At 28.1% G+C, this 105299-nt stretch overlaps 14 protein-coding genes across 23 annotated transcripts; 7 read left to right on the top strand and 7 right to left on the bottom strand.

Annotated features, from left to right (window-relative positions):
- Nucleotides 1–3552: 3552 nt before the first annotated feature.
- On the bottom strand, nucleotides 3553–9133 carry LOC126835296 (polyadenylate-binding protein 2). Its single transcript, XM_050567788.1, has 7 exons — nucleotides 8976–9133; nucleotides 8012–8175; nucleotides 7810–7942; nucleotides 6298–6365; nucleotides 6032–6226; nucleotides 5815–5966; nucleotides 3553–3733 (listed from the first exon to the last, which is right to left on the bottom strand). The coding sequence occupies exons 2-7, from the start codon at nucleotides 8162–8164 to the stop codon at nucleotides 3694–3696; spliced, it is 741 nt and encodes a 246-aa protein (XP_050423745.1). The 5' UTR covers nucleotides 8165–8175; nucleotides 8976–9133; the 3' UTR covers nucleotides 3553–3693.
- Nucleotides 9134–10086: 953 nt separating this feature from the next.
- LOC126836227 (E3 ubiquitin-protein ligase TRAIP-like) lies at nucleotides 10087–15895 on the top strand. 2 transcript variants are annotated; one of them, XM_050569451.1, is made up of 9 exons: nucleotides 10087–10189; nucleotides 11507–11631; nucleotides 11757–11972; nucleotides 12040–12198; nucleotides 13066–13176; nucleotides 13951–14085; nucleotides 14967–15156; nucleotides 15228–15338; nucleotides 15406–15895. In XM_050569451.1, the coding sequence occupies exons 2-9, from the start codon at nucleotides 11513–11515 to the stop codon at nucleotides 15694–15696; spliced, it is 1332 nt and encodes a 443-aa protein (XP_050425408.1). In that variant the 5' UTR covers nucleotides 10087–10189; nucleotides 11507–11512; the 3' UTR covers nucleotides 15697–15895. The 2 variants fall into 2 exon arrangements, with proteins under 2 accessions (XP_050425408.1, XP_050425407.1); XM_050569450.1 differs by having other exon boundaries at nucleotides 10119–10334; nucleotides 15406–15894.
- Nucleotides 15776–25905, bottom strand: LOC126836226 (voltage-dependent calcium channel subunit alpha-2/delta-3). 4 transcript variants are annotated; one of them, XM_050569446.1, is made up of 28 exons: nucleotides 25698–25905; nucleotides 25528–25609; nucleotides 25331–25444; nucleotides 24988–25264; nucleotides 24775–24906; nucleotides 24458–24714; nucleotides 24266–24385; nucleotides 23971–24205; nucleotides 23750–23886; nucleotides 23515–23655; nucleotides 23172–23264; nucleotides 22777–22860; nucleotides 22631–22705; nucleotides 22448–22555; nucleotides 22299–22373; nucleotides 22059–22209; nucleotides 21640–21691; nucleotides 20078–20238; nucleotides 19972–20013; nucleotides 19792–19882; nucleotides 19188–19289; nucleotides 19012–19124; nucleotides 18798–18949; nucleotides 18481–18732; nucleotides 18167–18266; nucleotides 17961–18105; nucleotides 17318–17522; nucleotides 15777–15953 (listed from the first exon to the last, which is right to left on the bottom strand). In XM_050569446.1, the coding sequence occupies exons 1-28, from the start codon at nucleotides 25787–25789 to the stop codon at nucleotides 15858–15860; spliced, it is 3684 nt and encodes a 1227-aa protein (XP_050425403.1). In that variant the 5' UTR covers nucleotides 25790–25905; the 3' UTR covers nucleotides 15777–15857. The 4 variants fall into 4 exon arrangements, with proteins under 4 accessions (XP_050425404.1, XP_050425403.1, XP_050425406.1 ...); XM_050569447.1 differs by lacking the exon at nucleotides 23515–23655 and having other exon boundaries at nucleotides 15776–15953; XM_050569449.1 differs by lacking the exon at nucleotides 25698–25905 and having other exon boundaries at nucleotides 15778–15953; nucleotides 25331–25409; nucleotides 25528–25601.
- Nucleotides 25906–26731: 826 nt separating this feature from the next.
- LOC126836229 (ATP-dependent Clp protease proteolytic subunit) lies at nucleotides 26732–31689 on the bottom strand. The gene is made up of 6 exons (XM_050569452.1): nucleotides 31023–31689; nucleotides 29184–29342; nucleotides 28336–28427; nucleotides 28086–28278; nucleotides 27759–27864; nucleotides 26732–26972 (listed from the first exon to the last, which is right to left on the bottom strand). Exons 1-6 carry the CDS (start codon nucleotides 31050–31052, stop codon nucleotides 26878–26880), a joined length of 675 nt encoding a protein of 224 aa, XP_050425409.1. The 5' UTR covers nucleotides 31053–31689; the 3' UTR covers nucleotides 26732–26877.
- Nucleotides 31690–33193: 1504 nt separating this feature from the next.
- LOC126836007 (arfaptin-2) lies at nucleotides 33194–38183 on the bottom strand. 3 transcript variants are annotated; one of them, XM_050568947.1, is made up of 8 exons: nucleotides 37559–38183; nucleotides 37321–37436; nucleotides 37040–37235; nucleotides 35839–36003; nucleotides 35658–35767; nucleotides 35377–35588; nucleotides 34258–34432; nucleotides 33194–33790 (listed from the first exon to the last, which is right to left on the bottom strand). In XM_050568947.1, the coding sequence occupies exons 3-8, from the start codon at nucleotides 37203–37205 to the stop codon at nucleotides 33632–33634; spliced, it is 987 nt and encodes a 328-aa protein (XP_050424904.1). In that variant the 5' UTR covers nucleotides 37206–37235; nucleotides 37321–37436; nucleotides 37559–38183; the 3' UTR covers nucleotides 33194–33631. The 3 variants fall into 3 exon arrangements, with proteins under 3 accessions (XP_050424904.1, XP_050424903.1, XP_050424902.1); XM_050568946.1 differs by lacking the exon at nucleotides 37321–37436; XM_050568945.1 differs by lacking the exon at nucleotides 37559–38183 and having other exon boundaries at nucleotides 37321–37526.
- Nucleotides 38069–39841, top strand: LOC126836008 (mitochondrial import inner membrane translocase subunit Tim9-like). The gene is made up of 3 exons (XM_050568949.1): nucleotides 38069–38587; nucleotides 38649–38744; nucleotides 39364–39841. Exons 1-3 carry the CDS (start codon nucleotides 38561–38563, stop codon nucleotides 39541–39543), a joined length of 303 nt encoding a protein of 100 aa, XP_050424906.1. The 5' UTR covers nucleotides 38069–38560; the 3' UTR covers nucleotides 39544–39841.
- An 11-nt stretch (nucleotides 39842–39852) lies between these two features.
- Nucleotides 39853–46896, bottom strand: LOC126836006 (transcription initiation factor TFIID subunit 7). Of its 2 annotated transcripts, XM_050568943.1 has the most exons (10): nucleotides 46778–46881; nucleotides 46498–46679; nucleotides 45512–45634; nucleotides 45283–45363; nucleotides 43858–44064; nucleotides 42518–42662; nucleotides 41525–41661; nucleotides 41202–41463; nucleotides 40924–41093; nucleotides 39853–39982 (listed from the first exon to the last, which is right to left on the bottom strand). In XM_050568943.1, the coding sequence occupies exons 2-10, from the start codon at nucleotides 46558–46560 to the stop codon at nucleotides 39953–39955; spliced, it is 1218 nt and encodes a 405-aa protein (XP_050424900.1). In that variant the 5' UTR covers nucleotides 46561–46679; nucleotides 46778–46881; the 3' UTR covers nucleotides 39853–39952. The 2 variants fall into 2 exon arrangements, with proteins under 2 accessions (XP_050424900.1, XP_050424901.1); XM_050568944.1 differs by lacking the exons at nucleotides 45283–45363; nucleotides 45512–45634 and having other exon boundaries at nucleotides 46498–46896.
- Nucleotides 46897–46947: 51 nt separating this feature from the next.
- Nucleotides 46948–49340, top strand: LOC126836005 (UDP-N-acetylhexosamine pyrophosphorylase). The gene has a single exon (XM_050568942.1). It carries the CDS (start codon nucleotides 47688–47690, stop codon nucleotides 49155–49157), a length of 1470 nt encoding a protein of 489 aa, XP_050424899.1. The 5' UTR covers nucleotides 46948–47687; the 3' UTR covers nucleotides 49158–49340.
- A 118-nt stretch (nucleotides 49341–49458) lies between these two features.
- LOC126836004 (endoribonuclease Dcr-1) lies at nucleotides 49459–60028 on the bottom strand. 2 transcript variants are annotated; one of them, XM_050568941.1, is made up of 21 exons: nucleotides 59817–60028; nucleotides 59251–59471; nucleotides 59020–59161; nucleotides 58832–58960; nucleotides 57879–58757; nucleotides 57253–57386; nucleotides 56323–56554; nucleotides 56102–56253; nucleotides 55605–55746; nucleotides 55305–55541; nucleotides 54522–54701; nucleotides 54238–54451; nucleotides 53866–54038; nucleotides 53624–53808; nucleotides 53307–53560; nucleotides 51907–53250; nucleotides 51504–51821; nucleotides 51187–51407; nucleotides 50955–51120; nucleotides 50497–50572; nucleotides 49459–50417 (listed from the first exon to the last, which is right to left on the bottom strand). In XM_050568941.1, the coding sequence occupies exons 2-21, from the start codon at nucleotides 59424–59426 to the stop codon at nucleotides 50267–50269; spliced, it is 5505 nt and encodes a 1834-aa protein (XP_050424898.1). In that variant the 5' UTR covers nucleotides 59427–59471; nucleotides 59817–60028; the 3' UTR covers nucleotides 49459–50266. The 2 variants fall into 2 exon arrangements, with proteins under 2 accessions (XP_050424898.1, XP_050424897.1); XM_050568940.1 differs by having other exon boundaries at nucleotides 49460–50417; nucleotides 59558–60028.
- A 937-nt stretch (nucleotides 60029–60965) lies between these two features.
- Nucleotides 60966–64495, top strand: LOC126835648 (CWF19-like protein 1). The gene is made up of 12 exons (XM_050568377.1): nucleotides 60966–61178; nucleotides 61312–61484; nucleotides 61550–61651; nucleotides 61778–61992; nucleotides 62056–62186; nucleotides 62255–62544; nucleotides 62606–62691; nucleotides 62754–62869; nucleotides 62964–63108; nucleotides 63177–63352; nucleotides 64078–64233; nucleotides 64303–64495. Exons 1-11 carry the CDS (start codon nucleotides 61156–61158, stop codon nucleotides 64217–64219), a joined length of 1599 nt encoding a protein of 532 aa, XP_050424334.1. The 5' UTR covers nucleotides 60966–61155; the 3' UTR covers nucleotides 64220–64233; nucleotides 64303–64495.
- Nucleotides 64496–66206: 1711 nt separating this feature from the next.
- On the top strand, nucleotides 66207–70505 carry LOC126835649 (gametocyte-specific factor 1-like). Of its 2 annotated transcripts, XM_050568378.1 has the most exons (6): nucleotides 66219–66418; nucleotides 67543–67708; nucleotides 67779–67907; nucleotides 68481–68627; nucleotides 69564–69644; nucleotides 69797–70505. In XM_050568378.1, the coding sequence occupies exons 1-6, from the start codon at nucleotides 66408–66410 to the stop codon at nucleotides 69899–69901; spliced, it is 639 nt and encodes a 212-aa protein (XP_050424335.1). In that variant the 5' UTR covers nucleotides 66219–66407; the 3' UTR covers nucleotides 69902–70505. The 2 variants fall into 2 exon arrangements, with proteins under 2 accessions (XP_050424336.1, XP_050424335.1); XM_050568379.1 differs by lacking the exon at nucleotides 69564–69644 and having other exon boundaries at nucleotides 66207–66418.
- Nucleotides 70506–72349: 1844 nt separating this feature from the next.
- Nucleotides 72350–76059, top strand: LOC126835297 (uncharacterized). The gene has a single exon (XM_050567789.1). The coding sequence runs from the start codon at nucleotides 72763–72765 to the stop codon at nucleotides 75658–75660; it is 2898 nt and encodes a 965-aa protein (XP_050423746.1). The 5' UTR covers nucleotides 72350–72762; the 3' UTR covers nucleotides 75661–76059.
- A 1068-nt stretch (nucleotides 76060–77127) lies between these two features.
- LOC126835141 (protein fem-1 homolog A) lies at nucleotides 77128–95555 on the bottom strand. Its single transcript, XM_050567436.1, has 7 exons — nucleotides 94849–95555; nucleotides 83441–83600; nucleotides 80466–80666; nucleotides 78759–78977; nucleotides 78364–78692; nucleotides 77889–78295; nucleotides 77128–77825 (listed from the first exon to the last, which is right to left on the bottom strand). The coding sequence occupies exons 1-7, from the start codon at nucleotides 94918–94920 to the stop codon at nucleotides 77345–77347; spliced, it is 1869 nt and encodes a 622-aa protein (XP_050423393.1). The 5' UTR covers nucleotides 94921–95555; the 3' UTR covers nucleotides 77128–77344.
- A 178-nt stretch (nucleotides 95556–95733) lies between these two features.
- LOC126835140 (DDB1- and CUL4-associated factor 6-like) lies at nucleotides 95734–104114 on the top strand. Its single transcript, XM_050567435.1, has 11 exons — nucleotides 95734–96182; nucleotides 98605–98874; nucleotides 98948–99126; nucleotides 99199–99328; nucleotides 99660–99941; nucleotides 100005–100112; nucleotides 100191–100362; nucleotides 100489–100653; nucleotides 100726–100978; nucleotides 101823–101943; nucleotides 103256–104114. The coding sequence occupies exons 1-11, from the start codon at nucleotides 96095–96097 to the stop codon at nucleotides 103387–103389; spliced, it is 1902 nt and encodes a 633-aa protein (XP_050423392.1). The 5' UTR covers nucleotides 95734–96094; the 3' UTR covers nucleotides 103390–104114.
- The last annotated feature ends 1185 nt before the right edge of the window (nucleotides 104115–105299 follow it).

Genomic DNA, 105299 nt, shown 5'->3' with positions numbered 1-105299 from the left:
TTTATATTGCTATTTGTTTACTTCCTTATTAGACATTCGCCAAAATAGTTTATGTATTAGTTCAAGCAAATGTTTGACTTATTTACCTTTAAAATATATAATACACGAGTGATCATAGGTCAGATGATGTTATTTTATTAACCGTAACACAAAGGATAATTTACAACAAATAATAATATTAAAATACAATTTATCGACTGTATTTACTCCAATCTTAATTGTTTAATGGTCTGTTACATCGTTATCTTTACGCCTATAGTAATAATTTATTTATAGTTTTTTACAGGGTAATGATTTTACATGGAAGAGTCAGAAGTAAAAAATATAATGTGTTTTCATGTAAATGGAAATAGATACAATATAATTTAAATTTGAACAATAACTACAGGTCTTCAATTGAGTTAATGATGCGATTTTAACTACCTAAATTAAAAATGTATATGCATAACATAGATTTAGTTAGTTGGTCGGTTCTAAGCTAAAATAATTCCGAACTGATGAATTAGCGGACAAGTTTAAGTTTGGTGTCAAATGTTAATAAAGAAATAAAAAAACACTACCATGCTTTGGAATCGTTATACAGAATCAATAGCGTAGGCGTCTACCACTTGTGAATGTTGGCAGTGACCTTAATTGGTATTGTATACTGTGTAGATGGATTCTTTAAACGCCTCTTTAAAATCGGCGAGGAAGCAAAATCTTCAAACAATTGACTGCACAAACTGATTGCACTGGCAATGATTATTAATAACTATTTAGGTTTTATCATATTATAACCTAATAAAACTTTTATGTTATATAGCTATTGAGCTTTTAGGGATGAAATTTAAACGGAATTAACGATACGTGTTCAAATATTAATAAAATTAAAAGCTAAAAGACTGAATATTATTGTTATTTTAGTTGAAAATGACCAATAACTACTGAACTGACTATAAGAAAATTATTCAAACCTAACTTGCTATACTATCCACATTCGTATAATTTTAACCGCAATTTTTGGCCCCCTAATAAAAAATCCTGTCAAATTTTTGGAATTTAAATAACAGAAATATTTGTAAAATAATTAAAAAAAAAAACATCAAAATATTCCGTTTGTAAGACCTAACACTTACCTGATCTAAAGTAAAAAATTACTCCACAGTAATATATTTTATGTTATTGTAGGTAAAATTTACAATTTTGTTGAAAATATTATCATTGTAATTAATTAGCCTATACTTAGGTTTTGTGTTTGTGTGGGGAAAAAAAGTTTCCTCAAATATAGCCTATTATAAATCTACACACTTGCCAATAAGCAGCATAATAAAATTAATTATGTGTACATATTATCTTGATGTTTTACCCAAATGGTGAGTTGAACAATAAATTGTGATCGTTATAATGTTCACGATCCAGGGTACAAAATAGTTATTGAACTTTTTCAAACAGTTCCAGTTTAACTGTTTCACAAAAACTTTTATCAAAATAACTTTTCAAAAAAAAAGTTCCATAAGAACCCATATCAAAAGAACTTTTTGATAAAAGTTCTCGCCAAAACTGTTATATACAAGTTCTGTTAATAAAAGAACCTTCTAGAACATTTCAAATATAAGTTGGTATTCACATATGCAAATATATCAAGAACCACTGAACTTTTCAATCCAGCATCTGCATCTACGAGTTAAAAAATATAAGCGTATCTTTTGGAAATAGGTTGAATAAATGCATACATACATTTAAATGGGAACATCTTATAGCGAAAAACTTCTACATAAAAGTCCTGGCCAAAAAGTTCTTGGAAGAACTTTTATTTTAAATGTTCTTACGATAAAGTTCTCGAAAGAAATTTTACTATAAAAGTTCTGACGTAAATGTTCTTTAAATAACTAAATAATAAAAAGTCTAACAAAAAAGTTCTTGCATAAACTGTTCCAAAAAAAAGTAAAAGTTAGAACAAGAACTTTTTAAAATAAAAGTGCATAGTTATTTCAGAATCCTGCCAAACACAATATCTTATTTAACTTATTAAAATTGAATTTTTTAAATCATCATTAGATTACTTTAAGACAATAGCATAACATAATCACAAAACACCGTTGGAAATTCTTTGTAAAATTAATGAAATGCGAGCAATATTCAATTTAAGAATAAAAATAATTGTTAGTACAAACGTACTACAATTATTTTATTTTATAATTGATAGAAAAATAATTAAAATAACGAAGTACACCTATCAATTTTTATAAAGTTTGAAAATTAAGATAAATTAAACATCATAAGAATTCTGATATTTTAATCATAACTATAATTTAATTAACCAATAGAAAATTAAGAACATGTGCTAATCACTATTAGATACTATGACTAAAATTTTTTTAACATTGTTAAATTACATATTTTAAATTGTACTCGCATTTATTGGTAAATACAATAACCAAGTTAGAGTATTTAATAAGAGAATTTTCACTTAGATCATTATTTTAATAATTATTTTTGAGAAAAAAATGATTTTAAATTAATTTTTTTGATTATAAAGTTTAGACAGACGCTTTTAAAAAGTAAGAGTGAATTATTGCACTAATATGTCACTAATAAGTACCATTATAGAACACAAAGCAAATTAATCATAAAATTAGCGAAACTGTCATCATTTATAAAATTCATCTTTTCGGATATTGTATGAAAAATCTTTTATACAATGTATAGAAATTGGGTATTATTGATTAAGGTATTACTTTTTTTATTAATTTAGCCACTTAAAAAATTATATTTGTTCTGCAAGTCCAAATTCCAAAACATCAATGATCATTATTACTCTGGACTATACTTTTGAGTTTTGATACTTCTATACAGTAATAAACTATTTTAAAATAATTTTATAACTATAGGAATTAAAGAGGAGTTGTAAAAAAAACACAGTTTTAGTTTTAAGTATGTGTTTTATTGAGTAATTTTGTTTTCTTTTCATCACTGGCATTTGGTATATACTTTTCTGTTTTTGTATTTTATTTTGTTATATTATTTTTCATTTTTTACTCATTTTTTTAAATTAAATAATTAATTCTAATAATACACTAACCAATTCATATATTAATTATATAATAAATTGTAAGCATTATATAAATATATACTCTTCATACACGTACATTTTAATTTTTTTTTAAACACATTCAACCATTATAAATTTAGAAAAAAGTGCTAAATAAAATAATTAAAAAAATAGTTAGGTATAATAAAACTTATACCAAAAAATGTGTTTTTCTTAATTATAAATTCTTATGAAATATATTATTTAAAATTGTACAATGAAATAATATCTGTTAGAAAATGCAAAATGTACCAATACATAAATTTGCAATTAGCATCGCAAAGGTGATGTATACAATATTTTATTCAAATTAGTTATTACAGGCTATTAATATATTTGAATAACACCCACGCATATATATATATATATTTATATATACACACACATGTATATTATAACATCATTATGTCCAATTTTTAGTAATAAAAAATAATTAATAATTAAATAAATGTAAGCTAATACATTCCCAATAGTCTGTTAGACTATGTAATAATTTGTCATATATGTTTATGTACAAAGGTCAAACACTTATTTTACTAAAGCTAAGTCTTCCTTGTTTTTAACTTGTTAAATTTATTTTGACTTATTTATCAAAAAATGTACTGATGGCTTTATTATGAACGTCAGTATGGATAATACATTGCTCGCCTGGAGTAACCTCCTCTGAAAAATTAATGTAAACGTATTTATTGATAGTTTTCAATTTTATTGGAGATCCAACAATATTATAAGCATTATATTTCGTTATTAGCATCACTAAAATTTACTATATAGATTTAGGATTTTACTATTAATAGGCAATTGGGTTTGCAAAGCTTAAACAAAGAAATTTTGAGATTTGTTTTTTTAATTTAAGCATTATTTTAAAGAATGCATACAGGTTGTAGACATAGGACTATATGTAGGTGATTTTTTTTTACATATTTTTAAGTCGATCCAATTACATACAAAATACAATTAGTTCCAATATGTATAAAAATAAAGTATACAACATTTCATTTTGATTGGCTGAGTTTAACACATGCCCATAGCACTTGTTTGAAATCGTGTTTTTCTTCAAATGATCATATTATATTTAGTTACTATGAAGTATAAGTTTATCGAATGAATTAATTTATCATTTGAATTTATTATTAATGATTAAAATGTAGTGCTTGTTAAATAATATAAGTACATCAATTGTGATTGGTTGGTTCGATCAAAATCTAAATGTTAGGTTATTTTCACGCCTAGAATCTGTTACTTTTCTCTTTTATTACTTAAATTAATTACCTTTGATAGCAGATAGACCTATTTTACCTTTTATTACACCTTGGTAAATGATGAGTTTAGTTATTCAGTCGTTGATTTTTTGTTGCCACAGAATACACGTAAACTGTCAACTTATGAATTTCGGGATCAAATGAAAATATTTTTAATTAGCAATGATTTAAATATAAATATTAGAAGTAAGTTACTTTCAAATATATGTGTTAAAACTGTTATTCTATAATCTTAGATAAGTGAAACACTAAATTTAAGGCAAAGTGCTTCTTTAGTAATAAATGAAATGATAATATTTTGGGGAAAAGCCCATGCACCAAACAGAAATAATCTTCATTGCATTGCCATATTAAAATGGTTGTTGAATAAAATTCACTGTAGAGAAGATTACTTGTACTCAATGAATTTTTTTTAAATGTAACTCCACCTAGACGATTATCATTTTAAACACCAGAGCCAATTCATCATGCCAGTTGGATATCAAAGCCCTTTATTCTTTAAAAATACATATTTTTCGTCAAGAGTTTAAGCTAAACAAAAGAGAATACCAGTCAATAATTGATATGTTTTTATTCTTCGCCTTTATGTTAAAGTTTAATGCTCCAAAAGCTCATTTTTTTCCCTGTGAGGATTTTTACGCGATCTTTATGAATATGGAAAAATCAACAAAAAGTTTTTTGACAACAGTATATCTAATTACACAAAATCTAAAATAACACAAGCATTAAGAAATATTGAAGATGCAAATATAAACGAAGATGTAGATTATGACAATAAGAAAAAGAGATTGAACTTAAAAGTCGATGAAGTACCAAATATTTTAGGTAAAAAATATAGAAGAATTTATTTCGCGTAAAACACAAAATTGTTTTAACAATTAAATATAAATTTTAGTTTTATTGAGTTACCACCTTTTTTCTGAGAAAATAATAGAGAATATAAACAAGGACTTAAAATAGTTCGCATTTCAAAAGTTGTAAATGATACTGGGAAGATTTTAACTGTATAGACTTAAAAAATGAAGAATAAAAACCGTTTACACTTCAAGTTGTGACACACAGTACCGAAAACGATTTTCAAATAGTAATAAAATCCCTATAATGGAATAAATATATATTTTTTTATGTGTAATACATATTAAACAATAACAATAGTAATATACAATTGTTAAAAAACTTTTTTTTAAATAAAAAAAAAAGATTATTTTAAACTTTGAGGACACAGGTCAAACTCAACCAATCCACATGAAATTTTATATACTTTATTTTTATACATAACTAATACCGAAAGTTTTCAACATTGAAAAATAAGGACCACCCTAATGCCCATAATACATTTTCAGCTACAAGCATCAAATTATAAACGTTAATAGTTATTTTATTACTTAGGCATTTTATATTAATTGATTGGTATTTATACTTGACCAATGAGTATAATTAAAATATTATTAAGAAATAATGCCATTATTTAGGATTACATACCTTGGCCTACGTATTGGCCGATAGCCACCATAGAATCCAGTTGGTGCGCTACCACGTGACATTGGTCGTCCTCGGTACATACCTCTACCTCTGGATGCTATGGGACGATTAGTTGTACTAATACCAGGTTTGTTAGTTCTCTTTGGATTCACCTTAGTAAATTTGTCAAAATAAATAATAGATTGATATTATGTAATATAAAATATTTTAGCTTTACTTTAATTTGACGCCCCCTAAAAAGAGAGTCGTCCATTGCCATAGCAGTGTTAACAGAATCCATATCAGCGAATTCTATGTATGCGAATCCTTTCGGATGACCATCAAATTTGTTACATAATATTGTAACTCGGTTAATAGATCCACAGCCGTGGAAATGTGCTTCCAATTCTTCTGCTGTAGCTGCATAATCTACCTAAAGTTCCAATAATAAACAAATATTGCAGTTCAATATTAAAATTATAAAATATAATAATATATGCATACGTTTCCAACATAAACAGATCTAGCATCAGCTTCAGCTTTTTCTTGTTCTGATAAATTGTAGGTAGCACCTAAATATAACAACTTAAATATTAGCCTCTTATAAAAAAATTAATTACATCATCAACATATTTTTAATGAATTATCTAAGAGCTATAAATGTATACATCTGTAGTTGAGACCAAAAGCTGATAACATGTAAAACCTCAAAATAGCATTTATTGCTCATATCAGCTTGTGGCTCTCAACTACCGATATAACAGCTTGTAAAAAAAAATATTTGTACTTAGTAACACTAAAAAGCAAGTAGAGAATGAAGTAGTTTTTACGTCTAAAAATGTTCAATTATTATGTTCTATTGATATACAACAGATTTAGTAAGTATCAGCATAGGTTTATATTTAGCTACACATGTGGATATCTGTTAAAGATATTATACCTCAAACATGAAAAGCAAAATAACTATAAAGTGAATTGCAGAGCTTTTGAGGATATAGTAATTGTAAATGTAATTTAATACAAAATATATAAATACTTATTTAGTAAAAATTAAGTGATTTTCCATTATGTTTATGTTTTATAATTAAACTGTTAAACAGATTTAGTAAGTGTCAGCATAGGTTTGTTTTTAGCTACACATGTGGATATCTGTTTAAGATATTATACCTCAAACGTGAAAAGCAAAATAACTATAAAGTGAATTGCAGAGCTTTTGAGGATATAGTAATTGTAAATGTAATTTAATACAAAATATATAAATACTTATTTAGTAAAAATTAAGTGCTTTTCCATTATGTTTATGTTTTATAATTAAACTGTTAAACAGATTTAGTAAGTGTCAGCATAGGTTTGTTTTTAGCTACACATGTGGATATCTGTTTAAGATATTATACCTCAAACGTGAAAAGCAAAATAACTATAAAGTGAATTGCAGAGCTTTGGAGGATATAGTAATTGTAAATGTAATTTAATACAAAATATATTAATACTTATTTAGTAAGAATTAAGTGCTTTTCCATTATGTTTATGTTTTATAATTAAACTGTTAAACAGATTTAGTAAGTGTCAGCATATGTTTGTTTTTAGCTACACATGTGGATATCTGTTTAAGATATTATACCTCAAACATGAAAAGCAAAATAACTATAAAGTGAATTGCAGAGCTTTTGAGGATCTTGGAAAATAACATTTATTTGTAGAGTACTTTATTACCTCAATTCTAAATATATTTATTTAAAGGCTGATATATTTATCAAAGAATAGATTAAATATAATATAGAGATATATAAGAATTTCATACACCTTTTTCTATCTTAATTAATAGGTTTAGGGAAGTGAAATCCAGATATGGATTTGTAATAGTGTCACCAGTTGTCACATTGGCATTGTCTAGCTATAGTATATTTAATCTATGATTACATTATAAGGATTATAATTATTTTAAAACTATGAAACAGCTAATTCACGATAAACAATAAAATATCACTTTATTTTTCATATAGCAGTGTTATTTACTTGTTTTTGTAGAATTAGTAGCGGAAAGAACTGGTGTATTTGACATTTCCTGATCAACTTGCGACTGCAGCTTTTTTAATTTCTCTGCTTCTTCTTCCATCTCACGTACACGTGCTCTAATAACTTCCAAGTCCTTATTAAGAAAATATATAAATTTTACTATTAAAATAGAATTTAAATACATAAGTGTATATATACATACAGAATCAGCAGACGTTTGAGAATCTGCATTGTTTGACTGACCATTTTCAATCAAATCAAATGTTATATTGTTTTCGCTATTAATTTGAGCATTTTGTTCTTCTGATGATAAATCAATGCCAGTTTCCAATAACTGATCATCTAAATCTGCCATTTTGCTGAAATCTAAAAGACATGATTATAAATCATATATATTATGATAATTAAATAAAGATTTAAAAAATGGTAAAGGATAGATTGAATCTTAAAATACCTTATCTTAAGGTATTTATAACTAAATATTAAATAAATAAGTCAGTTTTTTAATTCTATTGAAAAAAAAGCAGTTAAATGGTAAAATACTGCCTAAGAATTTATATAAATTTTACAACTATACACTCATGTAACCTATACTGTCTCTCAGTCATATTTATATTTCTTAAAAATATATTAACATTTTAATTTTCACAAACAACTTAATTTATCAAATTTTTGTATAAAAATATAATACTAAATAACAATAAATAAAATTACACCCTAAATGACTACATATCAAAAAAAGTACTTATTCTTCTAGGAAAAATATCAAATATAATTGACTCAAAAAACTAGTCCTAAAAAATAATATTTAAGATATCTAATTAAACATGCAATTAATACATTTTAAAATTAAATTATGTTATGAGTTAGTGGTTAATTAAAAATATTCTTAATGCTTCAACATAATTTAATGATTGAATGGCTGAAGTTTTTAATACAATTTAAAAAATAATAATATAATAAATACAACTTTTGAAAGTCAATATAAGAATTATAGACAATTTCCTAACAAAAACGTTTAAAATTACTAAATGAAAGATGTTCATAGTCTGAAATTTAAAACGGTCGTTTTCTCATCCATACGAAATTATAAGCCAATAACTAAGAGTAAAACAAAACCCGTTTTTTTTTTTTAATTTAAAATTATTATATATTCAAGAACTTACTTAACGTTCGGTCCGATGGAAACGGATAAAAATTAGCAATTCGACGTTCGCGTATAACAAACAACTATATTAGTATGAGGTATGAAAGGCGACGGCTCACGGCGTAAACAAATATCAATTATCAACCGAAAAAGTGGACGGCTAAATTGTACTCTGTACATTTTTATCAACAAACAACACCGACAAATCCCCTATCACAGTTCGACGTACAGTTTGTCAAACGTGACGAAAATAATGGAAAACAAAACAATAATAAAAACTAATATTATTTAATTTGTTAATGTTTTACCTACTTAAAATTGTGTTCATTATAATGCGTCACATAACATATATATATATATATATATGAAATTAAAAGTATAAAAACATTAACTTAAAAATAAATATCGTTAAGATTTAAAATTTTAATGTATCAAGTGCGTACTATAATGATGAATACTTGTAAGTTGTATGTCAAGGAATACTGTCATACTATAGAAGGTAAAATTTAGCACAAAAAGAACATCCTTGGAAATAAATTCGCAGGAGAATAATTTTCCCGGGAAAAAAAATATTACCTAATGTATGTAATATTGTTAAGTATAATTGACTGTACTTATTGGTAAATCATAGATTAAATATACTTGTATTATATTTCATCTATAGTAATATTTATTAGAGTTAAAGAATTTAATTTTATAAACTTAGATTTATTTTTTTTGTGTAACTTTTTAATATTACCTCCTTAGATTTATAATTTACATTCTTACGAACTTTTTATCTGGGGATTTTTTCCTATAACCGCAATGTAGCTTACCAATAACAGTGATCAATACAGGTATCCGAAGTCGTCAATAAATTCTACACAGGAAATACAGAATTTGTCCTCATTCCTCACATTATTAGGTACTACATAAAAACCTTATAGATAACATGTTCAGTTATAATTTATAAAACATAATAATATAATAAATATATATATAAAATATATCCATCTATTTATATTAATATATTAATGTCCTAGAGTTATGACCGGGTCATTTTTACCTATGTAATGATAAAAAAAAATGTATTCTACAAATTTATATGCAGCAACACTGCAAGGGTATGTGATTACTGATTAACGTTGACTGTTGTTATGTGAAATGTGATATGAATTATGATACATCATACAATAAGTATTCGTAAATCATAATAATAATAATTTATAAATTCCGAAGTTCTTTATTTAATAGGTGCATATATTATTTTGTAAACATAGTAAAAAGTGACTATAATAAAAAACTGCACTTATTTTTATTACAAAATATTTAACATTTATTTATGGCATCACATTATTAGTGCGTATAGTTGTGGTCTGCCCATCAATTTCATTCCCGAGTATGCCATATACCTATTGCATTTAATACATACATTTAACTTCATACGATATTAATTATTTTGCTATGTTTAACTATATATTTTATAGATACTATAATTTATCAAAAGTTTAATAACTATAATTTCATTTAGTTTAAGACTTATAAAAACAAAAACCTTTCATTAATAAAGTTAGAGCAATTTATAAATATATACATCAGAAAAAATATAATATTAAATCATGCATTACTTGTTTCATTATTATGTCTTAAAATGTATCTTACTGGACACCTGTTCAAATTTTATAGCTAACTGATTTATGGTATTGAATATTATTTTGATTATAAATACAAACAAATAACAACATAATTTATTTATAATAAAGAAAATGCTTATGAATTATTTCCAAAATAATTTATAAATTTAAGACCAAGTGCATTTTTATAAAGAAATGTCTACGGAGTTTGAAAAACTGCTAAGTTTATGGTTTTCTAATTGCAGCTTGGATAGTCCCATGTTTAAGATTAAAACTGCTCTTATTTAAACAATATTAAACCAATTAAAAAAAATTATGATGTACATGATCCAAATAATGCCTTTTAAAAGGCTATTTCACTATTTAAACAATTTTAAAAGTTATCAACACATGATGTCATTGATTACACGGCTTGAGTAAATTTAAATTCCATACATTTTCTAAAGATTTTTAAAATTGTTTAATATTTTATGAATAACATTTAATCTGGAACTATTTTGACAGTGTAGAGTGCTTTATTTTAAAGTAGAAAAATAAGTATATTTTTAAGGCGTTTTTTCAATTTTAAGGAGAGGCGGTATGTTTTTAAATGTTTGCCGATATAAAATACCTTAGGTCTATAAATTCTGATCCATAGACTTTTATTCCATGATATTCCAGTGGTTATTTAGTTATCGCGGACTACACAACAATTTAATTTAAATTAAAAAAATTAAATGCATCATTGTAAGGCTAATATCATTACACAGTTGAGCATTAAAACTAAAAATAAATTTGGTTTTTATGACCATTTGTTATCTATTTTTCTCCAAACATATTTTTGTATTATTTTAAAATCATGGTAACAAGTTATAAATAAGATTAACATAAAACCGAAAGTACTTGCACAATATACAGTATGTACGCCTGTAATAATAATACAGATTTTTTTACATAGGTCATTATGTTAGCTTCATGTTCTATATGTGGTGATGTTTTCACTGGGATTCATCCAGAAACTGTTCATTCCACTCCTTGTGGTCACATTTTTCATCATCAATGTCTCATGCAATGGCTTCAAAGGTACTATGATATTATTTGTTTCAGTTTGATATTTTTAAAATTAGTTTATACATTAATTATTGTATTTTCAATATTCTAAAAACTAAATTCAAATTATTCAAAAACTAATATTCTTTTTATTTAAGAGCACAAACATGTCCACATTGTCGCTCTAGAGTTTCAGAAAAGCAAGTGATAAAACTATACTTCCACAATAACTCGAATCTAAGTATTAAAGAAGATGTATCTACATTGACACATCAAGTGCAATCACTCTCTTTTACATTAACTGTAAAGGAACAAGAACTAAAAAATTTAAGACAAGATAGCAAGAAAGAAAAAGAACAGTTGGCAACGTTAAAGTAATATTACATTTTTTTTATTTTTATTTGTAATGTTTGTAAATTTGTAGTATATTTTTACACATAGAAAACATATAAAAGATGTTGAAGACAAAGTGAGAAGTCACCAAACAGTAGTTTCCAGTCTACAAGAAAACATTCGGTTTTTAAAAGCAGAATGTAAAAAATCTACATGCTATAAATTGGAAGCTGATGATTTAAGGAAGGAATTGGAAAAATTTGAATCGTATGTTTAATATTAATAACATTACAGTATTTATTTATTATTCAATGGTATAGGTTAGAAAATAATAAGCTACTTACATTCATTTTTACAATATACAGTTGTAATAAATATCTTAAAAATTTAACTATAAGTTCTGAACAAAAACGTTTGATTTCGGTGAAATCGGGTAGTGTGACTATATTTAAGCTGTCACATCTTGGAAAAAACTAGTTTTATCATTGTATTATTATGAATGTAAACACTCAGTTAATACCTTTTAAAAAAAACAAACCATAAATTAATTACCCTCCCATTCCTATCGTCTCTCACTCAATTCTTCCCCTCTTTATCCTTTGCACCTATCTGAGATGAATTGTGAAATTTCAAATATCCTTTTTAACTGTCCCTCTCTCCTCTCCAGTCGTAATTTACTTTTTTATCTTCTGTCCTCCATGGGTTATATTTCTAATCCGGATATCCAACTTCTTATTTCTCACTCTCCTATCATTATTTTTTCCATTATTTCATTTATTTTAAGTGCTGGATTCCTTATTTAAATATATGTAAATGTTAAATGTATTTTTTTATTTTTTGTATCATATAGTGTGTAATTACAAAAGCAATTAATAAAAAATAAAATAAATAAATTATTATAGAATTTATATTTCAATCAAATTAATCGAGTCTGCATATTTTTTTCTAATTTGGTAGATAGGTGGTGTGGTTAAAGAACAGTTAAACGATACAAATTAAATTGTTTTCCTTTTGACTTGTATGACTATTTAAATTTAAATTATAACAAAATTAAGATAAAAATAGTTTATCTGATGCAGTATATATATTTGTTTATTGATTATAATTATAATTAATATGTTAACATTTTTTTAGCATTAACAGTGTTTTGTATGGAACGCCTGCAGATTCTCAGGAAGCAGTATGTTTATTGAAGCAAAAAACTGATATTCAAACATTATGCTTACTTATAACCACATTTAAAAGGTAAAATAAATTTATATTTTTTCAACCTTTATTATATAAATTACAACTCTTATAAGACAAAATGGAATTTGCTATTAATTTAAACTACTTTAAATAGTTTATTTAAAGTGGTTTGTAATGCTTTAACAGAAAATACTTCAAACGTGAAAAATCGATTATGAATTTTAGACATTAAATGATATGTGATGTTAATGTTCAATTTGATTGAGCTACTTTTGTAAATTTAAATAGGATATGTAACAGACTGTCTTAATTAATTCTATTAAATTTAGTACTAGAAAATGTGGTAAGGGAGATGGGTATTGGTAAGCAGAAAAAAGGTATAAAACTAATCAAAATGCTACAAGAGTGTTATCGTATGCAGGCAATATTTTCTTGATGGAAAAGTCGCAGAATAAATATAATACATCTGATAATACTTTATGGAGCTGAGACCCAGCCGATAAGAAAATTAGATGAGAAGAAATTATTAATTTTGAAAGGAAAATATTTGAAACAATCCAAGATGAAACTAGTGGTGAATGGGGAAGAAAAACTTATAGAAACTAATCATTCAAGAAACATGTAAATAAAAGAAAGATTAACATTATTATGTTTACAATTAGAAAAAAAAACGTCAAATTGTAAATAACTGTTGTAGTCTGGAATGTTGCATCATTTGGTGTCAATAAAATTGTTTTAACTATCTTTAACTCAATATCAAAAGACCATTTTCTTCAAAATATGTATTGTATAAACTATGATTAAAGTTCATTGGTTTTGTTTATTTTTTAGAGAAATTCTAACATTAAAAGAAAGTAATAGAGACTTAGAAAATAAGTTACTACAAAGGCAAACTAAGTATATGACTCTAAAAAAACAATTCTATGAAATCAACTCTAAGGAGTCAATGAATGAAAGAGTAATGGAGTATGTATACTAATGTTAAATTTTAATAAATATTTAAGTTACTTAAAATTAGTTAATGATTATTGATATAATTTCAACATATAATTATAATACAAAAGTGTTGAAATTAAATGAGAGGCTAATGGTTATTAAAAATTTATTTTACCTAACTGGATTTTAATTAATACTTTTTGAGTTATTAGCATTCAAAAGTAGGATAAGATGAGCTTGAATGTTATTTATATCACTATTACACTACTCAACCATATTTCGTTCCTCACCTAAACTTTAAATGCTAATACTTCAAAAAATTAATCAAAAATGTATTTACGCACTTATTAGAAAGTCATGTATGTCAAATGTTAAGTTTTAGCGCAAGATTTTAAAGTTCCATCTAATATCGTAAAATCCAATATTGTATATTCTTTAAATAATTATAGTTTTTAATTGGTGTAAAAACCATGACTGTCATCATTTCGGTTAACAGTTTTAACTAAAAATTAGTTTCCATTCAACCTAGTAACTGAAAAATCATTAAGATCTTTCTAATTGACATATCCAAAAATATGAAACTTAATTTAATATAATACAATTGTATTGTACACTAAATACGTACATATAACATACGTTTTTCTATTATTATTCTCTAAACCATGACTTTTTTAAAAGTCAGTTTCCTTAAAATCGAAAATTCTAAACCATGCACTTTCAGCGCTTTCAGTGCTATTTACTTTTTAACAATTACTCTTTAATACAATTTTTTATCCTTAAATAAAAAAATAATGATTTAATGAGTAACTTTTTTTGCTCATATAATTGTTTCATTGAAAAACATCATGAAAATATAATTACAAAATTCAAGCTTTCTAACTTCTCTAACTTTCTAACTTTGTTGATTTTAGCAAATTAAAATCGGAAGTTACTGATCTCGAAGCTGAAATAACTAGGCTTCAAAAAAAATGTGGACATTTAGAATCTATGATACATAATGGAGAAACTCCTAGAAGAACAGAATTACGAAGACGGTTTATCCATGAAAGTCCAGCACCCGAAATTACAATTACACCTGTCGCTGATAAACTACAAAATGAGGTTTAATTTTATACATTACTCTTTTTTTTTTTTTTTTTTTGAAAAGTATTATATTTTAATTTTACTTTTAGGATGTAAATTCTTTACATTCTCCACAAAATTCTACCTCTTGCTCAATACAGCCAAAAGGACAACTAAAACCTCAAAATTTATATAATCAGTCTGATGACTTACCACAAAATGTAAGTACTGTGTTTTAATTTATTAAACATTCAACAATTTTTATTTGGTAATTATATTGTTTTTTAGGTAAATACATTTATGCCTAAAAGTCCTCGTCGACCAAGTGGGTTTATGAGGCCTCCTCTTACAACAAAATCTGTAGTTGCAAATTATGTTTCTAAGACTATAGCACCTTCAAGTAGTTCTGATGAGGAAATATACGATGGTCTAGGGGGTCGGTCAAAACCAGATATATTTCCTAACCGTCAGAAACCTTTATTAAAAAAAAGAAAATTAGTATCCAATTTTAAAAAAAAACTGCAACCATCAAGTGGAAATACTACTTTAGATAGCTTTTTGTCCAGTGAAATTCCTTGAAAATTGTAAGTTTTACTTATGTTATAACTGAATAGTACTATATTAGACAACATTATGTAACAAAATGTAAAAATAATAATATATCATAGATTCTCACTTTAATAAATACAATTTCATTACATGTATACTATGTTAAAATGTTTTATAAAAATGTATTTCTATTAAAAATGTATTATAAAAAAAAACCTTAAGCATAATAAAGTCCATATGGTTGGTTTTGCTATATAACACCCTGAACAATACTTAATATTGGGTTCCTGAAAATAAATGCATATGATATAAAATCTATATAAGTTTTTTTTTTTTAAATTGTATTTTGTTTTTTTTTTATGTAATACTCTTAAAAAATAGTAGCATATTACAATAGAAAATCCCAAAACATTCAGATCTCTTGCTTGACTCTAAGTACTTCATTATGTTTTTTTTTGCATTTGACTAAAATGGGAAAATTTGGTTTTTCCTTAAATTAAGTGTAACCTGAAAACTTACCAACATTTTTCAATTTTAAAAAAGATACATAAAGCTATAATATGACATTTGAAAATCCTTCTTTTGATACATTGTGATAACATTTTTTTTAGCAAGTTATCAGTTTTACCAAATTGAATAGGTAGTAACTTAATAAAAACAATTTTTAAGGTAAGTATCAAGAGTAATTGTGAAGTTTTATATTTCAACTTTTAGAATATATTTAAAATTTTAAACATATTGAATATTTTAAAGTGAAAAATTAAAATTTTACATTTAAATCAAATACATAAAAAAAAAAAAAAAAAAGAGGACGTAATTAGTTAAATCTAACTGAATCCTAAATTTAGCTTAAAAGCTAGGATCTGATATTTTAGGAATTTCTCATAATATGAATACGCTACTATCAACTGTGGGGGTAAAACAACTTTTTTTTTAGACACGGTATAATATATATTTATATATTAGGGTAGTTCTTATTTTTTTTTTTATTCAACATCCCTAAAAATGCTTTGAATAGTGATAACATGTTTCTGTCAATTTTTTTTGGATTTTTATATTCGCCAATGCCGGCATAAAATACCTTTCGAGTGGATTGACAGCCGAATCTCAATACACATATAGCAGCTATGTGTATTTAGGACAACTTTTTAATTTATTCTATAATCTAAAATTCATTAACATTTGGACGTACATTTTTAAATGAGGAATATTTTGATATATTGTTGAGATTTGGTTGTCAATCTGCTTGAAAAGTAATTTAGGTCGGCGGTTGCTATGTCTTATGTAAAAGTTCTTGTTAAAATAAACGAAGGGATAGATAAAAATCAAAAAAATTATTTATATATATATTTTTTTTAAAATTTGTAGCCTTTTTGGAAGGCGTTAATTTTCTAAAAAAATAAGAACCACCATGTTATTAGTAATTGTTAGTTATATCATTTAACTAACAATTTTAAGGCTCTTTTATAGTCATATTATATAATATATGTATATGATATGACTATTCAAAAACGAAGAGAAATTAAAATACTATAATCCAACTACAAAAAAAGTTGCAACTTTGTTATGATAAATTATTCAAATTAAAAAAAATTAAATTTTTTATAATCACACATTCCACGTATATTAATGGTGTGTTAATTTAACATACCTCAGGATGACTATTATAGCAGCCCCCTAATTTTCGCCTGCAAAAATTATTTATATTTAGTTTATTACAGCTGTGATCAGTAGCACTCGTTATATTGTAATCAACTTTGTTTGGGGTAACACTCAAGTGGCTCTGACTACTTTCTGCGTTCTCTACTACAACAAGGAGCAAGTTTGAATGTGCTATTCTTTTCACAAAAAAAGGGCTGAAAAAATAATAAAATAACATTTGTATTAATTTGAAACATTTTTATTTTAATTTATTATATGTTTGTTTGGGAGGATGGGCAACTGTTTGGAGAGAAAAATGGCCACCCGACTGGTGCAGAAAGCAATGGGAAACCACCACACCGTATCCACTTCCCCAGGATGGCAATTCTTGTCTTTTGTAGATCAAGAGTATTCAAACCAAACTAAGGTCATAAAAAAACAAAATTATGCTTTTTAGGATATATCAAATTCCGACGAGTCAAAGCGATTAGATGATGTAATGGACCGGAATGGATGGAGAAATTTCGTAGAAGTGTGCAAAAGGCCATAATGGCGGCCTGTGTAGCACTATAAAAAAAAAAATTTATTTGAATTTAATAGCTTTTAAAAACCGTTCTGTTATTTGATATATAGTATAAAAACAGAAAACAAACCTTATAGTAGAACCAGCAGGTGGTGGTGCATCAAACCCTTCAGCACTTAAATGTTCATGTTGTAACATAAATAAGTCAGCTTTTTTATCGCAAGCACTGTTCTTATATTTTTCTGTTATAACTCTTATAGATTCATCTATGTTGGCTGAAAAGATATAAATTATTTTTAATAATTAAAAAAGGTTTAAATTAGTTTTGACAGTTACCTTCATTCAGTGACCATACATGCACAAAATTGCCTTCTATCAATAGCCACATAATATTCAATAAAATCCATTTGATACTTGCCAACATGAAATAAAATGGCTGTATAAAAAATAAAGAAAATAATTACCAATGTTGTAAGCTCAAAATAGTAATAATTAAAAAGATTTGACTTTATTAGTTTATAAACATATAATTAACTTTAAAATTTTTAAAAAAACTGGTAAAACAGAAAGAGAAAAACGTGGAGATGGCTATTAAGAAAATACAAAATTCTAAAGCTTTAACTAAAAGATAATTATTAAAAAAAACTTACTGATAATAAAATAGCTGACGCATTATTGCTTTGTTCCTTTTCTCTACATAATCCTTGATAATCAAACATAGGGATACGTCTAAAAATTTTTTTTGTTATCATCGTCTCCATTATAACACCAGTACTTTTTAATTCTGTCTGTGCAAAAAATTTCCCCGTATCTGATGGAATTTCTGACAGAACAACATATCCATTTTCATCAATAATATAGCAATCTAGGTGCTCAGATGTGCAAGGTAAACAGGACGTACACTAGACATATAAAGCCAAGTTCAAATTTCATTATAACTTTTTAATATATAATCATTTATAGTTACATTTTTCGGAGTAGTATTTGTTATACCAATAAATCTATCATAAAATGCCTTATGTAACATTTCATAACCAACTACTGAACCCGGTGCTTCATTATTTTCGTCTTCAACAAATATAGCATGGCTAGCTGTAATTTTTAATTTTTCATTATTACCTAGAATAAATTTATACAAATTAAAATACATAAGTCTTCATGAATATTATATAAATAGATACCAGAATCAAAAGGCACAGAAAAAACAAATGCTTGCGGATTTAAATTACGGTACAGAACTGGACGTTTGTACCAAACTTCTTCAACTGATCGGTTATGTATATCACCAAATTCTCTGATATTAAGAAAGTCACAAATTTATTATATAAAATATTAAATTATGACAAAGTATACATACAATTCACTTTCCTCTAAGTCAGTTATATGTTGCCATCTACTTAAACCCCCTTGGGTTGCTAAAAATCTTACACTAACTTTATATTGCAAAGCATAATCTTTTCTGGAAACCATGAAATAACAAAACATTTTATAAATTGGTTTATAATAGAATCGTATATATTAATATTATAAATATGTCAGTTATGTTTTCATAATAGTTATTAACTCATTGTAAAGGGTCATCAACATTAGTATTTCTCAAATTTAAACCAAATGTTAACTAATATAAGAAGAATACACTTGATTTATAAATTTGTTATATGATTAAATCAAACATCTAAAGTATAGTTTTACATTTTGAATACAAAACTAATTTTTATTAAAACTCAATATGTTTATGATTAAATTCTTAGATGAATAATGAGGAGGAGTGGCTGAGTGGGTAAGGCGACAGTGTGTTTGCACTCACTGTCACTGATATTTTTGGGCTTCTTAAGATGTTGCTAACTGCCAAGTGCTAACAATTGGGTCATCAAGTTACAGGCCATGTATATCAGTAAATTATATTTTAAATTCTTACCTCAATATTAAAATTGCTAGTATATCTTGATTAATTTACTTACTCATATGTTGATGTAGGCACCCATGTAGAGTTGTACAATGCATGTGTAATTTTTGCATCAAAAAATAGTAATTGCATTAATTCTTTATCACCTAGAATTATAATTTTTTTTTAAAAACCATAAACAACCAACTATTTAAAAAAATATCTCTAACAATACTATAGTAAAAATTATAATTACAGTATGACTCATTAATATTTATAGCTTTCCGGTCACATTCACCTAAACATTAAGTAAAAAAGAAATTATTTATTTATTCAATAATTATATTTTTATATATGCTTACTTCTGTCAAATATATCCATTGAGATGTTTTCAAAATCAGAAGCTGGGTACTGTTCTCTCCATTCCCAATCAGGTGAAAATATTTTTTCCATGAAATGTAATAGTTTTTCTTCTGGATTTTTAAAATTCCATTTATGGGAGTGAAAGTAATCACAATATACCCTTTTTAAAATAAATCAAAAACAATTTTTTTTTTAATTTAAAAAATTATAAAATGCCTAATGTATTATAACAGAGTAATGACTGGAACTGAGGACTTATTATGAACATCATACTGAATGATTATATATATAGATATATATATACAGGGCACATAGGCGGAACTACGGGTTGTGCCGGGTGTGCCAAGGCACACTTAAAATATCAAAAAAAAAAAAAATTCTATATAATATAATTTTAAATATTTAATTATTATTCCTGAAACCCAGATATTAAATAACTGTACTTAAAATATTTGTAAATCATATCACTTCTAAGGGTCCTTTGGTTGAGATTACAAAAATAAACCTTTATTGTTCTAATAAACGATCAATGACGTTTCATGTGTATAATATGAACACCTACATAGGTATACAATTATTTCTATTCTCGTCGGTCGTTACCAAGCAGTGGGCAGAAAGATAAATGTTTCCTAAGAAAATTATTATTATGACGTTGTCACCAAATGGAGCCTTACTTTTGACATTTTCATGTCTTAGCTCTGGCACATAATCGAAAAAAGCGTTACCAAAAGAGCGTAGGTAACGAAAAAAGCGTTACCAAAAAAGAAATGGGGTTGAAGATGAGGTGGGTATGGGAAAGGGGTGGAATTAGCTATAGCAAATAACCGAAAAAAAGCGTTACCTAAAGAGCGTTACCACTCGGAGATGGGTTGGAGGTGGAAATAGGGGTAGGAAATAAGGGGTGGGGGTGGGATAGGGTTGGGGTTGGGGACAGGAGATAGGGGTGAGTGATAGGGACGGGAGATAGTGGGTAGGGGATAGGGGTAAGATATAGAAAAGAGATATGTTGTACGTTCAACGTTCAAATTAGAACTAAATAAAAGTATTGAAAACTTTTATTTGACTTATTATCAAAACTTTTATTTTATATAGAGACTATTTTTCCAAAAAAAGCCTCAATTAAAATATATTATTTTCGCAGGAAAATTTTTTTGAAAACATTTGTATAAGGAATATTTAATTTTTCGCTAAAATAGGATTTAAAAGTATTTTATAATATTAATTCATCATAAGTTTATATAATTTAAAATATATTTTTCGTATGTAGGTCGTAGGAATGAATATTTTATTACACACAAAAATTGATAACTTTATTCTTTTTACACCGAAAAGGTGTCCACGGATTGTTTCTGTATAATAATGTACCAATTCCTGTACACATACAGAAAACTAGGGTACAAATAAATTCTAGACATACATAGTACGGCGTTCATAATAGCACTGAGACTAATATAGCATTGATCTATTTTAAATAAAATTAATTATTATCAGTTTATCATAAATTTTATACTACTTGCAAAATAATAAAAACGTGTAAATAAATACTTTTAAAACTATTTACCAACTTGGATGAATTTTCCACTTTTCTTGGAAATACTTGTCAAATAATTCATCTGAAAAAAAAAATGTTCTATAAGAAATAATATTTTTTTTGTGAATAACTTATTTTACAATTAAAGATAGCATAATATTATTTTATTAAAAACCCTACATTTTTCTGCACAAATTATTTAATTTATTTTTAGTTATATTACATTTAAGTCATAGTATTTTATTTTTGCTTAAAACTTGACTTGCATCATAATTTTAATTTGAACTTTCTCTTGAGAATTTACATTATTTTATGTGCTTAAGTAATTATTATTGTTTAATCAATTATAAAATTTACTACGTACAGTTATTACTTAACTTAGTAACAAATAACAATAATGTAATCAAATTATTATCCTACATAGGTATACAAAAATATTTCATATTTACCACTTTCTATGGACTTATTTATTTCATCGCCTGCTTTAATCCAGTTGTTTCCATAAGAAGCTGGTAGCACCAATCCAAGTGTAAATGGTCCCTCAATTTTTGGATCCAAAGCTGTGTAATGGTAATTACGAACTTCAGAACCAACTCTTCTCTAATCGCAGCAATAATATCAATAAATATTATTAAATTATTAATTAGTAGGTACTCGTAAATAATAAGAATATAATAAATATAAAATACCATGTTATCGTAATGAAATTTTATGCTTAAGTTTTCCATTGAACCGTGTTTGTGATTAACAATTTCTGTTCTGAGCTACTTTAAGTACAATGTTTATAGTTAAACTATATCGACATCCTCATAAATATTATACTCTTGTTCATTATTACCAAAACTATGTCACTGTGTGGCTGTCTTGGTTCCTCTTTATTATCATCCAACAATTCTAGTTCAGTAAGGTCTACACTGTTGTAATTTTCTTTAAGAATACCTTCTTCCTAAGTATACATATAATAGTTTTTTACTAAATTAAAAATATTTATTTATATACAAAAATATAAGTTATAACTTACAACGGGTCTTAACTTTGGATGAAAAAGAACATAACCATTATTTGTGACAACAAATGCATAACCGTTAACACCAATCTAAAAAAAAAAAAAAAAAGATAATTATTAATAATGATAGTTAAATAGAGTATTTAGAAAAATATACTAACTTTATAAGGAAGCGCCAGTTTTTCAAATTCAGCAATTGGTACATCAGTTCCAGCAACACCAAGTAAATCACCTTTAAATCTTGTCTAAAAATAAGGTTTAGCAACACATAAACTATTATTATTTTTCAATTTAATTTAAAAAACTCGAAATGCTGTAAATATGTTTAGTATATTAAGTACCTATCATTATAAGTTATAAAGATATAACAACATTTTTTTTGTCATATTGACTTAAGCCTTATAATATGCCATTAATGCCCTTGATGAGTACATTGCATATGCTAATTTCTAGGTGTATTGTCAGTCATGTGCATGACAGGGTCGTGTTAATAGACAAAGACTGATATTACTCATTTATAAATACTAATAAAATTAAAAAAAAATTATAACTTCACCTTGTTAAATTCATCTCTTTTTTTGTTAAAAATAGGTATAGAAATTGCAGTCATTGGCCTGTATTCTTGATACACTCCTTCTTCATTGATAGCCTAAACAATTAATATCTGTTTTGTACTAAATATAATAATATTAATCGAAGTCAAATATTATTTTAATAAAAATATGGGCAAAGTAAAAATATACAGGTTATATATAATTAACAATAAGGTTATTCTACAATCTACAGTATTTTATTTAAATAAACTAAAGGAATAAATAAACGGGATATTCATTCTAGCAATTCAAACTCATCAACTTTAAAGGTAGACTTTTGGTTCAGGTCAAAACACAAAGAAATACCTCGGGATTCAATATAATGTATTTTGAATCCATTTTATGTTGATTAGGGAGTTGTTTTTGTTCATTCAAGTGAGCGGCTAAATCATTTTTCTGTTTATTAAATTCCATTGTTTTTTGCAAAGCGGTTGTTACATATGGATCCTGACAAAATTCTTTCCCGTTAACTTAAATAGTTTTATTCAATACGAATCTGCACCATTTTTTTTTTTTTTTAAACTATACACTGAACACTTACAGATATATCCATAAATGTATGGGACCAAGTAACTGGATGTTTTTCTGCTTGAAGTACTAAAGGTCTTGCTAGTACAGCTATATATTTTAATACACTTTCAAGCACTTCATCCTTTGAATGTACATGTGCAAAACTACCTAGACAAGAATAAGGCTGATATTAGTGTCTAATACATACCTATCTCTACTTTAACTAATTCATAAATAGTAACCAATGTCAACCTCTATTTTCACAAGCTAATCGTCTCAGTTCAGGAGTATTAGTCATATCACGACCCATCATATATGTAAATACTCGAACTGGTATATTAGTACTATTGTCAGTTACGATACGATTATGTTTCTGAATAACTTCGAATAAGACATTGTCAGGATCATCATCTGTGATCAACATTATCATTTGATTACATGTTTCATTAAAAGCTGTGTCACACGAGTTGCACTTATTAGCCCTGTTCTTAATTTCAAAATATGTTAATTATAAAATACAAATTAGAATTAATCTAAAAATACTTACTCGAGACAATAATTCAAAAGCTTCAGTAAATGCCTTACTATAATTTGCTGTAAGAGTTGGTGACAGTCTCGAATCCATATTTACAGCATTGTGAAATGTTTTGATATTTTCAGGAGTAGCCTTAAAATGTATTCAAAATTAGTCATTAACGTACATCAAATATTAGGTAAATAATACTACAGGTATTTATACCTGTACTAAAATATTTTCAAAACAAGGCACCAAGTAAGTGAAAACTGTGTTGAAGAAAATTATATTAATAGAATCATCATTATTGAATGTCCTCAGAAGAGTTTTGATTACTAGTTGAGCTATAGTTTGATGCATTCCAGACATTGAACCTGAAATATCTAAGAGGATTACAGCATCTTTAGAACATGTTGCTGCTTGAATGTACCAAGGCCGAAGACGAGTATCGAATACACTTGGTTTAGATGACCACCTTATAGCTAAAAATCAAAAAGAATATATTTCAACACCAATAGTCACAAAAGGTAGGTACGCATTACCTGGATAATGACGCATAAATCCAGCCGTGCTGCCAAAATATTGCCACGAAAGTGATGGATCACTACGATAATTTTTTTCAAAAACTTCATCTAATTTTTCTGACCATTGCAATGGTGCTTGCACATGAAGTACTTAAAAAACAAAGTATAAAAAATGCAAAGCTTTATCTTATTACAATGATTACTCATAATCATAATACAAACAATTCTTACATCGTTCAAATAATATTGTGGGCAAATATACTGTACTGTAGCTTGTATTTACATTCAAACCATAGAAATGACCATTTTTCGATAATTTCATAGTTTTATAAACTAAATTGTAAGAATTTTTTCCTAATGTGACAGTCGGTGGAGTTCGTGCAGTATCATTTTCATCATTAATGCCTTCAACTGGCGAATACTTTGCATTATAATACGTATAGTTTTCAACTCCCGATGATTTCCATTCAAATTCTTCAGACAAACGCTCTGCAGCATCCATTAGGCACTATAAAGTTGTTTAATATTTGTGTTAATAAGTTGCAATTGTATTAATATTTAATGTTTAGTTTACCGATACAGCAGTCATTTTTAATCTTATCATACGATTCATTGCTGTCGATATATTATTTAAAAGCTGCGTGGCATTTGTTCTGAATACATGTGTTTCATTTAATTTTTTATAACGCTTAACCAAATAAAAAGATTTACAAGTAACAATAATTTTATGCAATAACAAAATATAATTTTGTACAAAGTTATTAAACATACCAATTTTATTTCATTTGCTTTGGTTATGTTTTGACCCAAATACCATAGCTCTTTTCCAAACTGTTCAGCCCAATTTTCGACCCTATATTAAATTCAATATTGATGATAAATTAAGTTTTCTTTATGTTGATGCAAAATTGCATAAATTTACAAATTAAACAATTACTTACATAAGTTCTTGGGAATTACTTTCATTGTCCACAGCACATATTACATATACAACAGCAGCAAATAATGTGCATAAATTAAAAGTAATATTCATTTTTGTAAATAAATTTTCAGATTGAACTATTTTAAATTATGGGCAAGTTAGAATACAGATACTTTAATGACCTTTTCACATTCATGATACACTTAAATATCAGATTTCTAAATATAGACAATATATAAACTCATTTTTGGCAAAAAGCCAATTTTATACTGTACTTATCAATATCCATGTTTAAATCCCATTTTAGCGCAGAACTATATAAGATAGTGTACTCAAACCATTGGGATTACTTTTTACAGGGCATTGATCCTTATTTATTTTAATTTTGTTAACTAATAGCTATAATAACAATAGCTTTACTTAATAACTTAGGTTATGATATTTTATAATTTAAGATTAATGATTATAAACATTATTGACCAAAAATGTGGCTACCGGGTCTGGCAAAGAAACATGGTGTTTTTCATAAATCAATAAACAACTCAATTTTAATTTTTTCCAAAGATTATTTACAAAATACTATTTTATCTACACATATAAAAATGAATGTCTGTTTGTCTGTCCTTTATGCATTAGTATGCCATTCATTATATAAAAAACAATAAGAATTTGACTAAATAGGCAAAAATAGTGTCACCTAAGTAGTGACCCTCCTTTAGCAAGCACTCTCATTTTCCTAGGTGTGTGGATATTAAATGATCAAAGATTGCCCTGTGATTACTTCTTATGCGAGTACCTCAAAGGAAAAGGTTTTATTTTTAGCTTTTAAGTCAAATTTAACAAAATGGTGTTATGTAATTGATCTATAGAAAAATTAAAATTAAATTTTCTTTGTAATCGAGTAATTTACATTTATTTTTGGAAAATGTCATAGCTCTCTGCTGAACCCTGTATTATATATTTAAATCAAGTCAACAAGCCTACCAAGCTAACCTGTTATTTGATACTTGATACGACCCTGACAATTGATAGAACAAAAAATACTGTGAAATATGTCATCATGTTTTATATTATAAACATTTTTATAAAACAAAAACTTTTTTCATATGATCCTCAGTACTGAGATATGAATTCAACTATGATCACACATAAAATATGTACATTTATCTATATAAAGGTATGAACTTAAATTAGGAGCATTAATTTGTAGCCAATTGTTGATCTATTATATCTATCAAGCCAAAAGTTACAGCTTCTTCTGCACTCATGTAATTATCAGACTCCATACTAGCATCTAGAAAAAAAAAAATTATAAAATGAAATTATAATACTATCAATAAAACTTAAGAAAATCAATAATGCATGATAAAATATTATAATTTAAAGATGGTAAACAAATATTGTCGTGGCCGAGAGGGTTACTGCGACAGTGCTTCTACGCACTAAACTATGGTTCAGTCGATGGCCGTTTCTCTAGCTGGACGAGCAACCGTCTGGAGAGAGAAATGGCCAACCGACTGGTGCGAATGACAACGGGAAACCACCACACCATACCCACTTCCCCAAGATGGCAACTCTCATGCAACGACAAGGCAAGGCCTTTAGTAAAAGAAGAAGGAGAAGAAACAAATACAAACATTAACATTATGAAGTAATTAAACTTTATAATTTTAATAGAAACCGTCAACTATCTAAGAGAAGAGATTAGATTTGTTTTTTTATATTCCACCCACATGCAATATAAATGACAAACATCCTTTTCTTTATTTTTGACTGCAGAATGGTAGGGCTAAATTAAAAAAAATTATCTTAATATACTAATACTCATGAGCCACGGTATAGACTGTATCATTAAAATCTGACAGATTTTGTTATATTGTATAAAAACTATTTTTTTAAGGTTATTCTAAAGAAATATAAACACATATAAAGAAATGGGTCAAACTGATCAAGTTATCTAGAGGATATACCTATAAAAATTAAAAAAATAAATCATTATCTGCACAAAGCTAAAATATAGTGTATCTTTTCAATTGTTGAAAAATTAAATCAACCACGATAAATAATTTATTATAATTACCTATTTTTTCAGAAGACATTCCTGTATGCTTGACATAAATGTTAGTTAATGAAGTCTTAAGTCTTAAAATTTCATCAGTAATAATTTTCATATCGGATGCTTTACCCTAAATAAAAATACCTTATTAATTTAATAAGCAACATTTTTTTAGTTAACTAAAATTGTCTAAAAGCTCATAAGAAACGTAAGTAATAATTTATATTTGTATAAACTGATATGCTCAACAAAAAAAATTATAAAATTAAAACATAAAATACTTCAAAAATTTGAATTTATTATTTCTTGTACGTACAACATTATAACAATGAATAATAAATTTATATTTACCTGCATGCCCCCAGATGGTTGGTGTATCATAATTCTTGAATTTGGCAAAGAATGACGTTTACCTTTTTGGCCAGCTGCTAACAAAACACTTCCCATACTACATGCTTGTCCAATACACCATGTCGATATTTCTGGTTTTATGTACATCATAGTATCATAAATACCAAGACCTGCAGTTACACTTCCTCCAGGACTATATGTGTTTAAAAATATTAGTAATATATAATTAAAAAAATAAACAATTCATTACCTATTAATGTACATGTTAATTGGTGCTTTTTGATTTTCAAATTGCAAAAACAACAATTGCGCAATTACGAGTGAAGCGACATGGTCATTAATCTAGTAAACATATAAATTTAAATAATTGCAATTTTCTATAGGTAATGTATATTCAAAAAACCACAGGAACACTTGTGGTTAAACATAAATAATATATAACAACATAATAAAATATTTACAAACCTCTTCACCAAAAAAAATAATACACTTTAGCATATACAAATATTTTTGTATCAATGCTATCATCATCTTGAAAAGATCAAGCTATCAGGCTGTTCATAATGAAAATAGCATTGCTACTGAAATACACGTACGGGCTTAAGTGTATTATTTTTTAAGGTAGTTTTTTTTTTAAAATATTTTATTATTTTACAACTTATTGGTAACGTATATATAAAAAAAAAAAATGTTTAATTAAAATAATTTTCTGAAAACTATGATTAATCGATAACTGAATTCTACTTATCCTCCCGTACAAAATTTCAAATTTTTAAAACCTCAAATATAATATTCAAAACTGGTTATTGACCAGCCAAAATGTTATGTAAATTATCCTTGATTTTAAAGGTTTAAAATATATATATATATATTACCATTAAGTTTTAAAATTTGATAGAGCACTGGAATTTACCAAAAAATAAAACAATTTGAATATTGGCTAATACTGTAGAATAACATAGATAAAATGTCTCCCAAAAAGAAAAACTACAAAATTGTATTTATGTTTAGAGAACATGAGCATTTATAGTTAAATTGATATCAGCCTGTATAAAGGTAGTATGCTCTTTAACAAAATAAAAAAAAATTGGATTTTACCTCTCCGTTAACACATATAATTCGTTCTTTTAATAGTCTAGAAAAAATATCATAAGATCGTTCTCCACGGCCTGTCTGTTCTACAACTATTGGAATTGTTAGATTACGAATACTGTTTTGTAATAATCCATTGCCAAATCTCATTAATTTGTATGTTTCCTAAAATCACAATAATTGTACATAAATTAATAAATAGTAAATATGTGTGGTTAGTGGGTTTGAATCTCGCACACAGCAAATTAGACCGTAACCACTCTATACTTGAGGGAGGGGGCTTTTTTGGAATTACCTTAAAAAAGTAAATAGTTTTAAAAAAAGTATAACAGTTCATCCCATACAGTCATCAGAAAATTATAGTATTTTTTAGTTTTAGGATGGTTTTTTTTAAAACATTTAATGTATCATTCATTAAAATAATATGATTCTAATATATTTCAAATATTTTGGATATTACATAGTTAAACAATATTTAACAACCCTTGGTCAACATTCAATTTTTTATTTTTTTATTATTTAAATCATTTATTTATGAGCTATTAAAAATTTATTTTTAAGCAACAGTTTTTGTATTTTACAATAAAATTAAATAATAAGAGTTCACATTGTTTAAAGATATAATAACAAATAAATATTTATAAATAATAATAGGTTATGTTTAAGTAATGCTTTTTTACCCTTAAATTATATAAATTGAAAAATGATATCTTATAACATGAAAATTAGTATTAGGCTCGATTTTACCAACAAATTTAATCGGGGTAAGCTGTTAACCACCCAAAATTGGCTGGTTAAACAGGCGGCTAATGGCTAACCGCAATTAAAATTACAAATGAATGGAACAGAAATAAAAAGAAATACATATATTTTTAGCAAATTGAGTTAGACTACTAATAACTTAACTAAAAAGCCACCTTATATTTGGTATTTCCATTACAAAAACTAAAATAGTTACTAAGATTTGTGTAAAAAATGTAATATAGTCTTATGGAAATTAAAATCATAAAATAGAGATGCTCTTGATTACGAAAAACACAAGTAGACAATAAACTTAATTTCATAAGCTAAACAAATGTATAAATTAAAGTACGACTGTATTTAGTAAAATTGTAATAATAAAAAGTTCAATTATCAATGGTTAATGCTGCCGCAGCTTAAGACCATAATACAAATTTTTAAGCTAATTTTCCAATGAAGTACCTTTTGACTTACTCGTTTTTACTCACACATACAATTAAATTATTGTGTTCCAAACTACAGCAAAAAGAAGAGAAACCCACTAGAATTTCCCCCATTTTAATACAAAATGTTCAATGTTAGAGTTTCACAGTAGTATAATAGTAAACATTTTTTAAAGTTGTATGATTAATTCAACATATAACAAATAGCCAAGCAGAAATTTAAGATCCTGGTGCTAACTATTAATTAAAGAACAAAATTGAGTAACATTCAACAAAAACATATTTTAATCAATTTTGTTTAGGTTGACTAATTTTTAGATTTATTAGCATTAGTGTGAGGGTTTAATTTAGCATATAACGTTTTATTGTATGAGTTATAGTGAATAAATTATTTTGAAAGAAATAGAAATAGTGCTTAACTGAACAAGGAATTTTTTTTTTTTTTGTTTGTTTGAAAGACAAAGATTTTTTTAGTACCAACAAATTGAACTTTTGATTTTAAAAATAAAATTTGTAAGTCAAAAGTGTTAATTCTACTAGTTTTTTAACCAAATGTCTTTATTGTTGGTAGTGATATAATCAAAAACTTAAGTCCAATGCGTATTACAGTCATAATTATTCAAAACTTATAACTATAAATAAATAATATTGGATTACTCACTTGTAAATTGCGGCATTGTGAAAGGCTCATAGTTAATTATTAAAATTAAAATATAAATATTAAAACTATAATTATAATCTGGTAATGTGGGTTAAATAACTTATTATGTAAAGAACAAATCACTTCTAACAAAAAAGTTTACACAGATTTGAATTTTTAGACTATACCTACCTAAAAAATAATACCTAATACTTATCGTCTTATCACTCAATGGTATTCTGACCATAGATATATACTCATACTAGATAGCCGTCTTCGAATTATCAGTGAAGCTGACGCCATATGCAATTTAGGCACAATCGGTAAACAAACGTTATTAATATTAGGCTTTATCATATTGTATAAATTACCCATTGACCTTTTACTAGGTCTATGAAAGTACCTTAGCCTTTAGAATTTTTAATTTTACCCGTCGTTTGTTATATCATTGATAACGTTTGTTTACCGATCGTGCCTTCATTGCATATGGCGGTGGCTTCAACTCATTTCAGGGTGATTATGACAAAGACGGCCTCTAGTATTAGTATATATCATAGACATATAAAGAATATTTATAGGTCTATGGTATATATCCATGATCCTGACAGAACCACAGACATAGATAATAAATATAGGTATTATCTATATTTGTGGGCAGAACCACAGTAGTAGATAGACGGATTGCGTTTGTATATCGAGCTATAAAAAAGCGGCTACAAGTTCTTTCTAAAAAGTCAGTGACTGTTAGCGCTCCTTGTGGAAAAATTGTGGAACTTATTATTTTTCACTGAGGATCTGTTATATTCAGCCGTGTATATTAAAACCATAGACCTATAAAGAAATCTTTATAGGTCTATGCTATAGGTCTATGATTAAAACAACCAGGTTATCAGTGCTGATATATATATTGATATATCAGCAATATATTATATTGAGTTCAGTGAGTATACTGTATAGTAACTGACCAGAATAATAAATTGTAGTTACTACTTTGTACTCTTGTCTATGCGCACCACAGAAAAACAGCGGAATATTTTTGACATTTTCATGTCTTATCTCTGGCACATAGTCGAAAAAAATGTTACCAAAAATTAGTAACGAAAAAAGCGTTTACACGGAGATGGTGTTGGGGGTGGGGTAGGAGATAGGGAGGGGATAGGGGTAAGATATAAGAGAAGAGATATGTTGTACGTTCAACGTTCAAATTTGAACAAAAATATAAATTCAAAATAGTTAAAGGGCCCAAATTTTCTATGAATTGTTTTAAACCAGATATTAAACACTACAATATTAGCTAAAAACTTGATGTTTTAATATACTATATGCTTGTTACTGCTTCTTAATATACTATATCATTATCTATAATTCCACCACTACTCTAAATTTATTCGGTACTTCAACGAAACATGGAAATGCTCTTTCGTGGTTGCAGACTCGGCTGAAAAACTTTTTGTACTGCGGTCTGCGACTGAAATTTAGATGCTAAAGTAGGAACGATAATAATACAATTATATGAACATTTTCACATGTCCTGTCTAACCATTGTTGCATTAAATAGCTGCTAGAAGAAAATTTAAAATATATTGTAGTACAAGTTGAGCACGAGTTTAAAATTAGAAAAATAAGATAAAAATATATTCCACATCAATTTGAACAGAAACTAAAAAGAAAAAAATTTAAATAATGTTATTTATTCTAAATAGTAAAACGTTAATCAATTAAAAACATCAGATGGAATTAAAGCTGTGTAAATATAACTTAATTTTCTCTTTAAATAAGAGCAAAAAATTATTAAAGCCAATTTAATTAAATGCTATATTTACAGTTGCAAGAAAAACTGATTATTAGTACATGTTATTTAACAAAAGTTGGTATTAAATAGTAAGTTAAAATTAAAAAAAAAAAAAAATATATATATATATATATATATATATATAACCTTATGTTAAAAGTTATTATAACAGACTCGGTACTGAAAAGTGTATACTTGTTTGTGGTGAAGGGTATTTTTCAATATTTTATTATAATGAAAATGAATCATTCTATACATTTTAACAATTTATTTAATTATTTCTAATTATATAATAACATTAAAATATTAAAAGAACCATATATTTTTTAACTTAATGTTCATAAAATAACACACATATTACATAATATTATTGTGTTTAAATTAAACATATATTATAGTGACTAGACAATGGTATACAAAACAATTATATTATAATTTATTATTATTATTATCATATAAGTAATAATAATAGTTGTCCACGCGTCTATGTTAATTATCTATTTAGTATTTCATTAGTCATTTAATCAAGTCTCAGTTTCAATTCAAAGATAAAACCACATACTGAATAAATAATGGTATGTAATCAAACTACAGATTTGTATTGACTGTTTTAATATTATATGATACTTCAAAAAATTGTTTTATACAAAACGGTGAACAAAAATTTAAAACGAAAAATATAAAGAGAGAAATTTACATACACAGCAAATATGTATAACATTTCTTTAATATTATTAAATAGGTACTAGGATAAGACAAGCATTATCAATAGGAAAAATGTATAGTCTATAGAGGTAAATAAGATTTATAAATAATAATTGAATAATTTACAGGTAAATTATTTTTCTAACCATGATGCAGCCAGAGAAGGAGTAGTCGGTGATTTGGGTTTAATATTAAACTGTTTTAAAGAAGATTCCAAAGCTTGATGATTATTTGAAAAATATGCTATAGTCGCATTATGAAACATTAATAGTTGTTTGTGCATAACTTTTACCTAAAAAAAAATGGTAAAACATAAATTAGTAGTTAGAATGTAGTCTTTGTATTATGTAAACATTATGTTTAGCCGCCCTATACATGTATGACATGGAAATAAATGTGTGGACATTAGGGTGGTCCTTAAATTTGACATAGCGTTTGATGGCTGTCATTCGATTAGAGAAATATTTTTTCAGTATTTGGTGCCGAATGACGGTCATCCAACGCCATGCCAAATTTAAGGACCACCCAAGTGGACACATATTTTGATACACGACAATTTTAAATTTTGAATCTGATTATTCTATGGAGTATAATCACTTTTCTCATAACATAATTTTTCATTACCAAAATAGCTAAATCTCATGTACAAAAAATAAACCTTATAAGTAAATTATACCTTTAAGATAATGAAAATAAGTTAACATCATCAAAATTAAAAAATTGGCCATATTTTGGGAACCTTAAGTAAAAAAATCTTACCCTATTTTCATCTAAAAATTTCAACTTCACAATAACATCTGAGCGCAACTTTTCAAATTCTTCCTTGTGATGTTGATAATTTTGTTGGGCATCATCAACACGATCTATGTTTGATTCATTTCTAGGCATCTGTGCTAACATCTCAAGGTCTGAACGATAGGCATCATATTCAATTCTAAAAATTGTTATTCACATAATTATCATAGAACTATTAATACAATTTTTGTACTATTAAAAAGTTTTGAGCATAAGGTTTTAAATCTACGCTCATGACATGGGTATACCATGGATTTTACTAACGAGTTTTATTATAAAATTAATTTTTATGTTATACAAGTGTGTTATGTTTGTATAAATAATAAAAGATCATAAGGGATAAGTCTCAAGTTATTTTAAGAAAATATATTTTGGGATTTAAGACATTAAAAAAAAACATTGTTGACTCGTTACATACAATTGTTTTAATCACAATCCCTAACCTAACCGAACTAAGGCAAATCCAATCTTGTAAAATATACAAATATTCCTTTTTTGAGTAAAAATTAGAATTTTATGTGATAAGTGATTTGTACAAAATGTCAACATGTCTGCAGAATTATTAGACATCAATAATAGACATGTTTAATTACTACATACTCTAAAACAGACCAAATATTTCAACCTAGGAACTCCCTCCAATTATGGCTTTTTTGAAATATTAATTTATAACAATTTTAAATTTGTAAAAAGATTATCGCCTTAGTAAAATGCCGCCCTAGGCAATATACCTGTTGCCTATGCCTTGCACCGGCCCTGCATTCACCAATGCAATCTCTAAGATCCGGGGGATAGAGCATAAATGTATTTTTGTAGTGTATCTGATATAATTTTAAAAAATATTTTTAATTATACATTCAATTGTTTGAGAAATCTTGACCTTAAACAAAAACTCTTTAAATACAGTCCTTTTAACATTTTATTAAGAAATTTGGTTTCCTACAGTAATTCGTTTTTTCTTAGTTAAAAAGAAATCAGTGATACATGAAATAAATATGAAAATTTACTTTGGAATAAAAAATATGTATTATTTTATGCCATTTAATATTTATAGCAAACATTTTTTGATATATTATATAGTACCTTGAACATTCATACTGCTTTATAGTAATTAATGTATCTTCAATAGTTTTATTACAAAGAGTGTTAACTGATGACACAAAAAAATTAAGTGAATTTAACAGGCTTTCACCATTTTTTGACAAGGATTTCTGTGTTTCCGAATTTTGTATAAACTCTTGTTGTAGTTCTGGCGATTTCTGGCTCAATTCAGCAAATGCTTCTCCGAGTGATTGCTTAAAATCACAATAGAAAAAAACATACAAAATCCAATACTTATAACACAAACTTTATAATATAATTACTTGAGTTTGAATAAAACATTGAAACTGAGCTGCCATATTTTTTGCTAATTTTAAAATATTTCCATACTTCTTTTGGGTTTCTCTTAATTGCTCAATTTCAGTCTCCAATTCTAGGAGAACACAATATTATTTAAGGACAAGGGTAACTTAAGTAGTTCATATTTAAATATATATGTTTTACCTATATCAACAGTTTTAGATGACTTTCCCAATTTCTCATTTATGAGCTGTTTTGTACACTTATAAGTTGATACACTCCAATTTTTAATCACTTCAATTTTAGATGCAGGGTATTTTGAGTTGGATATTTCACCATTTATCGGACTAGGAGTGTATCCTCTTGGGGCTAAAAAATGTAAATATAAAAGCTCAAATTTTAATACACATGCAAATCTAAAAATTAAGAGATGGGTTTGGCGGTGAATGATAAATTATTTAAAAAAATATGTTTCTAAAACAGTGTATAGATTCCCACAATTAATAACAAACCCTCACATTGCGAAAATATTCTTTATTATCTCGCGCATGTGTGGTACAGTAATTTTGATGATTAAGTATCTCTAAGATACCTCTCTGATAGGGTCTAAACGTTCATAAAAATTGTTTTACTAATGGAAAAAAATGAATATAGAACAAGAGGTATTCAAACTATAATTTGTGGCTCCCGGGGACGTCATATGAGTTGGTCAAGCAAGCTGTAGAGGTTATGGATTTACGTATACCGAAGTGGGAAATTAATAAATTGGGATTTATCAAAATATTGTAAAGACACATAGGCGCCGTGGGTTGCAAAAGTTTGAAAACCACTGATATAGAATATTTTTTTAAGGGGAACGAAAAGTGTCAAATGTTATACAAATAAAGAATAAAACGCAGTGTCACTTTCTAAAGAAAGATTTCAAATTTTTTTTTTTGTTATAATATATAACATCTTCTCTATGGGGGCTAAAATACTGATTTTTTTATTTCAGTTTTCAACATTTTATTATAAGCATTTATATTTTTACTTTTTATGGTATTTTCTAATAAATTTAACTAATTTTCTGATAGCTTAATCAAAAATCGGCCATTTAGCTTCCATAAAGAAAATAGTAAGCTTCACATAAAAAATATTAAAATTGAATTCTCTCCAATAGACATGGCAGAAATTGACTTTTACAAAAGTCATTTTTTATCAAAATTTCGCCATAACTTTAAGAAAAATAACTAAAAGTTTTATTACTAGAAAAACTTAATATTTTTACATAACCGCTTTCTATTACCCTTAAAGTTTTATTTTAGATAACCCAATATAAAAAAATAATAAGCTAAAGAAAGTGCCTAAATCTGTTTACCTCTCTGAAATGGTGCCTTAACATGAATAGGTAAACAAAATTACTTACTTGCAGTATTCTTTAAAGGTAGAGAATTAGGAACAAATGACCTTGGTCTCATAGGTCTTGCTTCTATTTCAGATCTTAGTATTGCTGGGTGCATATTATCAGTTTCAACATTTCTGTTTATATACTCATGTACAGTATGATCACCAGAACTGCTGATTCGTGACATTTTAACACTTCTTAAATAACAATTTTTAACCTGAGAAAAAAATGTTTAGTTATGAGTAATTAAACTAATAATTAGGTATTACGCCATTAAATCAATTAAGATGTATGTTATGTACTTGGTAGAGTTATGTTTAATACTAATAATTGTAGTTTTTCATAGGTGAAGCTTTTGTATTGAGTTTTTGTGCATTTATATAATGTATAGATGAGTAAAAATGATTTGTCCAATGACCTGTTCATAATTGCTTATAGTATTTTCACAAGTCATTAAATTAGACAGTTGTAATAACATCAATAATTATTTAAATACGCTGAAACGATATAAATTAGTGGCACAATGTTAAATCGCCTTACCTAAAATATAAATTTCTTATATCACAAATTCGTGCGATAAAAATTGAATTGCCATGAAATTATTAAAGTATAATATTTATCATCATAGATCTAAAACAATTTGGGAAATTAATCTAAATTGCCATACGTTATATGAAGTATAAGTATAATAATATAGTCATTAATTATTAGTTATAGAAATTAGAAAATCAATTCAACTGTTAACATATTTTGTTTCAGCTTGTATGAACACGTCTATAGATAAATGGTTGCACCAGGCCCCGGACACTGATAAAAATTAACACGGAGAAGATACTTATCAGTCAAAATCGAAGCGGCCATGTTCCAAACCTGCTATAACCTAGTTGTTATCATATTATACGCGGCTGAATATAACATAGATCCTTGGTGAAAAATAATAAGTTCCACGATTTTTTTACAAGGAGCGCTAACAGTCACTGACTTTTTAGAAAGATCTCTTGTAGCCGCTTTTTCATAGCTCGATAGTCGATACTCGATAGTATCGAGTCGATACGCAACCAGTCTACAACCGTGATTTACGTTATCTTCTGCACTTTAGGTCTATGGAAAAAAGGTAGTGATCATGGTTGAAATATACAGATCACATCGTCTCGAATTGTTATTTTTAGAAATAAAATGACAGCATAACAGGTTATCAATTTTACTATAGACTTAACTATTACTGTATATTTTACCGTGACTTATTTGATTTTTTCATTGAAAATTTGATGAAGGGGTATATATGCGATAACGTTGTTTAATTTAATCATGGTAGTGTTCGAATATTCTGTGATTTTGACGGCTTTCGGTCGTAGGTTCTAAAGTTACCACTTACCTATATGGTACCTATGACCGCTTACCGGTTTTCACATTTGTCTTATCATATCATCTTGAACTACGGAGACCGGGATATGAAAAACCTGCAGTCTGCACTTTTCCTATTGTTTTAAATTATGTTATATGTCTTATTTCAAACTAAATTTGATATAACTGTTATGCAATATGGACGATGAAGTCTACATTAAAAATGTAAGAAGAATAATGATAAATAATTTTATTTTATCTATTTATGTTTTTTTTTTAATTTCAGATTAAAGAGTTTTTACAAAATTATAATAAAATTACTGATGAATGTTTCACTCAGTGTGTTTATACTCTAGCTCAAAGCAAATTGACAGATGATGAGGTATTTAACTAAATCTGGGGGGAAGGGCAAGTCTCCTAAAAATAAAGCCTCTACAAAGGAAAAAAAATTTTAGTTTTTAAAATTTACCAAAACCTACTTTTATACTATAGTTAATTTATTATTTTATATTATAACTATAATTAATAACCAATAATAACATAAAGATAAAAATAATCGTAAGCATCATGCATATGATTATTTTTATTAAATAGCATTGTTCTTATTAAATAGCATTGTTCTTAGTCAATATAAGCACTACCACAAATACTAATCTTAAAATATTGATCAATTCAAAGGGTGTACGTAATATGTAGAATGTTGACTCTTTTTATTTTATAAATATAATGCTTTTTAACTTTAAATTAGATGTTTTTTTACACTTCTGCTTTAATTATTACTTAAAGTTTAAATATTAGTAAAACATACATGGTTTGTAATCAGCCTTAGTGTATATAAATATTTATACATTAAAATATTACACTTGTAACTGGGTAGTGTGTATGAATTTCATGTTATGAAATTATCACTCCTATTAACAAGTTTTAAAATATTTGAGTAATTTTTCCTAAAAAGCTTTTAAGTTGTGAATATTTGAAAATATCAAAACTTTTTTAAACAGGTGTCATGTGCAAATAATTGTGTACAGAAAGCTACTGCTGTAGATAAAAAGTGTATGCAAGCATTTATTGAACATCAGCAACAGTCGGTGCAAAGATATGTAGAGGAAGCCAATCAAAAGAGTTTAGTTGAGCAAGAAAACACTAATATTTTAAATGAAACAGAATCCAAAAATGACTAAACCTAATTGTCAACAGCTAAAAAGACTCAAATTGATAGAAGAACAGTTATTTTTTCAAGTTTTCTATGTTGTTTTTAATTTGTGTTTCATAATAAAGTAGTATGTATTAATTACATGAGGTATGAAATTTCTAGTAATTTTAATTTGTAACGAGAGAAAAATACTTACTTGCTGTTAATTATATATTGTAGTTTGAAATTATGAGTAATTAATGAAGATACACAGTTAAGAAAATAATCATTTAAATACATTTTAATAATAATTATTATACATGAATAACAAACTTGAAAGATTTTCAAATTTGAATAATTATTTATTATTTAATATGAAGTAATAGACAAAAAACAATTGTATTTTAGTTAATAAATACTTATTTACAAAAATGTTTATTCTATTTGATCCAATACTTTTATAGTAGATATGATTGAAGTTCTTGAATCTAAAATCATAAAATCGTTGAAATTAATAATATATAATATAATGAAATACAAAGTATTACAATTACGAAAGATGTACACGGGGAGGTGCCATGGTGTATGATGTAGTGTTAGTGAGGGAAAGTCTCAAAGAATTGGGTGGGAGACTTGAAGGGAGAAGGCTGAGGATTTGTAGGAGGAAAATGAAGGTAATCATGTTCGATTTTTGGCGAAATTTATAGGGCAAGACAGGTAATGTGAATGGGTGATGAAGTGTGTTAAATTGATCTTACAACTATGAGGTTTAAGTACTTAGGATCGGTAGTACAAAAAAATGGTGGCTATGAGGATGTGAAAAAAAGGATAAATTGTGAAGGAGAGCACCAGGTGTTTTGTGTGACAGGAGGATGCCTATACGAATGAAAAGTAAATTTTATAAGATGGTAGTGTGGCCAGAAATGTCATATGAGTTGAAATAATGAGCAGTAGACAAGAAAGCTGAACACAGAATTAGTGTAGCGGAAATGAGAATGCCAAGATGGATGAGTAGAGTGAGTAGGGAGGATAGAATAAGAAATTAATACATAAGGGGTAAGTCTAGGAGTTGCATAAATTGTTGGGAAAATGAGAGAGAAAAGGTTGAGATGCTCCAGTAATATTATGAGGAGAGATAAGGCAGAGGTGTGAGAGTTGTTATGAAAATGAATGTAGAGCAAAACAGAAGGAAAAATGGATAGACGAAATAGAAAATGATATGAGGATAGAAGATTGAGCTCTATGGAAGTGTAGGACTAGAATGGCCGATCCCATGTAGTTGGGAGTGTAAGGCAAAAATAAAGAAGAAGAAAGAAGTAGAAATTCTCTGTTAGATCTGTCAAAGGAATGTTTTCAATTTTTGATTGTACATGTTTCATAATCAAATTTTAATTTTAGTAGTCTATTTTATCAAGTAGACTATCAATACCTGCTGTTCTTTATCCAGTTGTTCAGCAAAAAGATTATTAGAAATACTTATAAATCTTTCTCTTAAATTTATGTTTTCTATATTTGAAATTTCTAGATCTTGTTGTTTTTTACGCTCTTTTAGGTCTTCTATTTCTTGTTGTAATTGCTCAATTTTATGCTTAATATCATCTATTCAAAAATATTACGATATTTTTAAAGAAATTATAATATAATCAATATTAAATATCTGAATCAATAAAAATATTTTAATAAAAACAATATAATAATTTAGTTTACCAGAAGACACATTTCCAGCTTCTAACGGAACTAATGTAGATAACACTGGTGTATCACCTAATTTGCTGTCATCGCTTAGTTCCAATTCAGATTTAAGATCTTCACCAATTTCATCTCTACTATAACCCAAACTTTCATCTAGTGTTGATTCCATGCAATGTTCTTTTTTTATTTCATTTTGTGAGCTATCATTAGATATAAACATTTCTTTGGTGAATTCTGTGACGAGTTTGTGGTTACCAGATATAGAAGGTTTCTCTTCCTAAATTAAAAATTAAAAATCCATTACATACTATTCAATGTATTTAAATTAAATTTCAAACCATTAATGAGTTAGTGTCAGATAGGCGGCTATCATCAGCACTTAATCGGCTCATATCTTCATCTAAGTCCATAATATTTATGTTACCAGCTTCTTCTTCAGAATCACTGAGGGCTTCTCCAAAGATATCTCTTTCAGCTAATTATAAACAATTAATTTTTTTTCTTACTTCAATTTTTTATAACCATTAAATTTGTATAATAAAACCATAATTTTAGAATGTTAAAAAAAAAAAATTTTTTTTTTAACTAAAAAATTCAACTAAAAAAAAACGTTATTATAAATTTGGTTTTAATTTTGCTTCTAAAATAAATAAAAAAGAGTTATATACAAATGTAACAGCAAGTAATTAATGAGAAATACAATATCTTGTAAAAGTGATTTGTTGTAATTTTTATACTATTGTAATATTTATTACAGAGAAAAATATCCCATTACATATTATCAATTTTGAATATACAATATTAACATATTACAGATTTGTAACAAAATGTTTTCTTGAATGTGAATTCATACATTTTCGGGGTCGCTGATTCCAAACTTAGCATCAATTTTCTATTATACCCCTTGAGGGGGAATTTCCATTTTTTTTTTTTAAATCTTAAAATGTTTAATAACATGTCATATACTAAACTTAAGATTTTAAACCCATAATAGTCTTCAAATCTACATTTATAGTCTTATTAGTTTCTTTTAACTTAAGACCCACCAAAGTATCACCTGCATACAATTTCGGATCTATAGAAATGCTAAACAAGAAAATTGATCAACAGGAAAAAATGTTATTGTATCTACAGACAAAAAAATACATTATTATAAAACCAATAACTTCTCAGCTATTGCATTGAAGCTATAAAAAACCTACATTGGGACCCTCAAAAAAAAAAAAAAAAATATATATATATATATATTCTTACTTAAACTTTGAGCAATTTACTAAATTTATATATATATTTAAACATATATATATATATATATATAGTATACATATTACCAATATCTTGTTTGATATCATTACGCATTTCTCCATGCATAAATGGTTCTTCTTTTACTTTTCTGTTACTTTGTATTTCTGTTTCATTTACAACTTCCCATTTGACACTGAGAGCTTCACTGTCACTTTTTAAAAGATATTTAACCTGTAAATAAAAACAAATGTATTAATATGTGAATGTGAACGTGTGTGGCACAGTTTAACTTGATACTAGAACACTACCGTTTACACTAGCATTGTTTACTAAAAGTGGTGTTAGGAGTAGAAATCCATAAAAAACTTAATTTTCTGAATGACTTATCTTGTTTTTGGTTTAATATATTAACCTTGTGTAAGTATCATGTTACCAATAGCGCCATACTAACATAGTTGTTCATTTGTTCCTGTGAATTATTTTCTGAACTTAGAGTAGTACAACAAAGGTAAAAAGTGTTTGTCTAGTTATATCCTACAGAAGTCAGATTACTCTTAATCTATTTCATTAAAATTTTCTATTTAAAATACATATTTGACAATAAAATAAATGTGGTTTGATGTGCTCGTACCGTGGTTTCCTAAAGAAGATGGAATGTGCAAGTATTCGGAAACGTTGGCAGACCAGTCAAACTACTCAAGAAAGAATATTTGCATGTTCTGTAAATACAATACCCTACTCAAGTTATAAAACTTTTTTTAAAATAAATTTATTTTATATTTTTTAAACAAACTTCAGTACTTGCTAAATTATATTTTTTATAATTGTTCAAATACAGTTTTTATAATTTAAATGAAACGTGTATGCGTTATTTGTTCATTTTATAAAAGAATGAAACAAAATTGTGAATGTTTTATATTATATAGAACAAGGTTAGCCTCGTATGAGCGTGAAGCTAAGCTAATATAATGTGGTACTGCAGACTTTGACAGGTCATCATACCCAAAAATAGATGTTTACATATTTTTTTGTTACTTTAGTAAATATTATACTTGTGAAAGGTACATGTAGTTTCTAGTATAAGATTATTGTTAGCAAAATGCTAACATTGATACCAACAACGGGTTAATAGGAAAAAAAAAAAATGTTTTTTATGATTTCTAAAAATAAAATCAATTCAAGGAAATTTAAAAAACAAAATTGAAATGGTAAATATTTTGTTGTTATCATTTTAACCATATTAACTAGTGAACTAGTAAAATTAATAAATACCTATTTTCTATTTTACAGGAATCTCAAAAAAATATTAACAAAACCAAATATGTTTTGTTACTTTTAACGCTATTTTATTCTATTAATAGTTCTCCTTATTATAAAATATTTTGTTATTTTTGATAAAACATGATAATACAATTTTTTTAATTACCTCTTTTTCAATTTCTGGAGCTTCAACATATTTTTTTCTTAGTGTTTTACGGTATCTTCGTTTTCTCACATTTTTTAGCGGAGGTGTGACACCATGTGGCCATAAATATTTTTTTTCTACTTTGTTAGGTTCTTTTTTTTTTAATACTTTTGATTTATCCTCTTCGTCAGATAACAAGAAGTCTTCATTTTCTTTACACAGAATCAGCTGAAAAAGTATTAAGTAACAAATTGAATAAATAAGAAATGAAAAAAAAAAATAGATTTAGCTGAAATTATAATAATAATAATGGGTATGGGTATGTGGTAGTAAAACTTAAAAATAGAAGTAGATTGAAGTTAAATTAAATGAATGTTATGAATAAATAATGAAGATAAATAGTTTAAGTTTTATGTTAAATGGGTGATACTAATGTGCTGCCTAATTGTACAAACAGTGAAAGACCGCGGCCAAACCAACCAGGTGTCTAAACAGAATCACTTGTAGTCCAGACAATCGGTGAAAACAGCCATGAAAGAAAAATAAGTTAAAAAGAGACGCAGATAAATAAGACAAAATAATCTAATAATTATAATGTTTACATATTTGTTCTTTTCTTTACAACACATTTATTTATTTTAAAACTAGCAGAATACTCATAGCTAAAAAAGTTTTAAATTGTATTAACATAGATTAAATATTTATACTTAATCTGTGGTATTAAGTTTTAAATTCTTTATTATTACTTATCACTGGAACACATAAGTGAACCATAAAATTGTTTTTGGGACACCAGTACACCGAGTCAAACACCTGCAACAGTCCTGGTGTTCCACGAAATATTATGGCAACCCTAAAGATAGTTACTATACATATTATGTAACAACTTTCATGATAAAAAAATATGATATTCTTCTTCTTCACTGGCATTTACAACTCTATTAGAGTTTTTGCCGCCATCACTACATCCCTCGATCTTGCACAATTTCCTTCCATTCTTGCACTCCGAGGGCTTAAGATCCTCTTTTACTACGTCTAGCCACCTCTTCCTCGGTCTGCCTCGAGGCCTTTTCCCTTCCGGTTTTCATTCCATAAATATGATATACCCATTTCGTTTACAAAATACACCTCATGCTATCAGAATATCAAAAATAAAGAAAAATAAATTAATTTGTAAAATATCTTTAATTAGAAGCAAATACTATAATAATTAGTGATACATCTGATACTTATATAATTTAATGATTACTTTTTTGACTAAAAATATTATGACTGATAGGTTATAAATATTTTATATATTTATTTTCTTATAGCTTTTTTTACCTACCATGACTGTTTTTCCTAGATTCTAGAGCTTAAACGATTCTAGTCTGCTGTTTGGCCACATTTATTTAATCGTACTGTACAAGCAACGCACCTAAGGCGAAGAAGATGATAACTACATACCTGACATATATCTGCAGTTTTGTAAACAGTTTTGTTATCAATAGTTTTTTGCCCTTCAATAATAGTTGGCAAATCTACAACCTAGAATTAATTTTTAATTAGCAGAACTTCTTTTTGTTAATTTTAATTTGTGCACAATAACTTAACTACTACACTTCATTTGATAATAAAATATTAATAATTTCACTCCCATAATAACATTTTTTTCAAGTAATCATTAAAAACTAACCTTTGCAAATAAATGATGATTACCAATAATAACTTCACCTCTACGTACATCATTTTCTAATTTTATACTTAATTGCTCTTTTGCGTCTTTTTTAATTAACTCTCTCAAAGTATTTGCGGCATCCTAAAAATAATGTGAAAAATAATGTTGTAATGTTGTACAATGTAATCAAACAAGTAAACTCTTTTTAACATAATTTTAATGTTAACATTAACAGTAAAATTTGATTATTTTTTATATATTTTTGTAAAATTTGGTCCAGGAATTTATTCTGCTTATCATTTGTTTTTAAAATCGCCACCTATGTATTAAATAATTAACAATAATAAAACGAAAATCAGGATTTTCTTTTATATTTGAAAAACAAACACAATGAATTCTATTATTTCTGTATTAATAGACTCATTCTAAATTCAGCAAAGAAAATACTGTATAAATTTACTTTAACAGACACCCTTTTCCCCTCGTTTTATAGAATTTTATACACTAATTACGATTTAGAAGTCAGAACTAAACGGACTCCTCTGGTTCAAAAGTTATAGCTACATACAATTTGCATATTTCCATGTACATAATAATAGGCGGCGGTCACAACACACCTTTGTCGGCAATAGGAGTATCGGAGTATAGGTTAGGTTAAGTTAGGTTAGTTTAGTCCTTTAGGCAAGATATATTTTCCTCAGGGGTTTGGGAGCTCGAGTTGGCTCCTAAAGCCCGTAGGCATAAGTTAATGATTAATAGTTATGATATATAGTTAATGATTTACTAACTTAAAGTTTTTAATACTTAAAAAAGTTATATTGTTGTTCAATACAATATTGATAATATTATAATAATAATAAAATAAACAATAATAAATCCAGATTAAGATTTAACAAAAAAAAAAAAAGTTGAATCTTATTCTTGTTTCTGAAAAATGTCAAATATGATTGAACAGTTAATAAGTATTTACAGTTAATTGATTAACTATTCAGAATAGAACTTACCAATGGAACTCTCAAAATAACTTCGCTTTCTAACTCAACGGCTTGCTCAGATTTCATTTCCATCTTAATATTTTTAAGTTGATCTAATTATTATGCTTAAACTTTATTTGGGTAGGCGATATTAATGACTTTTTACTACTAATTACAATCGTTATGAAAAATAACGTGTGTATAACCTAAATCTAGAACAAAATAAAAACTTGACCAGTAAAAAATTATTAATATTAATTCATAATAATTAATAAAATAAAATTAATAAAAGCTATGAACGGATCAGCACTTAGCAGTATTTTGATAACAGAATGTGTCATGGTGTTGGTGTATGTTGTGTTGCCAATATCATATTATTCTAAGGGGCAGCATATATACACCGACTTGTACATTTCATTGCACTGAACTGAATACAGTATTTCATTCAGTGTTTCATTGTCTAGTAGTATAAGGTATGATAAAGATAAGGTCGTTGCCTATCTTTGCCTCTATTACTTTTATTGATACCTATACCTGATACTAGTCAAGGTGGATTGATGTCAATCCACCTTGGTCTATACCACAGATTAGATAAAATTTAACAACAGTATGCAGTATTGCCTACAGTATGCAGGTATACTGATTATTCTTCAATAATTTTTATTGCGATTTCAGATTTGTGATTTACGTGTGCAACACAGTACACACAACAATGCCATCAGCCATGAATATATTGATAAAAAAATTCATAAATCATAATATATAAAAATACACAGTATTCATTATTATTATAGAATAAAATATCATGGATTATGAAACGTTAAAATTTGCGTAATAATTTATTTTCTATGTTAATGACCATCTAATAGATCAATTAGTTCAGTTATAGCCGGAACTCGAAGGCTCTGACGTGTACACTAGATACTTGACTAAATTACTTAGAAATCGGGCAGTTTTTTTAAAGACAAAACATTTTTTACAATTTACACTACAGTACAGCCCACAATGTATGTAGGTAGTGGTGGTTGGTGAAGTATGTATTTTGTTTGGCGTTAGCCATTGCCCATCAGGTATTAGATAACTGTTTTTTAGTCCTCCAACACTCTCACGCTTAAGAGGTTCTCCTATGTTAAGGCGTGCAAGTGAAAGTGTTTTCATTTATGTTAAATAGACTTATGTGTATATAATTTTTTTCAATATATTACGTTAATTTACTCATAATGAGTAATTTCGAATCTGTATCTACAGTTTTAAAAACATATGATCAACAGCATATCATTCAATTTTGGGATAAACTTGATGACAATGAAAGAGAACAATTATTGGAAGATATTCAGAACGTCAATATTCCAGAAGTTGTTGATATGTTTAAAAAAACTATTAAGGACATAAATGCTGACAAACAAAAATTGGATGATAAAATGAAGTCCATACCTTCTGAGCTTTATGGTTCGGTAAGTCGTAGTCCTACAGAACTATTAAATAGTTACAAAGAAATAGGACTTCAGAATATATCAAAGGGTAAAGTAGGAGTTTTATTAATGGCTGGAGGACAAGGAACACGACTTGGAGTAAGCTATCCAAAAGGTATGTATGACATTGGTTTACCATCTCATAAATCACTATATCGTATACAAGGAGAACGTATTCGTCGTCTGATCAATCTGGCACAACAAAAGTATGGCAGTTGTAAAGGATTGCCTTGGTTTATAATGACCAGTGAACACACCATGGAACCAACTCGTGAGTACTTCGCAAAATATAATCATTTTGGTTTAAATGAAAAAGATATAATATTCTTTGAACAGTATATGCTACCTGCTTTCACGTTTGATGGGAAAATTATAATGGAAAGTACACACAAAATATCTAAGTCTCCAGATGGCAATGGTGGTATCTATAAAGCATTACGTGATCGTAATATATTAAATGAGATTAAGAAACGAGATGTTATGTATCTACATGCTCATAGTGTAGACAATATACTTGTTAAAGTAGCTGATCCAACTTTTATTGGCTATTGTATATCAAAAAGTGCTGATTGTGGAGCTAAAGTTGTAAAAAAAGCATATCCCTCCGAGCCATTAGGTGTTATTTGTGAAGTAGATGGAAAATTTCAAGTTGTAGAATACAGTGAAATTACTGAAAGCACTTCTGAAAAACAAAATTCAGATGGAAGTCTAACTTATAGTGCTGGTAATATTTGTAATCACTTTTTCACTACTAACTTTTTAAATGATGTAATCAACAAATATAGTAACAAATTAAAATTACACGTAGCAAAAAAAAAAATATTATGTGTAGATTCAGAAGGCAATGACTGTAAACCAGAAAAACCTAATGGCATTAAAATAGAAAAGTTCATTTTTGATGTGTTTGAATTTAGTAATCGGTTAGCTGTTTGGGAAGTAAATAGAGATGAAGAATTCAGTGCTTTGAAAAATGGAGACACACCTGGCGGTAAAGATAACCCTTCAACTTCTAGATTGGATGTTTTCAAGCTCCATAGAAAATTTATCGAAAAAGCAGGAGGAAAATTTATAAGAGATAATATAGAATGTGAAATTTCTCCATTGTTATCCTATGAAGGAGAAGATTTGGAACGTTTTGTTAAAGGGAAAATGTATGACACTGTACTAGAATTAAAATCTGATGAGGAAATCAGTCTTAACAATTGTAATAAAAATTAGATGTTTGTGGCGTCAAAGTTTAATTGAAAAATTTGTAATTATAAAATGATACAATTTTTATAGATAATTCTCAAGAGTATCAACTATGAATGAACTATGAACTATAGTTTTCAAATTTGACATTATTGCACTCAGTGTAATGTACTATTTATAATAAAACAAAGTTTAAATGTATAACACATTTTATTATACATAGCATTAACTAGTACAGTATTATAATGGTTTATCCAATAAGCTAAATTGTTAAATTACTATTATAACTTTTATAATAATATATATTTTTTTAATATAATGTGTATTTATACAAGTGTATGATGAGTTCACTATACAATAAAAATTAGGAAACTTTAAGTATCTGTGGTTTGCTATAAAACTACTATTACTACAATTAAAGCATTGAATACTTGCTACTAGATGATTACTGATATTGTTTTTATAATTAAAGTTTTAGGAAAATGTTAAATAATATCATTAAGGTAACTGAGATTTAAGTTCTCATAAAAATAAACCTGTGAAATACTGTACTTGGCAAAGAGTTCTCAAATCAACTAAATATGAAAAAATTAAGTGTTTAAAAAATTGCTTGCTGGTTTGTAAAATATAATCAAATAGTTATTGTTATATTGGGAACAGTAATGTAAGAAGTAGTTTCCATATTTCCTTGTCAATAAAAATAGGTATTGTTATATTACGTTTAGTAGCCTCAAGGACTTCATACATTAGTTTATAATTAGTCTGGTTTACCATACATATTAGGAATTCTTGAATATCTTTTAAAATGTATATTTTAAAGTTCAAAATTATTGCATAATCAACGCATTACCACACATGAATGCCTTCTGAAAAAAACTGTACCATTCCCTTCATAAATTCTTTATTTTAACACACTTTCTCTTTTATACATTCCAAATACAGTATTAAGTGATTAACAGTAGTGGCATACAATTATTTTTAGATACTATTTATAATGAAAAATAAATTTGTAAAAACTAATATTGTTTTAATCTTTAAGTGATATAAGTCTATACTTTTTGTTTACTTACATACTCAACATAATACTTAGGTAATTAAACAAAACAAATTAGGTAATTTTGTAGTACTTGTAAAGATTATTTCTTTTTCTTGAGATGTTTTAAAGCACATTTAGCAGCTGTGCATTTTGCAATCCTGTAATTTCGGCCTATACCTTTAAACTCGCCTTTTCCAAAAATTTCTACAATAACACGTACACGACGACCATCTGCTAACTTTTCAGGTTTGCTAAACAAAGTTGAGTTATGGCATAAACTTAAAATAATTTATATGTATTATGTAATCATTTTATTTTAAATTATATTACCTAAATTTTGCTGTTTCTGGTTCTAGTTCTAAAAGTTCTCGAATAGGTGATTTTGGCACATTAGTGCTAAATTGCTCTGCAAAGTAAATGACATTATTTTCACATTTTAAATTTGCATTTCAAATATAGTAGCCTTCGGAAAGCCCCAACAAAATCAATCAAAATATTAGGTTAAACAGCCCAACTTGCTTCTCTCGAAGTCCAAAGATAGTATTAGCTAACTGTTATAATTATACTGGGGCAACCAGTCATCTCTTCGCAGCTATATTTCTCTCAGTCTCTTTCCCCCCTTAACATTAAATAATAACATTTTTTTATTTCTACATTTTGATAAGCAAATTATAACAAACTTAATTTTTAAAATATAAAAATTTCAAAATTGTTCTCTTTAAAATAATTAGTATTTTTATGTGATTAAAAGCTGATAAATGGCTTATAAGTGTCTTTTTATTACTTACCCATTTCATTTTCCATAATTTTATGATACACATTCCAAACAGTATCTAAAGACATATCACTATCTAAATAAATAGCCCCAGCAACAGATTCAAAAACATCCCCTAAGGCTTTTGGAACTTCCACATCTTCAGCATCTTCACATTCATCTTCTCCCATGAAATAAAACTAAATCAAATATAGAATAACTTTTTTTTTAACAATTGAAATTTTTAAAAGTTTAAATATCTGTACTTCTTCATCAATTTTGTGCTCGTTTTCTTCTTGTATTGTAACAAATCTACAAACAACTTCAGACAATCCAGGTGATAAATGTTTGAAATATTTATGAAAACCATTACGAACAGCTAATGAAGCAAATATTGTATTATTTACTAATGCTGAACGAAGATCTGTCAAAGCACCAGGTGAATGCTGTCTTTTATCTTCATATAGATGTCTGGTTATTAAATAATCTAAAATATATTATGCATAATTATCTAATTTAATCATAGACTGTTGATTTTTTTAGAAAAATAATTAAGTTTAATATTATGTTAAATTTAATTTACCTAAAACTGCATCACCCAAAAATTCTAGGCGCTGATAACAATCAGTTAGACGATTAGGATAGTAAGAGGCATGAGTCATGGCTTGTAATAAATAGCTTCTATCTCGGAATCGGTATCTTAAGTGTTGTTCAAACAACTCAAAACCATCCATTAGTTTTTTTAACTCTCCTTCAGGATCCGAAACATTACGTAGTAAAGGTGAAGATGGACATTTAAGATAACCTAATGTCGAATCATTTTGAGTAGGTAAAACTTTAATGCCCAACCATGACATGAATAGTAGTGCTCCACGAGAACCACAAGATATCAAATAAGCACCTAAAATAATATATTATTTATTCTAAATATCTACTGTCAATACAACAGTTTAACATTTTAACTATTAACTATAATTACTGTTTACCAATTAAAGCTTCAACACAATCGGCAACACTTTTGTCTGGGATACTATGTTGAGTAACGAGGTTGTAAGGAACAAATATAGGAGTATTTGCTGGATTATCATTTGTGATTCCATCTTTAAACTGCCTGATGGCCTCGTCTATTTCCATATCTGTTGGATCTTTATAAGTAGGAAGGCTAATCATATTCCATAGGGAAGTGGGTACTCCAGCATCAATAAGAGCTTTCTCCAATTTATGTGGAACAAAATAACAAGGTGGTAACCAATTATCATGCGGTTCAAACTTAGTAGATATCATACGTTCTCCAAACATTTTCAATTTTCCCAAACGGTATAAATTTAAATTGCTAACTTGCTTTGATCTAAGATGACTTAACTTGCCTTCGTGAACATTATCATGTGTGCAATACAAGTAAGCAGTAATGGCATATTTTAAAAATGAATCTCCTATTGTTTCTAGACGTTCCAAATTAATACCGTCATTAGCATTTGACATAGTAAGTGCTTGAAGTAGAACACTAGGACTTGGTCCACAATGATTAAGTAAATCTGGCTGATAATCAAAACTAAACTTTTCTGTACTTGGTTTGTTTTCTAAAACAAAATTGTAATCGCTCATAATAAGTACCTTATCGTCAGTTTTTTCTTTTGCCTCTATGGTATTTGATAAAACATTTTTATCTGGAAGTCCATATCCAGTATCTGCATCCAATAACCATGGCAACTCTAAAAAAGGTGTCTTTTCTTGTGGTTTAATGTCTTTTAACTCACACTTAATAAGAATTTCTTCTTCTTTGTTAAAGAAAATAATTTCATCAATTTGATTATCATCTTGAGAAAAAATTTCATTTTTTTCAATAAGAACATCACTACTATCATTCCAAGACCATGTATGAGTTTCACCATTTTTAAATAAAGACAGTTTATTTGGTTTACATTCGTTTTCATCTACAGCTTCAGCTAAAAATGTATTTCTAAATTCTATGCGCAAACCACTTGAACGTACACCAGTTTCTTGAGCTCCATCATCTGAGTCAACATCGCTAAATATGCTTGAATCATTATCACTTTGCACCATCCAACTAGTTGGTGATGAATATCTTATTTCATTGGGATCATTTTCTATATCTTTCATTGCAAAACTAGCCATATCATTAGACCATGTACCAATATCCATCCAATTAGGATCGTCTGTCTTTGTTATTTTTTCTACTTCATCATTGATTTCAACTTCTTCGATATGTTTAACTATTTTTTTAATTCCACTACTTTCCTTTTGTTCTTTTCTTTTTTTTAATACTTCTTTCATTGTCCATCCAAAATCTAAAGGTTCCCATTGATGATCTATAAAAATTAAAATGTAAAAAATTATAATTATGTTAATAAAAAAATAGCCTTACCATATGATAGATGTAGGGATCCTAAAGATATATCTTTAGCCACAATGGTTCTAATTTCATCAGCTAATAATAGAGCATTTATGCGATACAATATGCATGGCAAAGAGACAGCTTTACGCCACATTGATGCTGGAAATAAATGAATTTTACAAAGTTCTGGGACTAGAATTTGTTTTTGACTCAAATTATCTCTCTTCGCTTTTTTAGTTGCTTCACTACTAGTAGGTAAAATTACACCTTTGCGATTCATATACCTAAATAAAATAGTTAAAGGTAATCAATGCAATTATATTTTTTAAATATGATAAACAGCAAACCTCGGTGTGAGAAAATTTAGTCTGGCTGAAGTATGATCCACATCCAAAAGAGGTTGATCAAGATTTTGTATTTTTAAATTATATTTGAGGTAATAATAATCCATAAATGTTTTATAGTTTTCTACTGAACCAGGAAAAGGGGATTTTGGTGTGAGATTAGTACATATTTCCGCTACATAAAAATACTAAAACAATTGTATATATTAACAATATGAAAGAAACATACACTTTAAAGATAATACCTGAGGTTGTTCTTGATTTCTATACCAAGGTGTAACAACTGCATCTTTTAAAACATCAAAGTCTGGTTGGAAATTTATTCGGTCTGTATCCGGTATAATTTCTAGTCTTTCATCTTTCCTTCTGTGCATTGAATCCAAAAATGTCCAATCAATATCTACATCGTCTTTTGCATCTAAAATTAAATATATTTAATATGATATAAGTATCAATGTATTATTTATATGTTGTAGATTATCCTATTAATATTATCATAGAATAGTTCAATTCTGAATTATATGCTTGTCATTTTATTATGTTCAAAAATTCAACTGATTTTTGTTAAATATTCTATTGTTTGATAGATAACTAATAATAAATACAAATTTATATACCTCTTATGGTAGGTACAATGTAATAACAATTGTGAGTAGTAGTTGGATCAAATGCAACATGACATTTTTGTAAGCGTAATACATTAGTAAAAGTATAATTTAAAAATGATGCTACATCATCCAGTTGTTGTTGTGTTAAATATAAATTTGTTTTGACCAACTTCAAACTTACATAGACTTCCCCACATCGAGTATAAATAGGAAATGATGGAATCTGTAAAAATATATTATTATCATGATTTTCCAATAAGAAACCAATGTTTAATGATGTCATTAAATCATACACTTGGAATATGCTTCAATGTAAGTATACCAAAACCATGAATGGATTCTTCAGGAGGATGAATTTTGCGACCCCTTGTATTTTGTTCTTCTGGCACAGGACAATTCATTTTTAATAAAATGGCATAAAAATAACAAGGTTTACCTTCAACCGGTCTACAATCATTTAATGCTTGAGCTATCTAAAAAACATTAAATTTTAATTCGAATGTAAAATAGCTAGTTAAGATGACGTTATACCCCCTATTTATTAAGGAGTTAGGTATAGGCAATTTTTTGTAAAATCTTAATTTAAAGGCTAAACTGTGATGTTTAATTATTAATTAAGTAATTTTGACTTTTTTTTGTTAGTTTATTTATTTTTCAAAATATCACAGCATCCTTGACAGCGATTTAAAAAAAAAATTTCATCTAAACTGGCTACGCATATTCTCTCTTATCAACTAAATAACAATCGTAGACAATTTTTTTTCTTACATATTTAAAATAATAAAAACTTTATCTAGGTTCTCTCGTTGGCTTTTTTTGATATTATTAACCCAACATTCATCATTTATATTTTAATTCTGATATTTTTTAAACTTTATTAATTGCTTGTATTTAAGGTAAAATTAAAGTTTTCCATAAAAACCGACGAGAGAACCTAATTAAAGTTTTCCTATTTTTAACGGTACCAACATTTTTATTGTACAACCAATTCGCTTTGACATTAAACGCTTTACCGTAAACCCCTTTTTTACGATTTTTTTTAAAGGGTATAACGTCCTCTTCAATGGTATACTTACTCTTTTATAGTAATATTGACGACGCTTGTTAGTTCCCGGTCGAGGCTCTTCAGTATCCCATGGTATCAAAGAATCTTCAGCATCTGGAGGTACTTCATCAGCATTGAAAAGAGCATGAAATGATTCTTTTGTTATAGGCTGAAGGGAGTCATCTAATTCACCTTTAACATGTAATAATCGGCAAACTTCTAATGCGGCTACTCTTTTAGCTAATGTTTCACTAGGCATTGGATGACCCTTTAAACATTAAATACCAGTTAAACAGTTATAGACTAGTATAACAATTTAACTATTACTTACATATATATCATGTTTAATAGGAGAGTTTATTGGAAGTTGAATAACACAAACATACATTGGTTGATTATCATAAATTGTACTGACAATATTCCAAACTGGAGATAATTTAGTAAATGTATCACTAGGTAATTTAGCACAGTATCTATAAAATTATAATTTTTTTAGTAACACATTTTCTAGAATTAATTTTTAATTTAACAAGGTCACATTGTGGAAGCCAGATCGAACAAAGGAGCCATGGGATGAAAAAGTTTGAATACCACTGATTTATGGAATTTCACATTATTTTTAAACTACGTGGACAGAATTTTGTTCAGTATATCAGCTAATTGGAACCTTACTGATTTAATTTAAATTGTAGTATAAAATAACACAATTTTAAATATATTATAAGTATAATACACAAATATGTATTTTATGTAGAATGTTCAATAAGGTGTTATTATACTAATGAATCCTTATAATAGTTGTTTAACAAATTTAAGATGTATTATTACCTGTTCACCAAACCTATTGCTGTGCCCATATCCACATAAGGTCCATCTTCAGTTTTACTTGGTTTAAAGGGTGCAACGCACCAGTTGAATTTATCAGCACAGCTTTCATTTTTAATATCGATGTCTTTTAGATTGCAATGACTCAATAACATCTTAAATGTATAATTATTATTAGTATTGTTATTATTCTACAGGCAAAATATATAAAACCTATTACTTACTTTATTTATGTTTTTGTATAATTTTAAACGAGCTAAAATATCAAATGTACTTTCCTCATTAAACAATAAAACATAATAAGCATCCATAGTTTTTGCTCTGCTTTTAGATTTTAAATATGATTTGTATGATTTAGGTGTATTATAGCTAATTACTAAATTGCATCTAGGTAAATCGATTCCTTCTTCTAGTATTTTAGTTCCAATTAGTACATTGCATTCTCTTTGACGAAATCTTTAATAAGAAAAAATGAATATAGATTTACATGATGATGCTATTAAACAAACATAAGATAGTAAATGAATCAATATTTTAAACCTTCCTAAACTATAAAAATAATTTAATTAAAATATTTTTGAAATATTAAGTCTTAAATATGGACTGAACTCTATGATACTACTCATGTATAAATACTATTAGTCAAGCTATTGTTAGACGGGGAGAATGTCATGAGTTCAAGTCCCAACCGGGTCGAAAACTTTTTCTGTGATCTTCTAATATTTACAATTATTATTGATAAAGGCATGTTGGTAAACAACAAGGTGTGTGACCAGAGGAAGATTTATGGTGCGGCAGTTTGTCATTACCTTCTGCACTGGGGGATGGTCATTTTTTACAAGCGTTTCGGGTTTTGAACTGCAGATAGTAAATAGGAGCACTGCTGCGTTAATTCTTTTGGCCACATTATAAAATTATACTATTATACAAAATATACATCACACAAATCAAATTAATTAAATTTTTCTTTGGATCTTATAGTAATATGAATATTAATTAACAAAATAAAAATATAGGCAAGGGATGAACATAGCTTTCAAATTAACTTGATGTCTCATTTGAACATCCAAAAAGAATGTTAAATTAGGGGTTTGGAACAAATACAAACCCTTTTCATTGTAATAAGAACTTGTGTTTACTAATTTTTGTATTACCTTCTGAGTGTTTCTTCTTGTTTTCTATGCTCAATTTCGAATTCCTTTGGCTCGGATATAGGATCTGCTTCTTTGTCTACGGTATATTGAGGCTGAAGCCAGCTGAATTCATCTTTATCGCTATTTTTTAGGTCCTTAAAGTAATAAAGAAAACTAAAGAAATGTACAATAATATTATAAATTTAAAACAGTACCTAAGATCAAATGTTAATAAACAATAATATTTTTAACAGTAACTTTCCAAATTATATGCAATAAATGCTTACTTTTAATTTATGAATTAAAATTATGAGTTTTTTTCAGAAACAATTTTTAAAATTATGCTACTATAAGGCAATGCTTCAAGGAGAAATTCATGTCCAAATTAATATGTACGAAAACTGGACATTGTACTACAAAATTTTAAAACAAAATATAAGAACCTGTCTTATTTGTTATAAAAAAGAATATGTTTTTAATATTTGGATAAAAAGTATAATGTATTACTATGTATTATACTGTTTTACATGAAGATAATATATATATATATATATTAAGTGTTTTAAAAAGTTCTGTAGGGAGGGGGGGGGGGGTGCTCCTAACGTTTGTATTTGATATTTCGACCCATAAATATATATTATACTTACAAGTAACAAATAATATATAATAGATGCTGTTATTTTGTCTTTTACAAGTATTAATGCACAAATTGTCTCTTCGCTAGAAACTCGTGGTCGTCCTTGCTTTTTATGAGTACCATATCGTCTTGCTAGTTTCCAGTTACGCCTAGTGGTTTTTACTTTATTGTCATTAGTATGATTAATTTGATTCTCCTTTTGTTCATTTGACCTTTTTGAGTTGTCTGTTTTATTATTCATTTTAGGTTTAAACTGTTTAAGAATACTAATCAAACGTAATACATGCGGGGAACTAAATTTTAATACTTTCTCTTTATTGCTGTAACCATGAAAAATGTCATCAAATGTTGATCTCACTTGAATTAACATAGTGGAAACAATACAAAGTAATATATAATGTCGTTCGTATGGCGTTTTAACTTTTAACTTTTCCACCTTATATAAAAGTGTTAAAGCTGCTTTATCTGCACAATAAGGCCCCATTGTTCTTAATACCTCTAGAAAATCTGCAATTACTTGTAAGGGTTCATTTTTAGGATCAGGAATTTGTTTTAATTCTTCATCAAACTCTTCATCGTCCCCATATATTGAAGCGGGTTCATACTTGTGGTAATTTAAAAAATCTGTTAAACTTTGTAAAATATCTGTTATTTGCTTATTAATTTCATCTTCGACTCTTAAAGCACATTCTACAAGAATTTCTATTGGTTTACAACATCGACGTAATATGGAAACAATGTCATTAGTAGTTTCTATGGACGAAAATAATTTATTTGACATATATGATAATTGACATTTTATATAAGCTGGATTGGCGTCAATTTCAAATAACGGATGAACAATTCCTAAAATTCGACAGTCTGTGTCTTGCTTTATAAAACTGCAAATCTAATTAAAAAGAAATTAAATGCATACAATTATTTTATCAAAAGTTAAATTGTTGAATTAAATAATATATTAACCTTAAAATAGGAACTGTTTTTATTGAGAATTCTATGACAGTTGTCAAATATGACTAAATTAAGACTTTCAAAATTTAAAATGTGGTCACAAAACAATTTTAGACAATTAGCCTCTGTTGTAATAATAACCTAAAAAAAAAATTGTTATTAATGAAGTTATCTAAAGTTAAAATATTGATAGTCCACACTTCATAGGCATCTAAATCCAAATATTGTAATGAACTTATTACTACAGGCTTTAAATCTGTTAAATTTTGAATACAGAACATATATCTTTCTATTTCTTCTTCATCTACAACTAGAAGAGTCCATTTTCTTTTTTCTGTCAGTCTAAAATAATTCAAAATGAATATTTATAGTGATCACATAATGTTAACTATGTAAAATTTATATATTAAAAATAAAATAATAATAAGTACCTATAAATTGTATATCTAAGTTCTTGAACAAGTTTCAATATCAAAAAAGCTTTATTAGTTACACCTCCAAATGATACAATTACATTTTTTTTCTTAGCTGAACTAAGAAGTTCAACAAGGTATTCTTGAGGAGTAAATGTTTTAGTATGAATGTTGTCACCAAATATCAACGCCATTGAAACTTACCATCAATATAATATCCTAGTGATGAATAAAAAAATCTGTTGGAAACAAATAAAAATAGATTACAATATAGAAGCACTGTTAGAATGTAAATACTATAATAGAAATTAGCTAGCTTGCTAACCAGCTAAATTGGATAAGCAGGGGCCGACATAGTCTAATCAAACATTTTGTTAAAGCCTCTAATAATTGTAGATTTTAGTTGTTAAATTAATTTTTTAAACTAGCATAAATAAATAAATTTAATAAATTGTCTTAATTAATAATATGTTGAATATTCGATATAATATGTAATGATGGGCAAAACTCAAAGTACACTAATAATAAAAATTCTATTCAAGTCCATTTAAAAAGTTGGATCTTTTAAAAAAGGTTCTTTTTACTTCAAAATAAAATTTAAAATCTGACAGACGACAGTTAATGTAAGTGTAAACCCAAAACTAAAACACGGCACAACAAAGTACTCAATAGAGAAACTAGACTGTACACTGTACAGTGTACTCAGTTCTGTAAACAGGGTACAGAATACAGATAACAATTAAAAGTTGAGAGCAGGGTGAGAGAGCACAGAAAAGTGTGTAAGTGGTGAGATACCGAGATTATTTTATAATGTTGATAACACGCCGCATTACCAGGGTTTGCCGCTTATCTCTTAGATGTATCACTTGGCCCTTGGGTGATCGACGAGTATGAAGTTAGCCACAAAGGAGCCAGCAATATTTGATAACAGAAAGTGTCATGGCGTTGGTGTATGTTGTGTTGCCAATACACTAAATATTCTAAGGGGCAGTCCATATATCCACGTACACCGACGATTATTATTATACGATATCGACCTAATTAATTAAAATATATTCTAATTATCGACAAAACAGTAAGAGTATATTATTTAACTTAAAAAAATGGCACTTTGGATTTTGCGGCCGCCGAACCCAACCCAGCAATAAAAAAGCGGCCGAACGCCGACCGAAACCGGCGGCAGTTATGTCAATTTTTGACAATGTTCCGGAAGAGGTCCCCTCAATTTGATTATTAAAATCGAAAGCTTACTAAAATGTCTAAAAATTCGTCTCTATGAAAAAAGTTGGCACCGGGGGTCTTGCGGCCACCAGAAGCCGCTGAACCCAACCCAGCAATAAAAAAACCGGCGGCAGTTATGTCTACTGGTTTTTTTAAACATACACCAACGCCATGACACTTTCTGTTATAAAATATTGCTGGCTCGTTTATGGCTAACTTCATACTCGATAATTAACACTATAATGTGATAAAGAGTGTAATCCGTTATCATTTATCTATATTTTACTACTATCATCATATTACCACAGAATACAAAAGTCAATTCTGTGATATTATCAATAACAACATTTAAAAACTAACTGTACTAACAATTAACTATATTATACTAGGACTCTTAACTTGTAATTTGTATCGATAGCTATAAAAAAAGTTAGTTTTTAATATCCGATCTTAGCCCGTTAACTTAACATTAACGTTTTTATTTAATTAAATTTAGTTAAAATTTATAATAATTTTACATCCATCAACTTTGAGTATATTTTATTAATAGTGTTCGACTAATGTGTAATCAGACTTAAAAAAAATTATAAAAATAAACATTTTAATCACTATTATAGATATATAGTATTTGTGTCTTAATTAATACAGCCATATTTTAGTTATTATTTTTAGAATAGGTAGTTAAGAGAAGTAAATCATATTATGGAAGACAAAAAATTAAAAATGTGAGTGTTAATAAAACAACATAAAATAATTTATAAGTTGAGGAATTTTGTATTGATTTTAACAATTGAAAATTAGTGTATTTGAAAAGAAGAAAATGTTTTTCTTATGTTTAAAAAAAGTAATTAATTACAGATTAGTTTGCTGTGGCGTAAAAGGACAATTTAGAGCATTTATTAATCATATTGAAGGACTATTTTCTAAAAAAGGATCATTTGATTACGTGTTTTGTATTGGAGATTTTTTTGGGGACGATGATTCAGACTCTAATAAAGAATGGGAACAATTTATAAACACAAACAAAATTGGTAATGACAAAATAATTGAATATCAGTTGTAATCTGAAAAATTATATTTACCACTCTATTTTTAGTTTCAGTTCCTGTGTATATATTAGGACCAAATAAGAAACAACATGAAAAGTATTATCACAATTTAAAAAATCAACAATTGGCTCCAAATATATATTACTTAGGTAGTATATAAATTATAATTATTAATTATTAAAATATATTGATATAAAATAATATGTTTTTAGGGTAGATTCTTAGTAAAATGTACAGTAAATTATTTTGCTACTATTTGCTTTTGCATTTTCCAGGTAAACATGGAGTTTTCACTACAACTGATGGATTAAAAATTGGTTATGTCAGTGGTATCCAAAGCAGTAGTAAATCAAATAATGAAGAATTCATGTTCAATTATGATTCTCTAGTACAATTTAAAGATTCATGTCATAGATCTGGTCATGTTCCTTTGGATATTTTGTTGACATCGCCTTGGCCAACTGATATTTGTAATAAAGAACGTGTAGAAGTTGGTTCAAGAATAATTTGTATTTATTGTATAATTTATAATATATATATTTATACTTATCAGGGGAGTATAAAGGACAATTTATTAGATAAGAATCTAGAAGCGCCATTGTTGTCATGGATTGCAGATAATTTAACTCCGCGCTATCATTTTGCAGGAATGCAAGGATTTTTTTATCAACGTAGTCCATACAAGTTAGTTTTACTTTTTTACTATGATTTTAAAAAACTTTTAATGTTAATTTATAATTTATTTATTGTAGAAATCATAATAGTAATGTCATAACACGGTTTGTTGGCATTGGTGATTATTATAAAAATAAGCACAGTAAGCAAAAATGGTTGTATGGTTTTGTCATATCACCTGGAAGTATACAACACAAAATGGATTATACTGTAACTGATTCTCCATACATAACTGATACATCCCAATATACCATTGGTTCTGCACCTAATATAAAGCAATACTTTTATAATACCGAATTAAACAAAAATTCTAATAACTTTGTACCTCACAAAAAAAGAAAATATGATGGACCTACATCACATAAAGGTTTATTTAGTTTATTTTTCAATTAAAACCAATTTATGAAAATAATATTATTGTTTTACAGCACTAGATATTGATGCACAATCGTGTTGGTTTTGTTTATCAAGTAAAAATGTTAGTAAACATATGATCATTTCTATCGGAAATTCGGTATGGTAAAAAATTTTCTTTTAATATAATTATTTATCTCTATAATTTGTGCTATAATTTAGGTATATATAGCTGCAGCTAAAGGTCCTTTAGTCGAGAACCATATATTATTGATACCTATTGAACATATTAAATCACTTGCAAATGTACCATCTGCTACAGAAACCGAGATTAATTTGTAATTCTCTACTGGCAAAAATTTAATTTATAACTATAATTGTTAATATTGATAGAAATATTATGTTATAATTTGTGTGTATGTGTGTGTGTAGGTTAAAAAGTTCGATAAATCAATATTTTGAAAGTATAAATCAAGCTGTAGTTTATTTTGAACGTAGTATTATGTCAGCTCATTTTCAGTTACAAGTAGTACCTGTTTCTATTGGAGTTGTTGATCGTCTAGAAAGTGCATTTAAAGTAATATTTTTGCATTTTTTATATTTGTATTTTAAAAAATTAATTATGTATTACATCAAATTCGGTAGAACAAATTTGAAGACCATAACTTGAATTTGGTGGAATTACCTCCAGCAGCTTCATTACAACAAATTGCTAAAAAAAGTAACGGGCAATACTTCTATTTGGAACTGCCAAATGGAAAACGTTTTTATCATTGTGCGGCCAAAAAAACGGATCAACGATTTCCTATACAAATTGCTAGGTAATCATTTTATTTTGTTTGCTATAGCATCATGTATGCTGTATTCTTATCATTTTTAATAATATAAATATTTACATTCGCTATTATATATGTTAGTTATTTTTGTGCATGTGCATTGTTATTTTTTTTTTTTTTTAATGGAAACCTCTATTATGTTATAGGTTTATGTGCTATGCTAACTGTAATTATTTAATATTAGCATTTATTTAGTAATTAGAGTACCTAGTGTTAATTGATTAGTTAGTTTTAATTGATGATAAAATTTAGTAGCTTAACTACAATCAAAAGGTTTCTATTAAAAAATATTGCAGTTAATGTTTTGTGTTTAAAAATAATTAGCTTAACAAATACGAGATTACTCATTAGTTAGAATGAGGACTGAGGAGGGCAAATGGCTGAATGGGTAAGGTAGCAGTTTGTTAGGTTTCATTGTCACTGGTTCAAGACTACGTTAAGCGATTTTGTTTGGTGGGTGGGAAACCTTCTAGTGAAAAGGAGCCACCATTTTTCCACTACAACAACCCGTCTCGAAAGCGTGTTAGTCAAGATACCATCTCATAATGGCAGCATTGGGCTTTCATAGCATGTTTCTTAGGCTGCTTAATGATGTTGTTTTGATACTAACAAAAGAGAAAGCTGCTTTATATATAAAATGATTGTGTTTAAATTTACAATAAATACATTTTTTTTAAGTCGCATCACTATAGTATTGTACTATATTTTAGAGAAGTATTGGCATCTTCAAAAATATTGAATGTTAAAGATCGTATCGATTGGAAAAAGTGCGAACAAACTGAAAACGAAGAGGCAAATGGAGTGATAAAATTTCGTAATTCATTTGCACAGTTTAATCCAATTAAAGATTAATGATTAGAAAATCTGTATGATGGCAATTTTTTTATTTTACACCTTATTTTAAATATAATTTACATATTTTTTTCACATTGTAGGACGAGTGGCTGAAATAAATAGTTCCAAAAGTTTTATTCAAATCAGCTTCTGATAAACAAACATTAAACAAGCAAGGAAGCACACACTTTTTGGTTGATTTTGATTTCCAGATTTGACTACAATAATTTAAGATCGATATTGTATAAAAAAAAATCACAATAAATATAATATGCAAATTTGTGATACTATATTAAAAATATATTTTTATTAATAAGTTAATAATTATTAAAACAACTAACATTTGGTAAATTATTAACAATTATAGTAATTCAATTATTAACTATTGAAATTTGTATGCCTATCAGTGTCTGAGGAACACTGTCATTTGCTAACCTAACTGCATTTGTTTAATTTTATCTCGCATATAATTTAACATTTTTTATAGAGCTACAGAAGTAATCTTTTTTAAGCGCAAATCCAAAATAGTGGTTTTTTTTAAGTGGTCAACACTTTCAACAGCTTGAATACGCTTATCACATTGTACTAATATCAAAGTTTTCAACTTGGTACTTAATAATTCAGTTAGTTTGAATTCAGCTATGACTTTTTTAAGCTTTTGAATCATGGGAATCACCATACTACTTGTTGTTCTTTTCATTATGTTAGCTTAAGTTTATTTCTTTTGCGGATAGCATTGGAGGAGCAGATGAATGCCAATGAACTATGTCATTTATAGTTCAACATAAAATAACAAAACTCATTAACATAATATAAAATGTAATAATACTTTTAACTGTTGTTATTAAAATGTTTAGCTTAGGAAGACTTAAAATCTAATTTTGAGTGACAAGGTTAGTTATATGAGTGAAATGTAAGAGAATGTTTCTTTCCAAACACTACTTCAATCGCTATTGACATAATATTGTTAGCTACCACAGCAACCACACTCTGTTTAGGTATACTCCAATCGGCACAAATTTCTATTCATTTGTTGAAAATATATTCCCCAGTGTACTTTTTAACCAAATTCGCAAATTCCTAATATTCTAGACCATATTGTATTGTTTTTAGTACCAATATAGCTTCTAGTCTGTATGTCCATAAGTCGGTTGTTAGGCGAAACAGTTTTCATTACATTTTTAAATCCTTTATCCTCTACAATACTTAATAGCTCCATGTCCTTACAAATTATGTATTTAATTTCATGAGTAATTTTTTTCAGATTTTCAACCACCATAGATGTAAGATATCATAAATTCAAACGACTAACTTATTGTTTTCTGGCACCGTTTTATTAAACGTCGCATTACTATAATTATCAAGTTTAGTATTTTCACTTTGGGAACACATTGTAGATGTGGATGCCACTGGATCATCTATAGTTAAGTTCTTCAACCAAAGTTCTAAAATGGGCAAAGTTTTAGTAAATAGTATCTAAGACATTTTGTGCTGGCTTTTTAAGTGACCACTAAGATGTGTAGTGTTGCCTAATAAAACATATTGCACAAATGCGCCTAATTGTGTAACAACTAATATAAAAAGTTTTTCAGCCGAGTCTGCAACCACGAAAGAGTATTTTCATGTCTCGTTGAAGTACCGAATAAATTTAGAGTAGTGGTGGAATTATAGACAATGATATAGTAACAAGCTAATATATTAAAACATCAAGTTTCTGGCTAATATTGTAGTGTTTAATATCTGGCTTAAAACAATTCATAGAGAATTTGGGCCCTTAAAATATTTTGAATTAATCATATAATTCTAATTTGAACGTTGAACGTACATTTTAATATGTATCATGGAGAAGTGACGTAGTATTTTTACTTTCTATGAAATTAGTACACAAAATGGCTGCTGCCCAGGTGACAACACTTTTCAAATTAAATACACGTTCCATATTATATTGAGTTCAGTGAACATGTTACAAGCAAATAATGCACGCTATCTATGAACAAAAAATATTGGGTTGTCGTGTTTAAAATGGTCAGGGACTATCTATGTATATACTATCTATGCTAGTGACTAGACAGATAACCCAAATTGTGCAAATTTATCTTTGACTTTAAAATTTACACTCTAAAGCCGTTAATCGTGATCATTTCCCTCTGGTCACTGTAAATAATTGTACAATTTTAGTTCTTTCTAAGATTATTTGAGTTTTACAATGGAGTCTATGTAAGTACCTACTTACTTAATAGAGTTTTATTGTAAAATATATTAGTGACTTTATTGTATGCATCTATGCCCTGCTCTGTAGTTGGCATTGGAATTCTTACGTGAACGTTTCCCGATTTTAGTTATGTTTAATATTTATGTAACAATAATCGGTGGTATTTCCCAGGCAAACCAAAATTAATAGTAAAATTTGACATAAATTTTATGAAGTTCTGATAATATTCTTAATGGTTAAAACCTAATACCTATAGAGTTTTATGAATTGTTTACATGCGTTATTTGAGTGTAGGTGGAAAGTTAGGTTACAAGGTTACAAGATATTAAACAAATTTTCTTTAAGGAGGGGAGGTTGGTTGAATTTTGAAAATAAGACTCCTTCATTTAAATTTATGAGAAGAATGTACACGGTTTGTTTCAATCATTGTTAGCCCTGTAATTTTTCTACAGTGGTATAGCAGATCAGATTAAAAACCCTTGGGCCCTTTTAATTAAACGGTTTAGCAGCAATACATGAAATTTTCTTTCAATATAATCCACTAGTTATATATGATTGAACTACAAGTTTAAAGTATTGACTCTTTCAGGTGCAGTAATATCATTTCAAAACAACCATTTTAAATTGGTGTTATCATTTCGTCCAGGGTTTTAATTAAAATAAAACCATTATAAACAAACATTCTAAAAAAAAAAAAATGTTTTAATATCAATTAGAAATAATCACTTTAATTTAATTAAATTTAAATCACTTTTTGTAGAAAACATCCATAAAATTAGAACATCAATAAAGTCATCTTTCATAAAAAATGTAGACAAATCGAAAATATTATATAATGTAAATAAGCATTAACCATTTGTATTAAGTATAAGACCTTAAACAAATGTAAGTTAGTTCCTTGATTTCTATTTATAATAATAATCTTTTATTATTTATGCTGTAACTTAAATAAGTGAAGCTAACAAAAACTTAAAAATAAATTATTGCCCTAGGTATAATTTATTAAAATGTTGCTTTATTAGTACATTTCTAATAATAGTAGATAATAAATTACTTCCAAATTAACTGTTGGTTTTGAAACAATAACTGTTACTATTTTGTGAAAACAAGTTATTCTTTTTTGCGCAAGGCTTATTTCGACGGAATCAATGATATACCATTGTCCATTTAACCCAGCTCATTGTATGCCGAAAAAGACAGTTCAAAAACACGTTGTAAGATGTCCAGATAGACCACTTAATTATGTGAATTGTATGTACAATATATTGCATGTTATGCATAAAGCTGAACAAGAAGTAATATTAAACACTTGATTATTAAAAACATATTAAAGAAAACACAATTATTATTGTTTTTACATTTTAGAAGCATGAAAGCGAGTGTCCAGATAGAACAATGATTGATCCATTTATTTTTCAATCGGCAGATATTCAGAGGCCAGTTCCGGTTTTAACTAACGTACCTGTATTGGAATATGAAGAAAGTTGGGAAAATGTAACTGAATGTCTAAATTTAATTTTAAATATCATTGTTTAACTGTTGTTATGTTAAAAAAAGGGTCTGGCAAAAACCTCCTGTATTTAGAGATGGCGCTGTGTGAGTTGTGGTGGTGGGATGTGGAGGGGGTATCGATTGATAGAAGAGCTATGGACAATTTTCAGGAAAGGCCATAGCTCTTTAGGTCATTTCCAGTGCAATGGCAGCCACTACCTGGGTGATTGCCACCTTAAGTTCCAAAGAAAAAAATCATAAGGTGATAAATCGGGTGACCTCCAGGCCAGGTGATGTCTCCTCGCAAAGAGAAGACGTTGAGCAAACAACTCTCAAAATTGCTAGTGAACGCTGCGAAGTGTGATCTGTGGCTCCGTCTTGTTGGAACCAGACTTCTTCCTCTTTATTGTTCTTAGCAAACAGGTTTAGGTAAAGTAAAAAAAATGGCATGCATACCACTATCAAACGATACTCCCTCCACCATTGTACTAGCTCCACAACAGTTGCACAGCGCCATCTCTAAATACGGGAGGTTTTTTTTGCCGGACATTAAAAAATAAATAACAATATTTTCAGCTGGAAGAATCCAATGTTTTAAAAACAATAAATTCAACTACAACTTCAATGAAAGCAATCCATGGGTTAACTAAATCTGAAAGAAAACAACATCGTGCACATTTGCATCAACATGAACAATTGAATAATAAATCTGTTCAACCAGATGTAAGTAAAATTATACAATTAATTATTTTTCATAACAACACAAAAGTTCGGAAAAGGTATACTATGAAGTAGTGAGAATAAAAGAGTAAATATGAGTGAAATTCTTTCAAAATTAATTTTTCCTTAAATTCTACAATAACAGTTATTTATAGTACAACTATAGATTGATATAACTTCATTTGCCCTCAGAAATGAATTGTATGATAAGTGTCTAAATCATGTAATAGTAAATCAATAAGGTATACAAGTGCACTTCTATCCATTTGCTACTAATTTTTTTTTAAGATTTTATTTCATTCCTTGGTCTCCCTGTTTGCATATGAAATGTATACTGTCACTTGGTCCAGCCCGTTGGCGACGCATTCCGGCTTCTGATAGCCCTAGCAGAGTGTATGAAAAGTTTTAACAATGTTATAGCGTTTATTTACGAAAATATTTTTTTATATATAATTGTACAATATTATAAAATTACCAAATATTTAGCTTTATTAGTATTTTCCAGATTATTCATTAGAGTATAAAGTTTAGGACGGCAGGAATGGTGAATTTTAATTTTTTTATCTATGCACATTACTCAATCGGTTTTCATTTCCTGTCCTAAATTTTAAACTTTAATAACATTAAAAGAAATGATCCAAAACTAGTAATTGACCAGTCAACATTTTCAGTAAATTATTCTTAATTTAAAAAGTTAGTTGAATAATATATGTTATCTTTAAAGTTTCAAAAGTTTAATATAGCTCTGGAAAATACTAAAAGATACTTAGTAATTTTATAACGTTGTAAAATAACAAAAAGAAAAATGTTTCAAAAAGAAATACTATAAAATTGTTATTACTTTCTGAAAAAAGAGTCTTACCTATTATATGTTATATGCTATAAATATTTTATAAATATTATACATTTTTTAATTTATAATATTTATAATTAATTTAGACAAATATTAAAGAAGGATCTTCTACAGTTAAACCAGGTACATCTGGCCAAAACCAACAAAAATACAATCAAAAACTAAATGTATGTTACAATTATATTTAATTTATAATTTATCTTAAATGTACAATTATTGTCTTTACTTATGTTTACAAAATATGTGATACAATATTTTTTTTTACATAAATATTAATATTTTATTATTTATTTATCACCTTGAATTTTAATTGTTATAGTCTATGACTTCTTCAATGAATATGATGAAAGTGGAGCCAATAAATCAGAAAAAACCAAATGAAAACAAAAAAATGTTCATCGGCCAAGTACCAGATTATAAATGAAAATGGTTTTCCTTCATCAATTATATGCTTCATGTTACATACAAAATAAGGAATTATAATGTTACTAAAATAGTTAAGGCACCATTTTTGAAAAAAATTTTTCTATTTATATTTCTACTTAAGCTATCAATAAGCTAAAATGTGAGCATATTAATTAAACAAGCAAGGTAGATGTAAATAATATTATTTAATTGAAAACAATTGTTTTTCAATTTATGATTGTAATAAAATATGTTAAACTTTATAATTAGCCAATATGGAAAACAAGTACTATTTAAACAGTACATTTTGTTAATTTTTATTACCTATTAACTAACCTTTTTTTTTAATAAAAGGAATATAAATATAACGTATTCATTTTAAAATAATAATGTGTAATGATAAACAGTAAGTGGCTTACCTAATATATATGACCAATTGTTTTAATGATAGGGGAGGATAAGGTAAATTTAAATATGGGGTACATTTGAATAATATTGATAGAGTTAATTTCACTGTGCTGAAAATATCGAGAGAAAAAAATTAAACAGTCACACTGTTTGAAGTATAGTGTTATCAGCGGATTTTATCTGATTATGTCATAATAAATATTTATTGTTATGTATTGGATTTTGTTTAAGTTATTCAAAAAAATAAAACGTTATAACACAGGAAAAGTTCTTCTCTATTTACTTCAAAAATTTTGTAATTCTACTACGAGTACAAATCAAAAATCTTTGCCCCACGAGCTTAAGGGCCAAACTATATAAGTGTAGTGACGCCCTCTCAATTTTTTATACATTAGAATTATATAATATAGGTAATATTTTACTTTTAATATTTTGCTCGAAACAAACAGAACCTTATGGAAAATGTCAGTAATTATTATCATAGTCCGATAGGCGGAATTAAAATTTTACATTTGAGTGTACTATTTCATTTATGACTTTTTTTTGTTGTCAGTTTTTTGTATAAAAAAATGTTAAGCATTATGCATTTTTGTTAAACTTAAAATATAAATTTGTCCATACTTCTTTATTCAAAATTAAAAAAAAACAACTAATGATCTTATTGACTCCTCTTTTCGAACTTTGAGTTAAAGTCGCCCATTATAATAGTCATGTCATGTCAACTACCTATAATATACGTTACCATATAAGTTTTAAAAATTAATAGAGCTCTGGATAATACTAAAATACTTTTATAATGTTGTAAAATTACATAAACAAACTTTTTTCTAAAAGAAAAACTACAAAATTGTGATTACTTAAGTTGTATTGAAGTATTGAATGTCTTGAGTTAAATAAATCATTCTGTACATGGATTAATTTTTAAAAAATCGACCCGCGGAATAAACAGTGTGACTACGTAATAAACAGTACAACGACTGACATCTGTGATAAAATGGGAATTTTCTATAGCTGGTCCTAACTTTACCTAAACTGCTGTGAAAACAATAATGTTGTCCGACACTTTTCAACTGTCTCTGTCTTATCTATTTTATGGTCTAGGCACAGAATAGACTAACCATCCATGTAAAAACTTAGAAAAGTCTTTTAGCTTCGATGCAAAGCGAGAAGGTATTCGAGATTGGTTTTACTCTGAAGTGGGCTTTTTTTTTTTTGATTAATTTATTTACACGATTTAGAATTTAACATGTATACAGTTTTTAAATAAAGCTATGGTCTCGGGAAAAAAATTAAAAAATAGAAAATTAAGTATAATTAATCATTTGTAGTATTGTAAAGTTCATTTAAATGATTATAAATAATTAAATAATAATAACAATAATAATAATAAGTAAAAAATTAAATAATTTGTATATATTTTAATAATAATAATAATAAGTAAAAAATTAAATAATTGTAAATAATTTGTATATGCTTTATTATTATTTAATATTTATATATTATATTTTAATAAATATAAATGTATTAATAATCAACTTGTTTTTTTGAAGAATAATTTCAGAGGCCGCCCTAGGCAAAGCTGGATGGACACGTTGAAAATAGATCTGGTAAAGGCTGCACCAGGAACAGAGCTAGAAGAGAGTGAAAATATGCTGTAAAAGCTTTAGAAAAAAAACTCAAGGTACTAGTAACTAGGTAATATTTCTATTAATATGTGTTTAGCTGTGGTTTTGTAGTTTAAGAGATTAAACCATTGTTAATTATCTCTCTAATTATGGATTAACCCTTCACTGAACAATGTTTCACACATGGAACAATTAAGAATTTAGCGTTTTCAGCTAAACTAAAACTCATGACGATTTTATTTTTTTAAGTAGTATTAAGTAAGTTACATTACAGTAAGTACATTCTGTTATTTTTATCGTATTATTTTTTGTGTTTAAGGGATTATTTAAATATTTTATTACTTTACTAAATATATAATAAATTAACTATAACAGATTTTATTTTTTTTGCTATACGGGTATCGTAAAATAATGTGTAGTCTGTATATAATACATTTAGAGTTCATATAAAATTATTGTACGGTACAAAGAATTATGTACAATATTTTTTCCCCTTGATTTGGTGGTTGCACTGAGCGTAGCCGATACCAAATTACCGTACTCCCGTAAGAGCCCGTGTAATTTCTTATCAGTGTCTATTCTGTGTTTTTGTTATCTACCTGCTACTAACCAGTCTATGATTTGATATTTGATAATAATTTGAATTTGAATTTTTGAATGTAATCGGTAACGATCCATATTCTATAGTCAATATACTAATTTATATTTGATGGTAACATATGACGAATAAATGATCATCGCTTATCGCCAATAGGTTTTAATTTTTAAATACATATGGTATTAAAGTAAAAATGTTTCATAGTTTTGTTTAAAATTATACTTAAGTATTTCATTAATAATATCAACCATGAACAGAGCTATAATTAAACTGTTTGAAAAATCGGGTAATGTTGGATCGCAGTCTAACTTATTAAAAATACTTAAAGATAAATTCGTTGCTGCTACTTGGACCGAGTTTGTTGGACCATTTTTAGATGCAATCGTATCTGTCATTATGTTGGAAGCTAACGTACATTGTACAGTAGTGAACAACATGATTAAGTTTGCTGCTAATGGAGTGTCCATTTTGGCTGAATATTCCTCAAGAGACGGGCGTAGTGGTTTGCATTTAATATCGGAAATATTTCGTCTTTGTCGTAAGTATGGTAATGCTAATAATAAAAACATCAGGTGGCGCTTCTGCTTATTTCTCAATCATTTGTTGAGTTATATGTCTGCCGGTGCTGTATTATCTGTGGAGCTGTGTGATGTCGCAACTCTTCTCTTATTAGACCGATTGCAAGATAAAAAACCTGAAATTAGAGCACAAGCAGCTCATGCTCTACATAGATTGCAAATGCCAGATAATCCTAAATGCCCAATTGTTGAAAAATTCATGTTTCATATGACAACTGATCCCAGTGCTGAAGTAAGATCTGCTATTGTAAAAGAAATTGCCTTGTTTAATAATGTGATTAGTGAGATGCTTAAAAGTACATTAAATGATATTAGTGATAATGTAAGAAAAGAAGCTTATAACCGTTTATTAACATATCCATGTCAAAGTCTGTCATCAAAACAAAGGCAGATAATATTAGAAAAGGGCCTAGAAGATAAAAATGAAAATATTAAGTCTTTGGTGAGAAAACGGTTATTGGATTACTGGTTGGAATCATGTGGTAACGATTTTGTTGTATTTTTAAAAAAGTTAGGCGTAGATAATGCACAAATATGTGAAAAAACATTAAATATCATGTTCGAGTCTTACTATGACAGTCAGATATTAGATATAATGGAAGAATTCTTAAATACTGATACAAGAATGATAAACTATGAAAGTTTAACTGTCGAAAAGATTTTTTTGTGGAAGTGTGTTGCCAAGTATTTGACCATTGAAAAAAAAATTGAGTTAGCTCGAAATAAAGGTCATATTGACGATAACTATATTGATGTATTGCTACCAGATTTAGCCAAGTTTTCAGACTACGTTCGTGAGTACCATTTTACTTATAGTTCTAAAGATGACAAAGAATTTGTTTTGGTACAGTTGTTAGATATGGCTAGAACATTTGCTATTGATGACTTTGGAGCTGCGAGTTTAAATAAATTGTGTTGTGATTTGATATTAGATGAACAAACAGAGGTGGCTCCTATAAAACCTATAGCCAAATTATTAGACTTTACATTTAAAAATGGCAGTGATGTCTTAATTTATGTAAAAGAAATTTTAAATGAAATTCAAAGTCAAACAATTGACATTCACTTATTAATTGATAAAGTTGGCAAAAAAGAGGCATTAGAAAAACAGTTATTGTCAAAAATGAGCAGTCTTGAAGAATTGCTTGAAAATGAACCTCCGTCATCAAGTAATGCTCAATTATTAATCGGTAAAATAAAAAAAATGAAGAAGGATTATAAAGAAATAAATGTATTACCTGAAGAAATGTTATTGGTTGATAAGACAATAAAATATTTACTTAAAGGATTGGAGTTGGTGTTTCAAGTACAACAATTACTGAAAGTCAGTTTTGAACTTTCATTATTAACCGATATCATTCAAAATATTGTCGTAGGGTTTTTAGAATGTTCAAAAGTCGATATTAGAATGGCAGCAATACGAGCTTTATCTCCATATTTGTTAGCCAATAATCCAAATGCTGCAAAACAACATATTTCTACTTTATGTTCAGAAATTTCAAATCCTTTAACAGATCGGCGTCTTGTATTTAAAATAATGTTTGAACTTTTCTTACGATATGATCTGAAGACTTTTGACATGAAAGAAAATTTAGATACTGATGAAGTGTATGATGACGTTTTTTATATAGACAACGTCCTACCTCTTTTAGCAAGTTGCATTGACTATGATGTGGATGATAATAGTTTTAAATCGGTTGTAGTTAAAGGATTTTGTAATTTATTAATTTTTGAAAAAGTCAGATCTATTAATTTGCTCTCAAAGCTTTTAATCATATGGTTTAAACGTATGACTCGTGAATCATTTAATGTATCCAATGATCTAGTACAGTTTTTTACGTCATATGTGTTTTACATTCGTTCAAGCAGTAGTACATTGGCAAAGTGTTATGTACCAGTATTTAAAGAGATTAATGAACACAACTTAACAACAGAATTGGGCATTAACCCAGAAGAAGTGAACTCAACTTTGATAAATATTACCAGAGGACTAATGTTTAAAAATGAAAAAATGGCAATTAACGCTCATAGTGAATTGGCTTCCTACATATTAGATTACTTATTGGAAGATCAACCATACACTGCCATGTTGGTCGATACCTTATATAAGTTAGAACTGGATTTTGACAGTGACAAAGAGCTGACCAATAAATTAAGTATAAAAGTAAATCGTTTAATTAAGCTACTAAAACGAAACGATGATAGAAGCTATAATAAATATTTGAAAAAAATAAGACAAAAATTTGATCAAATTTTGAAAAAAGATACAATGAGGGACAAACAGACAATTCTACAAAGCGTGGAAGTTGATAGTACTGAAACTCAAAAAGCAACAAACGATCAAGTTTTGACTGAATCTCAAATGCAACCTTCAACTAGTTCTCAAAATCTTGAAATAGTCGAACCACACAGTGATTTATTTTCACAAGAACGAATGTCCCAAACACAGAGTAGTGATGATGAAGATAGTGTTGAAGCATTTACTAAACTAGATGCAATGAAACGTATGTCGGAGGTATTTAAGAGAAGTTTTAAAGCTCAAGATGAACCTGTTTCAGATAGCGATTAAAATCATTTACAATAAAAATGTAAATAATTATTAAGACATTTATGGAAATAATTCTAAAAACAAAGTATGTGAAACAATATTTTGTTTGTAATATTATTTAAATTTTAATAAAAACAGTGAGTTTATGTTATGTTCAATTTTAATTAGGTGTGTAGGATACAACCACAAAACATCCTGACCTACAACCCTGTTAGCTTACTTTAACATGTAACAGTGATTTAAGTTTAATTATGTATTATCTGTGAAGAATGAATATATTATAATAATATTATCTATGAATTATTTATTATTAACAAAAATATTTTTGAAGAAGGCAATTTTTATATTTCGTACGTGTTTTTTGGAATTGTAAGATTTTTAAGTGAAAAATTTTAATTATTTTAGTCTTAAATTTGTAAATATGAGGTTCTACTTAATAGTATTATCTGAAGTTTTCTTTTATTATAAATATAGACTTTTTATACTGAAAATAATTGTTTATTTCTTTATGGCATAGTACAAGCACATAAGTTGTCAAAACTGTGAGATTAATTTGAGAATATGTATTAATAATGATAATTTATGAAATTGTTATATTTAATATGATATATTTACATTTATTTTAGAAAAAAAAATGTTAAACAAGGTATGCTGCATACGTGTTGATATTTTAACTGTATAATTAAGTGTGAACTAGAAAGTAGAAAATGAGGGGGAAGTCATGTGAACAATAGCCACTTGAGTATAAACAAATATTTACTAAAAGGTTTGTAAAATTAACTTTTAGAAGCACTAAATTAATAAATTTAATTATAATACACTATTTATTCTTGTGTCACACAATATTTATTCAAAACTTTTTATCATGATTCCCATTAACAGTGGTTTAGATTTTAGATGTTACCAAACTTAATAATGTTAAAAAAACTAGGTATTCATGTAATACCCTTTTCCCCCAGTATTTTTATAACCGTTTGCCGCATTAATCAGTGATAAAAAGAAAATGAAAATGCTGAAATAGACGTGTGGCATGTCTAGAAGTGAAATAGAATAAGGAACGAGTATATTATATAATATAAAAGTAGTATGGTAATAGCGCAAATAGCAGGAAATACAAGTGCGAATATTCAAAGATTGATTGGTTTGATCGTGTTGAACAAATGGAAGAGAACCTAACCATTTTTAAAAAAATAACATGCATTTATAATAATAATATAATTTTCTTTATATGAATTTATTATAAAATATTAAACTTCATTTAGGTAAACAAACTTACTAGAAACTATGTTGTATATAAATAAAAATAGGTTCAAAATGCCTACTCTCACTATAAACAAGGAGTAATATCGAGTACAATAGTATTACATTGTTTTGGTATTTAGTAACAGTTTAATATGTAAAATAAATGCTCATTTACTTTTTTATTTTATAATATATATTTAAAATATAAGAAAAGTAATAAAGAACATAATAAGAAAAGCATACAAATTGCTATCCTTAAGTTAAAGGCAGTTGTGATAACATTGATGATCTTATTTAAATTTATAAAATAAAAGTCTGTTCCAAATGTATGTTTTATTTATAATATTAAGTATAATATATTATGTTATGTAAAATAATTATTTTGCGTGCAAACAATAAATTACAGAAACATTAAACCATCGATACAGTATAAAACACTTATCATAGTACACTCAATTTATAATTAGTGCTTTTCAACAAATTCATACAACGTTACAGGTATGTGTCCAACAAATGGTATGCGATTTTTACGTATGACACGGGCGGCATGGCAAGCTAAGGATGTGTGCCAAAGTGGATTGTGAGGTGTGGCTTTGCGCATGTCGCAGAAAGTACGTCCAGCACCATTGACAGAGTCATAGTGAGCTCCGCCTCCTAACAACAGTTTTACGGTAGTTGCATCCTTGGGTGCTACAAGATGCAGTGGCGTATTACCCTCATCGTCTCGTGAATTAGGGTCAGCACCAATCTTAAGCAGAGCTCTAAGTAGCAACGAGGAATTCTCAGACTGGGCAATTTGTGGATGTAAAGATACGGCCAATGCGGTTTTGCGCGCACTTGCTAAATGAATAGGCGTTTGGCCTAGATATCCTAATATGTTTGACTTATTCAAACGATAAAGCAAACGGTGAGTTAAATGTGATTGTTCTTCAGTCCTAATTAATCTGGAATATAAAGCAAAATATTAACAAATTGCTTGCATTAGTGATTTAACTTATATTTATTACTTGAGCGCCATATTGAAGAGATCCAAGGAAATGAGCAATAATCGAGGAGACAGATCATATGTCGATGACTGTTCCTTAGGTTCACAGAGTTCATTAACAGCTTTTGCCAGAACCTGAATAACATCTTCAAAAGTCAGTAAAGCTGGCACCTGTCTGTAACCATTGTCATCGTTGGTAGCACAGGCGTCCGACATGAATGAAAACAACTCGGCAAAGGAAAAGAAAGAAGAAACAGTCATTTGGTGACATGATTCCAGAGAACCTCTTTGTATGTCCAAAGCATGGTTCCATAGAGATATGCATCTGGTGAATTTACCCGCGTCAGCATAGACAGCACCTCGGTACCTTACATAGTAGCTGGTGTCTGGGTGTGTTGGACCTAAAATTCGTTCTCTCACTAATAGAGCCTAACAAATACAAAATAGTAAATGGATTGTGATTGTAATTGAATTTGAAAAAAAAAAACAACACTCACTTGCATTCTCATTTCATCGGGTTCAGATAACAGTTCGTTGAGCTCTTCAAGGTTTTTTACTTCTTGTGCCCATTCATACGCTTCAATAGGCAACGCGTTATCTGGTTTAGGTATGTCTGGCTCATCATCATCGCTAAACCGTAAGTCCATGGCTTGTTTCCACAATGCAAATCCACCGATTAAGTCTCTTTTTTTGTCAATGTAGGTGGCTCCCAGTAACTCTAAAGCTTCAATTTTCTCTTTGCGCGACACTAAATTATCACTTTTTACAAGATATTCCACAATGTCCGCATGACCAGTAACGCAGGCCGCTAGAAGCGGTGTCATTCCTGTAAGTGACAAATAAAGAAATGTAATAATGATATAAAAATACAAAGGATGAAGAAACCACTAACCATACGAATCTACTTCCATTTTGGCTCCATTTTGTATAAGCATTTTAAATATATCTAAGCTACCGGATTCGGCACAGTCGTGCAGAGCAGTGTTGCCTTTGACACTCTTCTTGTTAATGTCCGCATTGAGCGACAAAAGATAATTGGCTATTTTGTAGTGACCTTTGTAACAGGCGATCATCAAGCAAGTATGACCGTGGCGATTCGATACTTCAATATCTAAAAAAAAACATTTTCGTTTTTATAGAAACAAAGAAACAAGTTTTTATTTTAAATCGTTAAACCGCTTGACATTCTCAGTCATTAAGAAATTAAAAAATAATTATATAATTAATAGTAACCATAATTATAATTAATAATTTGTCCAGAACTAGAAATGACGGCAATACATATAACAATTTCATCACGTATTATGGGCCCGTCAAACACAAAATGTTTAAATAGAATAACTAAAAAAATAAGAGAGCAATTATATTATTGGTGCACACGAGCGACGAAAAAACCACAAAAATTATTAGTTACATAGTTAATAAATTTCACCTTCACTGCTACAGTACATCATACATATTATATTATTGTAGACTATAGTAATAAATAATTGGCGTTGTGTATGAATTGCGGTAAACGTTAATATTGTTATTATTTTCCAATCAGACTATTTTGAAGAAAATTATATTTTACATGTACAAAAAATACTTCCCGGTCGACACAATTATATTTTATGGGCCCCATTGGCCATTACAGTAATAATGTACAATAACTAAACAAGCTAGACTTGTTCAGTTTTTAAAGATATTGTTTCCAGAAAAATTATAAATAAATTAGTTTTACAGATATAAACGGTAGGAGCTTTATTAATTAGGTGGAAATTAAAATATTAACTAAACAATTATCAGTACTATATGTTACACCTGATATTTTATTGATATATTAAAAATTTGTAAAAATTGTTTATGTGAAACAACATTTTAAAATTTTATTAAATAATAATAATTTAAAATGTTCGTTTTGTTGAGCCAAAATTAGGAAGGATAACTTTTAAAACTAAATGGTAACATATACATTTAATTTTTTTTTTTTTTATGAGGAAAAACAATCTACAAAATAAATTTACAATAAGTTTTTTGTTTGACATTTACAATAACATAGCAATAGTAGCGTTAAAGGAAGTCACCCAATGGTAACACCTCAATTAGTGTTATTTGTAGTTGTATTTTAGTTATAATTTTTTTTAAAATTAAGAATAATTGTCTGAAACTGTTGGCTGGTCGATAACCAGTTTTAAGTCATTACTTTAAAAGTTAATAGAGTTTAAAATTTAAGACGGTAGTACGTTTGTAAAATGTTGCGATTTATAAAATAAAACCCAGTGTATCATTTGTTTTGTTTACCTTTAAAATAAAAAAATAACGAGTTATTAAAAAATTAATAACCAGTTTTAAAAAGTTAGTATTTAAATTTTTAATACTGTAAATCCATTTGAAATTTTGGATGAAAGATAAAGAGTTCGACACACGCCACACCATTTAATCAATGACATTTTGTTAATTTGATACTCTTCACTCTTGTATGGTTCGGTATTACTATTTACTAATAGACCTGTCATTGATTTAGATAAATCGTTTTGTAATTTATCGTACAACAAAAATTGATAACATAAAATATCGTGTTAACATAAATTAAAGAAAAAATAGTAAAAATATTTACCGGCACCGTGTTCGACTAAATATTTGACGATTTCGTAGTGTCCGTCGAAACAAGCAGCCCTTAAAGGCGTTGAATTTGTCTTCGTCGTCGAATTCACTACAGCTCCTTCTTTGACTAACAACCTGACAATGGTCAGGTGACCAGCAGCAGCCGCACACCACAAAGGGGGCGCTCCCTCGATTGTTTCACCGTCAAAAACCACTAAAAAATAACATTTTTGTTAAATCCAACAGCTAACAAATAACACTTATAAATAATAAGACAAACGAAATTTATTTAATAACAACAGTGGCTCTTCAACCAAACCATATAATAGTAATTTTGTATTCGAATCCAAAAACTTTATTTAAAGCGTGTATTATCTACCTACAGGATACGTTTATAGTAAAGGCTAAAATAGGATAAGCAAAAACACTTGTTTTTTTTTAATAAAAAAAGTTTTTGCGTAGGCTGAGGCGACAATCAATCTCAATTATTTCAGTGGTCAATCACCACTATTAACCTTTCTATGCGTTATATATCTACGGTACAACGATACACAGGTAAGAACAGAATAACGGCGATGACCTTTCACTGTCAATAAATCGAAAATAATACATGGCTTTTTTTGTGTATTATTAAATATGGGTTTATTTAAACGTGTATTGTGTTATTTGTGTACGTAGAATGCACAACAAATCTCAAAACACAGTAACTTATCACATTAACATTGATATGTACCAACCAAATCATTCGTACAATAGTCTTACTACAATGTGTAAACATATTCTTGTGTACTTTCACATACCGGTTGCCGGCCTACAATTAGTTATAATATAAGTAGGAAAGTATAAAAAAAAATATCTATATATTAAACGCGAGCTCCGTTAGGGACCATTAAATATGAAGTATGTAAAAGAGGCATTCTAAATATACTATTATTATTTTTAATTTTACGTATTAACGAAATTAGTATAATTATATAATTTCTATCTTATTTAATTCCTTACTTTTAAACTCGTTACTTTAAAATTAATGACTCAAAACTAGTTATCGACATGTTTTTTAGTAAATTATTCTTGATTTAAAAAGTTAATATAATATATTTGTAATATATATATATATATATATATATATATATATGTTACTATTTAAGTTTCACAAGTTGAGATATAAAAATAATTAATTTAGGAGGGGAATAAAACAAATATTATTTAACCCTATGAGATTTTGAGTGGATCACTTTAAAATAATCACCTTATAATATTTCAATTATGTAATTATTCAGGTTTAAACTACTATTTATCACACACATTATTGAATAATTAAATTTTATACTCATTGGTCAATTTGAAACAAATATTATATACTTTTTTTTACTATTTAACATTGCTATTCCAGATGGCCACTGTAGATATTGAACACGCCATTTCATACGTTTTTTTGGTAACGCCGTTTTGGAACCAATCATATACATTTTTTGGGTCCAATCGTTATAAAAAAACCGATACTGGCGGGCTGGCTGCATTGAAACTATCGAAATTCGGAACTAATATGTGAAGTCTAGGTCACAACTATTTGATAGATTTATGTGTGCAATTACTATTAACACACATAAACCTGTCAAATATTCGTGACCCATACAATAACTTACAAAACAAACGATAAATTATAAAATTTTAAGTTATAACGCTTTTACGGTTTATAGTATTTCCGCGTTCCGTAATACCGTTCCATGCTAGTCGGTCATACAAAGCGTGCGCAATAAAGAAGTTTTAGTTTCGATGCGATAGATGAGAATAATGAGAGTATTTTTTATGTCTGAAGACGCGATACAATTTTATCCTGTGGCCCAAATAAGTAATAACTCGTGTAGCACCTCTATAGACGCGAAATCAAACGCGGTTGATACTTTAGTGGGTTAAAAGTCGAAAAAGTAAATTCATTACACCAAACAGTGGGAAATATTCGACCACCCTCGCCCGGTTGGAAGTTTTTTTGGCGCAATTTAAGAGTTAATTGCAATGCTAGTCTCAAAAGAGGTATAACATATACCAACACATGTGTAAAAAGAAATCTGTATTAATTTTTTTAATAAAATAACCCAAAAAGTGACTCAAACACTACAAATATGGATTTTGAAGACTATTATAGGTTTACAAACTTAAAATTTAGTATTATATGACCTGTTTATGCACACAAAATAAGTATACCAAAAAAAACAAAAATTCTAAATAACCCCCTGCCCAACCCTTAGGCTTAAGTAAGGGGTGAAATGGATAAATTTAAAATCGGCGACCCCAAAAATATAGAATTTAACCCACTTAAAGCCTGTTATAGTAAAATACAGACATAGCTTCGATGGGATAGCTAAGAAAAGGTTTTACGATGGTGTTTTTTTTTGTCAAAGAAAACGCTTCGATGCTTATTTGTGCATACCGGACCTCACTCTGATAATTTCTTACTGTGCTGGTTTGGACAGTGCTCGATTTTTACGATTTCCAGATTTTCATCGAAGCGTTTGATTGTGATGAAATCACATTCAGATTTAATAATTGTTTTTACCGAACTTTGATATAACTTCTGCTGTGCTGATTTAGACTGCGCTGGTTTAGACTGTACTAGGGAATACTGTGCTTGGTTTTACTGTATAAGGTGGTTTCAAATGCTCTAGTTTTTCTTCAAAAATGGCCGCGTTGCAAGTCATAAGCCTTTATTATTCTTTGATTACTCTTAATTATTCTACCACTTTTTTTTTAACTCATGATTAATTAGTCTAATTTTATACTAAGTATGTAATACTGTACTTTAATACAACTAAATCATTATTCATTGAACGAGCTTTATAAGTTATAACATAAACCGGATAACGATTAACTAATCTATCAGTCAATGAAATACCGACTTATTTGTACATGATTTTTATCATGTTCTTTGTGTATGAAAACTGCCAGAGAGATTATTATGATATGTTGTGAATGTAGCTTTTTGTTTACCTGATCCAGTCTGTTCGATGTCGACTTTGTGTTTTTTGATCAAGTACAAAGCTATATCGTGGTGCCCGTTTCGACAGGCCATCAGCAACGGTGTCGCGCCGTTTGTCGTGGTTTTTAACAATTTGGCATTTTCCATTGGAGATTTGCCTTCCAGCAGCAACTGTAAAACAAAAGATATAGTTATTACTAATTATTAAGATCGTGTACGGTGCCATCATCGGAATTTTGGCGGGATCCTTGTTTAACCGACGGACATTAATATATTTCTATACAACATTGTCTTATTATAAAAAAAATAATAAAATATTTCAATTCCGCTGAAATTAGCAACAACGGCGCCACCAGGAAGCGAATGCTAGACACGTTTTTGCAAGTTTTGCGCCACCGTGCAGTTCGTTTATATAAGGAAAGGTCAAGGTCCAAGGGAACGAGAGAGCGGTTATGTCTATGACTGATCTTGGCTACTTGTAGCAGACACGGCCAGGTAAAAAAAAAATATACCACCATATATGGGGTGCACGGTGGTGTGGTCATACCTTTAAAACGGTTCAAGGTCTATCCGAATAAATTATTATCGTGGATTTGTTGGTGATAGTGGAGACTGAGTGAAAAAAACGGATAATCCAGTTTCTCCAGACGATAATACAGATGAACTCAAAGAGTAATATTATTTATGAAGATTACACACTATTACGTTATTATCTTCGAAATGCTAGATGACAAAATTAAATTACGTCTTTATGAACCATAGTTACATATTATAGAGGCCAGAGGAGCCGTTCCATCAAATATTGGTTCAACGAGCGACTTAATTTTGGTGCAGTTAGTTACATGACAACAAAATCCATTTTTATACGGTGATTTGGTAAATAACTGTGGTTACACTACTTATGTTACTTTTTAAATGTAAATTATGGGAGCAGGTTGTTATTTATAAGTACAATTTTTTTTAAAATAAATAGTCAAACTGCAAAAATGTGTCACTTGTCCTTACATATAATATGTCAGGTCATTGTGGAATTCAGTCAATATAGGGAACGGCTACTCTATGAAATTAACTGCCGGCTGTTATGAAGTACGCCAGAGGCCCGTAATAAAACTAGTCATTGAACCCCTGTTTTATTTTTGATACGGTTGATGACTCTGACAATTACCGTACAACTTAAATATATCTAACCGTGGGGGGTAATAACTCGTACAAAATAAAATATTAGCGATAATATCAAAACTATTTAGATGTAAAATAAATTGTAAATCAATAATTTAATTGAACTCATATGTTTTCATATAAATTGAAATCAAGGATATTGAATTCACTTATAGCAGCAACAAATTAAGCAAGGCGGTTTTTTAAAAATAAATTCAATAGAAACGATTTGATGGGACGCCCCAGCTCTCCAAGAGATTGATTTAAATGTATATGTAAATCTGTCAATCGTCGTAATACATACCTACACGTACACCATGTGAATAAGGATAATGATTCGTTTAACCCATGAAGTAATTATCAGATAAACTACCATAATATAATATATTAACTTGTCTAGTATGATAAAGCCTTTGGCAGTGATCTGTGGTATTACAAAGGAAAAACATATCTCTTAGCGGTTACGATATAAATAAATGTTTTTAAATCGTTGGAATATTATGGCTTTGCCATTATCTCAACACATTATATTATTATTGGATATTTTATAATAACGAGGCTACCATTGATGCCATAAGTTTTTTGTTTGTTGGGATACTGTGAATATATTATACACTGTAGAAATTACACAGTAATATGTATATTGTAAACAAGAAACGATTACGGTTATCCAAAAGCGTTTGGCCTTGATCAGCTTTAAGCTGTTAGAATGATTCAATGACATGGTGTACTCAGTAATTTCAACTGCCAATCAATCGTATTATAATGATATATATACCGAATATGTAAACGGTTGTCGATGACAAGAATACGTTTTTCCTGTAATTTTTTGTTTTGTTTTGAGAAAATTGATAGACGGCATAAATATTAGTCACAACTATGATTCTTATCGTCTCGAGAGCCCAGAGATATGATATTATGTTGAATTGGTGTCCGATTACCAGTGCAGAGAGATGTGGTGAGGAGAGAAGGGGGTACATAAATTCGGACTACCGCACCGGCATCTACGAATAGTCATGAGGAAATCATCGACCTTGGTATTGAACACAGGACACAAGTACGCCTTTATAATATGAATCATCAGACTGATGCCTCGGCGGTTCACCTTTCACTTCCTGATGCGTGTAAATGCGCACATGGAAATCTTAATTTAGGCCTAGTCGCATTAATTTTTAAGTAACAAAATGAAATAATATAATAATGTCGCGCTGCATTCTGCATTTTTAGCGTCTGCAGACTGTTTGAAATTGTGTGTAATTTAAACTGGTGCGTTAGTCTAATCTCAATTAATATCAACTTAAATCTCTTAAATTTAAAAATCGTTCTAGAGATAATGTGGGCATAAGAATAAAAAACTAATAATCTTTATCGACTGCACCTTGTGGAAGAGAGAAAGGCATAGTTTATTGATTAAAAAAGAGAGACCTACTGATAAAGAGATTTTTATCATCTATGCTACAATAATCAATATCCAATAGAAAATAACTTAAATTATTATGTAATTAACTTTATATCCAATACATTCTTCTACTATATATTGTTCTTCTATTTATGATTGTTACTGAAACGTTTTCTACAATAATATTGAGGATCCGCTATTGAAATATTGAAAAAAATCAGATCTTGATATAGATAGTAAAATAATGTATAGGACACGTCCATACTTGTACTGTAAGAGGTTGCGGTCTTTTTAGGCGAAGAGAGAAAGATTATATTGATGCGAGAAAGACAGATGATAAGGGCCTTTTGAAGGTTGTGAGTACAATTAATAATTATTGTTATATTATTAACCGCCACAAGTTGAAACTATATTGTTCTCGCTTAAAATATGAACTTATTAATTATGGATTTAAGTTGTTTAAAGGGAACACTGTATGATGCTAATGTTAACACTTTACATAAATAACTTTTTCGGTTTTTACACTAACAACTAATGAAATTAACAGATTGTTATTATGTTTATATACACTAAACCTGTTTATTGTAGTTACTTTTATTTAAGTATTTATTTTTAACATGGTTCGTTGATGTGTTATTATTATAATAGTTTGAATACAGATATTAGTTTTTATTTGTAAGTATTAAAATAAAATAATATTTTTAAATATAGTTATTTTAATATTTTACATTAAAATTCAATAATTAATGTAGAATAATATTAATTACGTTTTTATTACAACTTATGTGTCAAATACCTATGATATTTTTATTTGTTATTTTTTTTTATATTTTTACACACTTTATTATTATTTAATATGTTTATTTTGTTATCCATGGATATTGGATATGCATATATGGTACATTAAGTACAAATAAAATAATAACTTAGGGTAAAAGTAACATACACGTTCACACAATTATTAACAAGGAAACAAGGTCAAGATTGAACAAGGTCGTTTGTATAAAGCAGCTTTATTCAACTATATTTATTTATTATTATTGTAGAAACAATTTGAGTGAAATCGTTGGCATGACAACACTAATACAACGTTCCTAATTTTTGAATTTTTTTTTGTCAGTCACAATTTGTTTACTACCAGTTAAGGTAGACCGGCTTTCCTAGAATCAATTATTTTTTATCGTATTTCTAAATATAAAACATTTATACTCCTAAGGAGCAATATATAAAAAACGCCTCTATACCCAATCTAAATTCCAAACAAAATGTCCACTGTATTTATTGATCCTAAAAGTTGTATTATTCCTTCCAATTGTAAATGTTACAAAATTAATGCCGGTCGCATGAACGTTTATAAAAGGTTTAATACATAAATTAATTATAATACATTTAGTAACCAGTTTTTGATCCTAACCATTTTCATAATAAATACATACATTTTTTTCCGGGCTAAACTTTTACTATACACGGGGTCAATAATATAGGATCCTTCTGTAAAATTGACGTCAGAAAGAGTCAAGGAAATACATGTTTGGAACTTAAAATTTTTATACGCAATAACAATTAATTTAACCGTCGCTCACATTGGAAAGTATCACGCGTGCATACATTAATATGTTGTTGACTGTTGTAACTTGTAACTATCAGTAAGAAAAAATATAATAAGATCCACTTGAGAGCTACTAAAGAACAACACTGTTGACGACTAAATTGTTTTGGGAAGTCGATAAACGATTTTAATTCGACCACGATTTCGATGACAACGAATTAAAGTATAAAGCCTAACCAAAATTAAACAGATTAGACGTATAACTAACACTGCCTACATTGTTTCTTTTTAACATGACGTGTCATTGATGATTTTATGTTCATATCGCTACATAGAGATTTTACTTTGTCCCCTTTCCGGCTTACTCTAGTGAAACCGACCTAGGTCATTGCCGCCGAAAACTCAAACGCATTAAATAACGTTCGCGCCCAGCACATTTCTGTTCACTCGACGATCACATGAACAAAAAAAAATACAACTAACAATAGGAATGCTCGCGATTTTTTTTCTTTGTACGAATAATATCTACTATTATTGGCTTAGCAGTCCAAGTTGGAAACTAAAATAAAACGATTATTCTTTTATTAAAACAAAAGTAAGACGCTCATATTCCGTTATTGAGATAAATTTATTCTCGAATCAGTTGTCGTTCAAAACTTTAAAGTCAAATTTTAAGAAAACGTTTACCTCTCAGTTCTCATGGCTGACAGACAAAATCAGACACCACAAGCGGCGGCAAGCAGTGTATGCACAAAGCTCTTAACAAAATATACTATTACAGCATGTAAAAAAAAATACATGATCGCGATTGTTCCTCTTCGAAAATCAATTAAGCGATGGCGTTATATGCCCGTAAGTATACAAAAACACTTATTTAGGTAATAAAAATACACACAATATATAGTTACGTTGGAATAACTCTATAGTAGAAAGATATTTTCCATCAATTTTCAATTAATTATTTAATTAAATAAAAATTATTAATTATTAATTTGCGACGATTAACAACGTCAACGCGCGTTCGAAAACGAGGAAGACATTGCCGCAACAACCTTGTTACAACAATAAAATCGAATGTATTAATAAAGATTATTATTACCGTCAGTAGCCAACACATTCACAAGCCAAAATCGAATTCAAAACACGTGCTAATTCACTACACGTGTAAACAATTTCAATAAAAATCGATCGGCGTTAACATTAGAAGACCGACGTATATATTACACTTATTAAGATTAGTTGCAAAATTACTAAAGTTGTTGACCATCAAACGAAATTAAAAAAAAAATTTGTTTAGTAAAATTATTTTAATTTCAAGTCTTACAAGCTACATACGGTATTATAACACATGATAAATAAATAATTTACAACTATGAATAAAATTGTAAATACTAAAACACGCATAATTTTTGTAATTTCAACATTCGTACTTTTGAATTCAACGTAACATTCAAAAAGAATACTAAAAAAAATATCTGCAACCAGTTTCGTACTGGCTTACCGGGCAACCGGGTAGATGCACGATGCGCCCATAAAAATTACTATGCACAGCACTCCTGAATATACATTATAATTTATACGGGTATTCATGATAATAATCAATGATATATGCACGTGTTGCGTTTAATTGTTAAGCTATTGGAAATATAAAAGGCGGCAATCCGATATAATTTGTAGTGTATTATGTGTAATTTGTTAAATCACAATAAAAAATAATTGGCGGCAATCAGATTGCAACTGTTTATTATTTACAATTTATTGAGAATTTATTTGTATAGTTTTTATCATAACATTTTTTGTAATTTAAAAAAACCAAAAATGCAGACTGTAACTTAAAATTTATAAAATTCGTTGAATTTATTAAGATGTATAATAGTTACTTTAATAGAGCTTAAATTTAACATTAATCTAAGCGCACAGTGTAATATTTGTATAATTATATACAAGTACACTACAATATATGTTAATAATAGTATTATAACAACGCATAATAACAACAATGCGTTTGACTAATGGCCAAAAACTGTCACTTCATTGTTTAGGACACATGAAATATTTATATTATGTATATTTTTTAGTTAAATGAGAAATGGGATAAGTGGTTGACGCAATAAACGAGTTTAAAACAAAATTATACGAATACCTACGATAGGTAAGGAGAAACACAATTTTTTCGATAGCTCAAAGAAGTATAGTAGTAAAACATAAAGAGTAAAATAATGTATTCATGGCTACCCCTGAGGGTTGATACAGCCCCTCAAATCTAAGATAGATTTGCTGTAGTAAAATTAATCATTTTTAATAAATGTGGTAATAAGGTAAATTTAAATTTAACCATGACATAAAATACAATACCGGTAATTATTTTTGATAGCTAAAACTGAACTCCGTTCCGGCTAAGCATAGACTAGGGATGATGCTACTGAAATGTGATAATGTAGAGTATATCATAGTCGGGCCGGATTTCAAGTATAGTGAATTATGAATTATCAGAACGGAGAGCCTCTTGGAATTTCATGGTAAAACAGGTACAAACAGGATTGGTTTTAGGTAGCCGGCCAACTTGTCGTTTTCTCAACAGCTGGCGGTCACTAGATACTAGGGCAACTAGTAAAATGGCAAATTTTACAACGATACACGGAAACCTAATCCCGATTAGAAACGTCGAATATTTAAAAAAAAACAATGCCACATTGAACCAAGTCTTGCGGACAATGTTTAATTAATATTATGAACGTGACAGCCAACAACATTATGGATATCGACATTTTGTCAGTAAAAAGCAAACTGCGGAATAAGACGATAATTTAGAAATAACTATTTTTATATGTCAAGAGGTCATAGCCCAAAGTATATTAGCGTCATAAGATTTTAAGCAAACTATTATTAATGCAACAACAATAGTCAACAACGAAGACCGTTTTATTCAATTAAAAAATAAAAATAAATTATAGTTATAATTTATAATTGTCAATCATATTTAGTTTTAATTTACAAGCTCGATAGGATCGATCATAATGAAAAATATGAAGTTGTAGAAATTAAGCCATAAGCTTCTTCTGTTAAAAACTTAAATCATTACAAAATCTTGATGTTAAGTTAAAATCAAAACTTTCATATCAGTTGTCAAATTAACTAGGCATGATGAAAAATTGATGAAAATACAGTGATGAGGTAACATAAAATATTTTATAATTATATTTTTGTAAATGGGTAAAACCATAGTCATAAATTCTAAAAATATATTGCCATTTACATTTTACCCCATACAAATTACAATTTTATTAATTTAAAGTAAATTTAAAGAATAACAATTTACACATAGGATTTAGATCTGTAAATATTTTTTACAGCTTTGATTTTAACGTAATGAGTGTGGCGGGGAGATATAACGATTATTTACTCCACAGGGAATTTAAAAATGTTCAAGAAAATTAACTCTAGTATAGTGCAAAAACCTAAAAAAAAAAAAAACCAATTACTTTTAAAGAAACACGCGAAAAAATCAGAACGGGATACTATTTTTACAAATGGTCGAAAGAGAAACTTTTTTTTTCGCTCGCGCATTTTGGTTTTTAAATATTATCCAGTATCCTGTCAGGAGCGATGGTTGCCAAGGGAAACTATTAAAATGTATTTAATTGTGTAACGATGTATTTAAAGCCAGAAAGTGCGTCGTAGCAAAAAACAGACGTGCAGTGTCTCAAAAATGATGAAGCTGTGATGGCGGTAGCAATTGTCGAGATAATGCGTCAACGCGCATCCGGCATGAAAATAAGTCAACAAAGAAACTCGTTTTTTTTTTTATTATTATAAAGCAGTAGTTCTTGGCACAGCGTCCAAGAAAACTCGACGGCCACAAAATACCGTTTAGAATCGGTAAACGAGACGCAACACTACCAGCGCGGCGGCAGTGATGTCCAACCGCGGCCATTCTGGTTTGTTTTTATAATCTTTTTAATAGCCATTGTCGCATCGTGCTGTTGTGGCCACTGCCCTTTACAATCACAAAAAGAGTTCAGCGAAATTGCGCAAAACTCGACACGTTCTATGAAATTGCGCCTGTATATATTACAACAAGCGCGCACATGTGTGTATAAACTCAACACGTGGATAGTTATAATGCAATATACGTAACGAAACATAAATTATATTAACTAAACTAATACTATCAATACTGTTGTGTTCAAGGCTGGTCATTAACGCCACAGCTCAAGAAAAAATAATTACTTAATCTGTGTTACCTGTCAACTGTTCACATGTGATATGTTTTAATTAGTCAAATTTAATGAGTGGAATGAGTTTTTAAGTTTTCAATTACAACATTAATTAAATAACATCATTTAATTCAATATACCGTGTTTTTTTCTTTAAAAAAATTAGATTCTAAACTTAAATTAAAGATAAAATTAATTGGTCCAGTAAACAATCTTTATAAAAATATTAATAATTACTACAAGTGATTGTTTTTTTATAATTAAACAACAATTTATTTATTTTTATATTTTAACTTTTTATGCTCACTAACAAAAGAAAACAGAAAGACATTTGGGTAAATAAATTAATATAGAAACATTTAGTTGTTGAGTACTCTTGAGGACAAGTCCTAAGTCCTAACTAAAGAATGTATCAGTGAATTCTGCAGAGTACCTAAATAAACATTTTTATTTATAAGGACTAAACTATTATTTTAATTAAAAATAATAATAGTAATGATAATTGAGGAAGTATGGGTTTTTACGTTTTTTAAATTTTTGGTATACAATTCAGTTTTTTTAAATATTTGTTAATAAAGTCATCGAATTCTGAGGTCATTGACCTAGGTTTAGGGTACATTTGAATTATTTATATAAAGTTAAGGGATAAATCATTTTAAAATACATTTGTTCTGTAAAGGTAAGACCATCTAGGAAAAATACATCCTAGGTGTGTTTCTGATAGCCTACTTAGAGGTTAGATTGGTCAAATAAACTAAACAGCCTAGATTAATGTATTCATATTTAATCTAATATAATAATAAGGGTGTATTGCATTTGCATAATATCTTAAGTATAAAAATAAATTAAATTTTTTTAAAAATATATTTAACACATTATGCCAGAAAAAATGTAGTTATAAAAACTAGTACTTTAAACAAACAGGTTTCATTATTGCCCGAAGTTTAAAAAAGATTCTATAAATTAATTTTAATAAAAGTTTATTAAATAACCTACATTCCTACTAATCATTTTAGGGTCCTAAAACTATTTCAACTGTTATTTATTTTTCCTGACATAAAATTGTGTTTATTAACAGTACATGAAAAATATGTGATTTATAACTAGGGTATCAAATTAGTCAATTAGTTTAATTAATTTTTTTTTACAAATAACATCAGTACTTGTGGGTTATCGCAACTATAGCCACCTTATTGGTACTACCTTGGCGTAATGCTGCGCTGTTTATCTCTTGTCAAATAATGCTACATAATATATTTTACAAAATATGAAATGTAAAGCCTTCATAAATGAAATACGATTATTTGCAAACCTATTGTCAACACAAATGTTAATCTTTTATTTACAAGTTTTCACATCACGCTTCCAGAAAACTTTCCCCCAAAATATATTTTAGCATTGTGACCGTTTAAACATATTTTTGTAAAATAAAATATTTTTTTCAGTAGAAAATGATGGCATTTTTTCTGAAAATACCAAAGATTCATTGTCATTAAAATTGTAAGGAAATAAAAAAAGAAGCGATTACCAGAATGGTTCTGATTGACATTGATGATAGTATTATGTTAAACTGTAGTCTACATAATTACCCTCAGAAATATATGATAAAGGCAGTTGCAATAATCCACATGTAGTGTGTGATAGTCGTAAGTACTATAACATCATTAAAATATAATGCAAAATAAATGAGTGGATTTTTTTCCAAAGGAAACAAAGAAAACTTGACTTAACTTAGATTAGAAAGGAATTAATTACGTTATTATACTTGAATAATAAAATAATCATTTTATATAAAACACTTAAGTTAACATCATTTTTTTTCTTAATGCTGATTAAAACTAATTTGTTGATTGACCATTAGTTTAATTTTACAGCTGACGTTAGCTTACAATAGTGTTAGTTTTGTGATAAGAAGGGTACAGAGAAAGACTAGTAATCACTTTTTTTTTAAAGAAAAAAATGTTTACAAATGTTAAAAACATTAATAAAAATGCATTACATCAAAACATGACTTTCCTGTACCCTTCATATATACGTAACAGAATTTCACTGACATTGGCATGATTTGAAATCGGTATCAATATTCAATGTAGGTAGGTGCATTTTCTAATGGGAGACTAAACTATTTTTCATATTATATAAGTAAAAACTTTAAAAACATAGTTAATTTGTATAATATATATATATATATATATATATAGACAATTAATATCATACTATCATACTATGTAAGTACTGTAGATGATTGAATTATCAAAGTCATCCTTTTATTTTTCTCATAGTTGAGAATGACCTTTCACTATATGATAAGAATCGTTACAGCAAGTAAAACATATTTTTAAGTTATTTTTATTATTATGAATATCAATAATTATTAAATTACTTGTTGATTAATTTCCAATATCCTCTGTACCTATATAATTTTTCATTTTCTTCGCTTACATATTGTATTTAATTTTTGAATGCAGTTATTAAATATTTGGAAAAAAGTTTTGAAATATATTATTTGCATATTCTATTTTTAATTATTTAAGTAAAATATAGGTATAAGATGTCTATATTTTTTTACTAAAGGTCCTAGATTCTTTAAACCTTTTTTTTTAGAGCAACTATGAACTTGCATGTGAAATGATGACCACAACATAGCTCTTTAAACCAATTTATGATTTTTGATCTACTTGAGTAGACAGGTACAACATTTAAAATTAAGATTTATGCATAATACAATAGCTAATATTATTAATATGGTTATTTAACGAGATACGAATACAAATATGTATAAATCGTAATATGGGGAAATTACCAGACAAGTTCATTGAACAATGACGAATGTATTTCTGTATTTCTATTGCAAAAGATACAACGCTATATTGGTAATTAATATTAAATAATAGGATATATATATATATATATATAATCCAATAACTATTCAATTTAACCTAAACGGACATAATAGAGAAAAATTGTTTTTATACTTGATTTACGCCTAAACTACTGATAGACAGGTTAGGTGCGCTTAAGTAATTTTGAAGCCGAACAGATGTATATCAGTCATCATCCTTAGTCCTAAATATAATACAAAACAAATGTGCATACCTGTAACTTTTTTAGCCGTCCGTCTCTGGCCGAATAGAATACGGAGGCAGCTATGGTTTCGATGTCGTTCATATTACATCCGCCGTCGTCGGACCTAACACGATGACATGTCGTCAGCAGCCTCGAGGCACGTGTACGGAGAGCCGTTTTTACGTTTGTCAGTTTACGATTGGTGACTTAATGAGATCGACTTTTTTGTCGGCCTTCAAATTTCTTCGTACACAAAACGCGAATTCGGAATATTTAAAAAATAAATCGACGAATAAAAATTCCTATTTCGATTGAAAAATGAATTTTGTTCCTCGATAAAACGAACTTAACAGTCTAACGTACCAACTCGAAACATTAACAACAAAAAATATTATAATACACGTTAATGACTTTGATATTGTTATTCTTTACGGTTGGCGGAAATACTGAATGTCTGAATAGTCGTCAACGTCGAGTTTTGTGCCACAACAACAACAACAGCAGCTGGTGCCTGTGATATAGTTGCAGCAGTGACCACTGACACAACCAGACTGTTCACTGTTGGTGACGACCACGGATCGCGGCACGGTGCTGATTGGATGTAGAAAAAACAACGATGGTTAGCTGGCGGTCGTTCGCTTTGTGTTTGTGTGTTGACCTTGGTCGGTTTCGACGGCGGCCATCGGCTCTTCCGCGGTCCATCAGAAAAACGTACTGATACAGCACACGACAGCTGCAGCCGCTGTCCCACACTCGCCAGCTGTTACAGCCTGCTGTGGTAACGAATGTACCACTCTATCGCCGCCCCCGGTTACCCGGTTATCTGATCTACGCCTGTGATAACGCATCCGATCAGCTGTAGATAAGGTGAGTAAATAATTATAAATAAAAATACATACTTAAAATACACAAAGATAAAGATTGATTTTTTGTCTTGTTTGTAAACGTGTATACGATCAGCGTATTTACGTCGTTCACGTGTTTGGTTGTTTTTGTATTTTTTTTTTTTGCTATAATGTTCTTCCCTGCCGTCACCCGAAATTGAGGTCCGTTGAATTTATTTAAAGCTCACCGTCATGACCGCCGTCAAAACGTGTCGGTCGACAAAGTGCGCACAGAACTGGCGTATCGCCAACGCCGTACGCCTGTCATGTTTTTTACCGCTTGCCGTTCGACAACGACCATGACAATAATATTGTGCACTGTGCAGTAACTGGATTAACAGTATCGCAAAAAAACATTGACTGATCTGACATTTTTAAATCGTGATCGCATTATGCACCCTTCCAAGGGACTGTTTCGAAACGTTTATTTCCAGCCATACAACGATCGGAGAAACGTGAAACTATATACTGCCGCTAAAGGTGCGTACAGCCGTTGATTGTGCCGGACTCTTTACAAAACAATAACCACAGTCAAGAACAAAGGGGAATTGGTTAGGCTTTCGAAATGTAGACTTGGTAGTATAATATATAGGAATGAATCATTATTCTGTTGAGTCTATAGGGTTTTGCATTCTTAATACATTCTAATTTCTATACATTTTAATTTTACTGCCAACAAGCCTCCAAAAACAAGAATTATACCCATAGGCACAACTAGACCTACATTTTATGGGGTGCTAAAATTATGTATACCTGACTAGAGATTCTAACCAGTTTTATCTGGTTGCAGTTAAGATAATCTGAAACTATCTGGTCAGAAAAACATATATTTTAACTATTAGATATAAAATAAAATATTTGAAAACACAATTATAAAAAAAAAAAAAAAATGTTACCTTATAGTATGTACATTATTTAAATTTTATGCGTACAAATCAAGGATTGGGGTTTGAAGATTTAGGTAAGCTAATTTTGAGTCTGGGGGTGCCAAAGTCCCCCTAGCATCTATAGTTGCGCCTATGATTATACTTAAATACCACACCACAAAATTATTTGTAATTTGCCATGGTATAAATAATAAAGTTACAATAATGAACTCAAAATACCGATTAGCTTACAAGAAGCGCTAGGAAACCAACCCTACAACGTAAAAATAATTGATTTTTTTAAAATAATAAAACTATATGACAAAATGTAGTCATTATTTTCTATGTATACTATAGCCCTTATTTAGTCATGAATATAGAATTATTGTTAAATGTATGGCTAATGAATCCAGAAGTCGAGGCCCTTATTACAATAATAAAAAAAAAAGTTACAATAACATAAGCTGAGTAAAAAACACGTCCTACAAATTGGAAAACTACAGATTTCCAGACTAAGTTAAAATTTAGTTTCCCATAGATAATTTTGTGTTCTCACCCTAAAACATAATATATTTTGATTGAAAATAAACTACTATCAAGACGCATATGAGAGTGCAAGTAGCCTCCGTGGCCTGGGTAGCAAAGTGAAGAGCAGTGAATATAAAACTATATAAGCCATTCATTTTTTAGGAATAGAAGGTCGTTATAAAAGTTTAGCAGAATGTTCAAGCATAATTATTTGAATCATTTTATGTGCGAAAAACTCAAATAAAGATTAAATTAATTTGTAATTATGTTTTGGTAATATTTTTTTTAAACATAACTTTGTGTAAATATAATATATATTATATATTATAAATAAAATAAGAACAGCTTAATTCAACTTTACCACCCCATACCCAAATTAAAACATTTTTTTTATTCATTGATGGTGCAAAAAAAATAGTAGAAACACTTAGTTTTGAAGTTACAGCTACTTGAACTTAGAGAATTATTATTGAGAATTAATTACACACCTTCCGACCTTTGGGGCACTCGTACTGTCAATGGCGCAACCAGTTGCAACTGTCAATCACGTTAATCACAATTGAAGAACACAGAAGTTTGTTACAAATTCGTTAGCAATTAACTACCAGGGTTGGTTGGAAGGCACTAGGTTGGTCTCAAGGCTACGGTTGTATCGTTAGATTACTGACCACTTACAGAGAAGTATCATGTTAACTTTTTTATTCCCTTTAGGTGAACTATTTTTTCCTCCGGTGGTTTGAAGATGTGTGCCCCATCCTCACGAGAGTCCCATAGTGGCTCGAGTTGACTTCTGGAGCCGGCAGGCAAAGGCAGTTGCTTTACATATATATATTTTTTTTAACTTAAACTAAATTAAATTGTTCAATTGTAACTTACGTTGCCGACTGCTGCACCTGTTTGGCACTGGTGCTGCAGAGGTCCACTAGCGTCTGGTGCAACAGTAATATTCTCTAAATTCTAGTAGCTGTAACTTCACAACCAAGCGTTGCTGTAAATTAATTTTTGCTCCATAATTTTCAGCATGGAAAAACAAATCGATAGAAAAAACAAAATTGAAATTTAGGCATGGTGGTAAAATCGATTTGTTTCATAAGAACATATTGATATTGAAATAAATATTTTCAAGATTTTTAAAGATTACTCCTTTCATTTATTGTAAACCAGTAATATGGTAGTGGTACGGAGCTAAGTAAAAAAAATGTCGTAGTGCCCACCACTGTGTATATTATACATGAAGTGTCGCAATCCCATTAAACGCGTGTAAATGTTACCATAAATTTTGCGCCTTTTTTGTGAGTGAAAATTTGAACACAACTGATTATACAAACATATAGGTTGGTTGAATACTTTATATGCACTTCATACACTTTATTATGTTATAAGTTATGACTTATTAAAACACTTTAAGTTTGTATATTTTTTAAAAATATTAATATAGTTAGACTATAATATGGCTGCTTGCAAATATATATAATGTATATATATATATATATTTTTTATTTTTACAGACAGCAAGCATTTAGTGGAGAGGATATCATTAGAAAAAGTGTTAGAAAGCCATCGTGGTTGTGTGAACTCATTAAATTGGAATGATTCTGGTAGCTTATTGTTATCTGCTGGTGATGATAAGCGTTTACTGATCACAGATCCATTTTCTTACAAAGTGAATTTGGATTATGCTACTAATCATAAAACCAATATACTTTGTGCTAAATTTTTGCCTACTTCAAATAACAGGATAATTTCATGTGGTGGAGATGGAGCTATTCTTAATCTTGGTACAGTAGAAAATAATAATTTTGTATTTTTTAAAAGTTGTATTACTATTTGTTACATTTTTTATTTGTTTAGATCTAGAGCGGTTAGATGAATCATGTTGGAATTTTTTCACTTGTCACAAAGGCACCTGTTATGAATTAGAAACATTACCAGGGGAGCCTCATAGTTTTATTAGCTGTGGAGAGGACGGAACTGTTCGTGAATTTGATCTCAGAAGTCGTGTGAAATGTACAAAACGTCATTGTCCTGAGGTAAATGTAAATCATTTTGTTATTTATTTGTATAACGTAATTTAAATTTAATGAATTTTAATTTTAATTTAGGTCGTGTTGCTTGATTGTGGTAATCCAGTTAACGCTATTGCTTTAAATCCAGTAAAACCATATCAACTTGCAGTTGCAACGTCAGACAGTATAGTTAGAATAGTAGATAGACGTAAAATAGTTCAGCAAGGTAATTATTAATAATGTAATATATTTTATCAAAGTGTTTAAAAATAGACATGGTTTTAATGTTCGTTAACATGGGTTGCATACTCAAAAAAAATTGTGTTAGCATCATTTTTTGCAACACCTTTTACGGGAAATTTATTTCGCGTAACTATGATTGTGATACTTTAATAGGAACTGAATAACAGGTCCATAGGATATGTTTGCACCTCGTTACAGCCGAAAAACATCTATGCTTCATTTTTCCGTGAAGTGGAGATAGTTACTTTAGATATTCCTTAGTAATTATTTTTGTAAGTTTTATGTTAATCGATTATTCAATTTTTATGTTTCAGGTTTTACAAAAAAAATTATTCCAGAATACACCTTTACAGTTCCTCATTTGAACCATCGTTCCTATCGCATGACATCATTGTCATTTTCACCTGATGGCGGAGAAATGTTAGTTAGTTATTCAAATGAAAATATATATTTATTCAATGTTGATAAACAAAATTCAAATGGGACAGTTGTTGTAAACGATTATCTAAAAAATCCACCTAAACCACCACCTTACAGGCATCTTAGAGTGAGAGGCGATTGGACGGACACAGGACCATTAGCTAGGCCATCTCATCGTATGTTTAATAAACTGAATACCGTGTATATGTTTCTTTTTTGATTTTGTGTTGTCTTATTAGCTTCATTGAATAGATCAAGATTTGATTCAACGTTAATGGGAAGAATGACAGTGATGTTAGTACATGTATTGAATACACCCTCATTACGATCAGTCGTAATGCAAGATTGTAAGTGGAATAAATACATAATATTTTAGATTCAATTTATGTATATATATTTATACATATACATATATTCTTTAATAGATGGACGCAGTAATTTTTTAAATCCATCTCGAATAGAACTAAGAAATAATAATAATGAGACGAATGCTGGTAGCTCATCGGCAAGTATTCCAAATGAAATTTTAGAAGTAGTCGATGCTACAAATGAAGAAGTTCCTATGGATGTTGATGTTGAAAGTATTCTCACTACAAGGTGAGTTTATTAATTAATCAATTAGTTATTGATTATTATTTAATTTTTAATAACTGATAATGAAATTTTAAAGTTTACTATTTCAAATTTAAATACTTAATCTGTTAATATTAATAATATTTTTAGTCCACCTTCCAACACTCATCTTGAACAATCAAGTTCAAATATTAATAACCCAACAATTGAAAAATGCAAGTATCTAAAAAAAAAGTATCCTCAACATCCAGAATTTGACGATAATGTGCCTGTTCAGCCAATCATACGACAATATAAAGGTCATCGAAATTCAAGGTATGTTAATAGATTTCTAATACATATAAATTATAATTAAATATCTTGATTTCTACACGTTTTTTGATATAGAACTATGATCAAGGAAGCTGTGTTCTGGGGCAATGATTTTATTATGTCTGGCAGTGATTGTGGTCATGTGTTTGTTTGGGATCGTCAAACTTGTGAAATAGTCATGTTGTTGTTGGCGGATAGTCATGTAGTTAACTGTATTAAACCACATCCTACTTTACCTTTGTTGGCTACTTCTGGAATTGATCATAATGTTAAACTGTGGAGTCCACGAGCCGAAGATAGCAGGTTTTCCAGGTCCTATGCAGACGAGGTATACATTTTATGAAATTGAATATTTTAGAATAGCAGTTAAATATACTGCTAATATTAAGTGACTACTACAGTTTAGTTTTAAAATGTTTATTATTTTTTAATGAGAAATTTCTACAATTTGTAAATTATTATTATCCCATTTGTTGTAAAAGTTTTATAAATTTTAATTTTTGATGCCTCCCCCCCCCCTATATAAATAAAACTTGTTATTATGGATATATCGGTAGCTTTTATGATTATATCATTTTTGAATTTAAGTAAAAATATACAGGAATAAATAAAAATTTATAATTTTGGTTAAATAAGTACAATTTTAAATCCCCAACAAAAACCTAACAGTAAAAAAGGGCCAAGTTTCAGACCACCACCCAAAAAGTCATCCTATCAAAGTAGTGATATCTACATTGTGGCCAAGTCTGCTATTTCTTTAGTTCATAACCACACTTCACTCCTACTTTCATGAGAAATACTGCTCTTTTATTTGTATTGCTTAACACTTTTTTCTGCTACTTATGTAATACACTAGATCTTATGCTTCATCGGGCATATTACTTTTTAAATAAATCACCCTCTTTAAAAGACCATTGACTAGTAAAAAATTTAAAAACTATTTAAAATGCTACCGAAACCATTAGAACATGTATTTCTACAATAATGTTTTTCTATATAGTTCTAAACTGTATATGACAATGGATAGATAGCGTACCGTGTTTAAATAAAATCATAAAATACAGAGTGAATATTGTATTTAATTTACTATAATGCAGTTTTCAGTTATTTTAGACTTAATTTAAATAGTTGGGCTTAGTAAGGTTTTTCACAAATATTTTATTTAATTTTAGATTGTTGAAAGAAACAAGCTATTGATAGATGAATTAAGAGATACTATAACAGTACCTTCAATTTTTATGGCAAGAATGTTGGCTTGTATTTGTCATATAAGACGAAGTCGAGGGAGACGAGGTTAGTATACATTTTATTTTAATGATACGCCAGGTCAGAAGCACTTTGGGATTGGGACACGCACAGTGGCAGTGTGAGTTATTGAAACTTAATGAGCAAGTATCTTAAACAATGCTTCTTCTAAAAAACCCTCTTCCCAAGAACGTACACAAAGATACACAAAGATGTACCCTTAGATTTTTTTAAAAATTAATACTTAATCCTTTTGGACAAGGAGTTGTGACTCCTGGACACCTTATAACAGGCTGCCTCTGGACACCAATTGGCTTTAATGCAAATACATATATATGTGAATAGAAAACGTGTTTAATATGAGTTTTGTCTTTTGATTCCTATTTGATAGGCTATCTAATATAGAAAAAGGGTACATATAAGATATAATATCACCTAAACGTTCGCTTTAAGGGAGAGTAAATTTATTTTTACATTTTTTATTATAATTTGGTAAGTTGTGGTAATTTTTTAACAACAGAATAGATTTTTCTATTTTTGTTTCTAAATTATAACGCATTAAATTAGATATTGGAAATCGAAATCTTTTTTTTGTTATTGAAAGAAGTGTAGGGAAGGATAGGTAAATATTTTTAACTTGTCCCAAATTAATTTATATTTATGATTTCTGGTTGATAAGGGTACTTAAGTAAATAACAAAATTGATAGTATTGCCTCTAAAAAGTTAAAGTACAACGAAATAATTAACTATACATAAATAAGTCTTATTATAAATTGAATCAATAAAATTATTATAGCTTTTGTTTCCATTGTTTCTCTTATACTACCACATTTAGTTTTTTTTTTATGACCTGTTAGGTCGGTTAGACAACTCTTGCTCTACTAGAGACAAGAGTTTCCATCCTGGGGAAGTGGTTATGGTGCGGTGGTTTCCCGTTGCCTTCTGCACCAGTCGGGTGGCCATTTCTCTCTCAAGATGGTTGCCCCGCCCAGCTAGAGAAAGGGCCAGTGGCTGATATTTGAACCACGGCTAGTGCCTAGAAACACTGCTGCGGTAATCCTCTTAGCCACGACGCCCAACTATTCAGTTAACTTGGTTAAATTCCTTTTTTAATACTTGAAAAAAGAGGATTTTTCCAGAAAAGACAAGTAATATGTTAGCCCCCCTTATTTGTCTTAAAAATAATAATTATAACAAATCTATGTGTATAATATTATAAAAGTAGTAGTAGCATTTGTATTTATATTTCTTTAAAAAAGCGATATATTTTCTCAAAATTATAATTATAATAATGCCATTAGGTCAATGATGTTATATTTCAATAATAAATTACTATTTAATAATTTAAAATGGTTTCAGAGAACACTAGAAATGGCCTTTTACACACCTTAGATGCACAAAATATGTTGAACAATGAATTATCCACGAATGACGATGTTGAATATTTAGATTTGTCGGCCTCTGATAGTTCTCAAGACGAGAGTGAATTATAGTTAAATTTTATTATTATCTTTTTTTTATATGATGTTTTAGACTTAGAATAAAACAAATAACATTGAAATGTCATAAAACCAGTATATTACATGCCTTTCATTTTGTTATCTGTTATAACTTAAAATTGTTTAATCAAGTATAATCTATACTTTTAGTATTAATCAATTTTATTTGAATAAAAAAAGTTACAAGAATAATAATAAGTAAGAAACATTTTTTTTTGTCATCCTATTTTTTCCTGAAATATTTGTTTAAAAGATGTTTGCTTGTGTTGAATTTTAGAGTTAGAAAATTGATTGTTTAGGTGGTTTTTATTTAAATGTCTATAATTGAATTGTGTAGTTTATAATAGATAATAGCATTTACTATTGTGACTACTATGTGGTATGTAGACAGTACAGTATAATAATACAAATTATATTGTTTAAAGTATACAGATTTTTGCTAATTTTTTATATTTATTGAAATATTTACTTGAAACAGTAGTAGGTACTATATTTTGATGTATTTGTTATTGAGAAAGAATGACATCATACAAGTGTTTCTCTTTTTTCCATCTGTGGACACATAAGAAATTTGATTCCAAAAAATGTATAAATTCTTTTTTGTGAAGGTGTATACTAAATATTAATGTTTGTTAATAATACATTTGTTATTACTTTTGATTATCCTAGACTGAGTGTAACCTGCTGTTTGTGTTCTATGACTTAATGTTTTAAAATAAATATGTTCAAATTTTTTTTATCGTTTTCTTAATACAGCGATTGTATTTATAATTCATAAGGCAAAACGACATGTTGCGTTGGTTATCTAAAACTGTATGAATAATAAATATGTATTGTTTATTGCTAATAAATTATTTAATTATTAAGTGTTTTTGATTTTTATAATTTAAATTGCCAGTTATGATTCATTTTTGGAAAATACTTTGATCTAGGATTGTGTTAAAAATGAATGTTTTTCAAGTTAGAGGTAATAGGGTTTTTTTAACAGTATTTACAAAAAAAAATCATAGTTTAAACACTTTTACTCTAGGGTATTTTATCCCTGAACAAATTAGAAATTTGTTTTTATTTAGTAGAACATACTGTTAAAACTCAAAAGAAGAACAAAAAAAAAAAAACCAAAAGAAATGTTTTATTGTCCACCCTAATGTAATATAATATGTTTAACTATATAATGTTTCCGACAATTTGGGGACAGGTTCGTACGAAATATCTCTCTTATGGGAAATATTAGATCGGGGTCAAATTTAAAAAGTGTGTACACCAAAATGTCTTGTTACATTACAGCGCATCGTCAACCGTCAATTGTGCCCTACTTTGTTTCTCGCTGCTCCATCACACACCTCACTATAACAGTGTATTGTTCTCGTGATGGTATTACCGATTCATTATACAATGTGAATGTTGTTCTTTGTTAGGGCTTGTCCGTCATTTTGTGTCGGTACCCTCAATTTCAGTTAACAGCAGCTGGATCCCCCTTGTGCACCAGTGAAAAATGTTAGGATAAAATTAATTCATTTTACTTTAAGTTTAACGCAACGCCGTAGTTAGCGGTGTTGTTTGTTGAATATATCACTGAGGTGGATCAAGACGACCTCACAGGTTAACATGTCTTTAACTATCTTGCATGCATATCTAACAGATCGTCGTGATAGGCCCTATTACTTTACCGTGTTACTTACTTATCTATTTATAATTAAAATCAAACAAATTAGACACCATAATATATACAAATAATTAATTATGATAACAAAATATCATCAAAATCAAAAGCTAAACCCGACTGAAATACCAAAAATAAATTTGAAGTACATACATTTTTTTACTCTATAAAATAATACATTATAAATATATAGAATAAGACAGATGACCGACAATAATATTATACTATTTGCATATTTTAT

This window comes from Adelges cooleyi, unplaced genomic scaffold, assembly GCF_023614345.1.
Source record: "Adelges cooleyi isolate 19-005CV unplaced genomic scaffold, UGA_ACOO_1.1 ACOO_flye_CR_arks_rails_tigmint_CR_PRNA_23, whole genome shotgun sequence".
In the NCBI taxonomy this organism is placed as follows: Eukaryota; Metazoa; Arthropoda; class Insecta; order Hemiptera; family Adelgidae; genus Adelges; species Adelges cooleyi.
Note: the sequence above shows the minus strand (reverse complement) of the source record. Positions and strands in the feature narration are given on the sequence as shown.

Coding starts and splice junctions, on each gene's coding strand:
- LOC126835296 (XM_050567788.1), bottom strand. CDS start 8,164: ATGGCAGATTTAGATGATCAGTTATTGGAAACTGGCATTGATTTATCA. Junction 6,227..6,297: donor GATCTGTTTATGTTGGAAAC/GTATGCATATAT, acceptor TTGGAACTTTAG/GTAGATTATGCAGCTACAGC. Junction 3,734..5,814: donor CGGCCAATACGTAGGCCAAG/GTATGTAATCCT, acceptor TTAATTTTTCAG/AGGAGGTTACTCCAGGCGAG.
- LOC126836227 (XM_050569451.1), top strand. CDS start 11,513: ATGTTAGCTTCATGTTCTATATGTGGTGATGTTTTCACTGGGATTCAT. Junction 15,157..15,227: donor CTGATAAACTACAAAATGAG/GTTTAATTTTAT, acceptor TTTTACTTTTAG/GATGTAAATTCTTTACATTC. Junction 15,339..15,405: donor CTGATGACTTACCACAAAAT/GTAAGTACTGTG, acceptor ATTGTTTTTTAG/GTAAATACATTTATGCCTAA.
- LOC126836226 (XM_050569446.1), bottom strand. CDS start 25,789: ATGAATATTACTTTTAATTTATGCACATTATTTGCTGCTGTTGTATAT. Junction 22,861..23,171: donor AAAGAGATGAATTTAACAAG/GTGAAGTTATAA, acceptor CCTTATTTTTAG/ACAAGATTTAAAGGTGATTT. Junction 17,523..17,960: donor CCTGCTGGTTCTACTATAAG/GTTTGTTTTCTG, acceptor TTATTTTTTCAG/CCCTTTTTTTGTGAAAAGAA.
- LOC126836229 (XM_050569452.1), bottom strand. CDS start 31,052: ATGAGCCTTTCACAATGCCGCAATTTACAA. Junction 28,428..29,183: donor TTATATGTGTTAACGGAGAG/GTAAAATCCAAT, acceptor TATGTTTACTAG/ATTAATGACCATGTCGCTTC. Junction 28,279..28,335: donor ATTAACATGTACATTAATAG/GTAATGAATTGT, acceptor AAACACATATAG/TCCTGGAGGAAGTGTAACTG.
- LOC126836007 (XM_050568947.1), bottom strand. CDS start 37,205: ATGTCACGAATCAGCAGTTCTGGTGATCATACTGTACATGAGTATATA. Junction 36,004..37,039: donor ACCTTTAAAGAATACTGCAA/GTAAGTAATTTT, acceptor TACATTTTTTAG/CCCCAAGAGGATACACTCCT. Junction 34,433..35,376: donor AAGCAGTATGAATGTTCAAG/GTACTATATAAT, acceptor AACAATTTTTAG/AATTGAATATGATGCCTATC.
- LOC126836008 (XM_050568949.1), top strand. CDS start 38,561: ATGGACGATGAAGTCTACATTAAAAAT. Junction 38,588..38,648: donor ATGAAGTCTACATTAAAAAT/GTAAGAAGAATA, acceptor TTTTAATTTCAG/ATTAAAGAGTTTTTACAAAA. Junction 38,745..39,363: donor GCAAATTGACAGATGATGAG/GTATTTAACTAA, acceptor TTTTTTAAACAG/GTGTCATGTGCAAATAATTG.
- LOC126836006 (XM_050568943.1), bottom strand. CDS start 46,560: ATGGAAATGAAATCTGAGCAAGCCGTTGAGTTAGAAAGCGAAGTTATT. Junction 45,635..46,497: donor TTATTTTGAGAGTTCCATTG/GTAAGTTCTATT, acceptor CATTATTTTTAG/GATGCCGCAAATACTTTGAG. Junction 45,364..45,511: donor ATCATCATTTATTTGCAAAG/GTTAGTTTTTAA, acceptor AATTAATTCTAG/GTTGTAGATTTGCCAACTAT.
- LOC126836005 (XM_050568942.1), top strand. CDS start 47,688: ATGAGTAATTTCGAATCTGTATCTACAGTTTTAAAAACATATGATCAA.
- LOC126836004 (XM_050568941.1), bottom strand. CDS start 59,426: ATGGCGTTGATATTTGGTGACAACATTCATACTAAAACATTTACTCCT. Junction 58,758..58,831: donor AAAACAGTTCCTATTTTAAG/GTTAATATATTA, acceptor CTTTTTAATTAG/ATTTGCAGTTTTATAAAGCA. Junction 51,121..51,186: donor AGCACAAAATTGATGAAGAA/GTACAGATATTT, acceptor TATTTGATTTAG/TTTTATTTCATGGGAGAAGA.
- LOC126835648 (XM_050568377.1), top strand. CDS start 61,156: ATGGAAGACAAAAAATTAAAAAT. Junction 62,692..62,753: donor TCATTTCTATCGGAAATTCG/GTATGGTAAAAA, acceptor GCTATAATTTAG/GTATATATAGCTGCAGCTAA. Junction 63,353..64,077: donor TTTCCTATACAAATTGCTAG/GTAATCATTTTA, acceptor ACTATATTTTAG/AGAAGTATTGGCATCTTCAA.
- LOC126835649 (XM_050568378.1), top strand. Junction 67,709..67,778: donor TGCATAAAGCTGAACAAGAA/GTAATATTAAAC, acceptor TTTACATTTTAG/AAGCATGAAAGCGAGTGTCC. Junction 68,628..69,563: donor ATAAATCTGTTCAACCAGAT/GTAAGTAAAATT, acceptor TAATTAATTTAG/ACAAATATTAAAGAAGGATC.
- LOC126835297 (XM_050567789.1), top strand. CDS start 72,763: ATGAACAGAGCTATAATTAAACTGTTTGAAAAATCGGGTAATGTTGGA.
- LOC126835141 (XM_050567436.1), bottom strand. CDS start 94,920: ATGAACGACATCGAAACCATAGCTGCCTCCGTATTCTATTCGGCCAGA. Junction 80,667..83,440: donor CATCGAACAGACTGGATCAG/GTAAACAAAAAG, acceptor GTTATTTTTTAG/TGGTTTTTGACGGTGAAACA. Junction 78,296..78,363: donor CCGATGAAATGAGAATGCAA/GTGAGTGTTGTT, acceptor TGTATTTGTTAG/GCTCTATTAGTGAGAGAACG.
- LOC126835140 (XM_050567435.1), top strand. CDS start 96,095: ATGCACCCTTCCAAGGGACTGTTTCGAAACGTTTATTTCCAGCCATAC. Junction 100,113..100,190: donor ATCAGTCGTAATGCAAGATT/GTAAGTGGAATA, acceptor ATTCTTTAATAG/ATGGACGCAGTAATTTTTTA. Junction 100,654..100,725: donor AAAGGTCATCGAAATTCAAG/GTATGTTAATAG, acceptor TTTTTGATATAG/AACTATGATCAAGGAAGCTG.